The sequence below is a fragment of the Tinamus guttatus genome, unplaced genomic scaffold (genome assembly GCF_059628265.1).
Source record: "Tinamus guttatus ecotype Peru unplaced genomic scaffold, ASM5962826v1 Tinamus_guttatus_pri_ptg000150l, whole genome shotgun sequence".
Classification (NCBI taxonomy): Eukaryota; Metazoa; Chordata; class Aves; order Tinamiformes; family Tinamidae; genus Tinamus; species Tinamus guttatus.
In genome coordinates, this window is record NW_028288684.1 from 16,223,706 (window position 1) to 16,367,400 (window position 143,695).

A 143,695-nucleotide genomic window follows, 5' to 3' on the forward strand; every position below is an offset into this window, starting at 1 on the left:
GACACAGGAAATGGGAGAAAAAAAATCCCTGCATTGGCAAGGCTAAGGATAATAAAAGAGAGTTTTTAAAGTCCATTAGGCGCACAAGAAATCTTTATAGTGTTATAGGCCAAGAAGTAGATGGGAAAAACATTAATAACAATCCAAACAGTCAGAAGTCTATAAATGTTTTTCTTCTCCTTTAGGAAGCAATGTACTCTGCAGTTCTTCAGTAATCTCAAGAAGGATCAGCATTTTGGAGAGATACTTAAAGCAAAAGTGCATATGTCCTAGAGTAGTGAACAAGATACCGAAGCATATTGGTCTCCTGGTGTTAGTACGTAATTAACTGTGAATATTGTGGAAATTCGGGAGGCCAGAAGAACGTGGGCACTGTGGGAATGTCACTCTTCAGCAGGAGCATGGGTTTCCTTGATACAGTAACAGGGTAAATTGAATGAATTGAGGGTTTTCAAAATGCTTCATTTGCAGCAAGTGTCACTTGGATTGCAAAATGGGAACTACGCAGTACATCTAACACCCTTTTCTGAGGATAGCAGAGCTACACACACCTCCAAAAGCAGTCATATAACACCATTTTCTAACAGGAATGTATGGGGACTGACATTGTGCTCTCTGCTATTGATTTGCACCAATGATCTAGAAGGTGATATAAAATCATGCTGAGAAAAAATGCAGCTACCATGAAGAATTTCAGATGACAACTTAAAGCGGCCATGTCCCTGGCATCAGCAAGGGGTTTCTTGGATAACTGAGCAGAGGAAAAAACTTCCAAGGGACCAGAGGCACCCAGCCTGCTGGCTCTATCCAAGGGCACTTGCAAAGTGCAAACATCTAGCAGGAAAATGCGCTTTTCAAACTGCAGAGAAAGGCGCAGCGGGCACCAGTGCTAGGGAACGAAGCTGTAATTAAAAACAACGTGCGATTTTCTGCCACGAGGATAACTGTTAACTGCAGGGAACCACCAAGGAGGCGCCCGCGCGCAGCGAGAGGAAGCGGCCGCGCGGGGAGCGGCGCCGCGGGGCGCGCGACCCCTGGCGGGCGCGGAGGTGAGGCCCAGGCGGCATCCCGGCCACCGTCGCTACACAGGCAACAGGGCAGGCGGGCGGCCGCTTCCGCCTCGATAGTCGTCATGGCGCCGCCCGCCTGGCCGCCGTCTCTATGGTCGCTCCCCCGGCGGCGGTTCCGGTGGGCGGGTCCGCGCGCCCCGCGCGGTGCCTTGTGGGTGCGCGGCGGAGTGATGGCGGCGGAGTGAGGCCTGGTCGCGTAGCGCGGGCGGGCGCCGCGGGGTGAGAGGGCGATGGGGCCGGTTGGGCTGTTCGGGGTGGGTTTTGGGGCCGGGCTCGGCGGGATGGCTGCCCGCCAGCCTGGAGTCGCTGCTCCTGGAAACAGCGCGGTGCAGAGTGCTGAGCTGCGGCCTGGCAAGGCCGAGTCCTGCTCAGGCAGACACCAGAAGGAGCCTGTGGGAGCAGGGATGAGATCCAGGGGGTGGTTAATGTCCTTGAGGTCAGGGCGGGTCTGCCTGTGGGCTGGTGCATTCCCGTTGCACCCTGTAGTTGGTCCAAGTGGGTCGTGAGAGCAAGCAGCTTTCTCGGCTTATGGGTCCGGAGGAGTCCATGCTGGGATGGAGCTAGTGAGGCCCAGAGTTCTCTGGTCTTATTAAAAGTGCAAAACCAAACAAAAAGCTGGTGGAGCTTGAGCACTCTGTTTGTGGTATCAACAATGTGTAAAACAGTACCTCTCTTCTTGTCTTTAGTGCTCTTTAAAGCAGGCTTTATCACCTTTATTATCAGCCTGCTGTTTGGTGGGCTGGTGCTGCTGGGTGTTTCTGTGCGTGTCCTGGGTGCCTGTAACCCGTGGTCGGTGGCAGTGCATGACCTGGTGGATCAGGAGAGGGTGCTCGCAGATCAGCCCTGGGGTTGTGGCTTTGACAGCCCATGTGGAACTCGTGGTGCAGGAGTTGGGAGGGTCCAGCTCCTGCATGGCAGGTTTGGATGCGGGCATGGCAGCAGGGACCCCACATGGGGCAGAGGCTGCTGTGAGCCTGTTTCACTCCTTTGCCACGGGAGATTTGCTAGCAGTTCTTGGCCTCAGTTATTCCATTTTTAGGCATGTGCTGCTGATATGTGAGGGGTTTCGTTTGTTTTCCCTGGTAATCTGGAGCTGTGCATAAGTTGGTGCCAAAGGCAGTGCTGCCCCACTGGTGTCACTGCTGGGCCTGCCCTCAGTGGAGCCAGGTCCCTCAGGGTCATTGTCCTCATCTAATTGTCACCACGAGGTCTGTGTAGGGCAGCATTTACAGTGCTGACACCTAGATCCAACCTGGGTGAGAGCAGAGGGACTGTTTCCATCAGGCGCTGTGGACAGGGCTGTTGTTTTGGGGGAGAAGGAGTTAAGTTACACAGCTGCAAGCTGTGCCCTGCCGCTGCCTGAAGGACACGAGAGAGCAGCTCATGGCCTGTTTCTTTTACTTCCATAAACAAAGCTTCAGACTCTCACTGTGCTTCATCTTTCACAAAAATCTTGCAAACATTTTTCACTTTTGAAAAACTGGAGATTCTGTCAGCCCTGTGCCAAGTGGCGCCTTGTGTTGTGTAGTGGGACTGGCCACTGCTGCAGTTCCAGGAACAATGTAGCTTCTGATCAGTGTGTTTCATTATAACTTGCAGTAATGACCCCTTTTTGCTTTTGCTTCTGTAGTAGTTAAAATGACCACAGCAGCGAGGCCAACATTTGAACCTGCAAGAGGAGGAAGAGGAAAAGGAGAAGGAGACTTAAGTCAGCTATCCAAGCAATATTCCAGCAGAGATCTTCCTTCTCATACTAAAATCAAATATAGGTAAGTTTTGCTTTTCAAAAACATAGGTAAGTTTTGCTTTTCAGTCTTTCTTCCTGCAGAACAGGCAGGGAAAGACCCTTTGTTGCAAATGCCGCCTCTACATTTTTTACCATAGATGTCCGTGTTATATGGACAAAGTATTAAAGTATTTCTTGTGAGTATCAGAAGAAGAAACTGCTTTGATCAGTATGAGAGATAATGGGATCTTGTATGAATGTTCTTCTCTGTTTCAAGTATATAATAAACCTTCGTTATCATTTTAGGAGTTTAAATGAAATTTGAAATTGATGCGGTACAGACATGTAGGATTTAGAAGCAACGTGGCAGCTGGAAATGTTTTCTCGATAGCTGATGTAATTCTTGTCAGTGAAACCACTGTTAAGGTTTTATGTTTGTACTTTCTGTGTGAAGATATTTCTCCTCATCGCTCTCCCTTCTGACATGGATAAGAGTTTGGAGAATATCCAAAAAACAGCACAAAAATGTTGTCAAATGCTAGTTCAATATTATGAGAAAAAGTGCTGGTGTCTCTTTAAAACAGAAGTGGGACGTGGGACACCAAGTGCTTTGAGAGAAGTGAAGAGAAATATATAGATACATATGCAGGAAAGTACAGTTTATATGTCAACAGATCCCTTCACTTGGTGGAGATTGAGTGAGAGTTCAGTGTCCTCTGTCCTTCTCCCGAGTGCCTATGCAAAATTATCTTTGTTAAATAGCCAGGAGAGTGTGACTTTGCAAGGAAGATTCATTATTTCAATCCGTCTCATGCCCGTCTGGATGACACAGAGTTTTGGAGCATGGTTGCAGCTAAATTGTGGATTCCACCTTCAGGTTTTTAATTACAAGAGCAAATGAAATACTTCTTCATAAAGACAGGCCGTGCACACAATGTATTTATAGTAGCTCGAGTCTGGGTTTCTTCCAGGCACACTTATTTCCAGAATTAGGTTCACTGAAAGGTGAAAGGAATTTCTTGTTTTTATTCTTAGTGTGACTCAAATATAAATAGTGTGTTGGTTTTGGCCAGCGTGTTTATAAAAGAGGAAAAATATGTACACTTTAACTAGTGTTTTCACTGGTCTCCTCAACATTTTTTGTTTTTTGGTTTTAAGATGTGTGGGATGTTGTCTGATGTATCTCTTGGGGGAAATTTTAAGAAAAATATGTTCCAGCTTTGGTCTGATCTGTAAGGCCCAGAAACTGGCGCATACAGCGGTAGCTTGGAATGGTGCAACTGTGAGAGGAAGGTTGGCCCGAAGGCTGGTGTGTGTTGAATGGGACATTGGGCCTGGGTCTCCTGCAGAATAACAGAAGACTTATCAGTATCTTGTACTGTTTCTGTAGTCATCTTGGTTTAGCAGGAGTTAACGTAGGGTTTTTAAATTGATATGAGAGCCCCTGAAAGTGGAGGGGCATGTAATGCATGTAATATGTACAGAGTAAGGGAATTATAATGTGAAGGAATATATGGCTGCATGATACCAAATCTATTCTTTCCTGTTTATCCAAGATGCTACCACTTGAAAACTGTCAGCTTCAGCCTTTTATTTTTAAACCTCCATATGTCATTTTAGGCAGGCCACTCAGGATGCTCCAGAGGAGGTTCGTAACCGTGACTTCAGAAGGGAGCTCGAGGAGAGAGAACGGGTTGCTGCGAGAGAGAAGAACAGAGATAGACCAAACAGAGGTAGAAAATCTTTAACAAAGACACAAAAGTTATAATACCGTTGTGTGGCATTACTGTAACACGAAATTCAAGGTTGTGAGAAATTTGCAGGTTGCTGGCAGCATATCCCCAGCATGTCTGGGTAAAATGGGCCGGTTGGGTCTGAAAGTTCAGGATGGTTGAGCTACACAGGAATGTCTGCTGGCTTCGTGCTGGCTAAAATCTAGGTCAGCCAGTTGAAAAGCACAGGCTGTGAGGCAGGCCAGCTGATACCCTGGGACTGCAGTGAACTGGCAGCAAATACGTACAGTTAATAAAGGGCTGTTTTGTACTCGAACAAATGAGATGGGAAGGAGAAGGGGAGTGACTTGTGCTCCGCTGTTGTGGCACAGTGGAGCAGAAAGTCACTTATTAAAGGATGTGATACTGTTCAGGTACAGTCAAGTGATCAACTGAAATGGCAATCAAAACGTTAATTGAGAAATAGGCATTTTAATATTAAGGTTGACAGAATTTAAGTAGTGCTTGTAATTTAGGTATGTGCAGCCTGCATAGGTTTTAGGGGGCTTTTGAATTTACAGGCAGATGTCGTGAATGAAACTAATGCAACAGTATTGCTTTGGGGTAACCCAAAAAAGGAACACTCCAGTTGGATATTTGGTTATGTAGAACGGGGATAGTTCTCTAAAGTTTCTTCTTTTGCTCTTTTTGGCTCGAAATAGAGACTTAAAAAAACCTAGAGAACAAGTTTTGAGTTTGGAGTAGTTAGTGCTTCCTTTGAGGATATCTCCAAGGGAGGAATTAGCATGGGCATTAGGATTAGGAGATGACTGAAAACAGAACATAATTTGTATCTCGGTCAAAAGTAGGGTAAAGTTAGGGTTTGCCTTTTTTGACATCAGATGCTGTAAAATGAAATGACTTATTTTCTATTTTTATTTTACATCATATTCTTCAGAACATACAACATCATCTTCTGTGTCCAAGAAACCTCGCCTAGATCAAATTCCTGCTGCAAATCTTGATGCTGATGATCCGCTTACAGATGTATGTGTGTGGGTTTTTTTTTTTTTCTCTCCAGTCTTCTGTCCTGTCCTTCTCCTGCCTTGGGAGACAGCAAATTCTGTTAATTTACTATTAATAGGATATGTATTTTCAGGTCTGTTAAAGATTTAAGACAGGTAATTGCTAACTGGTCCCAGCCCATCTTTTTGTCTTCAGCCTCTCTAATGTGGGAATACCATTCCCTAATGGTATCGTTAGAAGGGGGCACACATGCTTTGACTGCTAGCCTGTAAAGAAATACCACTTCGAATTTAGAATTCAAAATAATACTTAAAGGATGTGGAAAGAGTGGCTTCTTAGACTTAATGAACCACTGAAATGACTAGAATTCCCCAGAGCTGTTAATATGCACTGATGGTCTGCATCAGCCAAATGGGTTCTTGCTTTTGGTTCCTCTCCTTATGCTAATGTCTGGCACCTATGTCTAGTATGACTAGGCTAGGTGGGTTTTCTGCTTGTTTCTTGATCTTTTATTTGCTCTCAATACTGCTGGATGTGGTTGGTGCTCAGGCACACTGGTGACTTAGGTGACAATGATTAGAGTGGTTAAGGGCAGTCACTTTCCGGAATCTGTTAGGTCATCTCCTGCTCAGTTATAAAAAATGAATTGCAGTCAGCCAAATAAGCACAGACTCTTTGTTGTGTCTTGCTTTATAAGAACAAATAAACCATTCGTATTGATTTCTGAAGCACTCAGATGCTTGCAGTAACAGCAAATGCAACCAGCAGCCTTTAGCTGGGCAGACCAGCAATGGATTTTGTTGATTGTTGGCTTGTTTACTTGTTTCTTTTTTTGGATAATCAGTATGTCTTACTAGTTTTCAGAATTAAAAGCTAGTTGTATTAAAATAAATAAATGAGCAGCTTCCTGTTTTCTTTTGTTGTTGTTAGGAAGATGATGAAGATGAAGATCTGGAAGACAGTGATGATGATGACACTGCAGCTCTTCTGGCTGAACTAGAAAAAATCAAGAAAGAGCGAGCTGAGGAACAGGCTCGAAAGGTAAAATCTCTCCAACAGAAGAGCCCTCATATTTTTGCATATTTTGCATATTTTTTCCCACAAGTACTTGGGACCAGAGAGAGCTCCAGTGCTGCCGCTTCTCTTTTCGAGAGAAGAACCTGTCAGACACTCAGGGCACTGGTGCTTTTGCTTAGGGCTGTGAGCTCTATTAAAATCATTGCTCTTTTAATAGCACTGATGCTGCGTTGTCTTTGGAAGGATTAGCACTTGTAACTCGTAAGACCAGAGTTATCCTGATGTGGTCAGTCACAGGCAGGTTTATTTGGAAAATGTCTCCACCAAAACAAATGACAAATATGACAGTCTTTTCAGAGTGTCACCTCTGTAGGTAACTTTCCTATCAACCTGTTAGCTCTCTACACAGGTAGAAAGCGCACACTGTGTGCATGAAAGGCAAAGAAAGTTTCTGTAGTTGGATATTTCTCCAGTGAGTGGGATTAAAATCTATGCCTTTGGCTTCCATACATTGATGTAAGAAGTATTGTTATACGAAGGCTTTACCTTAATGTAAAAAAAAGTTATCTTTTTACAACATAATCCAAGATACTTTTTAAAACATGTGAAATTGATGTGTTAGGTTTTAATCCAGATGTTTCCTGCTGTGGTGACTTCAGTATTTTGGTGCTTCTGAACTGATCAGAACCTTTCCCATAGTTCAGGGTGCACACCAGTAGTTTAAGTGCTGCAGTATGTTTCATGGGTGCTCTCCAGTAGAGCCAGGCAGCACTAAACAGGCCGTAACATTTAGCAGATACTGTGAACAGCTTGTAGGCAATAACATTTTAGCTGCTATAGGCAGCAGTATAGTGCTTGAATACACTTTGGGCTACCAGTGTAGAAACATACCTTTAAAATCAACAATACCTGTAAAAATCGGTGAACTGTGGAGTTTTTAGATTTTAGTGCTGGAAGGTTAAAAGGAATACCAGTGTAAAACTTTACTGTAGAAGACTTGTTGAAACTTGGTTCATTTTCTGGCCTATGAATGCCCTGTTAAGTTAAAGTTTACCTGAAAGCTTCTCTTGTGCATTTGATGCACACCACAAAGTAATATTCAGAAATGTGTAATTGTGTTCTGCAGTAATCACAGGAAAATTATTTATGTTGGCATAAATCATTGGATTTATGTTGTCTTCCAGCTATTGCCGTTTCAAATGTGTTAAAATACAGCAAGTTCAGGGCAGCAGTGTGTAGGGAAGGCTGCTGTTTCAGCTGTCTTCACACAGAGTTCTTACATGAAAACGTGTCAAACATGTCATTGTAATTGAAATGCCAGATAATTGAAATTATTCATTAAAGTTAAGCAGCATAGCTTGTTTAGCATGTTTCAATTTAGAAAACTCACATTATAACAATAATGGCAGTAAATTGCAGCACACAAAACTGAGGGTGTGTTTCTCAGTTGACCTGTATAAAGTAAAAGAGATGTTATCAGATCTATGTTTTTTTCTGTCACTAGAGGGTGCTAAAAGCTGTGAAGTTTCTGGCATAGAACTTGTTCTGTTCTGCTGTCTTTAAATGTAATGATTCTGTGTCTTCATGGATGTTCCCCTTCCCACAAAAGTAGAGATTATAATCCTGCACACTATGCCATGTTCAAAACATGCACTGGTAGCTGAATGAATGAATCCTTTTGTTTGTTCTGAAAAATAAGTGTTAGCTGTTTGTAGTAGTGCACATTAATGCACAGTTGCTACATGTTTTAGTCACCCTCTCAGTAGGGAGAGATTTGTCTTGATAGGCTTTCCTAAAAATTTCCTAAAAGTCTTTGGTAATGAGTGGGCATGGTAAAGTACTTGGATTTTTTTTTTCCCCAGTGTAGGAAACTTGAACTAAATCAACGAAAAAGTAAAAAACGGCTAGCCAAGGTGGAGCCCAACCACCTTGGAGTCTTTGGGAGTAAGGGAGTCCACACAAAAGATCACTTAGATCAAGTGATATATTTTGGCTCAAGGAGTGCAATCTGTTTGGACTATACTTTTAGTTTCCTGTATCTTTAAAATGAGACGTTACTTGCAAAGCATTTTATAGCCATTTTGTATAAATCCCTTTCTCCATGAGATATATGGGATTTTGTTATCAGTCTGTTGCAAACCATGATTGAAATCTAATTTCATAAGTAATTTATGAAACAGCTGTTAGTCATCTAGCTGCTTTAAGGATAACATCTCATGTATACCCTTGATTGTGTAGTTGCTGTTAATCCTAATCTATATAAAGATTTTAAAAATATATTTCTTTGTTGTACAGACAAATTAACAGGGGGTCTTAAGACAGCAGTATTTCTCCCCAGAACATGTTAGTCTTGAGATGAATTCGATCAAGTATAGTATTATACTAGGAATTTCAGTATCGTATGTAAATATTCCCTTATGTGAAATGTTAGTATAATTATTTTTTGAGATTTTTTAAAGTGAATTTATACCCTTATTAACCACCTTTACTCATAACTTTTCCTGGTATTTAAGCTGCCTTTGAAAGGAGGGCTATTCCTTCTGAAATGCATTTCTGCTTAGACAAGACTAAAACCAAAGGTGGGAATTGGCTGTTCTTTCCATTGTCCTGCTCTTTATTAAGTTGTCTTGTGTGATGGCATAGGAAACCCTTAAAACTCCTTTTGATAAATATTTGTACTTAGGTTCTTAATATTTTCACACTAATGTCCTTTGATCTGTAAAGAAAATAGGCTTTAATAACAACCTCATCTTTGGTTTAAACCTGTTAATTTCTCAAAATGTTTAAATTCCTGTTAATGTTGTAGGAATATTAAATAAGTAACATGCATTTTCAGAAAAAAAAATCAGCATGGAATTAATCCTGACTCATTCATCCAACCCTCCAAAACTTTGATTTCTCAGGTTATTTCTAGGGGAGGCTAGACCAGTGACCAGTAAATTTAACTTTTGAAATCCGTTTCTGTGGAAATCTCCTGGATAGATCCAAAGCTGTACAAACACTGCATCTGCTGTCTGTGCTTAATATCCAGGGAGAGCTAGCAGGATTCGTGTGAAATGAAACTTAGCTTCCTTGTATCTATCCTATAAAATTGCCATTACAACTCTGTCTGGCTTTTCATTTTTAAAATGCTTCCTTAAAAGGTGAATTAAGATAATTAAAAACAAACCTTGTTGAGCATTCCCGTAAGCACCTGATTATTCTAGCAGCACCATCCCAGTAAAGCTCTTCTAAAATTTAATTTTTGCACCTATGAACTTATTAAGAACACTCAGGAACACAACACTAGCAGAAACTGTTGAGCCTTCTTTGATATTGGCAACAGCTAAAGAAAACATCCATGAATCTTATCTTAATCTAAAAGTCATTTTACGTTTTTTTTGAGAAGAGATGCTGAGGCTTGTGGTTTGTTTTCCTCCAGTGTGATTTCTCCAAGGGTTTCTCCATAACTGAATATATTACTTCACTAATAGTCAAAATTGAACCACTACAGATCTTAGCTCTATCCTGTGCTTTAGCTGTGTCCTCTTTCTAACCGTCAAATAAACATTAGAAAAATGATTCTTCATAGATGTTAACGCTTTCACTTAAATTTCAAGTGTATAATTAAAGCTAGAATGTCAGATCAGTGATAAATAGAGGATCTTGGTGAAGACCTAAAAGCAAATGACCCAGTATATTTCTTTGTGGGACATGCTACCAATACTTGCCTTCATTAAGAACTAATCAGAGACCCTCCCTGTGGGAACAGTGGCAGTAGATCTGAATGTAGACGCTGCAGTTGCAGTTGTGCTGCACTTTTACCGTTTTCCAAAGTTCCAAACAATTGTTTTAATCACGACGTTGTGTTGTGTTAGTAACTTGTGTAGGATCGTGTAACGGGGGTGAATCTCGGCGTTACTCAGTTTAGTTCCCTGCTGTTAAAGGCAATGTCCCCATGGTTTGTCATCCAAAAACCAGCATTTAAACAAGGCTGTGTAATTTTCAGTCTTTGAAATGTGGATCTTTTTTGTTTTTTCTTTCAGCAACTCAAAAACTGTAAGAACTAAAAGGATAATGTAGTTTAATGCAGTGGAGTCATTTCAGCCCTGCCTGTAAAAGTAACCTTGCTCTGAGCTAAGGCTAAGACCACTACTAAAAAGAGCACAATAGCTACAATAATGTTTTTCTTTCCTTTGCGGTCAGAAACAAATATACCAAGGGACTGTGCTTCATACAGCGAGATAAGGAATAATTGTTTAGTTGAGGTAAATATAGTTTTGTCCACATTCTTTTTTCCAACCATGATGCCATACGGCGGGTGCAGGGTTGTACAGAGGAGTTTTCAGGGAGACCCTGTTCATAGTTTCATCTCCCTCGGCTTCCGTGGGGCCTCTGCAGTGTTAACACTCCATCCTGTCTGGTTCAGCTCCGCGTGTGGTTGGTACCAGTTGCTGCCACTGAAGAGCATAGCACTGTGTGTTTGTAGCCATGGAGTAATCTGTAGCAGGCTTTTTGCTAAAATGACTTGGGAAAAGAGTGATAAACCTCATCTTGCAGAACAGAAAGGAAGACAAAGCGGTATTATTCCAAAAAGGGTGGAGCGAATGGAGAATATATTATATATATATATATATATATATAGAGAGAGAGAGAGAGAGAGAGAGAGTATGTACATATATATATATATTATCTCCCTTAGCCTTTTTTCCTGTTGAGGATTTGTTGTATCCATAGTGTTTGAGCTTATATCTTGCATATATATCTCATATAATATCTCTTATATTGAGCTTTGCCTTTGTTCCATCACACAGCAGGACAAAAGGGACTGTGGAGGCATCTGAGCCCCTTGTTTTGTGAAGAGCTGGGCTGATGCTGGCCCAAGGGGTGAGGTGGAGCACGAGGAGGGCCCTGTCTGCTCTGCTTGACACAGCCCATGGAGCAGAGGGCAGGGGGAAATGTATATGGAAAATTCCAAGATGTAATGAAATCCTTTTTTGGGCTGGAGAAGAGGGATTTTGCAACTCTCACCAAAATGTGTTGTGCTTTAGCACAAACGTCAGCTTTACACGACTGTGTTGCATTGGACATTTCCACTGTGTCCTGTCTCTAACATAACACTTAGTCATTGACTTATTTTCTGATCTTGCATACTTTCTTTGGGAGGTTTTAGCCAAGCTATATCCTAAGAAATCGTCATCTTCAAAATCAGCTTGCGTCTTAAAAGAATTCTGACAAAAGTGCTGAGATGTCATCCAGCCTCCAACAGCTTTGAAAAATTAAATTCCATAAGGAAATCACTGTACACAGTGAGTACTTGTAAGGTCCTCTCTGCAAAGCAGCTGCGACTAGCACTCAACAATTTGCTTTCAAGAGTCTCACTAGTAAATAAAATATATAATCTCATATAGTTTGTTACTCCTTCAGCTGAGCTGTCCCTGCAGGTCTCAAGGGCAGCAGAGTTCTGTTGGAGAGCAGAGCTGCCATCCACCACATGGTAGCATGAAGCACCCGAGGGCTCTGCAGTGTCTTTTACAGTGTGTAGGGAAAATCCATCTGGCAAATAAGATTCATGGATATTTTCTTTAGCTGTTGTCAGTATCAAGGAAGGCTGAGAGTTTCTGCTAGTGTTGTGTTCCTGAGGGTTTTTAGTAATTTCATAGGTGCAAAAATAAGATGTAGTGATTTAAAATGCCCAAGACTGCTCCTACCATTTATTTTAATTATAATGCAGTCTTTGCTCCCTTCCAGTTTTCTGGAATTGTAGCTGACTCAAGTCTATGTAGTCTTTGCCCATAATCACCAAGTTTATGGCAGCCTGCAGTGTTGCAGATGTAGATCTGGTGCCTGCCCTGTGTCTGATATCACTGCTCTTTGCTTCTCCCTGCTACGAGGAAAGAAAATGGGAAATCAGAGGTTTGCATGTCATGGAAAGCATTGCAGATGTTTCTTGTCTGTAATCCACAGAGAGAGATGTAAAATCCATGTCTAATATTAGGGAAAAGCTGCTGTTTGTATTGAGTACTTCTGCTGTCTGTGATCCCTTATTCAGTAGCATGGGGGCGATAACTGATGCTGGGATCCGAATGCTGCATTTTGAGCAGTGCTTGAGAGTGCAAAACTGGTTTATTTGTGTTGATAACTTTAACTACTGCAGTTTTAGTAAAGCTCTATGGGTACAGGAGCAAGACAAGTTTTGCCTTTCCCTCTGTTTGATCAGGGCTTTACAGGGCTAGTCCTGAAGCCGTCCCTCGCATTAAGCTGCATGCCCTTTTTTGGAGATTTCCACACTGGCAGTTAATTGCAGCTAATCTTAAAATTTGCTTGTGAGAAGCAGTCTAATCACACGTATTTTTTCATAACTTACACTGACAGTTCTGAAGAGGTAGATTTATATTGGTAGTCCTGCCTAGTCTAGTGTTTATGTGTATGTGTGTATGTACATATATATATATAGAGTAAGTTAGTGTTGTACTGCAGGGATCAGGATATCTTTCATGGGAATATTCCACTTAGCCAATCTGTGCATTGAAAACAGTACAGCTTGTAGATAGCTTTATTAATGTACTACTCAGCTGCAATTACGTGTTTGAAGCAGAGAGCCCTGCTTGGCATCGGCGTTCACATTTATCACGCTGTTTCCATCAAGTGAAACGAGCCTCTCGTGGGACCCACAGCGTGTCCCAGCTGTGGGTTCTGCAGCTGGAAAATAAACCCAAGAGCTGCTGTGTTACAGGAGCCGTGGGCTGAGTTGCTGGCAGCACTAAGGAGACTCGAGTGTGTTTTTAACTAGGACATTCTCAGATGATACCTTGAGCACAGAGAGGAAGGGGGAGACCTAGTTAGTTCGGAGGAGAGGTATGTTCTTTTCCTTCTGGTGTTTCATCAAAGAGCAACCCTTGTAATACATCTAAAAGGCTATGGAGAAAATTGTTGATGTAAAGTGAATATTGCATATTCATTTTGGAATTTGTGAACATTTAATTCACTAAAGATACTTCTGCTACTGCAGCTGCTGTGTGGGGACAGTGGGACGTGTTCTGTGTTGCCCGTAGTGCAGAGCCGCAGTGAGGCTCAGATCAGAAGCTTCTGAACAGTGCAAGAACTGGGTCTCTCTGATTCTTAATATTGGAATTCCTAAACAGTCTTCTGACATCCCCTGCTCAGTTTCGCCTTAAATTTCTCAATATTAATTTTAATTGGTCCCTGGAGTTGTGAGATGTGAGGTAGATTGCTGCAGATGACAGAGAAGTTTAAAGATGCTGTAATGTTCCTTCCACCGTTGAATGCTGCATAATTTATCCTCTTTTCTCATGAGGATAAAGAAAATCTGTTAATCTGTTTACAATTTTAATATAATAAATATGTAAATGCAAAAGCTAGAATTTAACAGCGTATTTTTTTTGAAACATCAAAGCCAAGCAGAGTAGAAATATGTGACTAGATGGACAGTTTATTAGCAGTTCTAAGCTCTTCAAAGTGTATCTGCTTCTGACCTTATTCTGCTTATCCACAAGTGTCAAACAGTTTGGAAGGTCTGAGCTAGGAATTAAAACTCTCTGTGTGGGTGTTTGCAGATAAATAAAGTTTGTCTTTCACTACAACTAGACAAGAAAAAATATCGCAGGAAAGTAATCCAGCATTTTTGAATTTTCGAGGAACAAGAGCAAAAGGCTGAGGAAGAAAGGATTCGAATGGAGAACATCCTGAGTGGGAACCCACTGCTGAACCTCACGGGCCCAGCGCAGCCTCAGGCCAACTTCAAAGTGAAGAGGAGGTGGGTGCAGCCCGGGCAGGGGTGTCCCCAGGTCCCCTTTGGTGCTGCGAGAGCCTGCACGTGTCACCCTGCCACTGGCTCGAGCGCTTTAGAAGTCATCTGTCTTTTTAGGGCAACTGGAATTAATAGATAACCCTGTCTGAGTAAGATTCTTGTTGAGAGGTATCACAGTTACTATTGTGTTTGTCTAAGTTAGGGCCATTATTTTCTGTAAAGATAAAACCTTCATTCCCTGACATTCTTCTCACTTCTTTTTCTTATCCACAAACATGTAGAAAATAACTAGGGTGAAAAAGCTTTTTGTTTTGACTAAAATCTGATCTGCATGACTAGTTGTGCCTAATACCTCTGAATGGGAAGGCCAAGCCATGTTTAAATAGATCTGTAAATGGCAACTATTTTTTTTTTAAAAAAAGAGTTTAAACACATTAAAACTAAAAATTCTTTTCTTTCCAGATGGGATGATGATGTTGTCTTCAAGAACTGTGCCAAGGGAATAGATGAATCAAAAAAGGACAAAAGATTTGTAAATGATACTCTGCGATCAGAATTTCACAAAAAGTTCATGGAAAAATATATCAAGTAGTACAGTTTTATGTGCTTTGCTGCTGAAGGTCTTGGAAGGTCATAGTTGTTCCTCCCTCTCCCTCAGAATTCATGGCTTTAGTCATGAATTCCCAAATGCTTTTCCAAGATCATCAACAGCTTCATAATTGATAATTGCTGTGTGTCTGAAGTATTTTATTCTTTCAGTAAGCTTTCCTTTTTGATTTTAATTAAAACTTTGTGTTTCATGAACATTGTTGTTGTTGGTATCCATTGCTTTTAACAGCCTTCATGTAAATGGTAGAAGAGAGAACCTGATTTGCAGTAAATACTTGCAGCTGTTTCAGTTGTTTTCCAAAATAATCTGTATTTGTAATTATGGTGGCTTGTAACTCATACAAATCACATAAATGTGAATATTATCAAAGATAGGGAATAGCAGAGTATGATAAGCAGTATGACCTGAGAAAACGCGTAGTTTCTGTGTTAAACTGGACTTGTCTCTTTTTTTAAATCTTCCTCTCTAGTTGCTTCTTTATTAGCCACCAGGTTATGTTTTGGTGAGATACCTCCAAATTCTTGGCCAGAAATTCAGTTTGTAGAGCTCTTGCCTGGTTGTTTCTGGGGGATGCAGTGGAGGATGTGGGGCCGCACGGGATGGAGAATATTGGACTCTGGAGCCTCAGGGTTTCTCCCTCTGGTAACTCGCTGCAGTCCCGACCCGGCAGCCACAGCCCTGAGGCGGTGACGCTCGGCCTGGTGGGGTTTGTTTCAGTGCCATTGCCAGAAACTTGGAACCTGCTCATGAGGGCTGTTATTAAATGATGTATCTCATCAAGATACTGTAGTGCACTTCAGTTTCTCTTCTAAAATGTCTCTTTTAACACTTAATAGGACAATATAAAATACCAATTGCCAAAAAACTTCAATTGTTAAGATGTTTTTTTTCTCCCTTCGGAACAAGGAGTTTTGGCCAAGTGATGCCCTGGGTCTGAACCTCTCTTCTGGTCAGCTGAGCACACGTCCTGTTCCTTGCATTTCTCTCCTAAGCCCAGAAGATGCAGTGCTGTCTGCCTGGGAGGCTGCAGGGGCAGAACTTGAGCAGTTTATAGACAATTTTTGCCCTTTTCCTTGCCTATGTTACATTCAGTTTATTCCTACAGGTACCGTCTTACAGTTAATATTCCTTGCAAACGTTTAATTTGAGAATGTCCAATACTTATTTATTAAGTGAGCAAGCACAGGGCACAATGTTTAGATTTTTTGTTAGGCGTGACTAATATCCTGCAAACACTTCCTTTAGTTTTGGCTGTATTTTCCAGCCTTCCATGGAGCAGTGCAGAGCGTGCGGTGCCAGCAGCTGATGCCCACGTTGGCTTGGGAGGGAGCTCTGCAGCCTGGGTCGAGGCACGTGAGGAGCTGCTGCTGCTGCCACGGGAGGGCTGCGTCCGCGTCGCTCCTGCTGCCCGTCTCGTGGTGGTAACAGGGTGTTGGGGGGCAGGAAAAGCCCTGCAGTCCATCGTTTCTTCTCCTTAAACTGTAGCTACCCAATTTAGTGGAGGCAGCTGCTGCTTTAGGTCTGAGCTCCCAGCGCTGCTGTCCTGGCGACTCCAGAAACACCCTGGTCTGGCCGTGCTGCAGCTGCAGTCCCTGTGCCAAGGGGAGCAAGGGGACACGCAGCCCCGCTGGAGAGGGGACGCGGCGGCAGCAGCAGCTCTGTCTTCAGAGCAGTGAGTGCGTAACCTTACCGCTCGTGTGCTGGAAATAACGGGGATCTTTGAAATAAAAAATGATGCTTTTAGCAAGTCACAGGGCCGGGCCTCAATGCGCTCTTCAGTTTGGCAGCCAGTTGTTTTCTGCACAGGGAAGAGTATCCGTTTCCTACAGCTTCTGCGCAATGTGTAGGTCCTCCTGCGTATTCTTCCCCCTACCCGTCCCTCTCTGCCATGGTTCAGGAGGAAGAGCAGTAGAGGCTGCTTAAAATACACCGCTGGCTCGTAGCTTTACGGGAGTTTTCCTGTTGTTGCTGCGGTTCAGCTAAGCCTCAGCAGCCGGAGTTTGCTGATCCTGTCCCCAACCTCCTGCCTGGGCCTTTGTATTTCAGCCTCCCGCTGCTTAACCTGAGCCACTGCCTGGAGACCCTGCAGCCCCCGGTGCCATTAGGTAATTAAGGACTCCCAGCCTCATCACGTGGCAGGTTTTGCATCATTGACTGCGGAGCTTTCTCTGCCTGCCCTGTGAGCTGCAAACCTCGCTGCGCGTTTGCCCTGGAAGGGCGCTGAGCTCTCGGTGTTGATCTTGCAGCTTAGTTTTGTATGGTCCATCTAGCGCTAATCTAGCAAGAGCCAAGTCCATCATCTTGGTTTATAAAACTGCAGCGAGACCATGAGCTCTTAAACGAGGTTATGTTGCTGCCCCAGCAGTTCTCCAGGACCTTCTGGTCAGTGTGACAGGAGCTGCCGACAGAATCAGCGCAGCCGCAGCCCGAGTGCTGCAGGCGGCAAGTGGGGGAAAGTCAAGTGGGTGCTTCAGGGAATGTAACAGTCTTGATTGCAAACGATGTAAAATGTTTCATCCTCGTTGTTCTTGTTGTTCCTGTTCTTGATGTTGTCTTAAAAGCAGCTTCCCCACTTTTCAGGGTTATCACTGGTGTATCCTTAGCATCAGGGACCGCCTTTGGAGTAGAAAACAGGACTGCCCATAAGGAATAAGAGGTAAACTTTTTTTTAAAACTTGATTTGGAGCACGATATGATTATTAAGGAATAAGAGCTTAGTGATAGCCTTGCATCATTAGCCTTGCCTGGAATGACTGTGCTTTAACTGAGCTGTATCAACAATAAATATTTTACCATCTATTTCTCTTAAGCAAATGTGTGAATATTAAAAGCTTCATATTGCACTCGGCAAATGAGGCATTTGTCAGGGATTCATTCAATCATAGGTACCATAGAAGCATTCTGCAAATGGGAAGAAGATGCCAAAAGAGGGAGAGAGGGGACAGAGGTGGTGGGGATGGCGCTGGCCCTCAAGGGCTCCTGGGCAGCCTCTCCTCTCCTAAGAGTCTCCCTGGAGCTCGGGCAAACCCTGCGTGTGCCAAGTCCCAGAAAGCTGCTGAACTCGCTCTTCTCACAGCTACCCCTGAGAGCCCCAAGGACTGGAGGGCAGACATGAGGACGGGACGAGCCGCAGCGGGTCGGGGCCGTCGCCCTGGGGCCGTCGCCTCGCAGGAGCGGCTGCTCCAGGAGGGGCTTCCTGATGCCCGGGAAGAGCTTTGGCCTCCAAGGGCAGGTTCCGCGAGCCCGAAGTCCTGATCCGCCAGGGAAAGGCAGAGTCACGCGTTGGAGGGGCTTTGGGACTTCCTTGTTCTCTACACTGTAAATATGGAGGGAGAGAAGGAAAATACAGACCAACTGTTCTTCATGAAAGTCCTCCTTCCGTTTATTTTTTTTTTAAAAGCTTGCAAGTTTTTGACATGAAACTTTGTCAACTGTTGGTCAAGAACAACATATCCTGCTAAATTTGTCTTTCTTGGGAAGATTTTTTTGGCCTGCTTTTCCCAAAGAAATAAAGTCTCTGCTTTGTTTTTAGATTGCTTTTTCCCTAGGCAGACTGACATCTTTTAATAGTTATCCTTGTAACCATAAAAGCAACTACAGCCTCACTAACATACTTATTATCCCCCAAGGTAACAGCACAGATAGGCACGTTTTGAAGTATCATGTTTCCTTTAGAAAGGCACCTCTGAGCCCTTTTTTGAGGGGGGAATAGGAGAGAGAGTGATGTTTCCATAGATGTCAAAATTATTTTTAATAAAAAAGCGCCTGTGTTTTTATGTCGTTTGGTCGCAGATACACTTTGCCACTGTGCTGCTGCTGCTCTAAGATCACTCAGGCTGACTTTTATGAATTTCAGACTTTCCTTCCTGTGTTTCCTTTCCTAGGGGGACACGTCAGGGGCTGTAACAGAGGAAAGTTGCCTGTGATCTTTGCCTGACAGCAAACAAGACTGGAGATTAAGCAGGGACTAGGGGCTAGTTTTTAACATTGCTTCAGTTCAGAGCGCTGGAATATACTTGAAGGATGTGATAAAAGTGTGGATGTGCAGTCGGGTTTTTCTTTTTTTCCCCTCTTATAACTTCCGATCAGAAGCTTTATGTCACTGGCTTTACAGAAGTTTTATCTTTGAAGCAGAAACTGTAGCTGGTGACGGAGAACTGCTACTAAAGTGCCTTGTGCAGCTCCAACCAGAAGGCAGATTTATGTAAATCTAGACAAACTAAATCTCTCCAAACACCAACTTCCCACGAAGCCTAAGGAATGAAGCCCCTTGCAGAGCCAGGGGAAGGGTGCCAGTCATGAGCTGGAATAACGAAACCAAGAAACCCAGCGAGTCCAAGTGCTCCCCACTGAAACCAACAGCATCTGAATAGCAGAGGATGATTTGTGGTAACTTGCCCTGTAATACAATTTTATAGCTAATATCAGGAACCTGTTATGATAGATTTTATAAGCCAGGCTATATTGTGAAGAACTGAAATGCTCAGAAATGTTGGTGAAGGACAGGGATGAGAGAAATTGTGCAGCACCACAGGAAGTTGTGTTGGAGCCAGCTGGGAAGCTCCTCTCTCCTCAGTACCTGCCCCTGCCTTATCTAAAACAGTGTCCCTCCTCCCTGCCTTCTTCTTAGAGATATTAAGAAATTATACTGCTTATTCCCAAGTGGGTATTTCCAGCGGGCAGGATTGCCGGCAGCAGTGGGAGGGTCTGTTCTTGCTGCGCTGGGGGAACACGTCCACGCAGGCTGGGTCGGAGCTGGGTGAGAGCAGGGCCCGCCGGTCACTCCGGCCGCCCAGGGACAGGGCTCGGGGCCGATCCCCGCGGGGCGGCAGGGGAGGGTTTGGGGCCTGTGCTCTGTGCTGCCCAGGCCCCGCGTGTGAACGTGCCTGCGGGTTGTGTCCATCCCACAAGGAGAATCTCGGATATTTTCCTTCCAGGTGAATCAGCTGCCCGAAGGAGAAGTCGTCTCCTTCAGGTACCACAATGTGTCCAGGAGCTGATGTGCCCTCGACATCATACGTCCTCCCGGGTGGAAACCATAGATGGGCCTTGACACATGAATTTCTCTCCATGTGCTTGCCTGAGTTTGCCCTTCTGGTGCAGACCGATATCACTCGAGCGCCACACTGACGCCTTTGGGGGCAGGAGGACGATGGGCTTGAGCAGGACCGGCCACAGCCTAATTCAGGACCTAGTTCATGAAGTGTGATATTGCTGTGTGCTCTTTGCCAGGTCTCAGGACAGGCTGCGATATTCTCTCTTCTCCCATTTTTAAGGACATTCTGTCCTGGAGACGTAACCAGGCCAGTCTGAAGCCAGGGACAACTGGGGCTGTCGGCACTCAGCAGAAAAGCAGGAGTTGGGCTCTTCTGAGTCCTTCTGTTTCCTTCTCCTGATGAAGTCACTAACAGCTCAGGGAGGCCTCTTCCAAGCCAGCCTGTCCATTTAGCTGTTTGTGGTTTCATCAGATTGCCCATTGCAAGACCTGTTGTGGGGAGCTGAGAGGATTACCGGTGCAGTTTGTTTTGGAGGGTAATACTCTGCTGGAGCATCTTTCTGGTTTAAATGTTTATGGCTGAGTTAATATCAGATGGAAGCACATGTGAGCTAGCGATGATGATGATGATGAATCATGTTCTTTGAGAGCTTTAGAAATTATTCATATCGGTTGAGAGCTGTACCTTTTCTTGCCCAGGTCCCCCTTAAATTATATACGCTTTCCAAAGTGTAAGCTTCTTAAAAATATCTTTTCTCTTTTTTCAATATAGACAGTGAGAGGAGGAATATTTTTAAAAGAATCCTAGAGCCAAGGAACAACAACAAACAAACCAGTAACGTCCTTTTTATGTAATAACTCTCTTAGTCGTTCGTTCCAATAACGAGTGCCCTAAGTGGTGCTATGTGGGTGTTGGAGTGGGAGCTGCTAATCGGGACTCCGGGCATCTATTTTTGGCTGCTAACCCAGGATAATGGCCTGGATGTAATTCCCCCTGGTTGGCTCACACTGCAGAACTCTTGTTATTTGTGGAGTCAGGGATGTTCCCCATCTCAAGAGCATCTGCTGGCTGCTCTATAAAGTGAGGCTGATCCTGCCCTACCTGGGCTGCCCCACGTCCCAGTAAATCCCTGCACAGCTCCAGGAGGAGGTTAAGGGCTGATGGGGCGGCTCAGCCCCAGTCTGAGCCCCAAGGAGAGCAGAAGATCTGCAAGGATCTGCACACGCTGCTGAGGCTGGAAAATCCATCCAGTCCAAACCCATGAGTGGAGCCAAGCAGGCGCTTGGGCAGCAAGATCCTTCGTGCCGAACGCAGCTTCCTCTGGGCAGTGTTTCCCGCTGGCATGTGGGGAGCTCTGGAGGTGCTTCCAGCCTGGACACGGCCGGGGAGTGTCATGGGGGGTAAACCAGCCTCGTGGCAGTGACGAATCTGAGCAGAGCGTGGACTGCCCCATTCCAATGGCGCTGGTGGGATCAGCTACCGCCAAAGTTACGGAGCGGGAGGGGAGGGAATCGCTGTGGGCAAGAGCAGCTTGCAAGAGGCTGAGCCCCGTGCGACATGGCCCGCCTGGAGCTGCTCAGATGTTGAGAGGGAAGGAGCTGGGAAGGGCTGGAGGTGGAACGGGTGTGAAGAAAGCTCATTTTCAGTCTCCCTTGCTGAACTGCAGAGCAGTAACTGCAGAGCATAGAAGTGTGGCTGGACCTAGCACAAGATCAGTAAGTTACGGCCTTTGACACTGAGATTTTATTAAAATTACATATTGTCAAAGGCAATTTTGGTCAATTAGCTGTGATCTGTCACAAGATCATACATTTGCAATTCTATTCTTCCTTTTAACAGCAAGCTTTTAACAAACTGTGGATTAGAGAGGGGAGCACTTGTGGATAAAGTCCCTATTGCTGCAGACTGGCTGGCTGGCTCCTCCTTGGCTTTTGTTGGTTTGGAGCAGGGTTGTTTTGCTATTTCATCCCTTTTTTCCCCCAATGCGTGCTTCTTGCCAAGAATATCAAATCTGAGAATGGGGATGAGCGTGTTACCAGAAAACAGAGCCGCCACGAGGCGTCTTGGTGCAAGGGGCTGGGGTTTGACAGCAGACCTGGAGGGTGTTTGCACTGTGTCTAATTGGAGACAGATGCAGCATACAGCTAACGGAGGCAGAAAGCTTTAAAAAAATGGTGAAAAGAAGGAAAAAAAAAAGGGAAGACTCCCCTTGGTATTAATGGGGATCATGCTAATGGGGAGAAGAAATGGCCCCAATCTCTGCCAGCACCACAGCCCAAAGCCCTGGGGCTGCTGGGCCAACTGTCTGACTTGGCGCTGACACGGATGGGGAGCCCTCGTGCAACCGTTTAATGTGTCTGAGCTGCAGAGGTGATGGCCCCGCAACGGGGAGCAGATGGACTCGCCTGCGCTTGACAGCTCAACAGGACTCGTTTCAGCTGCTGGGGAAGATTCGGAGTTTCAGCTTGTAATATTGGTCTTTGACAACTAGTTCAGGGTCCTGTCAGCACATTTTCCAGAGCACTCAACGTCTGCAGTAAAATGCTGAGCACCTTCGGAAGTTGTGGTCAGTTAAGCAGCATCTGGAAGGGAGCAGGGAGGTTTTGAAGATCTGATTTCTGTCGCAAGATGCCTAAAAACTCTGACCCTGGGTAATTAATCCTGTGATTGGCACAGCCCTGGTTTTACCCCACGTGCTTCCTCAATTCCTGCAGCTGCAAATGAACGGAGAGGGAGACCAAGATATTTCTGAATACTTGAAGTTCCTTTTGTAAGTGAAACATGTTTTGTTTTGTTTTCAGTGGAGTTAACAATGCAACAAAAGCTTTCTCGGAGTATCTCGAACCTGAACGTCAGCCTCGCTGGTTTTGGCGGCGCGGGGCCGGCCGCAGCAGCAGGATGTGGCTGACGGTCAGACAGCGCAACCTGACACAAACCCGTAGGTGACGGAGCCGGGCGTTGGAGGGGCGGCTTCGTGCCACACGCGTGATGACAGAGCTGGCTCAGCACCTGCTCCTGCTCAGGAAGGAGATGGGCCAGCCCTCTGAAAACCCCCGCAGAGCTATTAGTATCTCCTTGAGGGTTTATCGCTGCTGAGCAGCAGCTCGTGTTGCCAGTGAAATGCCCAGGCCTTCAGGCCACCTCATTTATTTTTTTCCTGACTGCTTATTTATAACATTTAAACAAGTTTTGAGCTGCGGTGTATAAATTCTTCCGAGTGCATCTGTTAGTCCTTATGCTAACACCTCGTTTCTCCTCGCAGCATTTGCATCCAAGATTGCCCGTATTTCCATTAACCAAGAGCCGCTGCGAGGCTGGTGCGAAGAGCCCAGAGCTCATGTAAACAGCCAAAAATTTTTATCATCACTTCGAAGCATTTGGATCCCAAAGCGAAATCCCGGCCTTGCTCGGCTGAGTTGCTGCAATCCTTTCATGCTGCAGCTTTGTCCCCCAGCGCGGCAGAAGAGCCAAGGGGGTCGGGGAGCCGTGGAGGAGGACGGGGAGCCGCGGAGGAGGACGGGGAGGAGCGGAGGAGGACGGGGAGCAGCGGAGGAGGCCGGGGAGCAGCAGAAGATGCGGCAGCGTCGCGCGCGGATCAGGGTATCCTCTGCAGCGACTTCCCGCCTGTCTCAGCTCAGGGGCATCTCGCGTGTTACAGGCTCTGAGACCCAGCAGACAAGGTCAAGGCAAGGCCAGAGAGCCCAAGAGGGAGAAATGAAAACAGACCGATTTAATATAAACTCTGTGTTTTCTTGTCCCTGCTTAATTTACACTCTGCATTTTTGACTTTTCTCTGAAAGCAGTGTTTATCTGGCAGGGGACAACTCATTAGCAGTGAAGAAGAGCATCAGATTTTTCTGTGTTTTGTTTAAACATTATTTTTACCCATGTTTTTTAATACGAATGAGCAAAAACCGCCCATCCAGTGTAGGGCACCCCCCCTGCCTGCAAGGCCTCCTGCAGCTCAGGGCCAGGGAGCTCCCCTGGGCCACTCAGCACCTCCCTACAGCCCCCCACGTCCTTCCCTGTTGGTTCTGGTTTGCTTTGAATTTGAAAGGAAATAAAACAACGACTCAAGTAAAACATTTAAGCATTTTAAACTCACTGGTTTTGGGGGGGGGGTTGTTTTGTTTTTTTAGGCAGAGGAAAACCCATCTACAAAAAGGAAGGGAACTTTTAACTTCAATTGAAATTGCTGGAATTTATGAAAAAACATTGTCATGGTGAACATAAACTTGTATTTTGAATATAATAATATTCAGAATATGGTGTGTCTAGGCAGAAGTCTTCTGTTTTTCTTAGATGAAGGCCACTTCTATGAAGTCAGGATCTTTTTCAGGATTGGAATCCCCCCTTTCAAAAGCGCAGGACAAGGCCTAACGCTGTTGGTTGCATTAAGGCTGCACTGGGAAGCTGCAGTATTTTTGTGAGCCCCGTGGTGGGTGGCTGTGGGCACGGCCGAGCAGGGTTTCCATCCTGCTGCTCCACTGCACTAGCCCATGCCCACTGGAAACCCATATGGCGTCAGTTTGATTTACTGAGCTAAATGTGTTCTGTGCTCCTGGCCAGGCAAGAAAACTCCCCTAGAGCTCTCAGGTCATCATCTCATAAGCATGAGATGGGTTTTCTGGCCTTTGGCCGAGGTGAAGCTGCTAATGATTTTATCATTTTTCTATGCCATAAATGCATATTTTGGAAACACAGTGCCGAGGATGGGCATCTTCTACACCAACAGTGTCCACAGGAACCCACGTGGAACATGAGACAGGCTTGGAGCTTCGGAAAGCCAACAAGCCAAATGAACATCCCTCTGCTTTAGCCAGCCCCGGAGAGATGCAGGGCTCAGCTTAGCACTGAGGCACATGGGGGTGGGAAACACGTAGGGAAAACGTGTTCCTTCTGCCATAGCACATACAGCCCCAAGCTTTTTCAGAAGTTTCCTTCTGACAGATTTTAACATTTTAGTGTTTCCCAAATGCTTCCAGCACCCTGCATGGCCCCTTGTCCTAGCTCTCTGCCCAGCTACGTGGGCTCCCCAGTGGATATCAGCTTTGTTATTAGTTTGACAGTTTTCTGGGGGAAAGGAGGTGTGTGAACATACCTGGTGGGATATTTTAACCTGTGCACTCAGCTGGTGCTTGGGTGCCTGGATGCCCTTCAGGTGCAGAAGCACCGTCTGCATCTGGCCCGTAGGCCTTGCTCAGGCACCGCCTCAGGGTGCTGCCTCATGTCCTGCACAGGGGCAACGCGGCTGAAAGCAGCCGCCCAAATCACGGGCCAGGGTCCTTCAGGGTCCTCAGACCCCTCATCAAGGAGTCCAGGAGCGGTTCTGCACCTCCAGGTGCTACCATGGACTTGAGATCCTGGCTCTGAGCATCTAACCTCCCTGTGCTCCCCTACATCACGTCTTCAAGGGATCGGGATTCCAGGGAGCTGCCTTTCCAGGGCGTTGCAGAAGTAGGTCCCTGGCATTTGGGAATTGCTAAGTGATCCTTGGGTGGACTTTTGCTGTGGAAACGTTACCTATCGTGACGCACTTGCAACTCTCTAATCCCACTTGCCAGACATCCAGTTGCCATGTTGCCTATAGCAACAGCTCCTGATGGAAAATACGAGGGCTGTGACAAATGGATGGGATTGCTGGTGGCTGTACGGGAGTGGTTGGTTTTATCTTTTTGTTTGTTTGTTTGTTTGTTTGTTTTTTGTTTGTTTGTTTTCCTTTGCAGACCTTGCAATGTTTTTTGTTGTGGTTGCGATGTCATGGTGTGCAGTTCAACACTCATCTGGCACCTCAGGCAGCTGAAGGAACCAGAATGCAGCAGCCTGGGGCAAAGGGATGGAAATCACAGATGATTTGATCACTCTTCTATTGCTTAAACAACTTATTTTCTTGGCAGGGATCTTGTGGGAAGAAGCGTGTGGCATCATCAGGAAATTCTTTTTTTCTGGAAAAAAAAAAAGTATGATATATAGGTGCGTGTGTGTGTTTAAATCAGTGCACACAGGGCAGTCTCATAGTGTAGCATGTCGGTGAGACGTAGGTGACATGTGGAGCTGTTGGTCCCCTGGGTCGGTGCTGCTCAGCGGCTTTCGGAGTCCCCAGCTCGGACTCGCTGCTGCACAATGCTCAAGTCAGACGTTTTGGCTTCAGAGGGGCTGAGCTGCACAGAGTGACTCACAGTTTTGGATGTCTCTGTTTCTGGGTGACCCTGCCTGAGTTATGTAAGACAGCATGCACGGGCTGCATGCCTTCCCAGGCCCCTCAGGCCTCTCAGAGCTTGAAAACCACCCATCACATTTTCAGATCTTGGCCCTTTCCACCCCTTTCTGAGGCAGGGCTGGGCTGCCTGTAGCTCAGGGCTGCAGTGAGGGAGCTGGTGGCACAGGACAGCAGTGATGGATGCTGTACCCGCAGGACGGCACCAGACGGGCGGCTCTGAGCTGGGCCTGAGGATTCCAGGTCAGCCCATTAGCTCAGGGGTGCCCAGGGAGGGCAAGGGAGCCTGTCACAGCCAACCTGCAGCCGTGAAGACCACGAGAGAAGGCACTCAAGGAGCAGAAGGGCTCACTGGCCCCATCACATGGGGTCGCTCCCGCTTGCACATTGGGAAGGCCGTGACTGGCTACCCTGGTGACAACCTTGTGCTGGCTCTGTCCACCACAGAGCCAGGTGCCAGGAAATTACCTTTCTACCCGGGCAGCAGCCACAAAGCTGACTTCGGACTCAGCTGCCTCCAAAGCAGAGCAGGGATGGCCGTGAGGGCCAGCTGGCCTGCAAAGTGACAGTCACGGCACTGGCCTGGGCAGCATCACAGGGACCTTTAAGCACCACGGTTGCTTGAAGTGGACTGCAAATGTCATAGGAAAGGTGGTGATTCAGCGTGCTGCTGTAACATCAAACCTTCATCCCAGCACATCTCCAAGTGCTGGTATATTGTTGTTCTGCATTGTTATGTAGGGGTTTAATGAGCTTTTCAAAACCTCAACACCAGGCACTTGGTGGGAGAGGTGTGTCCTTGTCAGCTTTGTGGACAGGCAATGATGAGCTGTCAAATAATAATTAACTAATAATTACTTGTTCCAGAGCAAGTTCTTTTTGAGGAAGTGTCTCCAGTGGTTGGAGAGGTTGACTTTGGCCTCATCAGCTTTCCTTCTTCATTTTCTGTTTGAATGTTGTTATGGAAAAAATTTGCTTAATCAATTTGCCATTGCTGAGGTCACTCATCTTTAAATGAATGAACTCATGCTAGTGTTCGCAGCCCTTCCTCTCCCTCCCATTCATGAAGCAGTCTCATCTTTCCTGCGGTGGGGCCAGAAGTTATCAGGACAGCCCTGGAAACAGGCATCTCCTTCTCCATGCTGTGGTCATTAACACCATCCAGTTCAAGGTAGGAGAAAAAGAACAGTTTTATTCACCACTTTTCTGTGGCTTCCTTGCATTTGGGGTTGATTTCCATCCCTTTGGCTCCTCGCTACCACTCTGTGGTTGTTCAGGCGCTGCCGGGTCCCCTCCGAGCACACGGGACCTCCCGTCCCTGCCGCTGCCCCTGTCCCCTTCACAGTCCTACTGGAAAGTGTTTTCTCAGGAAGATCCCAGGGTGCTTGCAGCTGGAAACACTGCAGGAAAGTGCATTCTCATGGGCTTTTTCCTAAGAACAGTGAATTCCAAAGGCTCTTCCTGACCCTTGTTATGAGAAACTAGATGCAAACAGACACTTAAGTGAAAGCCCTGCTGCCATGGCAGGGGCAGCTCTTGACGGCTTGTTTAAGTGTTCCACGTTGCAGAGCAGCAGTGGGGAGGAAGCTGCAGTTGCCAGGACTTCCCAGGGCCGCACTCAGCACCCGCACAGTTCGAGCACTGCCCATACCCACCAGTGCCATCAGCACCACAGAACCTTTGCCTGGGGCACAGCAGAAGAAACCCCAGAGAGCTGTACTGCACAAGGTGCTAGCTGGGGACTTGCTTCCAGTCCTTGCTATCTCTAATTTCACGTGTGACAGTGAGGAGGTCATCCAGGCTCTCTGGGCTTCACTTCTTGTTATGTGAAATAAAGGATGACAGGCTAAACTAAGGCTGAGAGACACCCGGGTGCTCTGCCAGTGGGGCAGGCTGATCCGTGAAAAGGGTTACGGATGGAGGAGCTGTGGTCTGGTTTTAGAAATCCAGGGCAGCTCAAGTCTAGGCTCTGTGAAGTGAGACCTTGGTGTTGTGGGATTTCCCCTAGAAATTATTTGGTCTCTAGGATCACTTCCAAAACCTTTAGAAAATACCAGCATCATGCCATGTGTTCTCACAGGTGCCCTGCACCAGCTCTGCTGTGTTTCTCCTAAAGGCACAGAACAAATGGCATGCAGTAGCTTATGGCCCTAATGCTGATGCGTCAGACTGGAGAGGAGGGAAGATGCAGAAGGAAGAGGAAAAGCACGAGCACCATGTCCCACCAAGGGCAGTGGGACACTCACCCATGGGGCCCACAGGTAAGGGCATCCGAGCAAATCCCTCTGCCACGTGGCACTGCAGCTCCATGTGCCACTGTACAAAGTCACCTGTCACCGGAGCTCTCTGCTCCATCTAGTCTCATCTCTTTGGCGATTTTACGTGAGGAGCAAAGAAAGGGAATTGGACAGGTCCATTGCGAGAGCGTTCCCTTGTCCTCCTGTGTTCCTGTGCTGCAGCTGCCCCTTGGCTGCAGCAGTGCCTCCCCCGCGCCGCCCTTGTCCTGCAAGCCCCAAAACAGCCACCCCTTTCCCTTTTCTCCTGACACATTCTCCACTCCTTCCCTCTGCCTGGGGCCTGTTCTAGTTTAGATTCATTTTCCTTTGAACATGAATGGGCCCAGTGTTTCCCCTCCTGCAGCTTCTCCTGGGCAAAAAAGGAGAATCCTGCTTTTTGACCTGATTCTCTTGCAATGGGGTTTTTCCGTGACACCATCACACCGATGGTTCAGCATCATCATCTCTCTCCAGCATTTGAAACTAGTGCAGTGTCTTCTAGTGGACATCATTGGCTTCATTCACAAATTCAGATTTTCTGTGCTATTACGTTTTCATCCTATTTCTACAATCCCATTCCCCTGGGTTGGTCACTTCCTCCATGCAGACCCTTTTTTGTTGTGAGAACTGCTACGTGTTTATGCTATCAGCTCCTCCAGTAGCAGGTTATTTTTTTTGTCTCAGTGGCATCACCAGAAAGACTGAGTCTCATCACACTGATGGGTAGGATTCATAGTAGTTATGTGAGGAATGACTGTAGTTGTTTCAGCCTGAGAGGACCCTATCTGAAACACGGCCCTGTTATTTCCTTTAGAGCACTGACCCTTTTGCTACTCATATTTCACAGGTTCTTCCTACTACAAATAATTTCATGTAGGCACCATGAAAAGTTTTACTAAAATCCAGAGAGATGTGTCTAAGTGCCTCTTTTTTTATTTAGAAAATTAATTATTCAGGAAAGCTAGCAGAATTCTGTGGCAAGAATTTCATTTGGCAAACCCCTTTTCGACAAGTAGAGCTGTAGTTGCCCATGGCACCTTTCTTGCCCTTCTTAAATTATCTTTTTCTTCTCAGTGCCACAACTAAAACTCAGTAGATTAATTTCAAATACTTGCGACTGGATGCTCAATTTCATGGTCATTTCATCCCATGACTCTGGGATGGAGCTGCTCCAGCTCTTCTATGTGCAGGCACTGAGCGATTTGAGATTTGCTTTCCCTTTAGATGTGGTCTTTTCCATGCCCTCAAGACCATCATCCATCTTTATTTTGTCCTGAGATTCAGCATCATCTTTCTCCCCAAAGGCTGCCAAACAGCCACTTCTAGAGGGGATACAGTTTTAGTAACCTAAATCTTTACCTTAAATCTTTCCTCAGCACATAAAAGCTACACTGCTTTCCTGTTTGCTTCTTATTTATGACTGATGAGCATTTTTCTAGCTGTTTTAATTTCCTTTGCAAGATCTAACACAGCTTGACTTTGGCAGTTCTTACTTTACCCCTTCACTTCCTGACTTTTAAATATTTCAATCCTTTTTAATCCTTTTTTTCCTTTTTTTTTCCCCCCATCTGTTGCAGACTTGTGGTTATTTCTGATATTCTGCTTGTGGGAATTCTTAATCCGGTTCAGGCTTTGGCCCTTCCCCTGACAGATTTCCCTTCTTGCTTGGGCATTTTCCAGACTGTAGTCAGTTCATTTCCTCAATTTCCCTGATTAATTTCTCAAGATTTTCCCTCTGAAATAAAAGATATCAGTTAGGTAATTTCCCATCTTTTTATTTTAATTTAGATACGATGAGATCATGTCAAGATGTTTTCAATGACCAGTCCTTTTATAAGGAAACCAGGCAACTCTTGTCCAGGTTTGAGGTCTTGTACTGGACCTCATAATCACTAGCAGCATGGTGGGAAGTTAGAGTCTTCCTAAAGATGCCATCCACGACGTTGCACGCGTTAGTTCTATGACAGCAATGCCGATGTCTCCTCCTTTGTCAGTTCATTGCTCTCATCCTGAGATTTGTAGGTCACCAAGGCTGCAGGAATAGCTGGGTATAAGAAGTATGGAGGATTATGTCTTGAAAGGTTAAAATCTTTGGCTTGGTGCAAATGGGACATCAAATCAATACTCCACTCCACTACAGTAACATTAGTATCTGCTGTTAATTTAGGAGGAACTTTTCACACTGTCAACTGCTCTCCAGTGGTTTTCAGCACCATGATTGCAAGCCTCAATAAATGACAGATCAACCGGAACGATACTGAACCATTTCATCCTCTTTTCTGTATGTCACTTTAGTGTCTCCTAAGGACCCAACACTGCTCCTTCTCTTTTGTTGGCGTTGTGGAAACAAGATCAGGTCCTTAGACTTCTTTGTCCCGTGGCTTGAAACCTTTAGGGAGTTGCTCTGCCTCTGCCAGGCTGAGCTCCTTCAACCTTTGTTCCAAACACATGGTTCTCGTTAGAACTCCATGACATACTGCTAACTTGGGGCCCAAACAAACATTAATTTGAGCTGAGAACAATTTGCTCGTACTAAAACTAATTTTCTGGAGATTTCAGTTGAGGGCCAGATGAGTAATGATAATAAAAATGCTTGTGGATACAGCTGTGACTAGATAGAAGGCAGTGTGATAGAAGATGCTAGAGGCTCACCAGTGCCTCCCATTGCTTGTGAGGCCGTATCGAATCTGAAATACACAAAACTGAATCTGTTTCTGTGATGAACCCATTTCTTTCAGAGGAAGGTTTCTGTATCACTTGTTCCTAAGTTGTTCTTAAATGTAAGAAGAAATGCATCAAACTGCATTGGATGCTCTCAGTGTGGCATGAAAGATGTAGCTGCTGCAAGAGAGAGATCAGACAGAAATGTTTTACCAGCACAAGTGAGCAATGGCTGCATTGCTCCCCCGGCAATGCACCAACCTATCCAGCAAATGATACACATGAATCTCTGCCTAGTCAAATTCTCTTTTTTCTGTCATGGTCTGCTAAGGGAAACCTTCAATGCATAAAGCAACCAAAAGGATAGCCTCCCTAAATGCATTTGGGGATGGATAGAGGTGATTTTTGACTCTATGATACTTCCCAGCCAGGCTTGCAGTCAGGCTTGCAGTCTGACAGAGAGTATAAAATGGGCCTGGACTGGCGAGTAGATTATTGCTGAGGGATCCTTGCTGCTTTCAGTGTCTGAGCAGTCCTGGAGCTGATGCAACTTCATGTGTCACCTTTATTGGTATCAGCATGGCCACTCATAGGGTGCTACTTGGGCATACTTCTCCAGCGATAATAAAACTTTCCAGTATCCAATGATCCAGACTCCTGCTCCCTGTCCCATGAAACACCCTCGGCCACCTCCACCCTATGTCTCTGTCCCACAGGTAAAAAGCAACTCAGCCCTGAAGTCAGCTCTGTGCCTGCACTGTGGGCTCACCAGGAGAGGATGCTGTGTCCTCTAGCACTGACCAACCCCCTTGATATCTGCTGGGTTGGTTTGAACCCTTTGGTGAAGTCCTGCACCCTCTCTTGAACCCTGAAGATCACACGTCCTAGTATAGTCCAACCACACGAAGAGCAGCTTCAGGGAATGGCACCTTCTTCCCATGCTCCAGCCCCAGCTTTGCTGGTTGACCTGCTACCTCCCTCTACTGTGCTTAGCCAGCAGCATCTGCCGGGCTAAAAGCCCCTGTTGGCCAGCAAGGTGCTGAGTCCCGGACAGCAGGCGGGGACCTGACCATTGAAGGAAGCTAAAAACACTCAGAGCGTGCCGGTTGCAAACAAGACATTGCTTCTTGCGCCCAGCTGTGTTTATGCAACAAAACTTGTTTTTCCCTGCTCTCAGGTAAGTTGAATGGAAAAAATATATATATATATATATATATATATGAAAAGAAAGGATAATCTGCGTATCTGATTTTTGGCTCCTTAGCTTAGTTGTTGCGGCTGTCTCATGGGACTCTCATTCTCCTAGCACTGGGCTGTGGCGGCTGTCACCTGTGCTCACAGGTAGTCCCTGGGCAATGCCCATGGAAAGAAAGTCTACATTAATCTGCAGGTTGCATAAACACATTGCAGCCAGGAGTCACAGCACAGGACAGTCAGAGGGACCCACAGGCAGTTTCTTCTGGGAAGGAAGAGCTCAGCACCAGCCCGAGTCAGCTCGATGGATATGCACAAAACACAATGCTGGAGCGGTTCTCAGCAGAAGGCCTAGAAATCACATTCCCAGTTGGAGCCTGAGGAAGAGTGAGTGGGGCTTGAGCCTTTATCCAAAAAAAATATATATATTTAGAAAATTCCAAGTGTGTTTTTCACATTTCACATGGGAAAAGCCTTGCCCCAGTAAACTTTCCATGTCTGTGATGAACTCTGCCAACTGCTAGAAGATAATTTCCATTAAGAGGTGAATGAAATATTTGTTCTGAAATCTGAGTGAATCACAGGTGCAAGGTAGGTCTTTTGTGCTTTAACCAATCAATCAATCAGCTGAATGATGGGACGAAGAGGAATTAAATGCCCCAACTCTGTGTGATAAAATTAAAAAACAACAACAACAACAACAAAAAAAAATCCAAATATAAACCAATTTTTGTTCAGGTCCAGAATTGCCTGGTGGGCTACTCTAGTGACAGCCAGTGGGTCACAGAGGGGTGATGATTTCCCTTGAGCACAGACACACGGCACACTCAGAAATCAAGTTTTCCACACACCCGCTGCAGAGGGACACAGCGTCCGAGGGCTCCCCATGGTGGCATGAAATGGCCGCCACCACGCAGCTATCTGGGTAACATGATAAGGAGCTTAGGACATCCTAAAATAAAGACTTGCCCATCTAAAAAAAGCCTGGTGGGCAGTGGGGAGAGTTGTTATTCATCACCTAAGTGAAAGGCTGATCCTTATATGCCAGAAACATCGATTTCTGCTCCGGGAACCCCCTCATGCCACCATGGCCTCTTGGCTCCTGCCGATAGATGTGGCCTTTTTCCCCGCAGGTCAGTCCACGTCTGGTGGAGATCAGAAATGCCCTCATGGTGCATTTCCCTGGGACAAAATCTTGTGGCAGTTTTCGTCAGCGAGCGGCTGGGGTGCAGAGCAGCTCCCCGGGGTGCCCAGCCAGCGCCGGGAGCCTCACTAGCGGCTCCCCTTCCCTCAGGGACAGGCCGAGTCTGTGGGCTCAGGTTGAGGCTCCGAACCCGTCACAGACTGGGCCAAGCTGAGTGTGCCCGTGGCAACATGAAGGACTAGCCCGCGCGCCACAGTCCTGGCCCACCATCTTGGTCATGAGGCCGAATGTGAGCAGGCCACTCACGCTCAACTGATGGTGGAGACACCTCAGGTTTGAACTTGGCCAGCTGCACACCTACGGCAGCAAGGCTTGCTCCGGTGTGGCATGCATTTGGGGGAAATTTGCCTGTGTTGTTTGACTAAATCCAAGCAGCACTGGAGCTGGGGAGCTGTGGGGAGGCTGGATGCTGTCGTGGCCCTTGTTTTCGGCTCCCACGTCCAGCTGTCGCATAGGAAGTTTTGCATTCCTGGAAGGTCATCAGCTGCCCTCTGCGCTCCAGCACAGGCCTAAATGCGTTTCCAGGTAATGCAGACACCATGTGCGAGATGTGGGATTTTTCTGCCATAAATGGGGAGTCAGATGAAGTGTCGAGCATTCACAGAAACGCACTGTGCCAGCCTGCTGTCTCAAGAGGCTGCAATGCAAAATAAATACATTATTTGCAGCAGAACTCAGCTTTGTCGGGGTGACGGAGGCGCAACTCGGTTTGCTTTAACAAACGCTGGTAAGCGACAGCCCAAAAAGCATAAAGATGCTGTAAAACGCCATTGCCCGCCAGCCCTGCCCTGGGCCTCCCGGAGACACGGCTGAGCGGCAGCCGGCTGCACGCAGGGCTGCCCAAGACAGCCTGTGCGCTCCCACCGAGCCAACACGGCCTGCGCTAGGGAGCGTCGTGACTCAGCCGCTGCTCTTTTTTTTTTTTTCCTTTTTTTTTTTTTCTTGGCTACATCGCAGGATACAGTCTCTTCACACTGCCTGCAAGCTCCAAAATGGCCCAAAAGCAGATAGATGCTTTCAGACCTGTGAGCCTTTCTTTCATGGAGAAGGAAGGCAGGTCTTTGCACAGAAATGCAGCATTCCCCAATGCACACACATGCAAAAAAACCTGCCTCATGCCCCCACCGCCCATGATACTACTTCTGAGCTACTGCCAGTGTGACTGGCACACTCTGACATGGTCCCAGTGAAGGGCTTCCCACTACCCCCAGTGCAAGTCAACTTGCTCTCATGACTTGTCCTGCAGCGAGAGCAGCAACGTTATTGCTCTGCAGCAGCCTCTCTGAGGCACCGTGACGTGAGACCTCAGCTGCGCTCCCTGTGTCTGTAACGCTGCAGCCGCAAGGAAAAGGCCGGCTTGAACGGCTTGGTGACAGCAGTTTGTTTGGCAGCAGTTACTCCTGATTTTCACGGCAAAAACGAGCATTGTGTCTAGCAAGTGGGCAGGGAGCCCTCTGCATGGCAGCCAGAGTCCCGGGGAAGTGTAGAGCCTGGGGTGGATGTAGCTTCTTCACAGCCTAGGGAGGAGAGAGAAAGCGTGAGGGTAGCAGGAGAGTTTTGGTCCAAAACTGTCCAGGCAGGCCTTGTGCAAATGTTCTAAACACCAGGAGATGCCAGTTCACAACAGGCTCTGCCTTCCAATGCTGGGACTTGCGCAGTCTCAGCAGGCCCTGAGGCAGCTCTTCCACACAGAGCTGTATGTCCAACAACGTGGCATGTGCTTGTCCTTGCCGGTACCACCGTGTTGTGCCCCTCTTCCTTCCCTCCAAACTGACAGCAAGAATCTTTGGCAACTCACCAAGATGTCTGAGCGAATGGAGCTATTACTGCCACAGCAGAGCCCCTCCTGAAAGACATGGCATATCCTGAAGGACATCCCTGAAGATGTAACCTGGTTTAGGACAAGCTGCGATGCATCAGCATTAGCCCTGGCTATCACTTTCCTGCACCGACACAGCTATTTCTCCCAACGTTTACCAGGAAAACCCAAGCTCCAGGCACATGCCAAGCTGTCCTGGTGGGCGAGGAGCTGGGGCTGGTACTCGCACAATGCTGAGGCCGAGGCCACTCTCATCTCGCTGCCCCCACACAGCCAGGGACTCGCTCGCGCTGCCCCGGTTTGCAGGGCCACGCAGGGTTACTCGGCAAGATATGCACCCTGGTATGTTATTCATCTGAAGCCGAAGCGGTTGGCATGAAAGAAAATACCCTGTGGTCTTTCATACCTAGAGTCAATGAATTCTCGGTCCTTTTATAGCTCAAAAATGCTGGGTGTTCTCCGTCAGTTTTACAAGCTCCGAAGCCCTGGCTTAAGGGCCGGCCGACCATTAATCACAGCAGGAACAGTGACAGCTGCTCTTATTTTACTGAGCTCCCAGATGGTCCTGCCCAGTGCACCCTGCTCATGTGCGAAACGTCCAGCTCTGTTTTGGTCTGAGGGGAGTTGATGCTATTGTTACACTCACGGGATCCCTAGGTTCAGCACAGTGAAACGGGGATCCTGCAGGGCTCCGCTGTGGGGCCGTGGCCATGCACCTCCACCAGCAGCGCTGGCCCTGCGAGGCCGCTGCTGGGGCCGTTCCGCGGGGCCGGTTCTCAGCAGGGGTGTTTCTTGCTCGGCAGCAGGAGCCCACGGTCTGCACTGCAAACGCTGGTGCCCAGAGGAAATGTCTCCAGCTGGGATGGCACATGGAGCACTCTCGCCAAGATCATCACCACAGGGCACCAACACAGGCAAAACGCCCCATGAAGAGCGTCCCCCCCGGATGGACTGGGGCAGCCAGGACCTTTCTGGACAGCCACAGCTCCCCAGAGACCACCCTAGGCAGACGCTGCCCATACTGGGGACGCAGCGGGGCCCGCAGTGGGAGGCTCAGCTCCACTTCAGATACCAGGTTGTGAGCGAACCCCAGAACTGGGATGCAGATCACGGCCAGCCACCTGGCAGCTTCATCCCCACGAAGGATGTTTACGTGTGCCTCATTTTTCACTGCAGTGTTGGCAGCGCTGGCTGTGTTATTGCAAGCCTCAATAATTGATGCGTTTCTTAAAATCCAACTCCTAGAGTTATTTAGCGATGTGAGAAATCACAACTTTTCCTCAGGAGTGCACCTTACAAATGTTTGTACGTTTGTTCCATTACAGCAGACAGAGGAAAATCCCTGAATATATGGAAATTGTAACAAACCAGAACAGAAGAAATATCACAGCTGTACAATGCATTAGGTCTAAATTAACCATAAACAGGTCTCATAATTTTAAATTGGATTTGACTCATAATTTTTGATTGCTTCTAACTGGCAATTTTACAACACTTTAGGTCTTTTGCACTCTCTCCCTCATGTGATAAATAAGAACTGTCTAAATAAGAAAATTGTCTAATACTTTTAGGAACATGCACAAGGATTTTAAAATCTAAACAAATTCACTCTGCAAGTTTGCCTCTTTGCACTGTTATTTTCAGTGGGTCATATGCAAAATGTACTTACCTTGGAGACAATGCCACAGTGATGTTCTCTTTATTTGTCCGGAACATCTGCAATGAAGGCACAGTCCAGAAATGGTTGAAGCACTCTCGGCTATACCTGAACACACCTGGTGATACGGCTTTTCCCACCCTCATTTTGTTTTTTCCTCTATTAGGTCTTCTATTTTTTTTTCCTCTTTTACCATGTCAAATCTTAACTTGACAAAAGCTGAGGAGCCCTGTGCTAATCAACCAACAAATGTTTGTTCTTGGTGGTAAAGACTGGGGCACTAAAAGCACTTAGAGTTGCCATGCCCTGAAGAGGGACCATTCAGATGGCTCAAACCCACCCGTGCTCACCATGGGGAGCACGAGGTTGCTGTGTGCGTGTGAAGGACGTAAATATCCACTGTCTACAGAGCCCCTAGGTCTCTGCTGGTCGGTTCATTCCCAGGGGAGGTTGCCTTTTTGGTGCATGAAGCTTTTGGGGAAGAGCGGAGGTTGCAAAATGTGCAGGACAGCCCGTAGCAGAGAGATGCCCTTAGTGGTTCTCATGCTTTACACACCTGCAGCTCTGTGGGATTCCTGTGATTCAGGAATTTTCCAGCAGACTCTTTCACAAGCGTGTGAGAGTCTGCTGAGCAGGTCTCACTTACTAAAAGGCAGACATTTGGGTTACCTTTGCTTTTTTGCTCCTCTCCCCCATTTTTTTGTTCAGACAAATAAGCACACATACATGCAATGTTTCTAAAGGGTCTCAGTATTCCCTTATCTTGGAGAACTGCTGAAAACTGGAATCTGATCTTTATTCCTTACAGAGGATGTTATGGTAACCTAGATTCACGAAGGTATTTAGGTATCTAGCTCATATTGATTCAATATCTGTCAAGTAAAAATGTTTCAGGCCCTCCAAAATCTGAAATCCATGAGAGTGCTCTGCTTCCTGGGAATGAATGCAGTGTTAAAACATCTTTAGATGTTCACTTACTGACTGTCCACAATAATTTTTCACACCTCAGGATGATCTCACTGAGACTTCATTCTTGCTTGGCAAAGCTCTTGGTTTGATCCTCTGCTTTGCAGAGCTATCAATTTTGTGCTCACATACACTTACTGATAACAACTACTGTGGGGACTTTCAGGAAAACTTATTAAAAATGAGGAGATGCTACCTTAAAGTCACTTTAATATTATTTCCTAGTCTAAATAACTTGTGTGCAAAGCCTAGATTTGAAAAATAGTCTCTTCGCAGAGACAGAATACATTTCACACTGGAAAAGCGAGAAAAGAAACATTTTTATACATTTATTATACAATATTAAGGCACAAGTTTAAACAGCAAAGAATAAGAAATCTTTGGCTGCCCAACAATATCAATATTTGCTGTGGGTAACACATAACGGTCTTCATTTTCCCACCTATGTACAAATAACTCTCCAGCTGTACAACACTGTACACCAACCTTTCTATACAACCAGCAACAATAAAAATGACAGTATTTTACAACTAGTTACCAATGTCACCTGGAATGGCTACAACACATTTTCACAAAACACTGTAAAAATTCAAATAGCTGGAAAGAAAAGTGCACCGCTTTGTTGAGAGAAGTGAACTGGTTTATGGCAGTAGTACTCCATGCAAATTCTGGTAGTGCTTCGGTCTGGGAGGGACGACTCACTGGTCCTTCTCTCTTGGCAGAAAAGTTACAATATCTTGAGTACAACCCAAGTAAGAAGAATGAACCTTTAGGTTTATTTCATCTGGGAACTCAAAAGTGAATGAGATTTGCCTACACTGCAACTCTGCAATAAACACTCCCTCATTTAGGGACACAAATCAGGGGTAGCATCAACTGCAAAAACACTTTCGGGTATTGCAGACTGGGGGGACTGTTGTTCACATGAGAAAGAGGAGGAGTGACTTCCAGAAGCAAAGCTGCACCACGAAGAGGCAGAACGAACCGAAAGCAACGTCATGCACACTAACCAAACACTATTGCTGTGGGATGCCTCACTGTCTATCTGTACAGAAGTTATTAAATAGCTTAATTGAAGGAAATAATACAGCGAATAATACAGCTTAGGGACGTCCAAGCAGCTGTGTATCCTTATTTCTCAGAGAAGACCAACAAAGTGAAAGAATACTTCTCATTTTACTTATATTCCCTTGCTTTGCTTTCCTCCTGCCCTGCTCCCAGGAAAGATGAAGACCCAACAGTGCTTGCTGCCTTTGACTGAGGAAAGGTAACTGAAGTGGGTCAGTGCTGCAAGGGCAAGAGGATGCTAAAGGCTGCAGCCAACCATTGTCCCACTGAGGCCCTGGGTTTTACACAAACACTTAGGACTTTTAAATTAACTTTAGAGAAAAAATAAAATTATTTTACAAGGCATATATTAAGCTGTATAACATATTCCATGGATTTACACATTTGGTTTTGCGATACAAAGCTGCTAATACTCAAAACACACAATTCTCTGTTGACTAACAAGCAACCTACCACTTCTTCTTTCAACAAGTGCAAAAATCACAAAGAAGGTGACACCAACACATGCCTAATTCTATGTACATACAAAAAAAATAAGTGCATTGATTTAATGTAGCAATTAAAAAAAAAAGGAAGAAGAAAAAAAAGTATTTCTTAGCCATGCAGTTTTGAGCATAGGGCTGCATTCAGGCACCTGCAGGTTTTGAGACTGCAAAGACATTAGTTTTCCATGAAAGCAGAGTTTAAAGTCCCTGCTGTTTTTGTGATCAAGAGCTACATCTCAATACCTACAGGAATGTGAGACCCAAGGCCAGTCCTGAGCACACAACTCTTTCTGACATGACAGCACCCATCCCTTTGCCATTCTAGGCACCTTCACATCAAATTCCATCATCCTTTTCCAAAAGTCAAGTTCTTCCTAATGTCAATACAGTGAACTAGAAGATTTGGGAAGAGGAAAAAACACTATAAAAACATCTCAAATATAGGAAAATTTCCCCATCAGCATTTGCAAAACACGAAGCAAATGGTATGCTACAATTAACACTGCTGGTGAATTGGCTGTCTTCCATATTGCCGCCTCTCACAGAAATCAGTGACTAGACTGAAAATGAAATGTTCTGTCTTGGGAGAAAACAAAGTGAAAAGAGACTGCAGCTCAGCAGAGAAAATAGATGATGCTCATGCACTGCTATGCAGTTAAACCCTTGCCAGCCTGGTCCTACACCTCTTAAATGCCCAGTCCCACTTGAACCTGAATGGAGGATCTGTATGCTCAAGGAAGGTAGGATTTGGCTGCAGGTTTCAAAAAATAAGGAAATTTGCAAATTCTTACCACAAACACCTTGATTCTTCCGTTGTTGCTAATTGCTTTAGTAACTGATTGTGCTTCCAATATGCACTAGCACACCGAGACATCTTCTGATCTCATGTGTAAGCCATGTTTAATTCCACTGAAATAATTTCAGAGTCATCAGTATTTTCTGCTTCCCTCCCATCTCTCTAATCCAATTGTCCTCCTTACCTTTTCAGTCACCTTGGGTTAAATTCTCTCCACAGTTTCACGATTTGAGTGACATTTGCTGAAACTTGTGTGCCCCTGCTGAGAGCACTGGAATTGGTGACTCAGATCAGAAGATGCCTCGGGAGAGCTGCAGAGTGCCCTGATGCTTCCCCATGGGGCCCTGTGCTCCTGGGAAGTCGCTGCAGGGCACCAGGGACACTGGATGCTCCTCGATGCTGCTGAGACCCCTTACCTCCCACTAGCACACCTATATAAATAAAAATCCCTAGTTCCACTCCTGCCGCTGCCCACTTGACTAACTCGGCGTGCACACCCGGTCAGTGGAGCTGCCCGGATCCTCCCCTGGCTTTGCCTCCTGAAACCGTCCCAGCATTACAGAAGGGATTGCTTCAGCAGGCTCCCACCCACTCTTACATTCCTCTTTCATGGGAATTCCAGCTCAGCAACTGCTCTTACCGAAAGAGAAGTCTAGGCAATCTCCGAGTTTGCACAACTGGAATATTTGCACTGCAAATCCAGCTCCAAGAATAACACCTGTCCAGCCAGGAAAAAGACACCTGACCTGTGTTACCCAGGAAAACCACACCACACCACTTCAAACAAATACGTACAAGAACCTGCTATGTGCATCTACAGACCAATTATTCACTAAAACCACAGCAGTGAATACTTTTGAGAAATGAATCAATTCCAAGGAAGATGCAGATTTCTCCTGGGTTATTCGTGAACTTCCATTGGCATCACAAGATTCAGGATTTCTTTCCCTGTCTTGGTTGTAGCTGGACAGTAAAACAGAACCATGCTGTGCACTCACTTAAAAACCCAGCTACCTTCTCTTTACATCAGAAAATGCAGTTTCCTTTTTTTCTCGATGACACCTTCCCAAGCCTTCTGTTTTTAATGCCCTTTTCTTCTCAGAAAATTCCAGACTTTCATTTTCAGCTGTCTTTCCTTCTTGCCTGGTCCAAAGCCACAGCACACCAGACTCAAAACTTCTTTTCAGGCACAAACTTTCTTCTCCTTTCTTCAAACTCTCCCAGTCAGTTTGTAAGGTTGGCACACCGATGAGCTGCTTGCACCTGAATGTATGCACTCAAACCCCCAGAGATGCCATCCCTTGCTCAGATGAGGACTTCCATCATGTCCGCATCAGGGAACTCGGGCTTGTGGAGCAAACTGCTCACTCTGCCCTTGTTCTCAGGTGGTTTCCCATGACTGCAGTTGTCTGGAACAACAAGAAGGGAAAGTAAGTCTTCAAATTCAATAGCAAATTGTTCACAGCAAATATAAACCAATGGCAGGGGGAGAGGGAGAGACATCCTAACCCATACATCGTAAATATTGAAGTCTATACTTGATCACGAGGCAAAAAAAAGGTAATCCTGAACTCCCCGCACAATGAAACAGTGGTGCCAATGACAGCAAGTTCGCTAGTGTATGTGGGACACAAGGTCAGGCACCAAAATGCGTATTTAGCAGGTACAGACAAAAGAGATACAGTACCTCTTCTGCTGTGTCCCTAATGAGAAATAGACAGGTGATTGCACAAGATTTACACCAGATTAACAAGTTATTACGCATCGGCTGATCCATGGTAACTCTCCATATGTGTATTCCTATTCTGCTTAGATTACAAAGTTTACGAGCTTAACTCGTCCTGTAGGCAGCACACAAATAATCAGGTGGATTCATCCAAAATATTCTACTTTGCCACTGGGGCAGGCTAGGAGCATGCATATGGTAAGGCAGAATTTACAAACACATTAATTAGGTATCAATAATGAGACATTAATTAGGTATTTATCCTTATTATAAGTTCTTGACATCGTGAGATTCAGAAAGGACTCAATGCCTTAAAAGGGAACAGCCTAATTTCCAAGGATCTGGAAAGGATCCTAGTTGCCTCTGCACAAAACCCGTGGACTCCAAGTCTCAGGCACTTGTGGTCTTGCCCTGTTGGTGACATGCAGGAGGAAGGGCTTAGGGGAGCTCCCTCCTGAGCGCAGGGAGGGGTGCCTGGCACTACGCGATGGCAGATCAGTGAAAGGAAGACAGCTGCTTGAAAGGAAACACTTGAAAAACACACACAGCGCCGCTCACCTTTCTCGCGGGCGGTGGGGAGCCGCGGGGCCGGGCTGTGCGTGACGGCAGTGCCCGGGCGCACCCGGCCGGGCAGGGAGGCGCTGGGGGCAGTGGGCCAGAAGAGCTCGGTGCTCTTGTCGGTCTGCGTGCTGCTGTCCCTGCTGCCCGTCTTGGCGTGCGAGGCCGGCGCGCTCGGCAGCGAGGGCGGCGCAGGTGCTGTCGCGGGGCTCCCTGGCAGCTCTGGGGGCTCTTTGCCCAGCAGCAGCCCTGCAGGCAGGCAGTGCTGGTCAGCACCCAGGTGTTGTGTGGGGTGGCACGCGCTCCCCTCAGCGCCTGGGTGTTGCATGGGGCGGCGCGTGCTCCCCTCAGCGCTGAGGCACCGCGTGGGGCGGCGCGCGCTCCCCTCAGCGCCTGGGTGTTGCGTGGGGCGGCGCGTGCTCCCCTCAGTGCTGAGGCACCTCGTGGGGTGGCGCGTGCTCCCCTCAGCGCCTGGGTGTTGCGTGGGGCGGCATGTGCTCCCCTCAGCGCTGAGGCACCGCGTGGGGCGGCGCGCGCTCCCCTCAGAGCGGAAGCACCGCCACACTCCCCACAGCGCAGTCAGGCTGCTCCCAGCTCCACCATCCACCCCTGAAGGCTCCACCTCAACCCAAGGAAGAGCGGCTGGACGTGGACACCGTCCCTGTCCTCATCCTAGCACCACTCACGTCCACCCCGGCTCAGCGCCAGCGCCGACCCAGACCATCCCCTCGCTTCACTCTCCAGGCTTCATCCTCGCCCCAATTCGGGGTTTGCTCCCACCAAGCCTCCCACATCACCCGCTAGCATCTGGCTGTCTTTCCCAGACTAACGCTTTCTGTGATGATGGTTTTGCACAAATAGTGACAATTAAGTTCCTTGAAAGAAAAAAGACCCATCTTTGGCTTCACCCTCAGGCAGAGGGGGCTCCTGTGGGCCTGGTGAGACCCTGCACCCACCGTGCAGGGCAGCCCTGTGACTGCGTGTGGTTTCGCCACGCTTGGGTAGCAGGATTAGGAAAGCGCCCACTCACCAATGCTTCCCTTCCACATCTTCTCCTCCTTCTTCTCCTCCGCTATCTGGTTGCTGGTGAGCGAGGTCTGCCGCGAATGGGCACCTGCAGCTGCCGCGATGGATGGGACCGACCGAGCGGGTCGCAAGCTTGCACTGTCGCTTTTACCAGGGTCCTTCCGTGACCGCTGCTGCAGGACCTTGATCATGGCATCTTTCTCGATTATTTTTGCATGGAGATTCTTTATTCTGCCAAAACATGACAGCCCTGATTACGGAAATGGACTAACTTGTAGGTCGTGGCTCACCGCACCCCACTGCAGTGGCACTGGTCCCTGGGCCCACGCTGATGTTCTATCTACCGTGGGCTGAAGTGACCCCAAAAACATAGCTCCTACCATCCCCCTTGAGGGACAAAGCCCTCACATAACACCTGAAAAGAGCAGCATTTCTGGCTCCAGAGGTAGAACAGGGACATTCTTTACAAGATTCAGTAAATCCATCTATTTCTGTGGCTTCAGTAGACGAGCAGGAGCCATGAGACTGATGGGGACTGTGGATCACTCGCATCCCTGAAACAGGATCACTCACATCCCTGAAACATGAAAAGCAAGTCGCTTTCCTCACGTTTTGGGGCCAAAGCTGGAATCCCTCATTTTGGCAGACTTTCCCTGGGAGGGGTTTGCCTAAGTAAATATCGTCTGAATTAACTGAGCTAACCGCATGACTCGAGTCTGTTGCTGGAAGAAAGATCTACTGCCACTCAACTGAATGAAAAAAGTTCCCTTTGGCTTCTGTAACAGTTGGGCTTTTGGGCCCTAAATGATGCAAAAAGAATGGGCACTCAGCATACAGAGTTAAACAAAACTCTACTTTTTCACTAGAGACCCACAAAGACTCTGAAAACACACAATATTGATCATCAGAGATTTTTTCTCGGGAATGAGAGGGGACTTAAGACCAAACCATAGTGCAGAAGACTGAAGCTATATATTAAAAAAATTCTATGTGTACAAAATTATAATTAAAAGACTGCATCTTTACAGCAGTACACAATATATAGTTAAACGCAGCAGCATTTTGTGATGCAATTGAAACTGAAATGCCATGTCTGGAAAGCATATACCTACAAGGGAGATACAGTGACTTAATTTTGGCTTTAGTTTTCATAATCAGATGTCTGACTTGCAACAAAACACAAGATCCTCATCTATCTTTAATGAAGTCATTGGCAGAAGTCCATTGTTTCATTGGAACCAGGACATAAAACCCAGTAGAAATCATTGTTTGTATCTTCCATATACAAGAACAATACTGTTTTATAAAATAATCTGTTTTTTTCCTGTAACAAAGCCAGAATTGAAGAACTGATTTTATCTAGTTTTCCAGTAAAAACCTTGGAGGAATATAGATTTTTTTACTCAGGCCTTTACCAAAAAGTCTAGTGACTTTACTTCATCCGAAGACTGGATTAAAATTCTGGCCAGGTCTAGCACACATTCATCTGCCCAGCCACATGTCCATTTGTGTGCTGAAAATGGAGAAATATTTGTGCAAATGAACATTTTTCTCTCTGACTGTCTGTGTCTAAGGAAGTTTATTTTACATCTTCTACTACTTGCTCATGCATCTTTTTTAGTGGCTCTTGATGCTAAATTTAGCAGCTTTGTCCTGAAATGCCATTGTGAACTTTGCACAACTCAGATATTAGCCCATCTAGAAGGAGAAAAAAGCAGGCAGTCAGCTAATGAGTTGAGTGCGGCGCAAACGCAAGTGCTCGCCTTGCTGCTTATGTAGCTGTGGGATTAAAATTTCAGCTTTTATGACTAGACACCCTTGTTTCTAGCAGGGGATTTTCACTGAGATTAAAGAAGCATTCAGTTTCCTCATATGTCAACCAACTTTTACTTGGAAGACAGCATCTGTTTTTAAGAAAGTCCCTCGGCATCAAAATGTAACCGGAAGGTAGAAGTTATCTAAGGGACATCATTGATTATTTGGTGTTTTAACACCAAAGGGCAAAACTAGGTGGGATGAAGCGAAGCCCACGCTTTCCGAACACGCTCCTAGCGAGCACCGAAAGGGCACATTGGTGTATGCGCGAGCGCCCTGGCATGCGGCCGCCCCAGCGCGCGCCCCACCGCCGCCGCGGCTCCGTACGTGTGCTCCATGTCCTGGCAGCGGCGCTGCGCGTGCGCGACCTCCTCCTCCTCCTGCCAGGCGCCCTCGCCGTAGCTGCCGCTCCGCGAGTGCGTCGGCGCCGCCGCGGCCCTGCGAGCAAGGCAAAGCGTCAGCAACGCTCGGGGCCCAAAAGCAGCCCCTGGCCAGGAGCAGCGCTTTGGCCTCAAAGCAGGGCCCGTCCACTGTGGTGAGGCAGCTCCTCCAACCATGCGGACGGCTCTGGTGAGCGACATGGGCGACTGCAAACCCACCCAAACACACACTCAAAGAACAAACTCTTTACTGTCAACTCGGATGGGTATTTGGCGTGAGGTTGTCTTACTGCAGTCTATTCCCAGTCATTAATTTCATTAGTAACTTGCATGGTGGAACTATCCAAGAACATGCTAAAAACTGTGCCAAGGACATGAGGGGAGAACATGCTACAAACTGTGCGTGCCACCACAGGCAGGTTAGAAAACATTCTGAAGGACAGGGCTGGAGATCCAAGGGCACTCAGTGACTGGGAAAATGGTCTTGAATCAACATGAGGGAATTAAAAAAGTAGGTACAAAGTAGTACACACAGGAAAACAAACACGGGAATTGCTGTCTAGACTAGAGTGCAAAAGAAAAGGATCCTACTCAGCCATACACGCAATCATGGTTAAAAAAGCAAGCCTCATTTTAGGATACATTCAGGGGATTTGGTTCCTAAGAAACTGGGGAAATAGGTCAATGATCCCACGCTCCTCTTGGCCAGAAAGCACAGCTGGAACATCTTATCCGCTTTTGGGCACCACATTTTGACACTGACAAATTGGAGACAACTGAGACAAAAGCAACAGGAATGGGAAGAGGTTCAGAGTACGACATATGAAGAATGGCTGGAGGAAATAAGGAAGTTCAGTCCAGGGAAGACACAACAAGAGAAATGTGTCTTCCAGCATTTCAAAGGGTTGTTGTGACATTGACAATGTTCTGCTGTTCATCACGTACACCTGGTAAGGACATGAATAAACTGACCTAAGTTGCGGTTTGGTTTCAATATTAGGAGAATCCTTTTAATTTGAAGCTTAATGAAGTACTGAAACAGGGGACCTGGTAAGACCACGAAATTTCAGTCATTGCAGGTTTTTAGAAATAGGTTAAACAAACTCATTACAGTAATGGTCTCAGTACTCTTTTCTGCCACAGCTAGGAAGCAGGGATTTGAAGAGGCTGTTTCAGACTCATATTTCTAATGAATAAGTGAAATTTTGCTTTAATTGTGTTTGCCTTTGGAGTTCACGAGTCATTTTTTCAGGCTTCCTGTGCATTCAGAAGGGCTGGCAAAGCTGACGGACTCTTCAAACCAGTCACCCCCAGCCACCTCACTAAACATCCAAGAATTTTGAAAGAAACCCCAACATTAAGAACGGAAATGCAATCTGAGAAGAGTTCTCAGTCTCTTTTGTTTTTAAATACTGTGGCAAGCTGTCTACTTTTCTGCACTGCTGCATTTGATGTCAATTTTACTTCTTGGCCCTCAGGCAACAAAACACTGTCATCTTTGACTTGACAAAGCTCTGAGAGGAAAACCTTCCACTTACTTAAAATTTATTCAAAGAAAAAACTGAGAATAATAAAAGCCCCCAAATAGTAGAAGGGATATCTTCAGTAGAGTTCTCAAGTCAGAGTTTTGTTTTTTATTTTGATTTTAATTTGTATACTGCCAAACTCATATGTGGGGTTTTTTTAAAAAGAGAAGGTCTCTTTCTAAGCAATGCTTGAGACTCTGGCTCCCAAGCATCAGCAGTGACAAAGACTTGAACTCCTGGTGGCAAAGGAAGGTTATGGATCTTTCCTCTTGAGGTTAGCTGCAGGCAGGGAGACTCCCAGGTGCACTGTGCCTTGGAAAGCCATGTCCACAGTAAGGCTAGAGCATTTCCTGGGAATAGCACACTTCTGGGGCTATACAGCAAGCTGGGTTGAATGCAGCTGTGTACCAACACAAGTTCCTCCTCGTTCCCCTAACGCTGTGATGAGGAGGTACCTTATCTGTGATAAGTCATCTGGTATGTTCAGATTTTACTGTGGAGGCCACTGCTGGAGTCTGACACTTGTGTTTGCTAAACTTTTGGACCTGGCTCAGGAGAGCAAATCCTGTGTTAGCTGAATATTGAATCCTGATGCCAGGTGCACTAATCTGGTGGAGCCATTCAGAAGGGGAAGGCAAGCAAAATCCAGCTGTAGGAAAACACCCATTCCTTACTATTCCCCCATGCCAATTCCACTGCGAGGAGATCTCCTGCCTGCAGCAAGGACACCTTACCTCTCGGTCGCAGCTGTGGCTGCAGCGTTCATGGCAAAGTGCCTGATCGTGCTCTCCTCCAGATACTTCTGCTCCCACTTGGTCATGTCTGCTTCCAGCGCCAGAATCCTCTCCTCCTTCTCCCGCACCAGCTCCATGAGGGCCGGAGCGTTGTGCTCCGGGATGCTGGCTGTCTGGTAGCTGCCCTGCCTCTGGAGGATGGAAACAGTGACAGACATTCACCTCCTGCCAAGAGCAAGAGTTGCTGGATTTTTTTTTCCATGTCTTCTCTGGAGCACACAAAGACATCCCCTGTTACAGCCTCAGCCCTGGGCTCAGAGCTTAAACAGGGCTCCTTGTCTGGGAGTGAATTTCTGAACGGAGGAGCTGGAAGCTACAACCCCAGAGATGTTAAATGGCTCTTGGTTTGTGGTTCCCAGCTCCTCGGCAGCACCCTGACACCTAGACCCTTGCTTCAAAAAGAGGCCCCTGCTATAAATGGATACAGAAGCATCCGTGAGCCTTGTCAAAAATTTCCAGGCCTGGACAGATCTGCCAGTCTTTACTTGTTCGGAAAAAAAGGCCAGTGCAACGGTGTGTCCCAGCACAGCAAGATGAGCTGGTCTGAGAAGGGCTGACAGTCAGCGAGGAGAAGGGCAGCCCTGGGCTGGGGCCGGTGCTGCCACGTGGAGGGAGCCCTTGCACTTGCAGAGGCCTGAGATAGCCAGCACACACTGCTCGGGACAGCAGAGCGTGCGGGCAGGAGCAAGGGGCCGTACGGATTTTGTGGGATACCTCAAGCCAAGATAACCTTCTCAGTGGGACTTGGCCCACTTCCAGGATGGCTGGGCCATGCTCCCGTCAGACAGGTAGCCCTTACCAGAGGGTTTATTTAAGAAAGCAGGAAAAAAGTGGACATAACCCAGCTACAGCTGCCAAAATACCGCTAAGAAGTCCATAGACGTAAATGTTTTCTTATGACAAAAAGCGCAAGAGATTCGTTGCCCTCTGCGGGGCGCTAAGCTCTGTTAGAGGGGAAGCTGTGTCTGCGGGCCGGTGTTTTTATGCTGCGCTGCCCCACGAACACCGGCCAGCAAAGGCCTCAGCACCTGGAGCTACAGCTCTCGCAGGCCCTTCCGTGCTCAGAAGCACATTTCCAGCTACTCCTTGGAGATCCTCATCCTCTGGTTACAAAAAGCTAGAGACACCAAGAAAGGACTTCAGGGTTTGGCTTTGGTGGGTACTAATGCATTTGGAAAATATTTGCTGGAAGTCCGATATGGAATAGACCTTCCGAGCAACTGCTGTAGCTCCACTCCTCAATTGCACTTCAAATACTGTCAAATCCCTGGCAGGAAGATAATGTCTGGAAAGCTGCTCTTAAAAGGGCATCCTGGGACACCACGGATGCCTGTCCTCTTAATTCCCATCAAGCCATCTGCCTTCCCTGTACACTCAACCCGAAATGTGCCAGTCAAGAGAATCTTTTTCTTCTTCCTAGTTCCCCCATCGGCGGCAGTGCAGAGGGGATTGTGAGGTGGAACTTGATTAGCAATTCTCTCCTCTCAGAGTGGATAGATGAGACATGAGGTCAAAGCATTTTTCTTCTTAATTCTTCTTAAATAAAACTAGTACAGACATTTGGGAACTATGGCAACCTAAAATACAGTTGCTAATTACAGTTCCAAAAAAATTAAGCAATCTGTAAGTTACCAGGGAATTTTCTGGCAAAATAAGCAGACATACTCTGAACTCCCAGGACAGAAACTTATGTGACAGTTCATCCCAGTTACTCAATGTATCAGTTTGCCCTGTATCACAGCCCAGAAAACAAAACCTTTTTTAGCTCTATTTATACCATCACTTAATTTTAACTGTATTTTTCTTGAGTATTCTTTCATTGGCAACAGTGTTAACATGCTATGCCCCCACCTTCTTTTTTTTTTTTTTTTTTTGATTAGACAAGAGAAGTGGGGAATGGAGAACAGTTGTAGGAAGTAGACAGAAATACCCGTCCTCCAAGCCCATGGTGGACAGGACAAGAAGTAAGTCCTGTGCTGCACATAACCAAGGAAGGTTATTGTAGCAGATGCACTTCTTGACAGAGATATGAGCAAGCCCTTCATAAGTTACAGCAGCATCAGGCCTTGCTTATGTTGTTGGTTTTTCCTCAAGTGGTGGTTTAATCTAGTGCATCTGTTTGCTCACCTCTGGAGCCAGTGCCCTCGTGTTCAGCACTCAGTGCTGGCTGACACTGGGATCCTCTCTACAACCTCCTCAGGCTTCTTTTTCCTTTTTATTGGTGACCTGACGTCAGGTCTTGGGGATGGAGATTGTGGGAGACTAGGTTTCCTCTCAAAGGAATAAGTGTGCATAAAATATGAGCATAAAAGTATTCCTCTGAGGACACAGGGCTGCAAAAAAATTGAGGCGACATGGACAGAAATGCACACCCACTCTTGTAGCCTATTCTGGTCTGGATTCAGATTTAACTCATTTCTTGTTGGGAAATGTCAGTCCCATTTGTCTCTAGATCGATCATGGGCAAAGATTTCTGTGAACCGCTTACAACTCCTGTAATCAGGAATTACAAGGGCTTTGCTGAGGCAAGGATTGCTTGAATACCCCAGCAACCTCGCTCTGGAGGGAGGTGACCCTGCCACATCTGAAAACAGCCGAAACGGCCCCAGGCCAGGCCCGGGGCTCTCACCTGCTGCATCCTCAGCGAGTCCAGCTCCCGCTCGAGCCGCGTGCGCAGCCGCCGCTCCATCTGCTCCCGCTTCTCGCACGCCGCCTGCAGCTGCGTCAGCGCCTGCTGCAGCTTCTCCACCTTCTCCACGTAGGCCTGCTTCCTGCGGAGCTGCGGGCGGCACGCGCGTCAGGAGGGCCCGAGCGAGCGGGGCGCGCGCGGGGCAGCCGCAGCGCCCGGGGCAGGGGCGGCTGCGTCAGCTCTGCCACGCGCGGGGCAGGGAGAGCGCGACGGGATCTCCGGCAGCGCAGGGATTCACTCGCAAAGAGCCACTTAGCACCTTCTGAACAGGAGCCACCACCGGGTGAAAATGAACATGAACATGAACATGAACATGAACGTGCCTAGGGCAAACATGAGCAGCTGACCTCAGCAAGGAGGAATGCTGGCGGCATCAGTGGCCTGCGGCACCACATGGAGCTTCCTTTTTAAACCCTGCTTATCTGCTCAGCCCGGTGTCTCCTCATGGAGAAGGGAGAGCCCCAGCAGAGAGAAGGCACCTGCTGGCAGTGCATGGGCAGCGTCAGGGCTGCCTGCGCCTCCTCGCTCACTGCCCGGCTGTGCAGATGAACAAGCTTGCTGTCAGCTAAAGCATAAACTGGGACTAGTTAAGGGCCAGATGTTACGCAGGGATTTTGCAACATGACGTCTTTTGGACGGAGATTGCTCAAGCAGCATGCCCTAAAAGGACCTCGCAAGTGCCCGGCAGGCACTGAGGGCGCTTGGCTGCTATTTTCTGGCATTTATTCCTCTGGCCTCCTCCCACACTAACTGAGTGCTAATTGACACACGCCAGGGGAAAGTGATAGGGCTCCTGGCAGGAGCTGAAATGCTTCAGGGCCTCTGGGGAGGAGCAGCTGCTGCTGTGGGACTTGCTCAGGGTCACACGTGCTGGGCACAGACTGCCCCACACACTGCAGTTTGGCCCCAGGGAAGACTAGGTTTGCTTCTCACCCCCAGCCTTTTATAGTTAATTTTCTTTTCGCAAGCATGAATACCTTTTTAAATACATCTGCCTTGGGGGAGAGAAAGCTTCAGTGCACAGAAACCAAAGCTGCAACCCGCCAACAGGCAGACTGACTCCTGACTTAAACCCCTGCCCCAGAAGGAAAATTTTGCCAAGCCATTCAGACCTCCAGAGCAGAGAGGTTAATGGAGGTGTTCAAGGTCATTGCCGTGATCAATAGCGTACTTCCTTTTTAGGGCTTTTATTCTCTTATTCCTCATTTACTTGTGCAAGCAAAACAAGAGACAAAGAAATCACATTAACCTCAGTCAATGTTAGTGAATCACCTGATAAATAGAAGAGCCCTGCCTAGGTATTATGAACCGGCTAAACCAGAGCCGAGAAGATATTCTGGTGTCTATCCCTTATGTAAGTACCTAAATTGCTACTGAAATAACAGCAGTGTAGGTTCTGATATAGGAGGCCCCTAAACATCTTTGTGGACCTAGAAGAGATCTTACAAAACTTGCAGCCTCATTCCTGGATATGTAGATCAAATAAAACCTGGCTCTGGTTTCTCACGGCTGCGGTGGGACAAGGTAAGCAGTGGGGCAATGTGAGCAGTGGGGCAGCCTCCTCTTCACCAGGATCCTCTGCTCAGCCCAGGCCTCAGTTGTAAGTTTTCCCTGTACGGTGCCAGATGCATCGAGGCACCTGCCCACCCATGACAATGATAACAAAATCCCTTTCCTTGATTCTTCTGCCATTCTAAATCCATCTGTGTCACCGGAGGGATGAAATACAGGCTTGTTTACAGCACGCAGCAAAGGGGAGCTTGCCCTAAGCACAGCACCACAGCCAGAGCCGGCAGACGGGCTGGAAGGGACTAGTCCATCTTCCTGCTGCACGGAGTGACCAAGCTACCCACCACGGGGAAGGCGTCTGTTTAACCTGCTTGTTAAGCCCTCAGAGGTAGCGATTCCACAAGCTCCTTCTGCAAACTACTTTGCTGCTTATTTTCTTCTACTGCCAGAAAACTTCTACCCTAATGCCTAATCTGTCGCTCTCTTATGCAATTCAAGCAAATTACTTCTTGTTCTGTTTCCAAACTGTGATCTGCTAGAGCAAGAAGCATTTAATGAAATAATTCACATATTCACAGGATCAGCAAACTTCCCTAAGTGCTGCCCTTGTCACAGAGATTAGGAAAATAAAGATGAAGAAGAGCTAAGGCTATAACGGGGCCACTCCACGGGGCTACTGCTCCTGATCAAGTAAATACATCTGCATAGAGATCAGTGGATCTTACAGCAAAATATCTGCACTGAGTACATAATTCCTGTTTGAGTTACAGCACATCTATTCCAAAAATCTGTGGAATTGGGTTAAAGACTGTAAAAGATGCAGAATCCATTGTAACTCTAAGTAAGTAGGTTGTTCCAGTGTTAATGCTTCTTGCACTTTAATTCTGGTTTGGTTTGCTTAGCTTCAGTTCCCAAACACAGCATCTCATTGACTTCCTCTTCTGTTAGATTAAAGAACAGTCTTTAATCTGGCTGACAGCAACCCCTTCCCCATGTACGTGCATGCAGACTGCAGCTCAGACATCGCTTAACTTGAATTGTTCACAGCAAAGAGTATCTTCTGGAACTGAAACAGCCTCTCAGCTGTTTCCTGAACCCTCTCCAATTATTCCATTTTCTGTTTGAAGTGTGGATGAGACACGCTCCTCCAGTAGTAGGCTCCTAAATGACATGTGGTGATAATAACACCCACATATTTTTGAATTATATCCTTATACTAGCAGGCACTCACGATAATGTAGATTTACATAGTATGTTATTTATGTTAATTCAACTTAATAACTATAGCTTATTTCTCCAGTCTTGCTTTAGAAAGCTTTTAAACTTAATTACATTCTGTTGGTAGAAGAAATCCATGGGGATTTGCAAAGCTGTGCCTGACGTAGAACTCTGTTAATCGTAATAAAATTTTTCATGTGAGTGCTTTTTTTTTTGTGCTTCAATATATTCCAATTATAGTAAGAATCTCTGGCTTAAGGTGACAGTTCAAAATTCCAGCAATGGGCCAAACTGAGCTGCAAAAGCCACAGGCCTGTTGTGCACCATGGAAAAGGTGCTCCAATTTAGTAACAAGAAACAGGTCAAAGCGACAGGGAGCACCAGAGCTTGGATACATGCAGGCAGCCACGACTTAGGCACTACTTTAAGCTGCATGATCCTTTGATAAACCCTTAAACTGCAAGAGCTGGGGGAAAATTCACCTCCCTCTAGACTGAGAAGCTTCCAGGTTCATTTGGATTTGCTCAGGCTGAGCAAATGCATTTGTGCTGTCTTCACGTGCTGTTAACCCTGAGTCCTACTGAGCCGTGGGCTGGAAACACCTGCAGTGCCCTGGGCAGCAGGTTATGAGCTCTCGAGCAGAGATGGTGGGTGAACATTTTCCAGTCCCTTAGCTGGTCTAGTTCACAGTCACGGATCCCAGCTTCCAGCCCTGGCTAAGGTGCTTTCACCTGGGTTTACTAGACACAAAACTGGAAGCTTGAGAGCCCTAAGGCGGCAAAAGGACTCACAGCCCAGCAGGCGCAGGAGAGCTGCTTATAGCACCTGCCTAGAAATCTGCATTTCTGCCTCTGCTGCCTCCACGGTGTGTGGGCAGCAGGTTGCTGCCACCTGCCAGCACCACGCTGAGCGTCTGTGGAGCAGCCAGGGGCTCAGCTTATTGCTCTCCATCCCCTGTGTGACACTGTGACTACAGGAGCAGGTTTTGCCACCTAAAACATTCCTTTAGCCAGCCACCTTGTAATGAAATGCAAATAGGAAACCTCTGGCCGCCTTTAAGGCAAACAGTATCAAGGCAATAATGTACAGATTAAAAGTACGTTAGCTCCCGGGCTACCCCCCAGGGACTGCCTTAAGCACTCTTGCATGTGTGCTAGCTAACAGAGGAGCAGCCACACTTACTATGATTCTTTTCTTGCTGCCGAGTGCCATGCACACCAGAAAGTAAGAAGTTTTTAAAGAAGTATTTCCAATCACCACATCCAAATTATCTAATCAGAGGAATGAAATAGTAATCACTTTCAGCCCTTTCACATAGTACCTTAAATTGTCCAGACTTCTAGTAACCATTAAGTAGCCTAACTGGAGTCTGTGATAATAGATACTCTGATAAAAAATATCCAAATATCACCGAGGTCCCTTCACCCCTCCTCTTTTCAAGCCAGAGTGAGACAATGAGCTTTACACAGTCACTTGCAAGTACTTCAGAAAAGAGCTTCACAGGCTACTCCCTAAACCCCTGGCATCAAAACCCCCGGCTCCCACCTGGCTCTTGAGGATTCGTCCCCAAGGCAGCCCTAGGGAGAGGGCGAGAGGGAAATGAAGCACTGAGGGGGACAGACTCACCCAAGGTCATGCAGCCAGAGCACCAACCTTCACCCAAGCCTCCTAGCTGAGTTTCCTTACCCTCACCAGCGGCCCACCTGCTTAGACATTAAAGACGACATTTATATACTTACATAGTTGTATATACTTATTTCTATTGTTCACAGGGCCAGACACCTTAGGACCAAAAAGGCCTTGACTGATCATTCAAAGTGCATAGATTTTCAGACAGTCATTTCTACACTAAACCTACACTTTCTGCCTGAAGGTCCAAAACATTTGGAGACTTCCAATAATGGAGAATCAGCAACATCACTCAGTAGTCTGTAGTCATATTTACAGTTAAAACTGAGCAATATTTCCATTTTGAATTTGTCCAGCTTCAGATTTCAGCTATTAGATGCTTGCCATTGTCTGTTAGTTTGAAAAGCCATCTCTGTCTGGCACTTCTCTCCCCACCTGAACACTTATTTTCATTGATCAGACTCACAGGATCATTGCTTACAGAATTATTTAGGGTTTTGCATAGATGGCACTTCTTAGGTCCTATGATAAGATAGTTTTTTTCAACTGTCAAATAAATACTGCAGCTATTGTAGCTCTGAATCCCGGAACATTTACCTCCAGGCAGGTCAGTTCTTTTAAGAGCACTGGTTAGATGCACCTACGAAGCCCTGCATTACTGCACTATGTGCATCTCAAAACCTCCTGGCATTCGCTGATGAGAAATGAGAGGAATCAGCATCCCACGTTGCTATTGCAGTACCTGTCCTGAGCCAGTGAGCAGGCAGCTTTTACCTTGATAGCATTGCCAAGCCCTTGGTCATCAGCTAGCACAGTTTGGTCATCTTCCTGGTTACTCGTTAAAGGACCTGCTCAGAAAACACCCATGCTTGTGGGTTCTTTTTCTTGCCTGTTTGGCTCCAAATTGAGTAACTATGTGTTTTCTGTGTGGCAGGGCCTCTGCGAGGGGAGCAGGAGGGAACTGCTACACCATGTTTGGAAGAGATGCAAGACTTGGATGCAGAAAGCCATCATTTGCCTCTGAGCAGAGGAAGGATACCCATGTCTCACCTCCTCTTCCAACTTGATGACCTTGGCTTGGGCGTTGCTTAGAGCCTGGTCCAGGATTTCGATGTGCCTCCGCTGATCCTCGTTGGCAGAGCGCATGGCTGCCAACTCCATCTCCAACTTCTCCTTTTCCTTCAAGTGCTCTTTGTCTGGAAGAAAGACAAGAACAAGAGCTGCTCTATGAGAAGAGCTCACAGGCTGTGGGCCACAAGCTGGCACCTTCCTAGGACAGCAAAAACTGTACAAAAGAGTGGTGAGTGTGGCCCTTACAACACAGCACTTGGGACCTAGCAGTGCTCAGCTGTAATGCACAAGGAGTTTCTACTGCCAAAACTTGCCTTCTCCTTGCCCGTTTTTACATGTAGGCCAATGAGAGACAAGTGGTAGCTCAAGTGGTACGAACACGGTTTGTGCATCCGAGTGCTATCTTACAACTGTGTCAACTGCTGAACTTTGAGCACAATCCTCAGCAAAGGTTTGTCTTGTGGCAGCCACCCCTTTCCCAGACATGGCTCAGGCCCTCCTTGGGGGCTGTATAGAACAAGGACTGTTTATAGCTGTTAATTTGGATGCTATTATCCTGCTATAAGAAACAAGAAACCTTGGCCTGCGGATGCAGGCAGTGCCATGCTCAGTCCATACTATTTGCAAGGACAGGGGTGCCTCTGGTGATCATGGGGTACAAAACATCTGAAGGAGTCAAATAATAAACATAAATCTGGGCTACATGGCTTGAACATTGAAGAAAGTGAAAGCAATAAAGGAGAATAAGATAGAGTGATGATGACCCTCGTGTGCTGGAGGCTGCACAAAACCTTGAGCTGAGCAGAACGTGAGGGAAAAGGCGCCTTGGTCCTCCATGTGGGAGAGTCTGTGGGGCAGCGATCAATGGGCCAATGTATGGTCAGTGAGCAGCACATCTGATTGCCAGGAAGTAAAAAGGCCTCTTGCAAATTTTTGAGGAACAGATTGACTTCTGAGTGCTTTCTGTGAGAGCTAATGAATGGGGCCTGGCAGAGAAGCCCCCCAGATCCTTTTCATGGATCCTCTGAGCTCTGGGTCTCTCTTCAGTTACTGAGAGGACAATTATCCTCTTCAAATGGGCTTTTTCTGGCCATATAGCCTCAAGGGGCCATGGAGGCACTTGCAGAGCTTGGTCAGGGCAAGGAATGTGCTCTCTAACCCTGCTAGGATCCTGGTCCTGGAAGAGAAGACCAAGAGGAGATCTGATCAATATGTACAAATACCTGAGGGGAGAATGTAGGGAGGATGGGGACAAACTCTTTTCAGTGGTGGCCAGTGATTAATTGGTGCCAAATTATTTTTTGGAGATTTTTTCCTTCGTGGAGGCTGTCCAATACTCTATTTTTGTTGTGATTTAGAAGCAAGGCGAGATTTTGAAATCTCAGATTTAACTGGATGAAGCCTCCATCTCCTGCTCCTTCTGTTTTTTAACTGCACGCAGTGGGATGGCAGATCGCCTTCATTCTAAATCACAACAGAAGCAGAGTATCTGGAAAGCCTCCACGAAGGAAAAAATCTCCAAAAAAATAATTTGGCACAATTAATCATTGTTTTGATTTTGACTTTTTAAACATAGCATTACAAAATGTATTATTTCTTAGCCAAAGTGAAAAGCTGCTCCAAAAACATGAAAACATGGAAAGTCTGCCCCTAACATCCAGATTGCCCCACCCTAGCGTGAATACTCAGGTTAGAAATCCCACTACCCCACCTTCCTCTGAACTTATCAAGGAGGAACAAGAAACTTCATAGGGGCAGTGCCAGCCCGTTCAGTCTAGAGCCTCCGTCTGGAAGGACCTTATTCTTCCTTAATTATAGGTGGGATGAGAACAAGTTAATTTACATACTACTATAGGCATCTACATGAGGAGAGATGACAGAACAAGGAGTAATGGGTACGAATTAAAACTCGGGAAGTTCCATCTCCATGTGAGGAAGAACTTCTTTCCTGTGAGGGTGACAGAGCCCTGGAACAGGCTGCCCAGAGAGGCTGTGGAGTCTCCTTCTCTGGAGATCTTCCAAACCCGCCTGGATGCCACCCTGTGCTCTGGGTGTCCCTGCTGGAGCAGGGGGTTGGACTAGATGATCTCTAGAGGTCCCTTCCAACCTCAACCATCCTGTGATTCTGGGTGAATACAAGATGAATCACGTGGAACAAGACACATGTGGACAAGGTGAGGCCAAATCCATTCCTCTGTTTACTCTAAAAGGAAGTACTCAGCACTTCACAAAAATCAGACCCCGACAACCCTGCACAAGCCAAACACACCAATCCCTGTGATCTCTATGCCATTAATTTGCACCAGAAGACACCTGAATATGACTTGACCTGAACTGTACCACACCGACAAGAACTCTAAATTGGATATGCAAGCTTCTTTCTTCCAAACAGATACATTTACTTCAAACAGATCCACCAGAAGAGGTGTTAATATGCCTTGCAAGAAAGTGTAAACCCAGACAAATTATCAAGCAGCTAATTTCATTAGAGGGTGAGGGAACTGAAATATGAATGCTATTTCAGTCCAGTGGCATTAAACTGTCATGTGTTGGGACCACCCTTGCTGCGGTGGGGATTTAAAACATATATTATATGAGGACAGTGTATACAGTGTATGCAAAAGCAGGACTTGGGAGCTTCCCTTTCACCTTCCATCAGTGGCACTTGAAGCTGCTTGCCCTCTTGTGTTAAGTTTTTTATTCCCTCTAAAAAGACAGATGAGGTTATGTCATTCACAGAATGACTGCTGAAATCCACTGAAATCCACTGAAAAGCTGGCAAGAATCATTTTCTTAACAGCTTGCTTCCCCACATCAGCTTTTCATTGAAAAATGCTGGGGGTACCTTCCTGAATTGCATTAATTTTTGATAAACGGCTTTGTTGAACATACCTTAAATTCTCTTCAAGTCCATAAAGCCGAATACCTTTATGTCTGAAGTCGAAAAATACTGTTTTACTGTGCTACACGTGGCCTATACTTTATGAAGGAAGTTACTTCTACCTGTGGTATGTAAACTATTAGGTTTATTAGCCCATAGTCTCCTAACTATTGGAGTATTTCTGTTACTCCTAATTTTTTCTGTTGTTCTCATGGGTCAGTTACCGCATCCCATCAAGGAATTGTTCCCAAAGGCTTCTTTCCTGCTGCTTACAGCTGTAACCTTGCAGCTTTCCACCTCTGGTTGTTGTATTTTAATACACCGAGAGCATTACACCTATATTCTGTGTCTGTGGGTAAAACAAAGAGGAGATAAAGCAAAGAGCCTGGTAAGGCACTTCCCAACTAAGCATTCTGAGCCAGCAAATGGTTAGTTGCACCAAAACAGACCGGGCTCGACCCTGCTTTGAAGCAGAAATATTAGACAGAAAGATGCATTCAATCTATGCCACCCCTCCCCTACCACCAGATATAATCCCAGTTTTGCACTGGGATTTCACACGGATCACATGCTTAATGAAAGCTTTTAATCAGATCAATCTTGGGAGAAAAATGAGATACATTTTTATTAGTGTACCATTTCCCTGTATCAGCATGTCCTCAGAGTCACCTATAACTACATTATATCTAAGTATCAACTTGGTTGACTAATTTATGGACCGTACCAATACATCCTAAATTTTCTCCTTGAAGTGCTACCATGGAGTGGCAACACCAACATCCTGTAAAGACACTCCTGGTTCCTACAGGGTGATCACTGTTAGCAGAACAAAATTACTTCAGATGGTGGCAGCGAGGGCAGAATTTGGCTCCAGGAAGTTCTGCTGAAATAAGACTCACTTTCACGCTATGTTCCTTGTGGAGTTTCCAACTATTTATCTTATGCACGTTTGTATTTCTAGTTTATCGCTCCTTCCTTACAGCTGTTAATTCCAAAGAGGCTCTCTAGTGACCTTGCCTTTCCTAAGCAAAACCTGTGGGACGTATTTAGCCTCTCGAGAGCCTTGCAACTCCTGACACGGCAAGTGTGTGGATGGGCTCTGCCATCAGCCATCTACAGATGCAGCTGCTGCCGGCTCCTCCTGGGTGGCTTGTTCACCGGGATGTGTGTTGGGGAACATGAGCTGCCTCTTCTGCTCATTCAGCCCCTGCTCATTTAGCTTGGAGCTGAATGGCCAACTTGAGTTGGCCTTTGACTTGGCCAACCCAATGGGCCCAACCTTCCAATGGTGTTGGGGTGATGGGTCACTGGGCTGGAGGGCCAGATGGACCCTCGAGGCCCGTGGCACCATCCACAATGTCAGGCTGAGAGACAAATATGGAAGGACAAGCAGAAAACTAAATGCAACAGGGTCTTTTTGTCTCCTCTAAAGACCTTTCAACAACCATTTTCCACCCCATGAAACACCCGAACAAACAGATCCCATTCACTCAATTCCTCCTCCCAGAATTAGATTTTTAATAGATTCTTTACACCTTAAACAGGGTGAAGTTGCTGGGTCCTCAGAGAGGAGTTTCCCTCCAGAGAGCTGGAACGTAGTCAACAGCAAAGCAAAGACCCCCCTGGCCCAAACCCAGCTGTGCTGCTGGGCGCAGATGAAGACTTGGTTAGGCTAAGCCAGGCCTGAGGGAGAAAGCTGAACTGGGGAATCAAGCATTTCTTTTTGCCCTCACTGTCCAAAAAATAAAAAAGGAAGATTCCAATGGGCACCCAAAGTTTGTCAGGCCAAGTCCACAGAAGGTGCCTACATTGAGAGGCTGAACTAAACAAAAGATCACATTGAGAAGAGAGCTCATGGCTGGAAAAGCAGTAGTAAAACCTCAGAGGGTCAGAGCACTGTTTCTTTTTAGCGCATTCCTGCTTCCAGGATGGGGAGGATTAAGCTTCTATTCCCATTCATTCCTGAACACCTCTGCCAAGAGTAATTCCCTGAGCAGCTTGCTCGGTGCGGGCCGTTGCATCCGCATACGGAATGCAGCTTCATGCTTCATGTGCAGCCACCGCTTCCGCTGCTCAGAAAATCAGATACTACAGGTCTCCCTGGAGCACATTTCACAAGCAGCAGCTGCTTTAACCCCTGTGTCCTGGCCACACGCCAGCAGAACTCATTAGAGTTCTCCCCCCTACGTTCCTCCTGCAGCTTCAGTTACAAATGGCATCTTCATGACAAACATTGCTCTTTGCAGTCCTTGCCACGTCAAGACTGAGGAAAAGTTGAGAGACCGAAGCACTTCATGGTCTGCAAAGATAAGGTCCCTGCTTCAGTTTTTCTTGATAGTGATTAACAAGAATTCCATGATGGAATCAACAATTACGATGATTTTTAATGTACTTTAATATTAGAAGACAGTGCTTACAAGTAAGATGGGCATTTCTGTATTTCTCAATAGGTACTAGCTCAAACAACACCATCTTTAATCCCAGATCTTATGGATCTAGGAATAAAGCTCCTTATCCTTCTATGTGTGCAATACCTTTAGAACTACCAACTGCCGGCAGCGAGAACTAGATCCCAGTAGATCCAAGGAAAGCCAGTCAGAGCACTAGTTACCACTGCTTTAACAGCAGATCTTGTGGTCAAATTTTGCACCGACCATACACTGATCACTGATCCATACACAATCCACTGATCACAAATGAGCACAACCTGGATACCAAGCATTTTTGGAACAAGTGAGAGGGTTAGGTTCCTGGTTAGCGACCTAAGCAGGGATTCATTCAGTTTGATGCTTTCTCTTCCTTCATCAGAGGGGATTGTATAGATGAAGGCACTAAATCTTTATTGATGCTAATAGGTTGCATCAATACCCTATGGAAGTATCAGCAGCAGCTTAAATGCATTTTGTTCTGATTTGCAGCTTAAGGCATTTCCATCTGCATTTCACAAAACACAAGTCGGGGAGAATTCGACCTTCATGTGCTGAAAACTGAAAATGAATTTCCCAATCCTCTCCCTTTTTGAGGGCTGGGGCAAGACATGCAGAACAAACACATTTTTCTACACTGCACTGTTTCTTCAGCTCTCTGGGTTGTTCCTTGCACCTGTCCTTGGCTCTGAAAGCAAGGCACATTCTCCCCATGTGCCCTCCTCGCATGCATAACACAGTTCTGGGAAGTGAGAGATCTAGGAGCCCTGAAACTTATGCCTCTAATTATTTTCTGTCTTAACTACCCTGCCCAAAACAACACTCTCAAATACTAACATCTGTTGTAAGCATTTTTGTTGGCCACATTCATAAAATGGGAATATTCCATCCTCTGGGATTAGGGGACAGAGATATTTACGCACGGACTATACAGCGTACCTGCCACACAGCTGACATTCCCAAGGAGCACAAGGCCCTGGCACTGCAAGGATGTCTGTGCATCCCCAGGGAAGGGTCCAGACGATGTCCCACTCCCTGCATGTGCATTTGGAGTTACTCTGGACAAGCACAGACTGCAATCTGCCTCAGATTACTAAAAAAAATAGCAGCCTGGCTGAACCCCTACTCTGACAGAGTGGCTACATGTCCAGAAATCCCAGAAAAAATACACAAAATTACCAGACTCCACTGAAATATTTTTTTTGCCTGTGATACTCTCTATCATAAGCTTTTTTCCTGTCCTACGTCCTTGAAAGCATCCTCAGTCTTCTTCCCTCTCCCTAATCACAGCACCTCTTAGACTCCTAACCTGTTCTTTTCTCTCTTGTACAGCCTCTATGCCTTAATGACTCACTGTTTCATGCCTTTCTTTAAAATAACCTTTTCCATTGACAAATCATTACATAATTATCTTGAAACTACAGCATGTGAGTTCTCTACTGCACCCAATACAATAGTAGCATTTTTCATTACATCCAAATGCCCAGCACTTAATACTATCAGGCATGCAGCCTGGCTTTGCCTATTATTATTACAAAGAATAAGAGGTTTTGTCACCTCTCGTCTCCTTCTCAGAGCACACGACCTCTCTGCGCTGCTGCACTGCTAACGGGTGATACTTCAGAGGGAGAGTGCTTGAAGGAACTGAGAAATGAGCCCTGCATACGCTGCCTTGCCAGGCTTCTTGCAGTGATTTTTTCCTGTTACTGGAGTTACACTGCTATATTAATTCCATGTTTGCAGTTTTACCAATGGCAAGCATTAAAAAACACCTAAGGAATTTTATCCTTCTACATTCTACATCTTCCTTGTGGAATCCTGAGACTGACTTAAAAATGATAACATTTATAAAGTTGCCAATGCTGGATTCTTTTTACGTAACTTTGGGCTCTTGAGCATTAAGGGTCAAGTTTTCAGGCTATTTTTCATAAACCTAGGGACTAAAACATTACTTTTGTTTTCCTAACTAAAGCTATAAGATTTGCATTTACTGATGCATTTACTGATCTGACTTAATAAGCTCCTACCTTTTAGGAAAAAAAAAAAAAAAGAAAGAAAAATGGGACAAAATTCCAAGAGCCAGTGGGAGTGCATGTGGGCACCATGAGTCACCTCTCCTCCTTTTCTAAAAATGACTATTTCAGTCTCAACAGACAAGGACACACGTGGCCAGACAAAACACAAGCAGCGAGGCTGGGGCTGAGCCCCCATCTTCTTGCACTTTTCTGGCTGAGCCTCCAGGCAAAAGCTGCAAGGAAGGGCACAGGACAAGCGAGCAGGTTGGCAGTGGATGCGACTCACACCATGCTCTGCCTATCCCAGGAAATCATCACAAAAATCAATAGATAATTGTGGTCAGTGAGATGATCCCTGGACTGCCAGAGGATTTCCAAGAGAAAGCCCTAAGGGACCTTCAGTGTTCGACTGATACTCTAATATCAAGTTAGTCATTCTGTGTGGCAAAGCAGCCTAAGAAACACGACTAAAGAGGGCCTATGTCATACGTGCCCACTTTTTCTATTCTTAGACACACTTTATAACACATTGGTAACATTTAACTCTCTGGCCTAGACAGGGAGACACTCCAAGCATCCAGCCCCTCTTACGTGTTAGGATCCTGCGAGCTGTATTTGTTCACGAGCTGTGAACTGATAGCAGTAATATGCTGAGAGCACAGCATAAAGCTTTATTGCCAGATACTCACTGCAGATGCACAGAGCACAGTTATACTCCGGCACTGGGCGGGTGTGCAGAGTTGTTACACACTGCACCATTCATGGAGGCAGACAGCTCTCTGGTTCCATATTTGCAGTTGTAGCTTGGCTCCCAGAGAAGCTCTGGATGCAATAAATAAAGCAGAAGGATCGATTCTACATGGTATATTTGCTCCAGAGGGCTTTAAACCTGCAAGCTGCTGCAGGTCTTGGATGGTCAGACTTTTGTGGATGTGTCCTTGCGAGCTGCAGATGCTCAGGATACACGAGCAGGGTATTTGCCTTGTGAGACAGCATCAGGCTGCCGGGTTTAGGCTGCCTGGTCATGCGAAACCATCATCGTATGACAGGGAAACACTACAGCACCGTGCACTGTCATTATGGGAGCCTAAAACTTTAAGGGGATAGATACTTGCAGGAGGGCAGAAATTGGAGATTTTTTGTCTCTTCAGTTCTTGGTGGAAAGGAGGGGTCCAACCATGCTCTCCTTCCTGTCAGTCAATCCATGGCACTGACAATAAAATCAACTGAGGTTGCTTTGGATTTTTCCCAGACAAGAGCAGAATTTGGCTTCTCTAAAAAGTAGGCATCTTGAGACATGATCCCTGCGAGCAACACTTCACAATCCCAATAAATATTTATCAAAAATAAGCTAAGCTGTGTTACCAATAACTCCCACTGCATGATTCTGGTGCTTAGAGAAAAACAGTCTAAACAACCCAATCTGTAGCTTAAATAAGAGTATATGACGAATCAGCCGACCAAAACCAAGCCATAAGGAAAATAAAAAAATATAGTAAAATATTCATCTCCATTCCAGTACATATATATATTGTGCATAAGCATATAGATATATATGTGTGTTTTCCAAACAGATGAATGCAGTACTTACTCTGAGTGACATAAAGGCCCTCTGTTGACTTATCTTCATGCCCATCGAACTCCCTGCTGGCTAGTTGCCTGTTGGCAGTCTCCAGTCGTTCTGCACAAAACAGGAAATACTTTAAGTATAAATATATGTATATAAAATTGTAGGCCAACCAAGAAAACAAGACGCATGCCAGTACTGTAGTATAAATAGACTCTCCAAAGGGGGACATTAAAATGGAGGCTGACACATATGTAAAAGATGAGGCCCTAGACTTCTTCCATGAATCTGTCTTTGAGAATGCCTCGATTTACAGAAGCTGGGGGAAAAGCTGTGGCCATCCACAGCAGGCTTGTTCGAGCAGTTCATTTTTCACACTGCAGAAAGAGTGCACTACATTTGGTGTCTGAATGGCTCTGGCTTTGGGTGGCAAACAGGGTCTGCCACGTCCTCCCCGCTGGAGCAGGGGCTGACCTAGGGCCTGCTCGGGCGCAGGGACACCCATGCTGTGCCCCAGAGACACCCTTGCTGTGCCCAGGAGCTGCACCGGGTCCCTCTCCCTCCCGTCAGGAGAAGGGTGGTTTTCCGCATCTGTCTCCCATGTGGACAGAGCTTCCCCTGGAACAGGCCGCCACCAGCAAGATGCGCCTCCCCTGCCGCTGCCTCCTGCCCTCAGGTGCTGCTGCTCCTCCAAAAACACCTGCCAGTCACCTCAAACCAGTGAGGGAAGCATGACCCATTTTTCAGTGGGCATCTCACTGGACAAGAAGGTACCACAGTGCACCCATCAGGGCGATGGCGCCAGGGGTCAATACTGGGCCCAGTTTTGTTTAGCTTATTCATCAGTGACCGGGATGAAGGGACAGAGCGCACCCTCAGCAAGTTTGCTGGTGACACGAAGCTGGCAGCAGGGGCTGATACACCCCAGAGGGCTGTGCTGCTGTTCAGAGGGAACTCAACAGGCTGCAGAGATGGGCAGGGGGGACTGCATGAAATTCAATGAAGGCAAGTGCTGGGTCCTGCAACTAGAGAGGACCCAGGAATAATCCCAGGCACAAGGACAGGTTGAGGTTGGCCTGCTGGAAAGCAGCTTTGGGAAAAGCACTTGGGGGTCCTGGCGAGCTGCAGACTGACCACGAGGCAGCAGTGTGTCCTGTGGCCAAGAAGGCTAACGGGATCCTGGGGTGCATCAGGAGGAGCATTGCCTGCAGGTCAAGGGAGGGGATCCTGCCCCTCTACCCAGCCCTGGTGAGGCCACACCTGGAGTATTGGGTGCAGCTCTGGGCTTCCCAGTACAAGAGGGATGTGGAGCTGCTGGAGAGTCCATTGAAGAGCTACAAAGATGATCAGGGGACTGGAGCATCTCCCCTCTGAGGAGAGGCTGAGAGCCAGGCTTGTTCAGCCTGGGGAAGAGAGGACTGAGGGGGGATCTTATCAGTATGTACAAATATACAAATATCTTAAGGGAGGGTGAAGAGAGGATGGGACCAGACTGTTTTTAGTGGTGCCCAGCAACAGGACAAGAGGCAATGGCCACAAACTGAAGTACAGTAACTTCTGTCTGAATTTATGGAAAAACTTCTTTCCTGTGAGGGTGACAGAGCCCTGGAACAGGCTGCCCAGAGAGGCTGTGGAGCCCATTCCCTGGAGACTCCTGGACATGATCCTGAGCAACATGCTCTAGGTGACCCTGCTGGAGTAGGGATGTTGGACGAGGAGATCTCCAGAGGTCCCTTCCAGTCTCAGCCATTCTGTGCTTCTGTGATGGATCTACCAATTTTACATGTTTTTATACTAAAAAGAGGTTATCTTGGATAATTTGACATGTACTGGCTAGTGAAGGTACCCAAGATTGAGATTTATACATGGTTGCACTGTATTACCACCTGCTGTCAGCTTGTTAGAGCTCAGCTTGCAGACTGCTGCTCTTACAGTCAGCCCAGTATGGGAAGTGTTAAACTCAAAGGCAGTGTTCGAGGCTGTCTCATATTTTGCCAGAGGATTTGTTTGTAACCAGGGGGTGACAGCAGCCTTGTCTTATGTCACTGAGCAGAGCCTGATTGCTCAAGTTTATCTAAAACATGTGTGAAGCTCTTCGTCTGAAGCCTGCTACCCTGTGAAAAGTGAAATGCTGTGTCAGCTGGGGCAAAAAAAAGCAAGCAAGCCTGACGTACCACGGAGATCCCTGTTGAAATCATGGAGCCTCCGAATCTCTCCTTCGAGTTTGTTTCTCATGGCTTTGTCCAGAGACTCCCGTTTAGTGGTGGTCTTCACCAGGCCCTCATAAGCTTCTGAAATCTTCTGAATCTCTATTTCAAACTGAAAGGAGAGAGACCTCCCGTTAAATCCGGGCAGGGAAGCGCGCTGGGCAGACAGGTGCCCACGGCAGAGCTTGCGGGCCGGGCCAAGTGGGGGCGGGCAGAGAGGCCTGATGTACCCGTGCCAGCCCCCGCCTGGGTGCTGAGGCGGCCAGGAGGCACGGAGGGAACTCGCGCCTCCACAGGGGCTGCTCTCCTTCCTAGAAAGGCTGGTAGAAGGCAGGATTTATATCCCGCCACGAGGGATGACTCCCTGGTCCCAAGCACAGCTCTTGGCACTACATGCCACTATAAACATTCTAGGCTAGACTCTGACCTCATTTCAGCTACAAACTATGGTGGTTTGCTCTTCTTTTTTGATGTTTCTCTTGACTGGAGACTGCTATACTAAAGAAGGGACTCGCTGTTACAACCCAAGCCTGTTGTTTGGGGTTTTCAATATTCTTGGCTTTATCTCCTTGAAAACTGGCAAATTGCATGTTGTCCGGTTTGATAGACCGAGCAGCACAGAGACAACCTTGAGCTGTGAACTTGCTTCCTAAACCCACACACTGACAAAAGGAGAGTCACAGGGAGGGTCTTGTGGCTCAGGTTAATCAGCTCCAGCTTCTTTAACGAACTAATCTCACATGAAACGTTACCTCTTTGGTGAAATCAATGCCGCAGAAATCCACAGCACTGATGTGGGAACCTGCTCCTGCCTGCTTGAACCTTCCACTCTGGCAGGGAAACCAGTAACAGCAACAGCTCTGAATTAGCCCCCAACTTGCCAAGTATTACGTATCTCAAACACACAGTGACTTGCCAGCAAACATGCATCTCCCACACATCCATGCTGCTCCACTCTATGCATGGTATTAAAAAGTACTATAGATCCAACAGTTTCCAACCAGCAATTCTCCAAGGCTCAGAGAAGTGCTGACCTGTGGCACGAGACTGCAGCCTATGTAGTCTACGTCCTGAAATCCTTTTTTAGGTGAACTCCAAATGATTATTCTGAGCTTCCACTTTGTTGGGTTTTGTTTGTTTGTTGTTTTGTTTAAAAGCAGGAGCTCCCTGAAACGCTGGTGCATTTTAGCTAACGACATTTCAGAAAAGCAGGTCCCCCTTCCCTGCTCTGCTGTCATACAACAACAGAGCCAGGCTATGGGGACAACCCATTCAGAAGGATGCTGAATACACCCGAGCTGTAGTGATCTAAGAATTCTACAGTGCATGCAAAGCTTTTCTTTCCTTTTTTTTTTTTTTTTGGATCCTTTCTTGTACACAGTGAATTCTTTTCCCACCAACAGGAAAGCAGGCTTAAAAATAACATGATCTAGGGTACATGAGTTCAAACATGAAGTTCAAACTTCAGCCTAATTCTTAGGGTTCAAACACAGCTGATCAGTTTTCTTCTTCCTCATACATGCAATGGCACAAACTTGTAAGAAGCCGTGTCAAAAAGTCTGATCTTATGTAAGAAAATCTGTTTTCTTTTGGTGAGTTTTCTAGAAAAAAAACCAACCTGTCAACAATTTACTCAAATAACAGCACCCAATCACGTCTTCCCCAACCACAGCAATTTTAACAGACATATATGGCATGTGAAATTCATCAGGGAATCAGAGATCTCAAGGCAAGAGGCATCTATCCAAAATGATCTCTGCCATAACACAAGGGCCATGTGCCCATGCCCTGCCGACACACTGACGTGCCGTTCTCCAGGTTAATTTGAAGGTGTTAGATGATGGACAACCTGGCACACTGCACTGGAAGCTGTTCCCATAGCTCAGTATTCTTGTATTTTTAATAAGCCTTAGTTCCTCTTTGAGTAGAATTGATTTCAGCTACTTGCTCCTGCTATGTTTCCTTTTCCTTTAGATCCACGTGACCTTTGCTATCAAAAGCCTGATATACTGAAGACCTTTTTTCTATAGCATAGGGTCCTCAGGCTGTAGGCTGCATTGAAGCTACCTCACACCACTTCCCTTGAGCATTTAAGCAAACTGAGCTTGTCTAACCCTTACTGAAAGTAAGCTTTAGCTGAGCTCTTATCATTTTAAGGCCCTTTCCAGACTCCTCATCCCGACGGGCCTCGCACCCCGCTGGCGCTTGCTGCCTGCTGTTTCCTGCAAGGCTCCGTCGCCGCAGGACGCCGGCTGCAGGGAGCCGCTATCGCTGCGAGGCAGCTCTGCCGGCACGGCAGGGGTTTCCCGGCCCCTCCGCTCTGCCCAGCGCTTTTCCAGGCATTTCCAGCGACGTGGCACCACGCAAGGCTCCTCCAGCCCCGCTGACAGGGACCTGCTGCAGGAAAAGGGTTGAGCACCACTGAGGAAGGGAGGGCAGCAGAAGACCAAAAGAGCAACCATTAAGGATCCCGATAAACCATGTTTATGTTTCTCTGCAGCTCTGTGATTTTCCATCCCCTCTACTAAAAAAAGAATTTAAAAAAACAATAAAAAAAATATTATTATTATCTTCTCTTGCTTGTAGTGCCTGGTGCCAGCCCACTCAACCAGCTTGCACAGCATGATGCTGGGAAGCAGTAGCCTAGCCTGGCAATTAAACCTCAGTAAGGGAACACCGTCAAACAAAAGCAACAAACAAAGAAAAGGAGAAAGGAAGGCACAGAAAAGCTAAAAAAAATGAGCACAAAACTCCCTCAGCAATTTTGAGATAAGAAAACCAGACAACAACACAGGGATTAATCACTACCTTGTGCCTCTCTGCAAAATGTCTTTTCAGACATGACTTCAAATTTGACAGCCTTAAGGTTGATCTGCACGTACTAATGCCCAGGGAGCTCTCTAAGTCATGCTGATTCTCCCTTTCTAATTTCTTCTCCGGTTCTGTTATGAATAAAAGCAGAGAGAAGATTGTCCCACCTATAGTAAACATGTTATACAGAGATGAAAAAAAGTACATCTCATGACCCCTCCCCTTCCAGCAATAAGGAAGAGTTTCCATATCTGAAGTAGATCATTTAATTCACTATTTTGGGGGTTTGGTTTTTTTTAGAGATGATGCGCAGCTCAAACTGAAGAAACACAGAAATCGGATAAAGAACCTTCCCTGTCCAGGCATTCAAACACAGAAAAAAAATGGCCAAGAAAGGATAACGTGTGTTAAGGTTTTGGTTCAGAAAATATTCCTGAAGAAAAAATGCACTCAAGCATGTGTTTCCCTTTAAGAATCTGCTTACATTCCACTGAAGTCAATGGGATTTGAGTCCCTGTTCTATTGACTTAAGTGAGACTTCAGTCCACACTTAAATACCTTTCTGCTGGTGTCTGATGCAACAGACTCCTAGGACATCCAAGATAAAGAGAACACCATTTCTAGGACAGTAAAAGAAAACCTGAGTATTTTTAGGGCATCATACTCAGATATCTTTTATTAAACCATACTGCTTCTGTAAAATCAGTATTTATTTTTGTCCACAAAGGCTGCAGAGAAGTCAGAATTAAAATCTTTACAGATTTATTCACAACTGATTAACATAGCTGCAAAAAATTCTCAACTAAGTTTAGGAAATTCTGTGACTGCAGCAGTAAAGTCATCTGCTTGCAGAGGCGGATGCTGCAAAGATAACAGCTACAGAACAAGGCTTTTTCTTCCTAACCCATCTGAACTTCCTGGTCACAGATTTTCTGAAAATAGAGGTCAAGAGACATGGTCTCTCAAAGCTGCTTCTCTTCCCATTAAAGGTGTCTCCCATGAAGACCTTGATCCAACACAAACACAACAAATTTTAACTCCTGTTTAGATTTCTAATTTTGCAGGGAAAAGACCTGCAGGCTAAGCCGATTTGAGTGTAAGTGGTGGGAAGTCATGCATGTTTTGTACGTACGTACTGTAGGATCCTAAATAATTTGTTTGGTCTAGGCCTTATGGATCCACAGACAGTAGATTTGGGGAGCACCTGACTTCAGTGAGCTCTGACTTTTAAGAATCATTCTTTTATTTGATTAGATTTTTCACTTTTGTCTTTCGTTGCCACACCAGGCAGCAAGCAAGGCGTCGCTCTTCCCTGGAGAAGCGAAGCACATATATCAAAAAGAGGGTGCCGGATCCGTCTGCAAGGGATTTCTGGGCAAATTTTTTATCAAATAATTATTTCAGATACAGTGGTAGTGTTCTTTGAACCACCATATTCATGTAATAGACATGAGTGTCTACAGTCAGTTTTAGAAACCCATCCAGCAACCATCAAAAGCCTCCGTCTCAATCACATTAACAAATTTCCAAACAAGAGCCAAACCCAGTGCAGGCTGTTACCCTTTCCTAACAAGAGTGGAGCATAATTTTCGCATTGAACTGTGTTGAACAAGACCGCTCAGGAAAGATTTGCCTCAAATTCCCCTTGCATGCAGCACTGCTTCTGGGCCAAGCCTAAGGGTGACAGAGCCCTGGAACAGGCTGCCCAGAGAGGTTGTGGAGTCTCCTTCTCTGGAGATCTTCCAAACCCGCCTGGATGCCGCCCTGTGCCCTGTGCTCTGGGTGTCCCTCCTGGAGCAGGGGGATTGGACTAGATGATCTCTAGAGGCCCCTTCCAACCTCAACTATTCTGTGATTCTAAGCTGTGTGGGAGCCAGCAGCAGCCCCTGCCCCACAGAGACTACTCCTGCCAGGCTGACGCTGAAGGACGGAGGGGGAAAGACCTCAGCAGAAAGTACCTGAGAAGTTGCCCTGTTACCCCCCAACAGCGTCGTGCCATGGGAATAGACACGCAAGTCCACCACAGAGGAGCAGTGTCTAGAGAGAGCCAACACCGTGCCACTGGTCCAGTGACACGAGGTGGCCTGGGTCACGTGGACCAGCTTGTGGGGATCAGCGGAAGCAGCGGCAGGACTGTGGCTCTGCCCATGGTTGCCCTTCACGTACCTTCTGCAGCTTATCCGCCTTCTCGTAGTAGCCTTCCAGCTCCTGCCGCAGCACGTGGTTCTCCTCGGAGAGCATCTCCACCATCTGCTGGGCTCGCTCCACGATGGCGAAGGCGTCCGGCGTGAGCGGGGCGCCCGGCGGCGTGCCCGGCGAGGGCTGCCCGGCGGCGGGCAGCGGCGGCACCGCGCCGCAGAGCAGGGCGCTGCTGGCAGAGGAGGCCTGCGAGGACATGGGGCTGTGCTGCTGCGCCGGCGCGGCCGGGAAGGGCGGTTGGCATTGCCGGCTGCAGGGAAGCAAGCGCGGGGGCAGGCGTTAGATGGGCGCATCCTTGGAAATGCACCGAGTGGCTAGGGAGCGAGAGCATTCACGCAGTTTCTATACGGTTTGTTAACAGGATTATTACTGTGCGGTCATGATCCTGGTCTCTAGTCAGTACTAAATATCAACAATCACAGCAGTAACCGGGTAAATTGCCTTCTCTCCTGTCCTTGACAGGGACGTACATGTTGCGTGAAGAATAAAGGAGCACTGAGCTGAAAACAGCTCTTTTTGCCTGGGTGCTTGCAAACGCTGCAGCCTCCCCCTGTCTCCACCTTGCCCCAACCCCACCGCAGAAGCTGGAGCCCACAGACTCTAGTGAAACACAAGCAATGTGTTACTCACCCTTCAAAGATTGGTGCCCACCTGGAGCAAGCAGGCAGGCTGATGGGCTCCGTTAGGAGACGACAAGAAGCAGTGGGAGCCAAGCAGTGTCCTCGAATAGCTTTAGCAAGCAGCAAAGGGAAGGACTGCTGTCTGGACAGCCCTGATCAATCATGGCAAATAATAAAAGCCATCTTCCAGTGCGAGCCCTCATTATGTCACTCGGTGACTAAAGGCATCCATCACCCCCAGTCTGGTCTCAGGAAGACTGAGCTGGTCACAGTCTGTGCAAACCTATTTGTGGGCTCGGCTTTCTGACAGCGGAGGGCTCTTTATCAATCAGAGTCATCACAGAGTTTGCAGTGGCTGGAGAACAATCCAAGAACATGCTTTAACATTAAGGGTAACCCTGAGGCTGGCAGGGTACCTCACATCCATCATGCACTTCACGCTTTGCAAGGAGAAGTGAGACTGCCCCTATTGCAGGATAATTCATGGAAAAGGAGCTCAAGGCCTGTCTGTGCCAGGCCCCACATTGCTCCCTCTGTACCTAACTCTGCCTGCAGTACCAGAAGCAGCCCAGAGATCCAACGGGGTCAATGTGGACCTCGGGAACCTTGTCAGGGTAAATGAAACCATGCAGCCCCACAGCGCAGAGCCTAGCTGCCAAACCAGGCTGTGTAGAACAGACTTAGGCTTTTCTGCACTTCCCAGGCCTAGGTGACAACCCTGGCCACACTGGACTCATATGCCTGAGCTGGAACCTCCCAAGCCCTATATTAACATCTCAAGCTCAGACCTACAGCAGCTCAAGCTGATCCAAATGGTGCTCCCGACACCCTGGTCCCTCCTGGCCATTCCCATACTCCAGTCTCCTCCATCCCCATGCTCTGCCTCAGGCCAATGCTGCTGCTCACTTGGCTAGGCTGCAGGTCAGTGCGGAAAACTGAGACAGCCAAAATCTAACCTAGAGAAAAACGAAAAGGGATCCATTTGCAGCTAGCTCATGTCCACACCTCACCGGCCTTGCCTCATGAATGTGACAGCGTCAGCGCTGGGGACAGAAGGGGAAAGATGGAGCCAGGCTGAGTAGTCCGAAAAGAAGGGCATTACAGAAGCCATAATGTAGAGAGGCTGAAAGGGTTGACCACAGAGGGTTTTTCAATATGCCATGTAATAGATTGGAGCTTATCAAAACCATTTAACAGTGGCCAGCTGCTTAACGCCACCTGCTCTTCCACACCTGTGCTCTTGCAATCAAGCACTTCCTGAAAGTTTCTGAAAGTCTGCCCTTAATGACACCCTATTAGGCTTGCTGTCAGCATCACTGCCTTTATTTCTGTACCCTGTGCCAGGCGGGAGATCTAGCTATAGGATGTATTTACCTCATTTGGTCTCACAAACCTTTGACTGGTATTTTTCTATACAGGCAATTTTGTGCTAAATAAATACATAATAAATATGATTACCGTTGTCTTCAGAGCCTACACAGCTTCTCAAAGTGGGGTTTTCAAAAGCTCTCGGTGTTGGCTTAATTCTGCTTCCAGTGATAATAACCCATTACTGTCTCTGATTGCAGCAGAACAAAACGAGAAGCAAATGCCCTTTGAAAGCCCTGTGCTAAAAGCTAACATCTCTACTCTAACCAGCTTGTCACCATCAAGTCACACAATGTCCAGGAAAGCTGGATGCATGCATACGTAGTCTAGCATGTTCATCCCGGCCCTCCTTCTGTGCCCAGAACAGCAACTCTGGCACAGAAAAGGACTGAAATGAAAGGAGCAGCAGCATTCAGCCATGGCCACGCCAGGCTCGCACGCGGTGCGACCTGTTAGCGCGCGCTGCAGCACCTCTCCCATATGGGCTCCTGGCCAGGGACAGCCCTGCCCATGCTCGCTTTGTCTTCAATATGCTTTTACCAGCCCAGCGTACATATTCCATAGGCTCCATCTCTACTGGCAAGACAGGCATCTGGTCCAGTTCAAGAGCACAACACAGGGTCACTCTCTGGGGGCAGTGTGGAGACATCAGCCAGGCCACAAGGTCTTGAGGGCTAGATGGCCCCAGGAAGACCCTCAGGCATATTGGTTCTCTAGTAGAAATACAGTCCAATTACTTTGGAGTTAAACTTCTACAAAAAGTGAATAAGACTTTCTCAAGCCAACACTAAGTTGGGGCAGCGCTGTGTGAAGTCTATGGCTCAGAGAGCCTGCTGTCATCAGAAACATTGTGAAGTGGGGAGAATTATTGCTAGGCCAGAAGGGAAAGCACTCCTGAGCCCAGATGCTGTACTGTCTTTATCTCCATATTTTTTATATTGTAATCTGCTCTGGATCATCTTCTAATTCACTGTTTCACAAGCACATGAACCCCTGCTGAGGAAGGGCTGCCATGGCTGGGGGCAGCCTGCACGGCTACGCTGCATTTCTGCCCCATCAGTGCCGGGAGAAACTCTCCTCTTGCTGGTCCTCGCTCGCCCACCCCGTCCCAGCAGTGTACAACACAACGGCAACGCTGGGCCATAGAAAAACAGGAGAAAGGGAACTTCTCCAGCTAGGAAAAATGGGAACCCTTCCCCAGACAGCACGCTACCTGGAGCCAAGATCCAGTCTGACCCGAGGGCAAAGGAGAAGCATCAGCAGAGCCTCAGCCTCACTGTCCTCTGGAGTTCACTGCCTTTGCAAACATTAATACACCAAAATGAAATGGACTAGCAGAGACACAAGCTTTTTCTGCCACCTTATCTGTTGGGGATTGTAGTGTTGGAGGACACACATGGCAACAACTGGCAGGAGCTTCTTCTCCCAAAGGAGGTGGTTCTACAAAAGAGTATCGGCCACCAGCTGGAATATCTGTGCTGATGGAGACCCATGTGACAGACATGGGCAAGAGCTCAGCATCTGATTTTGGGTGCTGATCACTTGTGCTCATCTTCAGGATGAGCACATTCAGGATCCAGAACATTTTAATGTGGGGAAATTCCTCCTTCACACAAACTCCTCAGAGCTCAGGAGGATGAGATAGCGCTGGGTTGCAGAGGATGTAACCCAACACAAGAGCCATACGGGCTCTGCTGGAGTGTAGCTGCTTGGCTCCAATTCTTAGTGTACTCAGCAACTCTGCAACCATGAAATTTGAAGCATGCATCTCCCCTTGCTCCAAAGATATCCTGCAAAATGTCATTGAAGCTTAAACCGTGGCAATACCGCTTTGCTGGACCTGCAAGCAAACTGAAACAATGCTGGGGCGGGGGCTGAGCGGATGGAGGCAGCACAAGGCACAAGGCGGGAGGCGTGAGGCACGAGGCAGCAAGCACGAGACGTGAGGCGCGAGGCGGGAGTGCGTGGTGCCTATGGGCAGCTCTCACTGAGGTGAGTCCTACTTGGAGCGCCCTCGACCAGCTGGCTGTGGGGCCGGGTCCCCATTTTGACGTTATCTCGGGATGGAGCCAGCCTCCACACACTTGGTCATAGCCCTGTTCTCCCCTTGGTGCCTGTGCGAGGCCACCTCAGCCAGGAGAAAACAGGAAGCGGCAGCTACCATGGAGCCTGGGCTGCCCCAGGAGCCCATGGCCAGCTCCACTGGGGCAAAGCGGGTACATTCAAGGTAGCTGGGCCATCCACACAGCAAAAAGGTACACACGGTCCACCCAACAGCACCAAATTACCCAAGATAAGGTTACCTAAGTAACCTATAAGGGAAAAATATCTTCACGATGAGGGTGACAGAGCACTGGAAGAGGTTGCCCACAGAGGTTGTGGAGTCTCCATCCTCGGAGATTCAAGAGAATCTGGACAGGATCCTGGGGAACCTGCTCTAAGTGACCTTGCTTGAGTAGGGCAATTGCACTGGAAGATCTCCAGAAGTTCCTTCCAACATCTACATCTGTGATTCTGCAAAGATGACAGTGATTTACACCAGGTGGAGATCTGGCTCCTGGCTGTATCCTCCTGGTTTTTCTTCCTGAGAGTTCCCTCCTGACTCTGCTCATAATGCAAACCATGGGAACCACTTTTTCCAGCAGTCACTTACTGCCAGAGACCATTTCAGAAGACCATTGAGGCCAACACAACACAACACGCGCCAAGGTGCTGCTGCCAGGCCACAAGTCATGTCCTTTTCTTTAGGTTTCCCCAGTGTGCAAAAGCTGTCAAAAGCCATCCTACCCTTGTCAGGGACTGGATTTTTTTTTTTTTCACTTGAAAAATGAGCAATACGCAAACATCAGAGAGAGCAAACGTCATTTGAAATGCGGAGTGTTTGCAACTGCAACCAAGCAAGCTGCACCTCTTCAACGCACCTGACAGCTCGTCTACACTTAAAGGTTTTACCAGGATAATTAATTCAGCTAAGTGTGAGTTAGTTTGGCATTTCCAAAATAAAAGCCACAGCTGATTTTACGCAAGTAAAAGCCCAACTGTCTGGACACAATTAGTCCAGTACAAAGGTGGCTTGCTCAGATACAGATTTTCTCATTTCTTTGTGCGAAAAGCTTATCCTAATAGAACACATTTTATATTGATCTCCGAATCTAAACCAGAGGAGATATATCACTTTTCCTTTTTCATTATAAGTCAGCATTATTCTCTGTTGTATATAAGCCCTTTAAACACTTGCAGTAACTCTTGATATGGACCTCCCCTCAATTTTACTTTTTCACATATCCTTCAGATTGTCTAATCTTACAGGCATCCTCTGTATCCATATTTTCTTCAATTACAAATCACTCATTGAGCTACTAATGATTTACATGCTGTAACAACATCAGAAACAAGATTCTGTGTAGCTGGGGGCGTAAGAGAGATTCTCAGAAGTATTTTCCATCTTGGAAATTGAACAAGTACAATCTACGTTATTTGAAGTATGACTGTCAAACATCATGGGGATTAACTGCATATGATTTTTTGTGTTTACTTGCTTCATTCGTCCAAATTTAATTATATAACTGAGCCAACTGTAAAATGAGTGTATATGCAATAAAATCAACACAGCCATTCATCTTAACAAATCAACATTTGTAGAAATAAGAGAATAATAACATCAGCTCAGTTAACATCCAAGCACTCATGTAAAACTCCAAATAAACAAAGGAATAACAATTATCCTGAGCGCCTTTGGACATAATATATTAAGAATGGCTTTCTCAAATGCTTCTACTGTGCTTTAAATGTTGATTTTAGGCTACATTAGAGGAGGTTATAATCTTCCAGCCAACACATTTTCATTCAAAATTGTTCTTTTTATAATCATGATACTGTGATATATTATGTTTTCTGATACTTCTGTAATATCTTCAGCGACTTTGATTCTAAAAATTTGGCTTTTTTTAAGCATTATTTTAGAAGTAGGATTCCTATATAATTGGGCAATCCAAAATGGAAAAAAAAAAAAAGAAAGAAAAATGTTAAGATTGTAGAGATAGAGAGAGAGGAAGAAAAGAGTGAGCCCTTCCAGTGCTATGTACTGGAGAACAGAAGAGTTCTGTTCTGTGGATCCCATGTCCTGCTCATAGATCACACTAAGTGATGCACAATTTTCAGTGCAGGTTATGTAATACCTTAACAGTGATCCAAATTCAACAAAATACTTGGCCATAGTCCTCCCTTGTGAGGAGGGATGAAGAATCCCACAAGGACCCCCCCAACTTTAAATTTAGGCATTATCTAAATATTCCAGTTGGGCTGGAACCCCTGGGAGCAAGAATGACCATCACAGAGGACTTCTTTATGCTTTGGCCATTTGCAGGGGAAAATTACAATCTGCTTTGAAAAACATCCTGAAAAAACAGTGTCTAACCCTGTTCTCCATAGTTAAGAGAGGGACAGGACACCATATTTCTTCTTTGCAGCGATTCACAATTAATTTAAATAGTCATGTTAAGGCTCACTTGACTTACAGAAGAGGAGAAGGTGCCTTCCTCAGCCCCATCTCCCTCGGCACTCCTGGAGGAGGAAATGGCAGGAATTGCAATACAGATGGGGTAAGACAAATGGCACTGGTATCACTGCAGCTGCTGGGCTGGCTTTTTGCTTTCATTTATTTTAATGAAAAGCAGTTTAAACCAGATGGATTTAGACCAGATGGAGACAATACAAAGCTCTTCTGGAGTGACTACTGCTACAGTCTGTAACATCATCCAAGAAAGCTACGATCCTTCTCTCCTCCTATGTCACCCTTCGCTGTCAGCACCCTGGCGGAGCGGCCTTCTACCTGATGCTCAGGGTTGTGCTAAACCTGCAAAGCAAGATCAGCAGATGTCAGATTGGAGGACACAGTTTAGGTGCTTGTCCCAGTGACATCCATAAGGTCTGCCACGCTGCCAGAGCACCCACGTCATTGAGGTGCCTCAGAGTGGATGGAAGGACTTCACTATCCTCATGGCCACAGACCCGTGGCTGAATGAGTAAATATAAACAGGTTGCCTGAAAACAGCAGTAATGTAGGGCTTTTTAACATACAAATAACCAGAGAAGCCACACGCCATTCTGGCAGTTAAATATGCGCTTCTGTTTCCAGGCAGGGTGGGAAGTTCTGAGGCTCACAACAAATGGCATGATCTTTACAACATTCGCACTCCACTCTTCAGTTTCGTACTTCAAAAACTCATGGATTAGATCAGAATTAAAAGTGAATTTAAAGGTACCTACATGAAAGAATTCTGCTTGTAACTATGAGGGAAAAATCCTCATCAAGCAGTGGTGTTTCCAGTTCACGGCCTTATTTGCATTACTGGCACTTCTTATTAATGCTGCAAAGAAGCAAATCATTCTGGAGAAAAGTTATCAGGATGTGACAAGGGCCATGGGAAGCAATGAAGAGGATTCATCGCTTGCATTGAGTGATCTGGATCACTATTTAAGCTGGGCACAAAAAAACGATATGTACTTGAACAGGTCCAAGTAGAAGTTTATCCACCTACGAATAAACACGAGAGGCTGCAGTAAAAGGAAATTCTATCCTGGACCACAACTACCTCACATATATTAATGGATAACAAGGCACATGGTGAGTTCCCAGAGTGACAATGTCTGAAACATCAAGTATTTATGAGATACTTAAACAAGGAATATGGAGCCACATTGCAGAGGTGACACTGCAGCTGAGTTTGCCTCTGGTTCACCTGCTACTGCAACAGTGTCCTGTTCTCCTTTCCACAAGAAGCAAAAAGTTACAACAACCAAACCAGAATCCGAACCAGTAACTAGAAAATACAGACTGAAACTAAGATGCAAATCTTTGCCAGAGATGGCAATTAGCTAGTGGAACAAGTCGGTAAAAGCTGTCATGAATTCTCCAGCAGCAGAATGTTTTAATCATCACGACTGAATGCTTCGCAAACTGGAATTAATTCGGGGTCCATGCAAAAGACTAAATTAGGTTATTTCAAAGTTCTTTAGCTAAAAGTCTGTGTCTCTCTGAACAGGTACCTAAGGAAAGTTAGCAAAAGCATCATTCAAGAGTAGCTAGAATCTAGGAAAGGATTTTTTAAAGGTTATTACACTTGGCCCACATAAAGCATTCAGAAGTCGTGAGTCAGGGCCTCAAGCATCATGTGACTGCCTTAAAAATAATGGTATTTTAAAACAAGAATAAATATTGGTTTCTTTTCTATTTGTCTTCTGGTTTTCGGCCCTTTAAGCTTCAGGCTCCAAGCTCTGCTTTGCAAGCATGATATCCATAAAGCAGAGGTCACTAAATCAAATTTATGTGAAAGCTGAGATTCCTACAACATCACATGACTCCAAGGGGTCTTCAGGAAACTACCAAATATCTGGAGATTTACAGTAAAGTTGTAAGATTTGGCAACAGTGATTATAAAGGCGGTGTTCGTGCCTTAAAAGTCAACCACTTGCAAAAAAAAAATTAAAAAAACAAAAATCACACCAAAAAGGCAAGTTTAGCAGCAGCTGCAGTTATTCCATCCCCTTCAGCAACTCCTTGCCAACATTTGTGGGTTTCTAACCACATCTTCCTGAGCACACGATGACTAGGGAGGAGGGGGTATTAATGACCCCAGGTCTTTTCCATCCCCCATATTCATGGGCTCCTCTTCCAGATCAAGCTGCTTCATGCTTTGCCCCTCAGTGTTAGGAAAGGCAAGGAGTCTTTTGCACGGTGCCTGTCCTGAGGGTTTCCTGATGGGCCAGGGACAGGTACAACATGTCCAGGAGAGAGGACAGGACCTGCTGGGTTATGTGATTGCACATGACCATGGCGGGGGGGCAAGCTCTATTTGCATTAGCTTCTTTCCTTCCCCACCTCCAGAGCCCCCAGCAAGGTGAGAACTGAAACCTCTCACCTCAGAGAAGAAAATACAGCGTCTCCAAACCCTGCTCTCCTATTAACACTAGGAAAGTGGGTAGACCTCAACGTCAGCTCCTATCAATGTCTGTCTTTCCAGTCAAACAACGAATGGAAGAGTTTTCTGAGTCCAGCTAATGGGGAAAACCTGAGCAATGGCACAGAAAAGCTGCTGTCCCCCAGCTCATGTCTGGAAGTGACTGGATGGCTTAACAGCCCCACAGCTCTTCTCTAGGGATGTTTAGAGGATGCCTCCCAGTCCGGGCTTCTTACTCATTTAACTGCAGCTTCTTCACGGGGAGATGTGGGGAGACTCCAGCCAGAGAGGCAGCCACCACCACCACCAAACAGCTCATCTATCTTAGCACTCTCAATACAGACGAGCACCTGGGGAACAGGCGATTTTGTGGAATTGTGTTTTAACCAAGAGCATTCGAGAGCTGGATGAGTGTGTCCTGTGAAACACACAATGAAGCACTAGAGCACATTGCCTTTTGTTTAATGGAGCTGCACAAAAAGCCTTGCTGAAATGCACTCACAGAGCTGGAGAGAGGAAAAGTGATGAGCACACACGGATTACAGCCACTTTCTAAAGGCTTTTGTCACCCAAATCTTCCCTCACAGCAAGGCCACAAGGGGAGCCTGCAAGCCATGCAGCCAATTACGAGCTCGGGAATAGCACTGGAGAAGAAACCAGCAAGTTCTTAGCAATTAAGAACAAGTCCAGGTAGTGCCAGTGCTGAGTATTTTGATGTACCCAGCCATTTGCTGTGAAAAGTTGGTGCCACTGTACCAAAAAGAACACCACACCAGGAACCCAAGATGAGCAGGACAACCACCACTGAGCCAGCAAAGCCCCACTTCTCACCCAACCATACACTCCCCATCTATGGCCATTTTGCAGAGTAACAGCACAAGATTCATGGAGCACACGTGTAAATCCAGATCACCCCTACCAAGACAGGGCCAGCAAACAAAGATCTGCAGGATATACATGAGCAACCCTGCTGCTAGCAGGAATTACGGCTCACCAGGCACCCAGCAGGAACAGCAAGGAAACATCTCCCTCAGAGCCAAGTCCCATGGGAAAAGAATGAGAAAAGGCCTGAAAACCCTTGTCTGCCCACCATGAGCCAGGCCTACTGCTGTTGCTTCCTCCAGAAAGGATTCAAGAAAATCAGACCAGCTCCTTCTACGCGGCGCTCCCTTTGTGTGGGGCCGAAATGTCTGTTGGCTGAGGAATCCCACACGGCTTCCTGAGAGCACAGCCTCAACCTGACCGCCTCAGTGGCAAGTTCATACAGTTGTTTCTCAGCATAAACAGAGATTTTTGCTTAGCTCTTAAAAATATCATTTTGCTCTGAAAAATTACACAAACGCAGGACAGCAAATACTGGCAACCAAAGCACTTGTTTGGCCGGAGGAGCGCCAAGAGCGCTCCCGGGCCTGGGGTCACAAAAGGCCTCGTTGGACAACAACTTCCAACATGGACAACACTGCCATCCACGTGACATGACCCAAACCAGCCAGATGCACCAAGGCTGGCAAAATACTTTTCCAAGAGGTCCAAGAGCAGTGGGACGAGATAGAGGAACACTTCAATTCATGTTCGGCAGGAAAACCGCCTTGATAGAGCGGCCCCTCGCCCACGGTGCGATCCTGCGGCGGGCGGCCCTGCCAGGCCACGCACAGGGCAGCCTCTCCCCTCACCCGCGAGCAGGGAGACCTCAGCGGGATCCGCGGCGCTTGGCAGGATCCTAGCAGCTTTCAGGAATCGGCTCACAGGAAGTAAACACTTAAGATTATTTTTAATGCGCTTGGAATAAAACCTGCTCTCATGCAGAGGCCCAGCACAAGGGGCCAAGCACCATAAAAGTCCTGTGGAAGCTTTGTTTGGAAGATTGAAGTAGGACATAAGTGATGTATACACTTTATATGGCCCTCTTTGTGAAAGAGGGCCAGTGAAAGTATAATCTAGTGACAAGGCAGGTCTGAAATAGAGATGCCTCTTTATCTCAGACTTAAGTTAAAAAAAAAACTTTTTTTTTTTAGTTTGGGCTTTTGAAGATCTTGATGATTTGAGGCTTAAGTGAAATCAGAAATCACAGAAATAGCATTTTTCACTTTTAGATAAAATACCACAGGACAAATTTAATTTCTAAAATATTTACCTTCTGTGTGAATTACAAAATATGAGCAGCAGTTCTGCATGGGCCAGCATGGGGTTTTATTTCACCCCTGTAATGCCAAACTAAACCATGAACCGGACTCTAGCTTAAAAGGATAAATATGAAAGTTTCTGGCTTTCATGCAAAAAGAAATTAAGACAGATTCAGAAACTGAAAACTTTTAAATAAAATATGCATTTTCTATGTTTACTGAAGGTTCCAAAATTCACAGTGACCAGTCCAGACGGGCAGACCAGAGAAACTCAAGTCAGCACACAGTGCTGCGACCGAGCACTACAGACGCCTTGGGACATGGCATCATTATGGGCACAGAGTGCAAAATATCTCAAAATGGGAATAAATGACATCTATTTCTGCTCGCTGGCTTGTTTATACCATCGCAGTGTAAGAAGTCACCTCAGGGTGACTGAAAAGCTGCAGATATCAACTGCAGTCACCTGCTTCAAAGCAACCACAGCTTCAGAGCAAACAACCGCCCAGTCGAGGAGGACGTAGGAGAGCAAGGAGCAAACCCACGACGCCAGAATTACCTGGTGACCCCGTACTCGGGAGGCGGCTGGTACCGAACGACGGCCACCTCGGTCCGGGCGGGCTGCGGAGCCCCGTAGGAGGGTTTGAGGACATCCTGCCCCATGGCCGCGTGCTGGTCGCCAAAGAAGAGCCCATGCTCGGGTGCCTTGCTCACGGGGGCCACTGCCTGCTTAGCTTTGTAGGGGTACTCAGGTGGTGGGCCCCGTGGGTCCATGGCCTTGGCGGGCGGCGCGGCCGGCGCTGCCGCTTTGAGCCCTTTGCTGCTCCCTGAGGTAGGCGGGTGTTGCTTAGCACCGTTTCTCTCCAGCGAGAGCTGCATGATCCTCTCGCTGAGCGAGCGGACGTGGCCCTGCTTGAGCTCCTTCAGCGCTTCGTCCTTGTGCGCTTGCCCGCTGTTGGCCCGGTTCACCGTTGCCCGCCCTTCAGTCCTCGACTTCTGCGTGGACACGCCAGCCACGTAAAAGCCCGGGCCAACCGCCCCCGGCTGCTGGCCTCGGAAAAACTGGGACTGGGCCTTGGCCTCCTCGTAGGTGGGTAGCTCTTCGTTGTTCTGCTGAGGCTGCACGGCCCGCGCCTGCTTCTCCATCACTGTATTGTCCCCCTGGTGCTCCTGCCCCTGAGGTTCCTGGCGGGCCGACTGCTGGAGCATTTGTGGCTCTTCTTGCGCGAGGTTTTCTGTGGAAGAGAGAGTGCTGGTAGTGCTGTTGGAGGGCCCTGCGCTCCCCGTGGCCTGGTGCTGAATTGCCAGCAGGTTCATGTTCTCGTTGGGGTTGCCATACCTCAGCTGCTCCTGGATCAGGCGCTGCAGCACGGTGCCCGCGGCCGCCTCCTCCGACCCTCGCATCTCCACCTCTGGGAGCCGGAGGAAGCTGGGAGGGTGCAAGGTGCAGAGCGGCTCCTCGGCTGGGCAGAGAGAGAGCAGAGGCAGGGGTTACACTTTGAGGAAGCCTTGAACGTGGAGAGAGGATGTGGTTGAAGGAGGCGTGAAAACCATGGAGTCTTCCCCTCAAAGCTTTTCAGCACTCCTCCATACTCACCCGTGCCCCTAGCTGGGCAGGCCCTCTGCCCCAGCCGCTTCCCTTTCTGTATTCACAATAAGCACTTAGAAGCATATCCCCATCCCCTCCCCAGCCTTCGCCCAATACACCCTCAACAGCCTCTTGATATACTCCGTGTACTCATCCCATACCCATGGCTCCCAGGTCCCTCCCTGGAGAATCAGGCAGTTTCAGAGGGAAACTGGCTCCTCCTGAGATGAGAACCTACTATGAGCTGGGTGAATTGCTCCCAGGAAATGCCTCTCCTGGGTTACAGAGGCAGCCTACACGGTGATACTAAAGAAGATGCTAGATTTTTGATAGCCATAGAGAGATGTGTTGCATCCTCTCCTGGGTGTGCTGCATGCCACAATGCAGTAAGATGTGGCATTTCTCACAGAAAAGTTTCAAAATGATACTGAAAATATAAAGATTCTAAAAGTGTATTTAAAGAGGAGTCTGTGCTTGGGCATTTTATTTTAGCACAGCAATTTCCCTTCTGGTTAATAATGATATATCTAAGTGAGTTAACACTACCTTGTTCTGGCAGATGTTAGGGCCATAGATACAACACCGTAAAAAAGGCACATCTTCAAAATATCTTTAAAAAGGCATAGACAGATTTGATAAAAAGCTATAACACAGATTAGTGAAATAATTCAGAGGTGACGGTACAAGTTTTGCACCCAGGCCAGTCATGTTTAAGCAAACCCACAAGCCCTGCAAGCTCCATTTGCATGGGAGAAACTGCTGAGTGATTCTGCAATCTGCAGGGAAGCTGCACAGGTTGGGCACTGGTGCCACATGTTATTTGAAATGGATTCCTGGTCTCTCCTCATAGCTTGGCAGAAAGTAGCACTTGCCTGGAGCTACACATCTAATGACAAACAGGCAATGCTGGGAGGCCGGGATCCTTCTGTCCTCGAACCTCCCAGGCGCTCCCACCCCAGCTGGTGTCACGCATTGCTACAGACCATGCCTGAGGCCAACGGGAGTGCTCAAAGGCCCCAGTGCAGACAAAAGGGAGATTGAGCCCCCTGCTTTGGACAGTCCTCACATTTCCCTAGGCTGACTTGAGTTCAGTTTTTGAGGTCATTCTTGGCAACTTTACATCTCTATCCTGCTGCTTCTCATTCTCAAGGGAGTTGTTCAAAAGTACTAACACTTGTTTTCTGGCATTAGAAACTAGCTAAAAAGCAAACTTTCTCTTGAGGTTTGGTATTTCCCTGAGGTTTCATCTGTTATTGCACATGCTGTGGGATAACTTATATACAAGCCAGATGCCAGAGGAGAAGAACAGCCTTCGGCTCTTAGCTGCGAGAATAGGTCATTTCCACTAACATTTTTGCAGTAAAGGACTAAGGAGGACTGTGGGGCTCTGAAAGGAGGGAGATTCCCAGGCTGCCTCATTACATCACCTCTCCTGTTTTCTCTGGGGCAATAGCACCTACCCACTCGCCTGGCTGGGTGTGGGGGTTTCCATGGGTCTGTGGACTTGCTGGGTTTGCAGTGTGTGGGAGTGGGAATGATGCACACAAGAGGGGACAGGGACACCCTGCAACTCACCCCCGGGCAGGGCTCGTGACACCCAAAAGCCACGCTGAGCATTGCCAGGACATGCTGCTGACAGACGCCTGCAAAGGGCATGACAAGACCTGGGCTCTCCATCGTTTTAATTAGGGTGTAGGCATCAACTTAATACCATGCTGGTAGGTAAAGGTTGTGCTCTCCTGCTTTCCATGGAGCTGGCCTGAGGCAGAGGAGCCGTACTGCCCCAAAAAGCATTCCTGCCCCCACTACAAATAGCAGCTGTCTCACTGGCATCTGAAAATCACTGCTGCCTATGCTTTTTTGCAGCCAACAAGATGCACAGAGACACATACATGCATTTACCTGCATGCCTATTAGCCAAGTATGCACCTAATTTATATGCCACTGCAGTTACAGCTATTACGGCTTTATTCCCATTACTGCACTGCACAGAAGCCTCACCATACTGGGCCTTTTTGCAGAGATGCAGCATAAAATCTCTCTTGCATACCAGAAAGTTCCCAGTCTGGGTTACACAACTGAGATGTGCCTGAGGAAAGTGGCAGGTGACAATGTCACACGGTGGTTCTTTATCATACACTGCTAGGATTTGCACTCTGGCACTGCTGGCACCTTTACATTGGGGAGATAAGATATAGTGGCTGGTTTTTGAGGATTTAACTCCGTGTGCCTTCCTCCAGGTGCCTGCAGTCCTGCTACTTTGGCAAAAAGCTACGGATCTCGGCCCAGATGTTCAGTGCAGAGCAACCAGGTCCTGAAGGACAAGTAGAAATGGTGCCTCCTCCACAAGCAGAGGTGAAAAATAATGATGGGCCATAACACTGAAGTCAAAAACTCCTTTGACTCTGCTGGGGGTGAGGAGCTGGCCTCCCATGCTTTAAGTGTTATTTGTAAATGGTTTAAACTGTTCAAATTATGTTCAGGCAAAAACACAGAAGTAAATGTGATAGGTTGGTGTGCAAGCATGACCACCCACTCACCAGCTTTCTCTTTAGCACCACTGATTACTTCAGCTGTTAATGGAGAAACTTCATGCCTGCCAGCAAATAACTGGTGATCTGGGTAAAGAAAGCCAGAGTCCTCCTGTATCTGGGCTGGGCTGGTAGGCTTGTAACAGACAGACGAGGAGCCTGCAAGAAAGAAAAATGAGATGTCAATAAATGAACCAACTGAATGAAAAAAAAAAAAAAGAAATCATGACCTGTGACTGAAGTCCAAAATAATTTTCTTGAGCGTATCTGGGTGAACCGAGAAACTCTGCTGGGACCACCCAGCAAATGCCTTTGCTGTCCTTGGCACCCTAATAACACACTAACTCTGATGAAGGAGCAGCAGGCACCAGGTCCTCAGTGCTATTTCATGCACTGATCCAGCCTAGCTGTTGAGGTCCCCAGTCCAGGTGCTATGCAAGCCTGACCCAGCCTCGCTTACAAAAGTCACAAAAGTGACAAGTTTTGTAGTGACAAGCTCACAAATCATCGTATGGCCCAGAACAAGAATCCAACACAGTGAGGGTAAAACAGAAAGATGCTGAGGGTAAAAAGAAGGAAAGAAGGAGACCTGATAACCCAGAGGCACATTCAATAGCAGCCAAAGTCTGTGAAAGGCTTCTCCTCAAAATCCATCCACTCACAAACAGTAATTCAGTGACACAGAAAATTACTGGGACATAAGATACAGCCAACACTATCAAGAGAGAGAGTTTATAAATCACTTCATCTAGATGTTCTTAATATGGTAAAGAGAGGATGTAGCTGGAGAACCACAGAAATATCTCAGGCTGACTGACTCCCAGCACTGGATTCACATGCCCTAACTTAGGCATCTAATAGATATCTCAGTCTTGAACTAGTCACCCCAGGCTCCTTTCACAAGCAGTGAGTAGAAACAGACTCTCCTGGAGCCAGTTGTTGGGGCTGCTTGTCTCTGGAGGTGTCTATTCTAACAAGTACCTTCAAAATGTGTCACAGCAGCATTAAGACGTGACAACGTTCACTCTGTGCTACCCTCCGCTCACCTTCGCCTTCCTTGTTTCCTGCTCCTTTTTCAGAGCACTTCCTTGGCCTTCAAAACCAAAAGCTCTTTGAGGACAAGGACTGGGAACGCGAGTATCTCCTTGCCCTGAGTTCACCCTGGTGCTCCCAGGACTCAGCAGAACTGCTCATTTACACTCCCAGGTCCCTATTTTAGACAACAGACGTCTATCAACCGCCAGCACTGACCTGCTTGGACTGAAGGCCCTAGAGGTGGTGGCCTTGGAGGAGAACATGTACATCCCAGTGGGGCGGGAGACCCATCAGCATGGAGCCTGGCTAATAGAAAAGATCATTTTCTAATAGAACGGTGCCCCACAGCAACTCTGTGTTCTGCAGGATCTGCTGTGAGCCACAGATGACCCGAAACAGAATCACAGAATCACAGAATGGTTGAGGTTGGAAGGGACCTCTAGAGATCATCTAGAGATCTAGGGATCATGTCCCTGCTCCAGTAGGGACACCTAAAGCATGGGGCACAGGGTGGCATTCAGGCGGGTTTTGAAGATCTTCACAGAAGGAGACTCCACAACCTCTCTGGGCAGCCTGTTCCAGGGCTCTGTCACCCTCACAGGAAAGAAGTTCTTCCTCACATGGAGATGAAACTTCCTGTGTTTCAACTTGTATCCATTACCCCTTGTCCTGTCACTGGCCACCACTGAGGAGTTTGGCCCCATCTTCCCTACATTCTCCCCTCAGGCGCTTGTACATGTTGATCAGATCCCCTCTCAATCTTCTCTTCCCCAGGCAAAACAGGCCCAGCTCACTTAGTCTTTCCTCAAGATGAAACAATTCATCTAGACTGTGGTTGGCGTCTCCGCTACCCACGCCCTTGCTACCACGAATCACATGGGGATGTCACTCTGCTCTGCATTTCCCTACAATCACCACTAAAGTCAACGCTCCTGTGCTGAGTAGGGCAGCGGGGCTGTAATGAGGAATCACGTCTGGCCCTTCCCCTTTACAGGCATGAAGATGATGATACAATTTTCTTCTGTGCCCATGGGAGAGGGACTAGGCATTTCTGTGAAATGTTAATGAATTCACCACTTTATTATTCATATTATGCATGAATCCGTATAGCAGTTATCTATATTTAGAGAGCAAAATGGAAAGATTGCTCAACTGAGCAGATATAAACCAAATATGTTTGTCAAAATTAGCACGGTAGACTGTCCTGGAACTTGTGCTGATGCTGATTCAGAACCAAGAAAAATCTCAAAATCTTGATTTCCAACATTATTAATGTATTCTGCTACAAAATCATATTAAAGGTACCATGCCCTGCTCACACAAGGTCCTGCTTTGGAACCACAAATTCTGTGTGAAACTTCCCAGGCTCGTTTTATGAATAAAAGCTAAAAACTGCCATGGAACAAAGAAAATCCACGTGCACAAGGAAGACAAACTGTTTCGGGCAGTACAGGCAATCTAAATAGCCGACAATTACCAGCTAGGCCACCCCACTCACCAAATGGAATTTAAAAGAAAGAAACTGTTAATAAATTTTGGGTGGCTTTTACTCGCTTTCTGAATGTTGAGTCAGAAAATGCCCTCAGGTCATGTTTTCAAATTCTCCTAGACGCAAAAACGGAGAATAAAGATGTGCTTTTTTTTTTTCTATTTTTTTTCTCTGTAATAACAGCAGAATTTCTCAAGTAACAGCTTCTCTTTGGGGGCTGGGGCTATAGCAAAGCAATCACGTAAAATCTTGCACTAAAATTGCAAGGACTGGTAAAAGCAATCATCTGTCAAATTGCTCAGTCCCAGATCTCTATTATACTCAAGTAAAAACCAAGTGGCTCCAACGCAGGCAGAAATCATTCCACTTTGCTTGTGCTGTTGTTATACTGTAATGATGTTTTATGTTTATTCAGGTTTTAGATTTTAATAAAATGTTGGGTTTAATCGGCGCAGGAAAGCAGCTTATGTGTAAAACAGATAACGGCTGCCCGAAGATGAGTGCTCGGGGCATGGCCGCAATTCAGACGATGCACAATAATACAGAGCTGGGAAGCGCAAGGATGCTTCGTGAGCTGTTTCAGAGCAAGGACGGGGCTTTCTCCTTTTTCCACTTGTTATTTTGGGAACATCATAAACCTGAATCCCTCCTCTAGAGGAGAAGGGGCTGCCCACAGGTGGGCAAGGCAAAACCGGCGCTCTCCCACGGCGGCGGGAGGGATCTTGTGCAGCCATAGGTTATCTTCCACGCTGAAAAAACAAACCCATTGCAGCAGCAGTGCTGGGAAGGAAAATAAAACCAGGAAAGCAGAGCGACGGATGTGGCAAGTGTTTATTTTCCACCCTGGCTCCCACTCTGTCTTTTGCTTTCCGCTGCATTGAAAGAGGCCTTTTCATTCTTTCCTTCTTGTTTCATCAATCCGTCATTTGTTCTGCTGCCGGCCGATGGACAGGGTGAGAAGCACTTGCCTCACTACTGTGCTTGAAAGTTGCAACACAGGATAAAGCGGAAGTGGTTACTGTCTGGAACAGCAAGTGTGAGACAAAAATGTGGATGGTGGAACACAGTGGGAGCAACCACCAGAGGAATAACATGAGACGAGGAGGGGGCTTCTCTTCTTGATATTATAGCAGGTTATTATGGAGCTTCTCTGACTGGGCCTGCACCGTGCATGGCATTTGTACAAACACGTGTTGCGCCTGTTCACAGCAGATTATTTCTCCCGTATCTCGGTGATCCTTTTTCTGGAGGTGTCTCAGGCAAAAAACGCAGATGCTTTTGCTGGGTGCAACACACCTTGGACCAGTCAATAAGCTCTAGAAGGCTAAATACAAGAGCACATCTCCATCCACCAGATTTCCTTGTAGAGCAGTAGCAAAAGACCATGTGGCAGACATTGTTGGGACACAAGTCCTGTGTGGTAACCATGCTCTGAAGGCAGCAGGGACAAAACTGAAGGCCATGCAGAGGAGCAGAACCTCAAGAGACCAAGACATGGCCAAGATGCGTTAGAAAGAGCCACAAACCACATCCAACATGACAGGAGCAAAGCTCAAGGCCAAAGGGATGTCACCCCCAGAAAACAGTCACCAAAAGCACCTCCAGCTCTACCCACAGCCGGAGACTCATTTTACCTCCAATTTGAAGACCAAACAGGTCAAGTGGGAAAAGGAACATGGCCTTGAAATTAGAATTGGCACTGATGATGTCCTGGCACTCGAGGTGTTAGAATGGAAGATGTAAAAAGCTGCAGAGCACTGGGAAGCAGAGCAGGGCTAGCAGTAGGAAAGCCTGCAAAGAGCTCCGGGAACTCCCTCCGCACTCATGTGGTGGGAACGTTACTTGTCCATGTGCAACAGCACAGACAACACACAAGCCAGACACTCACTTCCAAGCTGGCAAAAGATGACATCATCCCACACTTAGTACATTCGGGTGGATAAAATACCCCAGATACCCAGTTGAGGGCCATTTCACCAACAGATAATGCTACTTCAAAATCAGGCCTTTTCTCGTTTCCCCAAGTCAGGAGGCCTTCCCACACCCGCGACCCCGGCAGGGCTGTGTCAGGGAGGGCACATGGCCCAAAAATCACATCGACTTCTGCAGCTGACGCCAGGGCTTCCTGCCGCCAGCCGGGAATCCCCTCCCAGTCTTCACCACCACTGATGCTACTCCCAAAACGGGCGCTGCTCCGAGGAGCTGACTCAGTGGAGCCACATCCTCTGGTGGGACGGGACGGGAGGCCTGCGGCCATCCCACCCCTTCCTTCCCACTGCTCGGAGAGCCTTTGTGCTCCCCCGCCGGCCACCGCGGGGCCATAACCATGTGAGGCCATGACGGCTGCGTGGACATTGTGCCTTTGAGTGCCTCTGTGCTCCCCCGCCAGCCACCGCAGGGCCATAACCGTGCGGGGCTGCAATGGCCCAGCACGTGGGGCCCTTCATGAGCGGCGGTTCTGTAGCTGGGGAAACAGCAGAGCTGCCCCTGCCTCGTTTCTTCCTCCAACGCAGAGGAAGCGGAGAAGGGAGGCGCCGGGGAGAGCCGATGACGGACGCTTCCCCTGCTGCCGCCGATGCTCGGCCTGGCCCTGGGCAGGATGGCTGCGGCCCAGCCTGAGGGTCACCCACATCTCCCATAAGGAGAAAGGTTCCTGCTTCCTTCCTCCTGGGAAAGCCCTTCTGCCTGACCCAGAGGAGCCATGGGAAGAGGCGGCACATCTTCCACAACGTTTCCTTTGGGAAAGGCACCTGTGAGCACGGGAGTCGTCTCATCACCTCACATCAGAACGGGCTCAACTGCTGCAACACCTTCACACGGGATTTCTTGCTATTTCTTACAGCAAAGATCAGCTGAGAAAGCCATGGCCAGCAACATGCTTTGCTGTCCTGTTGCAGAAGAGCCCACCAAACGCAAATGTCCCCAAGTTTAAAGCATTTAGAGATGGAGGCCTAGAACATCACCACATACTTGCCAAGATGCATGGGTTAGACGTGTGTTTGTCTCAAATTCCTTCTACACTCAAATAGGTGACATCATCATCTTCAGAGATGGACCCTAGGGTCTGAGCCACCTCCTTGCACATCTGTCTTTGTCCATGCCCAGGATGAAAACTCTGCTAAGCTACGCACTGCACCCAGGCCCCGTGGAGAAGACGCAGTTTAGATTAAACCCACCTTCTAGCAAAGCTCATGCTGCAGTGGGATCATAGAATCATAGAATCATAGAATGCTTAGGGTTGGAAGGGACCTCTAGAGATCATCTAGTCCAACCCCCCTGCATACGCAGGGACACCTAAAGCACGTGGCACAGGACTGCATCCAAGCGGGTTTTGAAGATCTCCAGAGAAGGAGACTCCACAACCTCTCTGGGCAGCCTGTTCCAGTGCTCTGTCACCCTCACTGTTAAGAAATTTTTCCTTAAGTTCCTATGGAATTTTTGATGTTTCAGTTTCCGGCCATTTCCTCTAGTCCTATCAGTGGCCACCACTGAAAAGAGGCCAGCACCATCCTCTGCACTCCCTCCCTTGAGGTATTTATATACACTGATTAGATCCCCTCTCAGCCTTCTCTTCTCCAGGCTGAACAGGCCCAGCTCCCTCAGCCTCTCCTCATAGGGCAGATGTTCCAGGCCCCTGATCATCCTTGTAGCCCTGCGCTGGACTCTCTCCAGCAGCTCCACATCCCTCTTGTACTGTGGAGCCCAGAACTGGACACAGTACTCCAGATGCGGCCTCACCAGGGCTGAGTAGAGGGGCAGGATCACCTCCCTCGACCTGCTGGAGACGCTCTTCTTAATGCAAGATGTTGTTCTGCACAGAAAATGCTGCGAGTCTCTTTCTCCCATGTGACTTTAATCGGGCCAGCTGGATTTGCATTACATTCACCAAAAATATTATAAAATAACACTTTAAATTTGCTCGAAGCTAAAACCAGGGGATCTGTATTGAGTTAATGAAATGCCATGGTTTTATGGAAACCCACTGGTTCAATCAGTCAAAAACTGTCTACATAACTGTCCCAGCTCCCTTACAAATAATGCAAACACTTGCTAACTATGAACATGAAAAACACTTAGTTAGGGAGTCACTGGTGTATCCGACTTATCTGAATAACTATGGTAATGCAACACAGTACTGCATGCAATTTTAATCTGTTTACTGGGTCCCTCCGGGAGGGAATTTGCTCTTGTTGCTTTTTCCCTGTGCTATTCTCACTTCTTTTTTGTACAGTTCTGTGGGTGCCAGGTGTAACTGCCCGTGCTGAGCGTTGGGATGGAGCATCCTTCTCCCAGGGCACCGGGGGCTCTGCTGACAGCTGTGCATTTGCTGCTGCATCTGTCACACGCCCCAGCTGCTGATAGGTTTTCTGAGCGCACTTGTGAGCCTGAGCACAGTTTATTTTTGATTCTGAGGAATGTGCACGTGAAGGACTCATCGTAAAAAAAAAAAATCCTCAGTAATTGGAATGTACTTTTCCCACCGCAGCCACACACAGCCAAATCCTGCAGCCTGGCTGAAGAGGCAGGTCTGGCCACTGCCTGGCCCCACCTCAGCGGAGCAGCGCTCCCACTGCCATGGTTTTGGCTACAAAAATCAGCTCCTATTATTACACACTAAGGGGGCCATTTGAATAAATGAAGACACAAGAAGGAGGGAGATCCAACATTTGAATCCACAGGAACCCTAGATGTATCCAATACACGTTAGCAGTGTTTCCAGCTCCAGGCTGCACGGAAGAAGCCCATCCTGCAGCCGAGCCAGCCCGTTCACATGGGCTGCACATGGGCCGATGAGCGCAGGCAGCTCTGCGCGCTGGCACATGCCCCTGGCTATCCCACGTCACCTGAGGAATCACACGGAGACGGCTTCTACCACCCTAGTAAGTTAAGCAGGGCCTGGGCACGTTCTCTGCTAGCAGGATGCTGTTAAATTGCCACCATCCCTGGGAGGATTTTGGCCAGTGCCAATTATCGCTTACCTGGATCGGCTCTGGGATAGGGATAGTGTGGAAGTAGGTTTCAATGGAGCCAAGAGAGTTACTTGGCTACGAGTCAAGTTGCCATATATCTATTGCCTGTTACCCTGAGCTCTGCAGGACGCTTTCACATTTCTGGCCTAATTCAGTCCTTGCCAAATTCATCAGGTGCCACAGGCCCCACTGCTGCATCATTATCACTTCCCTCCTACCTTCCTGCTTGTTTGACAGTAATTTATCTGTTTTCTTCTAAGATAAGCATGCATTATGCCTTACAGAATGAGACGCATTAGCCCAAGGGCTTATTACACAGCAGCATAATTCATTTGAAGATTCATAACTATTTTAATGAATCATTTACTAAGATTAACGAAAACAAGCCAGCAAGGTCCAAGAGACAGCAGAGCAATTCTTTAATATTTCCTGTTTCCGATGCGATTTGGGAGCAGAGCCTGGCGGGCACCTCACTGCGGCAGCCCTCGAGGAGAGCCACATCTGCAGAGCAAGAGCAGCCCCCGCACACAGCAGATTTCTGCCCCAAAGCCAGTGCAGCATCTAGGCAGCCTGCCTGCAACACGTGCTTTCTTATAGTTAAATACATAGAGAAATAAATAAGGGAGCCAGGGCAACATGCTCTGCCAGCGCAGCCGTGTGTGCCGTGTGCCCCAGCTCCAGCTAAAAGCAAGTCCTTGTCCCAGGAGAAAGGCCTTCCCGCCGGGCCCGCGCTGCCCAAACGCTCCGAACGAGACCGAGGTGTTTCAAACAGCTTCCAAAGCAATCATTCGAAATTAAAAAATAAGTAAGCCGGCTTTACACTTTCCTATAAACTCCTCTGCGGTTTGCACAGGAGGTCCAAAAATGACAGCGCAAAAATGACATCGTTTCAAAGCCCACATCTGCCTTCCTGTCTCGCAGCCAAGCCAGAGAGGAATATAAATACCTTGTTCCACATTTAAAATATTTTCTCTCTCCTGTTGCTGCACAGAAATCTTGAGTCAACAAGAAAGGAAAATAATTGTTTAAGGGAAACAATGCGACGATGATCAAAGTGCTCCGAGTGCGGGGGGGCTGTCCTAGGGCTGGGCCACGAATTCCCAAGGGCAGAGCCATGAATCCCAGCCTCAGAAGCACCCCTGCTCTGGCCTCCAAAGCTGGCCTCCCATCCGCTGGCTTCATGGCCCATGGATCTGAGCAACAAAGATGATTAAGGGCCTGGAGCATCTATCGTATGAGAAAAGACTAAGCGAGCTGGGCCTGTTTAGCCTGGAGAAGAGAAGACTGAGAGGAGATCCGATCAACATGTACAAGTACCTGAGGGGAGAATGTAGGGAGGATGGGGCCAAACTCTTCTCAGCGGTGGCCAGTGACAGGACAAGGGGTAATGGATACAAGCTGAAACACAGGAAGTTCCATCTCCATGTGAGGAAGAACTTTCCTCTGAGGGTGACAGAGCCCTGGAACAGGCTGCCCAGGGAGGTTGTGGAGTCTCCTTCTGTGGAGATCTTCCAAACCCGCCTGGATGCCACCCTGTGCCCTGTGCTTTGGGTGTCCCTGCGGGAACAGGGGGGTTGGACTAGATGATCTCTATAGGCCGCTTCCAACCTTGACCATTCCATGTGATTCTGTCCAATCTGCAGAGAGGTTGTGTGCGGGAGGGATTGCTCTGCCCCAACCACACGGCTGCTCTCCCGAGGGGGAAGGGAAAGAGTTGAGTTTTCCTAGCCTGGGAGGGGGAAAAAAAGGAATCAACTCAAGTGCCTTTTTCCTTGGTTCAGCTCTCTAACCACTTGGTCAAAGTGGTTGCAAAGATGTCCCCACTTCCAGCACTGCCCCCAGTGGATGCTTTGGGAAGAGCAGTTCCCATGAGCACCTGTCGCCCGGGCTGTTATGACTTGGTCAGGATCCCTGCTCAGAAGGGGAGCGGACCGGGAGGCGCTCTTGGGTGACCACATTCCCGTAGCCTGGCTGGAGGCAGCTCCCCAGTCACCGGCAGGTTTGCGAGGTCCCCTCGGGGACGTCCCCTTCCCTCCTGCTCCACTCAGGCAGGGCAAGCAGCGGCCAAGCCCCTGAGCCCAGAAAACACTGAGAAATCACAGCCCAAAGCACCTCTGCGTGTTAGCACACCCAAACCTAAACGCGTATGAGGATGCTCAGCCCCCATCCACTTCTTCTTATCTACATTTCTCCTCAAAGCAACTAAGCGCAAAGCTCCAGACCAAGCAGCACAGCTTTCCAGTTCCTGCTTCATGGATACTGGGAAGAGTGGGGCCAACCCTATCTGCCCAGGGGTCCCCACGCTGCCACCCCCCGGAACGGCCGGGCACCCACGGCCACTGCCACCCACTCCAGCCTCTTCCAGCTGCTTTCCCAAAGCTTCCGAGCGCCTTCCCAGCCAACAGAGCAGCCGCAGGACCCAGGGGACACCAGCTTGGAGCTCCCACACAGGCGGTGGCGAGGGCTGCCCGCCGGGGGCGATGCTCCCCAACCAGTGATTTAAGTTCCCACTTTGATCCAAGTGCCAGTGGCCCGACTGTGCCTTACGTCAGTGTTGCTGTTCTGAGATAAAAAGTTAAGTGTTACACACAGTCGCACGCGGAAAGGGGAGAAAGTCCCTCTGAAAGAGTAAAACACAGAGGCTGACGCAGGGTTTGCACATCGGCGCAGCGCCTTGAACGCAGCTGCACCAGTTTGGCAGGACAGCTAAGAGACATTTTCATTAACTCTGATCACCAAGGCATAAAATAACCCTTTTCTTCTGAAAAAAACAAGAAATTCATGCCACAAATTCTCAGGGAAGGAGAATATTTTTTGATGTGGAAGAAAAAAATTATCTCCACTGGCTACAATGCATGGACAAGACATTTGCAAGCTTCAAACTGAAGCTATGATTGACTTTGCTGCACTTATTGCCTTTAAAAATTATCACATTACAGAAAAGCAATGGCATGATCAATGTCACTTGGATATTTAAGTCCTTCTATTAATTAAACAGAGGAGTGAAATAGGAGCTAACACTGCCAGGATGCTGTGGATCATTAAGTCAAGCTCCTCGTTATTTCAAGCAACTATACAACAAAACACCCCCTTTGAATACACTGCATTTTAAAAATCAGATTTTTTTTGCTTTTTGCCCCAATCCCCGCCTCAGAAGGCTATTTCAGGAGCTTGTCCCTCCGATACAGACAAACACTCTGCTGGTTTCCCGCTCGCTGTCGCTGCTCCGTGTCCCTGGGCGTCTTTGCCAGCCGTGTCCTTTAGGTTAAATAGCTTTCTCCCTGAGTCATTCCCACAAACTTGCGAGCATACAAAGGAGTCTGGGGTAAAGGCAGAACAAAAATAGTACAAAGACTGTACAGTACTTTTCGAGTAAAAATGCAAGCATTGAACTCATACATCTTCCTTCACATTTCTGGATTTTTCCCCCCTTTTTTTGACAGTGCCAACAAACCATGCACTAAGGATCCGCAGTGCTCCCTTTTATCAACGTTGAGAACTCCTTGCTGTGACCCTACCAAGCAGCACCTGTGCATTATTGCTAGCTGTAATATCACATCTAAAAGAAAAAAGGAATTAAATCACCCAGCTCTTCCGAAGGACACCATGGAAGCTCTGGCCAGATGTCACTGGGAGCTCCTGCTCCCGGATAGGGCCAGGAAGCCGGGATGGTGCTGCTAAGGCCCGTCCGGGCAGGGAAACCAAGTGAAAAGCAGGTGCCAAGTGCACACACTGGGAACCAACAAGCTGGCACGAATCTGGAAGGATTTCACTGATTTCTACAGGTTTATGCCCAGGTTACACGCCTGAAATTCAAAGCAGAATCTTATGAGGAAAAGTCACTTGCAGGGCAAAAAAAGCAATACACTTCCTAAACGCCTGACATTTCCAAAGAAAAAGTTCCCTAAGAAGCACACTCACTTGTGAAGAAAGATGATGCTGTTTTTTTTCTTACTATCTTCTTCTAGTATTTCTACTCTTTTCTATTTCTGCTCTGCACAGAAGGAAGGACAATCCATTTAAAAATCCAGGTCACAAATGGGAACCAGATTATATCTATCCCAAAGCTGCCAAAAAGAAATTGCTGTACGAGCCCCAAATCCTCCTGGGATGTTCCCAAATCCACAAAATATTCTCAAGCACTAAAGTTTCCACTGGGACCATGACATTAATAGCTGTGTGAGAACAGGAGTTTCAGCTGTTTTCCCCACGCTCTGCAGCCCAAGTTGGCCACAAAGAGCACAGCCTCTACCTGAGCACTGGAGCAGCGTGGTAAAAAAGGCCCTTTGGACCACGAACCTAACAAGTTTGTGGTGCTCCAGGTCAAGGAGCTCTTTCCTTCCCATCCCTCACATCCGGGGATGGCTCCTTGGTGCCGTGCACCAGCGGAAGCAGCACACTCCAAGGGGGATAAGCAAGAGGCTCCTTCAGGCTGGAGCGGTGGTGAAGCCTGAAATCTAAGAGCTTGTGGAAAGTGGGCTGGATTTGCCAGGCTGGCAGCTGGGAAATAAACATTTTTAAACGAGTAAATTTTGCTTGGAATCAACAGGATGGAATAAAGCTTTAAAACTCTTCCAGTCCTGGGATTTTTTACAGAGCCAAACGACGCTTTTGGCCAGTTTAGCACTGATTTGCTCTCAGGTACTACTGTAAAAAACTCCTGAAAACTGCAGGCCCCGCAGATCCCTCCTGCTTCCCAAGTGTCTGCTGCCAAACCAGCCCCTAGCCCAAGGCACTGCTCACCCATCCTTGGATCTGCTGCAGAGCCAACGGGGAGGCTGGAATCGCCAAGCTGGCAGGCAGGGCCTTCACGGGGATTTTCAGAATAAAAGCAATTCCCTTAACTTTGCGGTGAAGTCTCCTGCTGAGCAAGGAGCCCGGGAGCTCTCCTGGGTCAGGGGTGGGTTTGCTGCCGAGGACCCAGCACGGAGGTGCAGCGCGATGACGACTCGTCACCATCCCCTCCGGCGGCAGCGCACAGCAAACACAGGCTGTGCCCGCTGGAAATCCAGATGTTTTCCCTGCGCAGCGCTGGCAGCTCCCGAGGGGCATCACTTGGTTAGGTGGCACTGGCCTCACCAGCAGCTGCGCACTTTACCCCCAGAAAAATCCGAAACAGAAAATAAAGGGAAGCAAAAGGGGAGTGGGACACACTGGGGTGGAGGAAGAGAATGACAGAGATGCTTCCCATGGGGCGGGAGGAAGCAGGGGGCAAATCCCCCTCTGCATCCCGACGCGGGGCAGAGGCCTCGGGATCACGCGGCCCGATGCCGGAGAAGGGGAATGTGGGCCCGGGCGGGCGGCACCGCAGCCTCGGGGCACAGAGGAGGGCGCCCGTTTTCCGTTTGCTTTCCCGGTTCGGTAGCGCCTGCTCTCAGCGCTCAGGCATTTCCAGATAAGGTATTTATAGGAACTTTTCCAGACATTACAAACCACTAGATATCTACGTATACCTGTGCAGAGAAACCCTGCTGCCGGATAGCTGCATGCAGGGAAAATCAAGGGGATTCCTCGACATCAGGACCACCTCTCTCCCAGAAAAAGGAAAAAAAAAGGGAAATCACCCTAGCTCATTAGACACACATAAGGGTCTTGCAATTGCCTTAGCAGAGACGAAGTCCCAGCCTTGGTCTTCTGCTAAGGTTTGACAGGAATCGGGTGTCTAGCAGAAAACCACAGAGCTACTCGTTACTGCTGGGACTTTCAGACAGCACCAAGAAAAAGAAAATAAATCCTCTTTCCATCAGAGAAGGGGAAAGTCCGAGCAGCAACATCCCTGTGCTTAAAAGCACAAATCACCAAAACCGGCAGGGAGGACTCGGAGGGCAAGTTAAAAACCCCGCACGTCCCTTTTTGCCTCCCCTTCCCGTGCGTTTCTCCCCCGAGGGCGAGTTCCCGTTTGCCCTCGCTCCGGCCGGACTGCACGGGGAACACGGGGAAGCCCCGCGGCCGCCCCCCGCAACCCCGGAGGGCAAACGCGGCCCCTCGGGGCAGCGCCGGCCGCGGGGGCCGCGGCGCCCGGGCTGGGATCCGCGTGGAAACACCCGCGGCTGCGGGTGCCGCGGGGCCGCGCCGCGAACGCCCCCGCGCGTCCCGGCCCGCGCAGACCGCGCGCGGGGCGCTGCCCTCGCCAGCCCCGCAGCACGGTGCAAGTCTCGGGGCTCGCCCCACCTGGGGACACCAGCAGCGCCCCTCGGCTTCGACGCTGGAGGCGACGGCAGCCCCAAAGAGCAACGAGCGCCAGCGCGGGCGGCGCCGCGGCCCGGAGCGGGCCGTGAACCTGTGACCCTGCCGGGAAAGGGACGGAGCCCGCGGGGGCTGCGGGGCAGCGGGCGCGGCTACGTGCGCGCGGGGACGGAGGGGGCGCGCGCGGCCGCGCACAGCAATGCCCACCCATGCGGAGCCCCGCGCGCGCTGCCGCGCACGCACTGACAGGCGCCCGCCCCGCCACGCGTGGGCACTGACACACGCGCACACGCGCACACGCACACGCGGGGACACGCACCCGCGCGCGCCCCGCGCACCCCGCGCGCGCCCGTTACCTGCGGCCCCGGCCCCGCGCGCCGCGGCCCCCGGCAGCAGCGCGGCCATCGGCGCCCGCGCCCGCCCGCCCCAGGCGCGCGCCGCCGCGGGGGCGGGGCCTCCTCTGGGGCGGGGCCTCCGCGAGGGCGGGTCCATGCGCGGCCCCGCCCCCTCCCCTCCCCCCGAGCCACCCTGTGGGGGCCCGGGCTGCGTTCGGTGACAAGTGCGATAAAAACCCGGGTCTCGCCCTGGAGACGGGAGTAGGGCCAGGATTTACACCCGGGCAGAGGAAGGGAGATGGCGCTGCTGCGGCTGTCCGTGGGGACACGCGGTCTCGGCACGCGTTTTAGCCTCATCTAGGGAAAAAGTACAGGTGCGAGCTTAGGGTGCTGGTCTTGGACAAGAGAGAAATACTCAGTTCCCCCGTTGCCCACAGATGCCCTGAGTATCTGGAAACGAGTCATCTGGGCCCAAATTAAACGCTTTTAATGCCTAATTCCTCTGTGAAACCAAGGGGAATCCTCACAGCCCAGATAGACACTCAGTGTCCCAGAGTGACCAGCCCCCAGTTCCCAGGATTGCATGGTTGCCCTCTCCTCCTTCCCCCGGGGGTAAACGTTGCTTTGCTGTTCCTCCCAGATCCCGCAGAACCGTATCTACACATCTGCTTTTCCCATTTTCCAAAGAGCTCTCATTTTCCTCCAGGAGCCTGACCTGCTCAGTTTCTGGCAGAAGGCTCCTCGGCAGAGCACTCGCTGCCTGGATTTGCTCCAGCACCAGATGAGGTCAGGACAACAAAGAAGAAGAAACAGCTGGATGGCTACTAAGCAGTGGGAACAAACAGGGCAGGGACTAGGCTGTGCTTTTTCCTTCCCGTTTTGTTTATCCAATGGGATTTCCCAGGCAGATTTCCCCCCAGCACGCAGTATCGCAAAGCACCTTCGCGCAATCGCGACAGTTGTCCCTAGGCTCCTCTATCAGGCTGAGCACAGCCCTGGAACTGGCATAAATAGCAGAAAACCTAGAAAACCTCAGGAAATGGGAAGCGCAGGGCCTAACAGTTTCCACAGATAAACTGCATCTCCCCCATGCGCACTTTGATCTTGGCTTTGGTGGGTTTCTTGTGTCTTTTTGTTTTTCCATCTCGGCACATTCTGATGAGTCTGTCCCAGGCAGTCGATAACAGCTGTGACACGGAGGCCTGGGAAGGGAGGCCCACATTTTTCAGTCTTCCTTCTTATTCCTGATATTCAGCTAGATCATCTGAAAGCAGCAAATGGGGGAAAAATCCAGTGAGGAAGAAAGGAGGTGGCAAAGAGGGGAGAGGAGAGAGAATGGAAGACAGAGAGCGGAGGAAGGGAAGCGCGAGAGTGTGTGAACAAGAAAGAAGGCAGAGCAGCAGTGTGCACATGTTCCCCTGCTCAAGAGAGTTTTTCTCCCCCTGATCTCACTTTCTCCAAGGCCAGAAATTCCACCTCCGGCCTTGCCAAGGAGACAATGCAACATTCCTCTGCTGGGCCACAAAGCAAGTGTGAAATGTTCTGTTTTAATCATTTACAGAACAAAAGGAACACAACAGTCACAGGCTGATTCATATCTGCTGAAATCCAGCAGCCAAGCTATGGAAGAGGAGAGACAGATGAGGAAAGGAAAGGGAGTTTTTCTTTCTTTCTCTCATTTATTTATTTTTATGGTTAATCACTATAGGACTAAGGAAATACAAGAAGGACCACACTGGGTTATAGCAAAGTTTAAGAAGCCCATGTGGCCTCTCTCTGGCGTGGCCACTAGCTGCAGAAAAAAAAAAATGTATATATATAAAGAACAGAGCAAATGCAAACACTGTTTGTGCTTGTACACGATCCCATTTTCCAGGACTTCCTCCACCGCAGGAACTGCCTGAGCCAGAGGCCGTACCTGCATCATCATGTTTGATAGCCCTTCATAGGCCTTTTCTTCCATAATGTTTTCTAATCATTTTCTCAGTCCATTCATACTTTTGGCAGCCTGGACATCCTGTGGCAATGAGTTGCACAATGTAGTCATGTACAGTGCAAAGACACTTCCTGTGGGCTGCCGTAAGCCTTTCCTTATTTACTTCTGTGTCATTCATGATTCCCGTCCCTCCACTATATCCTCCTTCAAACATCTCTTTTTCCACCCCAGTTTTAGTTTACCAAGTGGCTCCTTTCATGGCAGATGTTCTATCCCCGGGCCTCCTTTGCCACCCATGGCCACCACTTCTCCAGGCTGAGTCCAGAAAGGCACTCAGTGCTCCAGGTGCAGGTGAGCCAGAGACTGATTTATACAGTGACAGATTATGGAGAGGTCTCCAAAGCTTGGACATGGCAAGCAGAGCCCCAGGCTTTAAGATGAGGAAAGGAGGAAGCGCCAGGAAGTGATTTTCCAATCATTTTTAAATTCCATTCGTGGAAACCCAAGAAGAGTCAAAGGGTTTGCAAACATCTAGAAAAGAAGGCTATGACTAATAGCCAGTGCAGACTCAGCAGGAGCAGAACTTGTCAGACTAATATATTGTGCTCTGACAAGGTAATAAACTTTGTGGATGAGGGAGAAGCTGCAGATGTCATATATGTTGACATATATGTAAGGCTTTTGATACTCTGTCATATGGTATTATCATTATTAGCAAGGGAGAGAAACCTGGACTAAAATTAAGCATTGATAGATGACTGGCCAAAACTCTTCTCAGTGACTACTTACTAATGGCATGAGGCTATGCAAAAACCCTCTCCCAAATCTGGTACTAATCATGAGTGACTCAAAATCCAAGCATGGCTTTTTACATCTGCAGTTGACACCAGGCTGAGATAAGCTGCTGGAAAGCTGAAAGCAAGATTAGAATTCAAGACAGATTGAACCAGTAGGGAATACATATATATATATATATATATATATATACATATATATATAAAGATGCAGTTCAGTGGTCTGCAGCTGGGTGACAATAACCAGCTGCACACAGAGAACAAGAACTACCAGGTAAATGTTCCGAGTTGCCCGCTGCAGCTCAGCTACACATGGGCAGCGTGAGGAGCACAGACAGTGCAGGGGGAGAGCACAACTGCTCAGCTGTCGCTCTGACCCATGTGCACGGTTTGCCCAAATCTCCTGCTATGTGAAGACGGCTGGAACACTCTTCCCGGTTCAAGAAAAAGGCAAAATATTTACAAATACAATAGAGAAAGGAAAACCACTGAAAAATACAGAAAAGATATCACACAAGAAAAAGAATTTGAGTTGTTTAATGTAGAAAAGGACTTAGGTGAGGCAGAGCAACCTTCAAAACCAAAAAAACTCAGTGAAACATGAAGAGGAAAGGAGCAAACTCTTCCATGTATCTGCTTTCCACAGCATAACAAGTAATTGGCTTAAATTACAGAGATTTAGTTAGATATCAAGAAAAGCCTCCTGGTATTTGGAGCAGTGAAGCGCTGGAATAGATTTCCTGGGAAGGTTGCTACAAGTTTTGAGGACACTTCAACCTGTGGAATGATGACTGCGAGCGAGTAGCAGCAGTTAATGTTGCCTTTGGTCAGAAGGAAGGGTTAGCTGGCCCTTCCACGGCCCTCCACAGCCTACTTTGCTGTGATTTTAAGGATAATGATGCGTTGTTACAATATTGAGATATTGATGTTTAGTTGCACAGTGTTATTGTTATAATGACGCTTTGTTCTCTGCTCCTTTGATAATAATTCCTGCCATTCAGATAGCCTGTTTGATCCGAGTGGAGCTCTGTGCTGATGTTTGCAGGGCCTGCTCACACCATCACTGTAATACAGCACAAATCCGAGCTGCTACAGGGATGGTCTTGTCCTCTCTCCCTCCTACCACCTCCCTAGCCTGGCACTGGAGCTAATGCAGCTGTGCATGACTCAGGACAGGAGACTGATCCAGCTGAAAATTAACCAGCCGGGAGGGACACAGAAAAAAAGACCAGTTTTCCATTACTTGTTCTGCTATCTGACATCCTTTGTCTGCCTTGTCTACCTTGGATGGAGAATCACATCTTGTGCAGTGTTTGGAAGGCAGAGTGGAAATGTGAGGTGATACGGGCACTACTTTGAATAATCTTTTCCAGACTGAGGGATATCTAATATTCCCAAGCAGAGGCAAGCAATGTCCATGGAGCTCGTGCTTCCCCTCAGCTGGGAGCAGGCGCCCCGGTGAGGTGACAAACGATGGAGCACAACAACCCCCAGGATGAAATGGGTCACACTGGACTGCACAGATTGTTCCCCCATCAACCTGGAGATGATGCCAGGATGCAGGTTGCCCCGTGTCACTGTCCTGGTCAGCCAAGAACAGCAGAGTAGAGCCCTGTCCCTTGACTAGGAGTCACCAAGAAGCCAGAAGTGAGCCTTGTTTTACAGATTAAAAAGATCTGGCTATCTCATGGTGCATTTCTTTCCATCTCAGCTAAACCCAGTGAAGTCTTGTCATCTGCGAGGGGGAGCCCTTTGCCAAGAGCAGAACAAGGGCAGCCTCAGAAGTTCTGGGCTGAGAGTGGTTAGGAGAAATGGGCACAAGTTGCTGGGGGAACACGTAGGTCAAGGGAGCTGAGGAGCTGAGAAAGTGCAAGAAGAAAAGGAGCTGCTGGAAGCTGTATCCAAGCAAATGTATTTTAAAGCAACTTGCCCTGTTTTAAATAAGACAGGTGATGAATGAGGCAGCCAAAGGAAGGCTGTTGTCTTTATTCCTACTCCCTATTAGACACTTCTCTAGTCCAAGGCATGTCAGAGCAGTCTCTCTCCTGACGCTAAGCGGAGAGAGTTCACGAGAACTCCTTTAAATCAGGGCCAGTTGTATAAGGCTTCTCAGCAAGGGTAGCTACATGCTCAACCCCCGCTTCCAGACCCAGGGAGGGATGATACAATTTACAGTGTCCACACTGGGTGTCTTAGTCTTTTCTCATCTTACACCCAGTAAGATCAGTACTTTTTGTACTCCCACTTTTTTGTGGGAGTTCTGTCTCCCAGAAAAAAAAAAAGCCCACCTCATTGTGTCCCAAGGTATAAGAAAGTCACAACATTTCCAGTGCTGGCTACGGGTGAAACTCAGACCCCACTCCCAGAAAGCAGCGTGTCTAAGCACTCTGCACCAGCAGGGTGCTGCAGAAAGACTCTGCACAGAGCTGAAGCAGAAGATATGAAACACATCCAGCATCAAGCTGTGCCCGTCCCTCTGATCTCCGGTGCTCGAAAGCCCCACAGAAGGCAGGCGTTCATAATGACACATTTATGCCACAGAAAGCATTCAGTGGCTGCCCTATTTTTTAAATAAGTCACCTCCTAATTACACTATTGGATGCAGAAGGAAAAAAAGTAGGAAAATGTATTCCACATGGACTTACCCAGTTGATCCAGAGCAAACAGGGCTGGTGCACCTTCAGAAAGCTCATTCTCTAAGGGAAGAAGAAAAAAATGCTCAGAAGGTCAGCCCAAGTGATAGGGTAGAGAGTTGGAGTGAAAAAAGCTGTTTTAATCACAATGCAGATAAGCCCCTGCTCAGCTTGCTTCCAACTCATCCCTGTAGGGTTTCTACTGGGGAGAGGGGGTGGAAATCCAGCTGGAAATCTGGAAATCCATTCTTTTAGCAGAAAACTTGGAGTCAGTTCAAGATGGGAGCATGGCAGCATGAGCCATATTATCAAGAGCCACTTCTGCCCATTGCAGGGCACTGAGGCTGCACACACGGAGCACCAGCCTGGCTCTCCTTGGGGATGCCCAGCTCTCCATGGGGATGCCCTGCTCTCCATGGGGATGCCCAGCTCTCCAGCCATGCCCTCTGCTCCCTCTCCAGAGCTGGCTGGTGGTGGGATTGGAGCCAGCATGTGAGTCCACGGGTGCTGCAAGCTCTCCCGCTCCTCCCAGGGTTATTTTTTGCTGTCAGCAGTGAGGGTATTTTTGAGATGGCCAGGTGTAACTCTGCTTTACTGTCACGGTTTTAGGAAATGAGCAAGGAAAAGGTTGAAATTTGGATCAGTGAATCACAGGGACTCTTCCCTCCCCTGACGGGACCACCTTTCCAGCTTGCTGCAATCTCCTCTCTGTCTAATGGCAGCAGGGCACAACCAGGGGAGGTTTAACTAGCTGAGAGGAGGGAAAACGGCCCCGCTAGGACATCTGGGGAGCTGAGCAACCCCTTGAGTCCTCTGACAACACTCAGTATTACCGGACTCTGTAAGTCAGTGGCAGGTTGGAGCACAGGATCTGGAAGCTCCTGAGCACCTCCTGACAGCTCATGCAGCCTTCCTCCCTGCAGGTTCCCAAGACCCAACAGGACCCAGCCCTGAACATGTGGCCATGTTTAACAGTTTGGGACTTTTGCAAACTCTTAGTAGCAGTGACTTTGCCCTCCTCTGCTTTATAGACCCAGGCAAAGTGGGACCCTGAACCTGACAGAAATTTGGCCTCTTCAGCTATGAAAGCAACACAGACCAAGTGTTAAAAAGCGAAGAGAAGCAGAAGTTGTCAGAAGGGGCATAAAGCAAGGACTGCAGGAGGTCGTCCCATGGTAATCCCTTATTTTCCTATGAAATTCATCCCTTGGGGCAGGCAGCATGGGTTAGCAGCGCCTGGTCAGCTCCCAAGCTGTGAAAAGTGCCTAAATGCTCCTGATTTAAGGACAAGAGCAACTCGGTGTTTCAAGGATGCCACCCAGTGGTGCTCATCTGAAGAGACTGAACTCAGGGCTGCTCTACAGGAGTATGAACTTCCTTGTCTAGCTCAGCTTGCATGGAAAGGGAGGCGATGCCACATCTCACACAATCCCCTTCATCCTTTTCCAGGCATCTGCGGGGCTACCAGCAGGACATGATGGAAAACAGATGGAGAAAAGCGAAGCATCTTACCAAAGCAAAATGTTTTAGTTCCCAAGGTGCTGTCACCTGGAAGGCTGCAGTTTTATTTTGTTTTTAAGCTGGGCCACAGCACGAGCAAGCCAAACAAGGCATTTTTGCAGAGGGACAGGCAACCTTGTGTCCCGGCTTGTGGGACACATCGCACATGACGAGGGAGAGCTGAGCCTGAGCACATGCAGCTGCTTTTGCAAAACGTGCTAATGAGGAATAAAAGCAAATTACAAAAGCTGTCTCAAAAGTGTTCGCAACCAACAGACAAAATAAATCTGTTGTGTTCCCCCATGGTATCAGCCCTTAGCTCTTCTCTGAGGTTGGTTGGCAATTTCTGGATAGCAATGAACCCTGGCCTTGGAAAACTTGTATCATAGTATGGTAGGCTGAAACCTTGAATGGGTCCATCCAGACACCTTAAGAAGGCACAGCCCAAGGTCCTCTGCTCACCACCAAGACAGAGTGGCTCTTAGGAGACATCCTAAGTTCACTAATACAAGTATGACTAAAGCGAGAAGGGGATCTCTTGCCAGCTCTCCCCCTTGCTCCTCCCTGAATGTAGCCCAATACAACCCCTAGGACTACAGCAAGCACCGTGAATGGCAACAGCACGCTGGGCGAGCACCCACATGTTCATTGGGTTGATTAAAACTGCACAGTTATATCCTACCTCCTTTCACACTGGCAAAGGGATGGATCCCACCATGAGACAACCAGTTGGTTTCATCCAGCTTCCAGTTTTCACCAAGGTCCATCTTTGATCTGCAGCATCAAAGATCTGCTCGCATTGCCTCCTGCCGCTCTCTCTGAGGAATAACCAGAACATACTCTGAGTGGCTGTTGTTGCCTGCTGCATTGCCAGCTGCTGAGAAGCTCCTCTCAGCACAGGAAAATGTTGATATTTTAGGAAAACAAGAAAACAGAAATATCTGCAAAAAGACCACATGAATCACAGGGGAATATTGGACCCCTTGCCTCTGCCAAGCCTCGACTTATTATGTTGAGAAGCACGCGTGCTGCAGCAGAGGGCTGTCAAGCCTCGGGCTTTCTTCAATTTCTATAGTCAATCTGATGAATGCTTAGAAATTCCTAATCCCTTTTACACTATTTGCGAGGCCAGGGCTTTATTTTCGACCAAGGTAGGGTGCCTATGAGGGCTTTGTTTCAGTCGTACTCTGTGTATACGCTCAACTAGAGCGCGCTTTGCTTTACCCTTTGCCAAGGCAAAGCTGGTCATTTAAGTCACGAGCAGCAGCACTTATAAGCACAGAGGCAATAATGTCTCAAGAGTAACAGTGATAAAGATGTAAAAGAGAGTACAGGGTAAAGATGTAAAAGAGAATATGGGCTGCCTGCCACTCTGGAACTGCACGCCCTCAGGCCAGGCCTGGCACAGGTAGGCTATACTCAGCCTCTGATTGCCATAAAAGAGTTTTTTTAATGAGAAATGAGAGCCAGCTGCATGCAGAAAAAAAAAATGAGAGATGCAGTGAAACCACTGAGTGGCTACCCGGTGTTCCTAACCTCAGAAAACCACTTTCCACTGTAGTAATTGAATTATTCACTGCCTATCAGCCATTCCGTATTGCCTACAGGCTTGCTACAGCTGAGGTCCATGGAGATATGTGAAGGCAAAGGTTTACATTTTCCCTCCTTAACCCCTTGGACCAAAGCTTTGCTGGTGGGGTAGACACATAGCAGAGTATTTCATCCCTTCCCTTCTCTGTAAAGCAGGATCACATAGGACTGGGAAGGACTGGAGCCCAGTAAAGAGACCACGATGCTTACACACAATCCTTCTTGAGTCAATAACTGCTAGTTTCTCAAGGAACAACAACAACAAAAAAATCAATTATTGCTGATTTTAATTCCCTCTGCAGTAAGATGCTGAAGAGGAGATAGCTTGTCCTGAGGCAAGTTATCTTGAGAAAGTGTCTGAGGCAAACTCAGATCACAAATGGCACCAATGGAGCTGACTTCTTGGTGGAGTGAATCCCAGACCTGGCCACACTGTGTGGGGGGATTTATTGAGGTGAAGCCCTACCCAGAGCTAAGGGCACTGCCCGATCATCATCACCATCACAGAACAAAACCTGCATGTGGGACGGTAGGAGCTTTGTGGTATCAGCAAGGCGGCTCATGAGCAGACACATTTCCTACAGGTCTGTGGCCCATGGTCCCAGATAGCACTTTCTGCGGATCTCTCTTCTCCTTCTCCTCATATCCCATAGCTTTTCTCCTGGGCAGACAGGCGATGGCCTGTGCTGTGGAAATGTGCCAGTAGCTTAGGTGGCTGCTTCATTCTTCACACTCGCACAGGTATCAGAGCTTTCTGTGGTGGGTGTGCACTAATTTTGGCCTTTCATTTCTATCAACTTACTGATTGCCATTATACTTGTTGGAATTTAACGCTGCCAGGACCTTGAATTCAAAAGGCTTCTGGGAGACATGGGCAGATAAAGATGGAGGGACACAGAAAGAGGCAAAATTATCTCAACAGCATAATTTCCTTAGAACATCAAGCTGAGAAATAGACAGACAGGCCCTGTCTGCTGCTCTGCTGGTGCATTCCATTCATGGGGAAACCCTGGGCATCCTTGGGCACTGTCAGAGCACAGAGGCTGCAGGAACAGGCTGGACCAGCACAGAGGGGCCAAGTGAACGCGTTGCGCCTGCGACCAGAGCGCGGCCAAGACTGCTCAGCCCGTGTGCGCTGCTCAGCGGCAGCCTGTACCTCGGCTTTCCTGGCTCCACAGACAACGGGAGAGGTCTGTTCATCTATTCCTTGCTTAAGAGCTCAGTTAACCAGAATTTAATGCTTATGCATGTGCATGTGTACCAACTCTACCTGCATCCAGGTAGTGCAGCTGAGCAGCAGATAGAATAGGTCACTGCAGGTGCAGATGGTGCAGCTGATTGCCTTTGGTGCAGTAATTCACTGAGGTGCAATTAAGAGATACTGAGACTTTAAGCAAATTTGTTTTGAGCATGGAATGGTTTTAGCTGAAAGAGAAGAAAAAATAATCTGAGAAAAGCTGCAAGGCTCCGTTGTGACATTTCCAAAAGGAAACATTGTCTGTTGTTCTTTCAAATGACATCTTTGGTTTGAAATTGACCTAGTTTTCTTTTTCTCTCCTTTTTTTTTTAGATATAAAAAGCACTAAAAAATCCCAAAACAGAATGTCTTGTGCAATGATTACGAAAAAAAATAAAGAATCTAATAAAAGGAAAGGAAAGGAAAGGAAAAGAAAGGAAAGGAAAGGAAAGGAAAGGAAAGGAAAGGAAAGGAAAGGAAAATGGAAAACACTCTCCTTTACAGGTAGACCCAAAACAAAAAGTATTTTCAATTTTTGAGCTCAGTCACTAAAATGAAAAAACTATTATTTGTAGAGCTCCATTACTGAAAGGCATCTAGCAAATGCATTCTGGTGGCAATTTATTCTTTCCACCTTCCAAGAGAGAAGTTTGCCTGTGACTTCAATAAAAGTATAAGGGAAAAAAAAATGAAAGGGCAATTTATCAAGACAGCATAAAAGATAAAATGGCTTTTCCATATTCACTCATTTCTCTAAAAGAAGAAAAAAGCAAACTGCTGAACCCCAGCTCTTTGTCCTCTGCCCGCCTCTGCTCAGAAGCATAAACATGGAATCGGACAGACATGAATCCCGAGTGCCCATCACACAGAAAGTTAATGTAAATGTAAAACTGCTGGTTTTACCGATGCATGAGATGCAGGCAGCATGGAAAAAAGAAAAGCCGAAATTTGTTAGGGCCAATTACCCTACTGAGAAATGACTAAAAGATCGTAAATCCCATTCATGGCTATAGTTCATGTGCGCCCATCCCTCTGTGAAGAATATAAGCATTAGGTGGTGCAGGACTACAGGCACAGAGGGCTGGATTACATATTTCTCTAAAAGAAGGCCTGGAAATGGTAGGAAAAGGGATCAGGCTGTGGAAATGACAGGCAGATACCAGAGGACACTAGTTGGAATGAATGTTTCTGCAAACAATTCTGCTAAAAACAGAGTTGAAGACAGAGGTGCTGCCCACTTCACCCTGGTGCTGTGATACCTGGCCCTCCAAGAAGGTCTGCCCGCTCCTTTAGGGACAGTCAGCAGGAGGACCAAGGGGACAGAGCAGCTCCGGTGGCGAGCACTGCTACACTGCTACTACTGCACTACTATGCCTGCTGTGCCCACGCGGGTGGAAAGCCTGGAGCCCCCTTCCTTACAACCACGCAGAGCCTCACATCAGCCAACTCAAATAATTTCATCCAGTCTCTCCTTTGTTTAGGAGCCCCGTTTTGCTTTTCCAAGCCCTTCCTCACACACGCGGTGATGCCCAGACCTCCTCGCTCATGGAGGAGTCTGTGGGCAAGGGAATGGAGCAGCAGGAGCAGCACCGCAGCAGTGAGCAGAACTGGGGGCATTGAGAGGGAACGTGATTTATGCTCTAGCTGAAGCACTTGGACTTGTTGCAGTCAGTACTCAACATCTAACACATCTGTAAATTAGGAACAAGAAAGATCAAATGACAGATTTTCGAAAGTGCCTAAAGATCCTGTACTAGATCTTCATTTAGCACAAGGAGAGCTCATTTTATGCACCTATAATTTCCACTAGTTCTCTAAAAAAAAGAGAAGACAAGAAAAGACTTGTCATTCCTGACAGAGTTTCAGGAAATACGAGATATATGATATCCTGATATAAGAAAGAATGGTGGGAGGGGAAGTTGAGTTGAGATGTCCATCACTTCACAGCTTTCATTATACCTCAAATAAAAGCCAATGGATCACAAACCACCGCCTCTTTTTTGTTTTACCTATAAAATTCTTCCTAACTGCAGAACAAAAGAGGGTAGTGTTGGAATTATCATTTCAGTGCTATTTTACAACTTCTCAATCTGTAAGAACTGTCTGTTGGAGAACAAAGGTCAGTTAAGCCTCCCATCTGGAACACTTCCAGTTTAAAGCGATCTGCCACACAGATTCTCCGGGCAGTAAGCAGCTGCACTGGGATTTTTATTTTTATTTATTTATATATATATATTTTTAGTACCACAAACTGCAGAATTCGCACAGCCAGAACATCAGGAAAATAAAAGTTAATAACTTGAGACTAACCCAGATAGATAAAAGATTAGAAAAGTGCCAGATCCTAAATGCTGCAGCATGCTGGGGGTTAATTTGAGGAAAAGAAGAAACAGGCAACGTTCACCCAAGCATTGCCCACAAAATATGCTCCATCCATGTGGCTCACCAAAATAAGATACTGCTGTCCAAAGGCACAGATATTGCAAAAGGCTCCTCTCTGTTCTCTGAGCTACAGCATCTCCTTATATATGTCTCAGCTCAGGAGCTGTTGGTGGGCTCTACTTCACATTCTTGGCTAGGAGGAAAATTAATGGACATCTTTCAGGAACCACAGGCTGGAGGTGATTTTCACAGTTAGTTGAGCATGTCTGGGCCTTTTTTCTTCTTTCTTCCATGAGGAGTGAAAGGAGGATTGGTGGGGACTGGGCAAGAGAAAGGCCTAGGCAGCAGTTGAGGAGGCCACGAGCCAAGACAGGACTGGTAGATGGCGTAAGAGAGGGTTATTCACTCAGAAGAGAGCGGGGTTATGTGTCAGTCATCATTTTGACAAGAGAGAGCAGGATGTGGGAGCCGATCTTTGCTTCTGCTCATATTGGAAACCCTGAGGCAAGGGCCAGCCCTTGCTAACATTTTTCTTCTGGCAAGAGAGGGCACCAATCCTAAGCTGTGCCACTGAGCAAGACTGTAGACTTCAGGTGGGACATTTTGTCATGCCAAGAGGATGAGATGGGCAGCCAAGGAAAGGCTGAGGCTGAGGAAAGAAGCTGGGGTGGAAGAAGGGAGCATGACTGGACAGGAGGGAAGGAACACAGCCTGCAAGAGAAGACCTCCTTTAGCGGCCTTGCAGTCATGGGGCCTGGGGTTAAACACCACAAGAGAGGCTCCATTTCCTAGGCAGACCTGTGGGCATGGTGAAGTCCTAAGCTGCTTCCCAGTGCCACACAAAAATACTGTTTGATTTGAAATATACTTAAACACTATACTGAAATCTCTAACTCTGCACTCACTGAAATGATCCACAAATCCTTACAGTACCTAAACATTAATGGTGTGAGGCCTGTAGACTGCAACTACGTAGCAGCACAGCTGCGTGAGGCCCAGGCCATTTCTTGTAGGAGCGTACTGGGTTCCCCACATCTGATAAAGGTTGTTCTGGCCTTGCCAGTACAGAGGGCAGTGAAAGCCACAGCATGGCTGCACCAGCAGTGCTTAAAACCAAAACATTTGTGCAGGTAGATGCCACCTGCTCCCTTGAGTCGGGACAAGACACATTCTGTTCTGAATTTATTCAATAAATCCAGAGGAGTTAAAGCATCCCCTGACCCCCATGTCTGTTATACTAGAGCAAGACTTTTATGTGTCAAAAAGGCTTTGCATGCCAAATCTGAGAACATTACTGAGGTGAAATCACATCACTTGGGCAAGCAGCAGCTGCTCCTGGGCACGTACATAGTCCCAGGATGGAGTCAGTTTTCCAAAGCCGCCTTTGAACAGTTACTCATCTGCCCAAGGGCAATGCGAGTGGGATGGGGAATGTAGGACCAAGCTTGCCAGGGCCAGCAGGAGTCAAACAGAGCTTGAGCAGGATGTGGGGCCTTGGGCTGGGCCATCACAGACCCAGACAAACCATGGCTCCTGTGCTCCCGCATCCTGCCAAGCAACAGGCCGCACGGCTGCTACAGGAAAGCACCCATGGCAATAAACTATAGTTGGTGTTTCCAAACACCTCGCCTTGATGGCTGCACTGAATCACCCTCTCGAGCTCTTTGCTGCCTTTCTCTTCAACCTTCTCCTTTAATTAACCCAAAAGGTGACTAATGAGCTATTTGTTAATGCAATCATTCAAAGAGCTCCACTTGTAGCTGGTCTTAAAGAGTTTATTAAAAGAGCGTGGTTTTAGCCAGCTGGCACAGGGTACAGTCACAGCATAATTACATGATCTCATGGTAGTTATCTTGAACTAATACATCATCAATCTGATCTTACTGCAGCTCGAGGAGAAGCCCAGAGCCAAGAAGCACTTGAAGGCTTTGCAGTCCCCAGGATAGGAACCTTTTTCATGGAAGCTGCAAGTTCACAGGGAGCGTGAGCATGTCAGGACAGGCTACACGTTCCCATGCAGAGCCCTATCTATCTCTCTGCTCACCTCCACAGAAAGAAATCATTTGGGAGTCATGGAGCACATGATCGGGGGACCATCCTGAAATGGCAGCCATCATGCCCCTGCCCTTGCGGAGGGCGGCAGCGCGGGCAAGGGGTGCACGCACACGGCATACGTGCCTGGTAGGGATCGCATGGTGGCCACGGTGGCTCATGAGCGCCAGGCAGACCTGGCCACTCTCGCTCCTGGCAAAGCTCGGAGACCAGCCGGGTGCTGCATTTCTGATAAACCCTAAATGCAACAAAACCCTTTGAGAGGACCTGTCCCAACCTGGAAGCAGAGGAAATACTTTCAGGTTGGTAATTTGAAGTCACCTGTACTGGTGAAGGAGCCAGAAGCTCCTGTGTGACTTCTGTATCCTTTTGGATATAGAATAAAGGTTAAGCAACAAATAACTAAATGCACGACTATCTACATACCATGGGTTCATTTGAAGAATAGCTTGTCCCTAGCTGGAGTCACACCTCAGTACAGACACCCAGGAACCAAAATGAAAACTTTGAAGCTTTATAAATACTAGCTTTAACTTCAACCAAATTCAAGCTCCTACTGTAGCTCTTGGAAAAGTATTCCCCTAGATACGGTCCCAAAGAAGTCTGTCTGAGGAATCACACAGAGCTGCAGGCGCACAAGACACAATTGCTACCGCAGTGCTACAACCAAGTATGACTTTTATAGGTCTTTTATAAGCGTAAGGTATGCAAGGTCCTGGGTGCCCCTGTCAACCTGGCAAGGACCAGATTTGGGGTGATTTTAATACCGTTGAGATCTGCAAAGTCCTCAGAGTTATTGCATGGTAAAACAAAATTGCTGTTACCCTTTACTTTTCTATTTTCTTCCCAATCCAGCTAATTAAATTGTAACATAACTATTCAAATGTTAAAATACATTAAGTCCTTGTTTTTGTTTTTTCTTTTTTCTTTGTTGTTTTTTATTACCTTGGATGGAGTGCCAAATCAATCATATCAAACATCACAACATCTAATTTTTACTGGTTACCTACCAGATGCCAGGTTATTTTACTACCATGATCAATAATCAATTTAAGAGAAGATAAATTCTCTGTGCTGTTCTTATGACCTCTCAGAAAGCATATAACTTGTTTTTTTCATTCAAGGTAGAAAACATTGCAGCCTCGCCTGGACAAGATCTTTCAGAAAGCAATAAAGTACAAAGAGTAAATCTTACCTCACAAAATGCCCGTGATTACTCTGGCAACAAAGACTGTCCGTGCCTGGATACTGTACGACCAAGGATTATTCTTTCTCAGGGAGATATTTGTCCTTCAGTGGGGAACGACTCTACAAAAAACTATGCAGCCATTGCCCAGACTTGCTTTGGTTTGTGTAGGTAAGTCACTGGAATTCAACCGTTCTTGGGTGTTCAAAGAACTTCAAAATGCTCTCACCAACCTATCAGCATTATGATTCCCGCGAGTATGTGAAGTATGCATTTCCCTTCCTGAATCATATAATTAACTTCAGGAGAGAAAGCCACGGAAGTGCAGTGAAGAGGAAAAAAAAAAGCAACTGGACGGTTGAATTCCTAGAAGGTACGTGGTACACTGCAAGGAGTTCTCGTTCCACAGCTGCAAGCTGACCACACTGTTACAGGGGCTTTTCTAATCCATATGTTCCCAAATTAAAAAATAGCGAAGAGGCTGAGTTGTCTGCTTTACTTCTTGCATTTCCCAGTGTTTTCAAGTAGCATGTGCAGTGAATGTTATAGAGCAGCAGTGACACATTCAGAGAAGCATCCAAAACACTAGAAAAGCTGATCTGAAGTTCAGTGGAGGACACAGGTTACAGGACTGTCTCTGACTGAGAGGGAAGGTGGAGAGAAACAGTTCCTGAGCACTGTCTGTGAACAGAGGCTGAGTCACTGATGTTACAGAGTTAAAAAACGATGTGATGCTGCATTGTCTGGGCTAGTTAAATCTTGATAAGGATGATTGGTGTCTTCCTGGAATTTCTCTTGACTCAAAACCACCTGGAAAAAAAGTGACACCAGCAAATAGATTTCTGCAATCATCAAGCGCCAGCTCAGGTAGTCTCAGAAGAGGAATTAGATACTATGAGAGAATGGGATACCATGAAGATGAGCTTCCCTGAAAACATCTTTGTGCCAAGCATAGGTGAGGAAAGAAGGCTGAGACCAAACAATAAAGGGAGGTCCTTGATTACAGCACCTTCTTGCAAAAGAAGGATGTGCTGATCTGTTACCATGGAGCAAATAGCAGATGTTCACACAGTGCAACATTTTGTCAGATTTTTAGGTTTTCCAGATGTTTCATATAAAGGACTACTGAGTAGTGAAGCTCCAGGTCACCTCAGCAAATTCCTTTGAGCATATGAAGTCCAGTGCCTTTCATCATGTAAATTAGATCATAATTCCATCCTTTTGCTGGTGTACCAAGGCCCAAGTAAGCCTCTTCTTGGTGAGACAGATGCAAATGGATCTTAGATTTTGCTCCATCTCCCAAAAGACAAACAGTATCCATATTCATTCTTGACAGCTCATGATAGAGAAGAGGTGATTTTAAAATTATGAGCTCAGCCATGAAAACCTTTCAGCTGTCCGGTAAAAAAAAACTCCTATCTGGGAGGCAGACAGTTCCTGCTTCCTAGGACATAGTAGCTTCGAACATTCCTGTGCAGTGAATGAGAAAGAAAGTTGGTTTGTGAAGGCTTTGTGCCAACTCTCTATTCAGTGGCCTTTGCTCTTCTCCAGGTGTAATTCAATTCTATCACATCATTCTGGCTCTAGGGATGCTATTGATTTTCATCTTACATTCTTACACCTGTGAACTGCCCAGCATTGCCTATTACCTCTGGCCATATCTACCTCTGCTTGGCACGCTAGTATGGCAGTAGCACATCATTGATGGCTTAGGATGCTGCCAGGCACAAGGCTGTTTGCGGGCTGCCTGCACTGCAGATGTGTGTTCAGGAAGCAAGTGGACCTGGGAGTACCAGGCATCAGCCAAGTTGCAAATATCCCAAGTTCCCAGACCTCCTCCATAGACATGTTTCAACTCTGGTCACAAAGGAGAAAGTGCCCAAGCAACAGAGATATTTTGGAGTCCAGTGAGGCAACAATTAGCGTCAGCTGAGATGACTCCTGGTGTCTGCTGCTGTGAAAGTTTTGGGTTATGTCACTGCTATGCACGGGAAGGGAAGTGACAGGAACTGACTCCAACCTGATTTTCAGGCTTGCTGCCACAGCTGCAGCAGGAACCAGCCTCAGTCCCAAATCCATTTAGGACATCATTATTTTTGTTCCCCTCTTGCAAGCTAATAGATATTGCCAAGAACTGTCAGTTTTAGCAAGGGTTTAGTGAAGTTTTCTCGTTGCAAGGTAAAATCCACCAACAGATCAACCTAACAGCAAAGTAGGCCAGAGTGTCAGTGATGGAAATGTCATGCACTGTCCCCATATTTTTTCTCCCAAATTAACACATTTCTCAGGCAGTTTCCAAATTTTCCAAGCAGGTTACCAGGCAAGTGTCAAAGACTGGAAGAAGGAAAGGAGAAGAATAACAGAATCATGAAATGATTGATTTGGGAAGGGACCTCGGAAAATCAGCTAGTCCAACACCATGAAAGAGGCACCTGTGTGTGACTAGTGGCCTGAATTTTGAACTACGGGCCAAATCCTGATGTTTTCCGTCACGCTTCCAGAGAGCCCCATGATAATCTGTAAGTTCAGAGGAGTGCTGGATCATGCCCTGATTCTGTCCTCAAGTCCAGGCCCACCTGGACACTGCCTAAACACAGAAGCAGATTCAGACAGACCCAAAGTTCTCCCTCCAAGCTCATGGGTGCTGGGTGCCAATGACTTGCCAATGGAAATGGGGATATCCTTGTTCAGATAGAAGCATGGGCTGCAGATAGGCTAGGAGCAGTCATGGCACAACGTGGTATCAAGAAAGGGAATGTGTTATAAGCAGTCAGCTGCAGAAGCATGATGTAGTGGAAATATGTTGGTATGTGCTGGCTCTCATGGTGTCTAGATCCAAACCCAGACTTCCCTCGGTGCTCAGTGCAGAGACTTTGACTCTATACTGGGAGACCCCAGTATAGGAGACATTGGAAGAAAATCTCGCTAGAAATTAAGCTTCAAGTGTCCCTCCAGTTCAGTATTTGTAGTAGAGGTTTTGGATTAAGCTTTTTTTTTAAAAAAAAAATGTGCATAGCAGAGTTGCAATTACAGAGACACAAAGTCCTGACAGTTTTTCCAGGCTTGCTAACACAGGGCATGCACTAACCCTTCTGCTCAGCATGTCTGTGCAGAGCTGCAGTCACTCAGCCTGCCATACAGGCACATTCATTCCTACACAAACAACAAGGTAAGCCAAAACCTTCTTTATAAAGGTGAACAGCAGATGTTGCATAATTCACATAGTTCCACATTTTTTACACAAGTGAGTCATTAACTCCCCACCAGATTTACAACGGGCTGCACAAATCAGCCTTGCAGACAAGCGAAGCACAGCGTTATGGTCCAAATCAAAGGCAGCCTTTCCCACTCTGGAGTGCAGCACCAGGAGGAGCAAGATGGCTCTGAACCGAGATGCGAGGGGTTTCCTGGCTCTGCATGGCTCCTTTGGGCCAGCCCGGCGGGGGATGCGCTGGCAGCAGGGCCGGGCCTTGCTGACAGGGCCTGTCCCCACACCCTGAGGGAGGAGGGTGTGGGAGGCAACTGGCACAATCCTGGCATTTGTCGCCACCACAGGTACAGGGATGGGCTGACACCAGGCCAGGCAGTCACTGCATGTCAGGGTGAGGGGACCTGTGGCCGGGCTGGAGGCCGCACCACTGCAGCACCGCATCCCAGACTGAGGAGGGTTGGGGCTGTCAGGCCCATTGGTGCCCATGGGATCCTGACGAGGGCTGATGGGGGACCACATTGTGGTTCTGTTCCTGAGCCAAACTCCTGTAGAGTCACCTCCAGCTCCTGCCTCTGCCAACCCCTGCATCGATCTGCTCCTGAGTGTGTTAACCTTGCTATGAGACCCAGACCGCATGTCTCCAGCTGCCCTTGGCCCAAAAGCGTCTGCTCTGCAGAGAGAGGTCCGTGAGATACCCTGTGGGGGATAATTAGGTGAGTCTTGTTTTCAAGTCTTCTCGCTCTTAATCACGCAATTTGTTCCCTGGTGAAGATCAAGACCAGGCTGAGGAAGCTGCTTTGCTCAAAAACCTAAGACATTTCTAAGAAGTCTTAGACATTTCTAAGAAGACTTTCTAAGACGTCTTCTTTCTAAGAAGTCAATGGCAATGAGTTAGGTGAAGATCTCTGCTGGCAAACAGGACCTCTTAGAGCCTTTTGTTTAAACCACACTGTTTTTCAGTGGGCTGAATTAGAAATGAAATGTGTATAGTACTGTCTTTGGAGGGCTGAAGTCAGAGGAGATTTTCTTCAGAGGAAGCTGCTTCAAGAATGTCATTATTTGCAAAACAAAATTAAGAATTCCTGAGGAGAAAATAAAAAAGGAAGGCAAATGGTATTTTACCAAATAATTTCCCCAGGGTCACACAAGAGCCAGAAAAGGATTAGCAAAGCAGTGGTCATGCTGGAATTGGGAGAGGGAGTTATTTAGCAAAAATAGACTTAAACATGAGCTCTTTGACCCATTTGAAGGATGAAGCATCCCGCCTCCTGTATCCCACCTGCATGGTGTAACTGGCTCATACAGTGGCATATGTGCCTCCAGACATGGTCTGGCCTGGCCTTTTCTCCTTGAGTTCAAGCAGAGCCCAGCACCATTGCTCTGCACATTGTCTCCTTTTTTCACACCCACACATAGCTCTGACCTTCGTGAGTCCCAGGTGTTTCACCATCTGAGGGCAAGTCTGTGCTCGCCTGCACTAGACTTCCTTCCACCTGATGGGCCTTTCCTCAGCTAAAGAAGTATTGTGTCAGGTGCTTTTCAGAGTCCCAGCCTCTGCCAGTAAAATAGACAAGCACTAACCTCCTCTGCTCCTAAAGTCTCTGCCTGGATAGTGCCAGTGATGGAGAAGATCTATCTGATCCTCCAGCATCAGGGCTGCCACATGGACCCAACTCCAGGATCCTGGATTCATGATCTGTGCAATTATCTACGTGGCCTTGTAGCACAGACATCACATAAATTCACAAATTACTGCTCCTTGATGATTTTGTATGGGACACACACCAACCTACCTGGAAAGACAAGATTTTAAATCTATTGTCTTTCTTGAGTAGGTTGGGGTATTTAAAGAACAGGCCAAATAAGATCATGAAATGACAGTAAAATGCAGCCTTGCTCATGTCTGTTGCACAAAATGGAGTGTGAGCACCATGCTGCAATGGGGCATCTCCAGCAGGTCAAGGGAGGTGATCCTCCCCCTCTACTCAGCCCTGGTGAAGCTGTCCAGTTCTGGGCTCCCCAGTACAAGAGGGATGTGGAGCTACTGGAGAGAGTCCAGCGCAGGGCAACAAGGGTGATCATCCATGGAACATCTGCCCTATGAGGAGAGACTGAGGGATCTGGGCCTGTTCAGCCTGGAGAAGAGAAGGTTGAGCGGAGACCTGGTCAGTGTATATAAATACCTCAAGGGAGGCAGTGTAGAGGATGGGACTGGCCTCTTTTCAGTGGTGGTCACTGAACTAGAGGAAACGGCCACAAACTGAAGCACCAAAAGTTCCACAGGAACTTAAGTAAAAATTTCTTGGCAGTGAGGGTGACAGAGCACTGGAACAGGCTACCAAGAGAGGTTGTAGAGTCTCCTTCTCTGGAGATCTTCAAAACCTGCTTGGAAACAAACCTGTGCCACATGGTCTAGGTGGCCCTGCATGTGCAGGGGGATTGGACTAGATGATCTCTAAATTCTTAATGATTCTATGATTCTCCTGTCTCTAATAAGAGGAATAACTCTCCTTATGTTCCAGGAGTTTGGTGTTGATTTACATGGATATGACCTGGGCTCCTTTCAGGGAGGAGAAAGGAGAGAGGGAAGAGCAGAAACACAGTCAGTCATGATACAGACACTTTATATCTTGACAGAGGGGCCAAAGAAATGCAGCTGCTAGCTGCTTTCTCCCTTTCACCTCCTGACTGCTCACTCTTCGCTGCAAATTATGCAGTGAAACTGCTGGTGGCTACCTGTTGATCATCCCTCCCGGTATGTTTTGCAAGTCTCTACTCTCAGAGCAGGAGGATTTGGAGTCATCTGATGGTCAGTCGTGCCCAACCCAGGATCTTGTGTGCCCACTGAAGGCAAGCAGAGGCCCCTCAGTCCCACAGAGAATCACTCCTGTCCTGCAACAGGAAGGAAAACACCCATTTTCCCCACCAAATGGCTGGGACAGGGAAGCTCCCAAACCGATGGATTGGATTTTTGAAGGAGCTTCGTAGAGTTGGAACCTCAGCAAAAACAAAACTCCTGACCTTTCTCAGCACCTCTGAGTCACTGCCCGGTTGGTGCTTTCAACAAATGACACAGGAGGTGGCCAGAGACGCAGGGTGTGCATGTTTCAGCAGGACAGTAAGTACTTGGCGCTGGCTTACAGGGTTCACTTCTCTCTGGCTAATCCAGGAGCTGTTGGTTTCGTTCAGCAGACTCATGCTAGCCCTGCAGCACAAAAGATCAAAACACTTTCTGTCTCCCACAGAGCAGGTCCATGAGTGCCTGGCCTGCCTGCTTGTTTGCATATTACAATTACTCAGAGACTCTGTACTACACCACTGATGACACCTTCCGTGCGGCTAAGCTGGGTCCTTTTCCCAGATCTGCTCACACACATGACTCCCATCTTCCATTTCTCCCCATGCCCCCCTGATGCATGAGGCCAAGTGCATCAATTATGTGTGTATCTGATAAGGAACAGTTGCAGGGACCAAGTCATCTACTCCCAATTTGTGCTTGGAGCTGCATTCAGCCTAGCTCCATCTCTCTGGTCCTGTCACCAGACAAGACATATCCCAGTCCAAGAGGACTTGTCCAGTTCTTCAGAGAGGGGTCAAGCTGAGATTTTGTGATAAGTCCAATATCTTGTTTGAAATTTTTAATCAAATAGCCAGGCCCAGTGTAGCAGAAGTCACCACAAGCCTCGAAGGCAGCGCTCTTTCAGAGTTACTTGAGGAAGGCAGCACAAATATTGTTCAGAGAAGGGTTTTTGCTTTCCCTTTCATAGACATCAACAAATTCACAGGCAGAACTTCCTACCTGGGGCCTGAGAGAGAGCAAAACTCCTCACTATGGGATAGCCTGCTAGTTTGGCACTCAGTAGGTATGAGGAAAACACAACTCTAAGTCCCTACCACTGATTATGTGAAGCAAGGCCTCAGCTACTGGTCTCAAACATGACACAGTGGCGTAGGGGAGCCCCTCACCTCTCTTTTTCATTTTTTGTGAAATTTTTCAGAAGACCTTGGGTTTTCTCTACATCAGAATAAAATTAAATGCTAAAGCTTCTAAATAGCTCATAAAACAGAAATGTCATTTTCCAGCCAGGTCTACTTGCCTGCTTAAAAAAACAAAACCATCTCCACCATAAAAATATTAGTATTGCAGTGACATTTGTTCCAGTTGACATGTGAAGCATGCCAACTCTTCTATTTTCACATTACCAGTTGACTACTCTTTAGACTAGCATTTTGTAGTAATTAGGGGGTTTTAGTTTGTGTATGCTATTTAAACTCCCAGCAAGGAACCAAATCAACAAGTATCCATCCCATGGCCTGATGATTCACAGGAGGCTCTGACAAATACATTGGTGCTGTGTAACCGCTATGAGTTAGCAGGGGGGAATGACCATAAAGAAAGTCTGCTCAGATCAATTGTAGAAGAACAGTGTCTAACACGATGCGTTCAGATGTATCCTGGAAACTGGGAAGATGGGTGATTTAATAATTCCATGAGGTAATACACAGCTCATTATTACTTTTGCAAGCACATTACTGAAAGAAAAAAAACAAAACAAAACTTTACAATACTCTCTTGCACTCCCACCTACCTTGGCATCTGTAATTCTCTAATCAGAGATATATTTGATCACCCTTCTTAAAGACTGCATTTTTTTTTGCCACCAGTTATGAATGAAGAATAGGTTTTAAAGGGTATTGAAGGGTTCATAATTGGACTTGAGGATCTTCACGGACTTTTCCAACCATAATAATTCTATGATTCCCTGATTCTGTGATCTGTATGAGAACTGAAGGCAATATAATCTACTACTTTTGCCCCAGGAGCAAGCTATGAGGATACACAACAGCCTCTATGGCTTGGGCTGCAGCCGTGGGGTTTTCGCTCTTATATTCTTCAGGCACTGGAGTCTGCACACAACCAGCCGTGCACACAACCAGCCATGCAGTTTGTGCAGTTTGTGCAGTTTGTGCAGTTTGTACAAGGGCTCTCATTTGTGTCAGCAGTAGTAAGGACACGCAGAGGTCTCAGAGGTATTTCCTCTCTGTGAAGAGCCCTGTCAGCCAGGTTAGCTTGATGGGCCTCACAAGCAAAAGATTAAGCTGCATCTAACCCTGTGGCATTTCCCCTCTCATTGCCTAGAACCAGGCAATAAATGTTTATTAAACATTAAAGAAATGTTATGTCTGATAAAATGTTTTACCCTGGAAAATATCAATTCATCCTTTTTTTTCCTTTCTTTTTTTTTTTTTTTTCAGGAATGTACCACTTTCAACAAAACTTCTGCCAGGAAAAGTTTTTTTGGAAGGAATTTTTAATCAAAATATAGAAAAGCCACCTGGGAACTGCCAACAGCTAGTGGTTAGGGCATTCTGCTGGGATGTGAGATAGACTTTTTCAAATAAGGATCTTAAACCTGGGCTTCCCACATCATTAACCCACTGATTATGATCTCAAGCTCTCACTCTCTTTCCAACAAAATCCATAAATCAAAAAAACATAAAGATGAGGTTTGGTGCTCCTGAGAAGTAGGTTAAAAATACCATAAAGCTCAAAATGCATTTCTTCCCAGTCTCAGCTCAATCTGTTTTCCTTCCAGTGAATGTTCTCCACATGTTTCACGTGATCTTTGCCTGTCCTAAACTGAGGTCTAGCTGTCCACACCGTGGCTGCCTTCTGGCACTCAGTTCTGGAAGAGCTGAAAGGCTACAAGTTATGGCCAACATTTAACAACCTGAGGCCAGACAAAAAAATTGGGGTGATCTTTTTTGTCCTCTGCTAGCTCTGCTTAAGCCTTCCATGCAATCATGTCCTGCACAATCCCCGGCTGTCCATGCACCTTGTGCAGAAAAATCCCCTATTGACACCGACCTTCCACATAAACACTGCTGCTGCCACCTTCATATCAAAACTCTGATCCCTCCTAGCTTGTTCTTGTCACCATTTCTTCTGAACTGACATGGGAAAGCTCTTTACACCAGAGATTGACTTCTCTTAAATACCCACATAAGTGCAAGCACTGTGATCCACTGGGAGAATGAAGAGAAATGCTCAAAACAGGCACCTGGATCAGAAAGGTCATCCCGTTATGGTTAGTAAATCCTGCCTGAAAGCAGACACTTTTAACCTAGAAAGATTCTCTTGGCACAGCCTTTCGAGGCAGCCCAGGGAGAAAGCTGTTTGGTGGGAGCTTGTCCTTCACCAATAGCTCCATGGTCAAATGACCATTGCAGAACATTGTTTCTTCTGTCTTTCCAGAGAACCTGTGGCTGTACCACCCACCACTTCAGAAATGCCAGGAAGCAGCAGGTATCTGGGTAAGACATGAGTCCAATGTCTCCTCTTGGTGCTGGCTGTGTAAATAGAAACTTAATGAGCTCTTTATGAGCAACCAAAATGGAACACATTAATTTCCAGAGCAATCCAACATTTTGTTTTGAACAGAACTTTCTCTTCTTTTCTTTGTAATTTTAATGATAAAAAAAGTTACATTTAAATCCAAACCAAAGTGGATTTTTCTTTCCCCCTCCAGTTTGTCAGTTCAGCAGCCAAACCCAACAGCACAATTCTGATGCCCGCTCTCTGGGCACTACTGAATCAATAAATAACAATGTTCTGTTTTCATCTTACCTTGAGTGATCTCTCCGTAGCAAAATACTGTCGGTAGTATCAAGTTCTCCTGCTGTGAGTTTAGCCAGCCCGTTTGCTTTTCTGTTTCTAACCGTGTGATCTACCTGCACAACAATGTCTTGGAGTTTTATTATAAAAAAAGGGCATCAGGCAGCACTGCTTGGGTCTGGACTCAAATCTAAGTGTTAGTGGAGTTATTCCTGACTCATATCTATGTGTGTGGGAGCAGGACTCAACGCAGGGAGCTAATATGAGCCTTTGACATCACTAGTTAAATTTAGGGGATTAGCATAGTCCTAAAATGGTCTAGAGGAGAGCTGCTGCCTGGCTGGCAGGGGAGGCACAGCGCCCTGCAACCACCTCTCACCCAAAGCGCATGGCAGGACACGGGGCCAAGAGTTTCTGAATCGGCCACATTGCTGCGCCGCGTCACACCTTCAGAAATAAACCCAGCGAGGAGGTCCTCCGAGCTCAGCTGCAAAACAAAGGCAAGCGATCTCGCTGGGGTTGTGTTTTGTGGGGTGGAGAGCCCTCCTGTGGGGCCAGTAGCCCTAGAGTCCTTGTAGCTGCCACATCCCCTTCACTGATGCAGCTCCCACCAGCTAGTGCAGGAGCCGGTCGATCTGAAATTGCTCCTGCAGACAACCCTGAGATGAATACAGCTTCAGAAGAGAGGAGCAGGGAAGGCAAAGGAGGCAGCTACTCCCCAGAACACTGTGAAACACCCAGAGGAAACTCTCCAATCTAATTTCTTTCCCTTTGGAACAGATAGTATAACATAATTCTCACTGACTTGCACCTCTGAACGACGCCTTAGCACTTCTCACTGGTTTCTTACTTACAGGACGTGCACAGAAACTGCTCACATATTTTTACATAGGCTGCCAGCCTGTGTAAACCCCACACACAAGGTGGCACAGGATTGAGCCCAGGCCTGTGCATGAGTGACTTCCTCCCAGCAGCTCAGCCTCGTGTCTGATCTGGCACGGAGCGAGTAGCTGCAGGTGAACAGGGGAGGCAAGTGTGAAAGCAGCTCCCAGTGCAAACATCAGGGTTATATTTCACAGCCCTCTGTAAGGGAGCATTGCCACATCAGGTAGTTGCAGGGTAATCTTGACATTTCTCTTCCTCCACAAAATGAAATTCTCATTAGTCTTCAGTCTGAGGGGCTCATGAAATACTGTGCTTTAATGACATTTTTAAATACTCATGCTGTTGCCTGGGATAGTTAGATATGTCTGTGGAAAGAGTTTCTTACTTTTAAGAAACTATTTGCAGCTTGGAGAGGTAGCTATGTAATTGCAATTCAAGATGGTTTTGACAGATGATCTCTGTACTAATATAAGATGGTTTCTACAGTGTACGGTCTCCTTGACCTCTTGCTGATTCTTACAAAGCTCTTCCTATTCTTGGTCTAAATTAAATCCCCAGGAGCTATTATGAGAATACCTGTGCATTTTCACACACTGTCAGTATAGAGATTGCAAAGGGCAGCCTTTGACATGGCCAGAGGTTGCAGCTCAGGTTCTGACAGCACCATCTTGCATGGGCAGCTGTCTTGTTTTGTTGCAGATGTGGCTCGTAAGCCATGGAGACTGCAGCACTTAGGGTGCAAAGGAAGAGCCATCTGCTAGCTTTCCTCATGGCTGTGCCATCACCAAACAACTGGTGAAACAGCAGTCACAGAAATTAATTTGGATCTGTCATGTGAGAAACAAGATGACCCTTAACTGCTTTCCCAGTACATCTCTCTAGCCCACACTAATAGGAAAAGGCAGAGTGGAGCAGGCTGAGGTGCCTCAAGTCCTGCCTCTTGCTTCTGACACTAATGACGCTCCAGAACCCAAGGGTACGCTAACGTAATCTGGCCTATGAGTTATTGTAGACACTCATTAACATCCTCTAGTGTTAAGAAGTTTACCTCAGATCTTTATTAAATCATGTCTATTTGGGTATCTGGAAATGTTGCTGTTGGCATTTCCAGCTCTCCCTGCCTCCGGCGGAATAGTGACCATAATTTGCAGCCTCTGGAGGTTCTTTGCTGCCACAGGCTGTGGAAGGCCCGTGTTCAGCATGGTTCCTGCACACTGGTTCCCAAACAGAGGGCAGATACACATGGACCCTTCCCAGCGTGGGGCAGGGGGATCAGATGCTCGCCTTACTAGATGGAGAGCTGGTTCTCATGAGAAATGGAACAAGTCAAAGCAGTTCTTAGAATTCCCCTGAGAATATTCATTGCATTTTTAAAAATGAGCTTAGAAGGATGAATGCTTCTTATTAAAAATATTTCTCATTAAAAAAAAACCAAACACTTTTCACAGCAAAGCCCGTATGGTTCACTCTATCCTGGTACAAACACTCAGCATCTTGAAGGAGCAGGTATTCTCTCTCTCTCTCTCTCTTTATTGGCAACATTTCTACTTGAGCAGCTAGACATTAATTTACCTGTTTAACAATTACCTTTCAATGTGCATCAGTCTCCAGATTTTCACTTTCTGCGAAAGCTGAGGGCTCCTGCTGCAACTTGGCTCTCAGGTAATGAGCAGGATGTAGTGTTGCTCCCTGGATCAGTCACTCTTCCATCCTCTTTCATTCTCACTTTGATTTATTCATTCTCTTTGTTGCCACTCGAACTCAGGGGCATGTTGCAAGTACCTTCATCTTCCCATCTCCTGTTGTGATCAGCGAAGTTTCTCAATCAATTCCAGGGCCTCAATTAACTCTGCAGATGAGGAACTGATTCTAACACTTTTCTTGCATAAATACTTGAACATAATGAGCTCGATGGTGATTAGTGATGATCCAACTATTTGCTGTGAAGACTGGGTCCACAGAGGTTATTTACATTAAAAGCATTGATTAAATTGAACTAGGAGCTGGCTGTGGCTGGAACATAGCTCCTGCTCGTCATATTTTGCTATTTTCTGTCACAATGAATCACACTGTGAGATTGTTTTTAACTCATCAAGGTATATCTCAAAGTCAGTTTCATCTTCTACATCCATTTTTTCCTGTCGGAAGGATGTTGTAAAACCTTGGTCTTCTGATGGTTGCACTCTTTGTTCTCATTCCCACTCCCAACACGTTCAAGGGCAGTTTATATCTATTTGTTCTTAGACCTATATTCTCTTTTAATTTAGCTCTCTTCCATTCCCATTTCTGTCCCCAAGGAGCTATTTTGTAAGATCATATCTCATACACACAGCACTGAGCTGTATTACATATTTCAGCTGGTATACATTGTCCCCCTAAGGCTTTGACACGCAAACATTCATCCACTTAATTTTATTCTAACATGTAGGCGTATTAAAATTAATGGGACTACTCAGAAATAAATGAAGCATAGCTTTGCATGAAAATTGGCTGTGTAATTAACTCATCAATGTCTAGTCTGCATCTAAAAAGTCTGTGCTTTTTTAAAAGGATTATAATAAATATTTTCTGTCAAAAGAAACAAATACCCTTTAAATTGTCTTCTTTCATTATGAAATGACAGAGCTCTATGACAAATTAATACAATTACTTAGGTTTAAAAGATACTACATGTTTTTTAAAGCCATAGATGTCTCAATATTTTTAATTACTCTTAAAAAGAATAAACCATATCCAGAAAATAGTAATCTTTACATTGAACTTTAGATAAATAAGTGCCCCCTAACAGCACACATTCACTTAATTTTGAGCAGACATGGAAGTATTTTCCTGGATTGCTGGTAGAGTCAGTGAATCATGGCAAGCTCATTTTTCAGCTCTGCAGACCTAATTCCACTAAAATTAACAGCCACTCTATGTCAGCAGAGGCTTGGCTCTTAATGCAGATGCAGAGGAGGGCAAAGGATGCACAGCTGAAGAATGACAGTTCCTTATTTCAGAGCATCCAGCTTGCTATCATTGGCTTTGATTCGGATTGTTATGCTTGGATTTTTGCATGCTATTTAATAATAGAAAGCTAGGAAAACTTCATGCAAGTTAACACACAACATGGTCCATCAAAATAGAGCTTAGGACACCTTTAACTGCACCTCTGTTGGCATGTAGTTTAAAAGTATGCATATATTGAGTAACACTGTAACCAACACTTCCCTCTGGCTTTGCCTGCACAATATTTGGACACAAAACTAATTTGTTATGCTGCCTACCAATGAACTTACACTTATTTCAAACAAAACAGCTTTGTTTTTTTCAATATAAATTCCTAACTCTGGGTGTGCAAGCACGGACTCAGCCTGAAATAACTGGAAATATGATTTGCACAGAGCCCAGTACTGCGGCTTCTCCTTCCATTGACAAACCCAGTGTTTGCAGTAGAGAAAATTATTCTTCCTTGTGCAAACAACCTGAATTCTTTTAACCCATATATTGGAGCACACAAAGAGCTTCAGCAGCTTCTTCCATGACAGCCTGTTTGACTTCTGCATGCATCCATTGCTGATCAATCCCAGGTTTTCCACTCAGCATCAAAATCTTGTATTTCTAGCTCATAAAATAGCGCCTGTATTCCCCAAATACTCTTTTTCCACCCTTATTTTTGAACAATACATAGTTTATGGCAAGTTTTTGTTAAAACATCTGCCTTAAAAGAAGACAGTGAGCATTTCCAGAGGATAATTCAACCAATCTACCTAGCAGCTCTCTCCTTCACTGACAATAAAGAAAGCCTGAAGTAGCTGATCCAGACATGGATATTCAGTTTCTGGGTGTCTTAAAGAGGAGAGATGAGTCACACCCAAAATAGTCCAAAACTTTAGACTACTTTCAAAGCTTTCTGATCTAAAGGGATACATGGGTGGGAGTTGCACCACCTGACTTCAGCTGTGAAATTCATCCTGTTCGAACCGAGATGCCTGCTTTCAGGATGAGATAAATCGCACCAAATTCCTGCCTTGGGTTGGGCTGATTCACCCTCAAAAGTTGCCTCTCTCTTCCGTGACAACAGAACTCAGATGACTCCATTTATATTAGCAGTAAAAGGTGGAAGAAAGTCAATTCTAGCCCTATGAACCATGATCTTGAGCTATAATATTGGCATGATCATTTTGCTAGGGCGGGTCTTAGTAAGCACCTTAGCTTTGTATTTCTCGACCGAATACCACAAAGCTGGGATTTCTTAAATTCTTGCAGTTTCTTGGACTTTAGGTAGGTTTCCATTCCATCCTCACTGACTTTTCTGCATAGTTGAACCGGGCACAAGCTTCCAAACATGTGGGTGCTCTCCTTGTCTGATGGGTAACACATGTCGATGCGAGCTGAGGAGGATTTGCCCAGGAGAAACGCTGTTCTTCAAACCTATGCCACTGGCCTTATGTGTTTCCTACTGGAGTTCAGAAACTATTTTTATTTGGGGTGTTTTCTCAGTCTGTTTTCTTGCTGGTACCATGTGTGTTCAGGTAGATCGATGTGTCCCTGAGTTTAGACTCCTCTGAAGGGCAGTTAGCAGAAGGGGATTACGATAAGACTCAAGGGCCATCTGCCACTGACTGGTAAGGCAGCAGGGAGCATCCCTGTAGCATCGTGGTTTCTCTTGCACACACATGTGCTTTGTCCTCTTTCACTTCACCCTCTACTCTCCAATTCTGCTAATTGCATTACATGGTAAATTGCTTTATATATGTTCCAGTTTGACAGCTTCAGAGTTCATTTGTTCTTCACATCTCCATGCTGACAAGAATTGTGAGAATTGTACTTCTTTTTCTCTCTTTTTTTTCCCTGCTGCTTTACTGTGATGTTGCATTAAGGGCTTCTTTCAGGTCAGGGGGTGCAGCTTCTCGACCCAGGCTCCAGCCAGGCGGCCTGTTCCAGTGCCCCGAGGCAGGTGAGTGCCCTCCGCGGCAGAGCGAAGCGCCCTGGCCTGGGGACGTGCTGGCTGTCACCTACGTGCAGCTCTCCCTAGCCCACTTGGGCCAAAACAGGCCAGATGAGCAAAGTTCTAGTTCTCAAGCCATTTCAGTCTGCATAAATGGAAAATTTGTGTGTACTTCCAAAGCACGCTCCAAGTAACTTGTCAGAAGTATGCACTCCTGCACAGGGCTGTGCCCATTTAAATAAATCGCTGCTATATAGCCTGTTAAATCGACATTATCCTTCTCTTTAGCCCAGACCTTTGACATTACATAGCTGGGTCCCTATTAGGCTTAACAAAACCAAAACCAGATCACTCCTGTAAGATCTAGGTCTCATGAGACTCACTCTACTCCGACTTAACTCTGGTAGATATAATGCAAGTGTTACTCTATTAAAATCAGTTCAGTCACACTTCTAAACCCAAGTGGGAAGGGAGAAGGACTTATAAACACTTTGTTTCTTGCATGGTTGAAGTTATGATCACCAAAGAAGAATTGTTTTGGGTTTTCATTTCCCAGAACTCATAAAAACAAAGTGGGCAGCTGGGATCAATGTGATGAGTTTCAGGCAAATCATTCTGGAATGGTGCTGAGCATCAAGAATAATTTTGTGTTATTATTATATTCATTGCTCTCTAGAGAATCTGACATGGAAACCTGAGGCAATCCGACTGAATTCCTCTACCCTGCTGCTTTATTTAGAGGGGAAAAAATGCTTACTGACCAGAAAAAGGCATGAAAATAAAAGGGGGAAACAATTTTTTATTAAATGTCTGAACTCTTGCTGCTTTTGGAATTAGAAAACATTTTGCATTTAAGCACTCATACATGCAAAAGAACAGAAACAGAAAGGCAACACAGCATACTCTAATACAAAATGAAATATGACCTTTAAGAAACCTCAAGCTTCTGAAGAGTAAATGTTAAAGCTATATATAATTCGAAGTATATTGACTAAACCAGATGCTAGGTTGAAACCTGTCCTCAGTAAAACCATTCTCAAGTTCAGATGTGGACTCTATTTATTCTGTGTGATTAAAAAAATATATATTTTTGAACTTTTACTGTTACTAAAAAATTTACTGCATGGGAAAACACTGCTATCAGAAATAAAGCCACCATAGCCTGTCTAGAGAAACACTCACATGCACTTAAGCTTAACAACTAAATTGCTCCAGGGTTAGATCCAGGCAAAAATCAAGATACCTAAAAGGTAGATGCTACTTGACCCAGCCTTTACCATGGGACTCCCAGAGCAGAGCTCAGAACCCATAAGCAAGGTTCAGGTTGCTATAAAACACACGGTAGGATACAGCGAGCTACAATGCATCAGCTAGTCCTCACCAGCTCTGTCGAATGAGCCAGCTGCTTTCTGTAAAAGTAGTTTCTTTGGATAAAATTCATTCAATTGAATAAAATTCAAGTGTTAGAAACCGATGTTTGCAGTCCCCCTTGGTCTCCCTGCTCCATAAACTATTATCCTGCAACATTATTAGGGAATAAAAACATTGGATCAAATCCAGCTGTTGAAATGCCTGTTGAAACTCCCACTCATCTTTTACAAAGAATTTACATGCACACAGGTATGGCCTTTGCCTTTGTATTAACGATACTTGTTTAATAGCCCCAGCAGACAGTATTTAGGAACTTCAGATCCCAAACATGGATATAGAAAGATGCTGAGAATAAGAATAAATCCAGATATTAAGGCACCTCTTACTGATATATTAGTAAATTTGTGTATATTTTGTTTCTATTTCAAGTATTAGTGGGCTATCAGGTTTGCTACTCTGTTTGCAGATGATATGACTGATGTCACCCCATATTTGTGCAAATATTTTTTGCAAATATTGCTTGTCCTTAACAGCCCTCCCCACCCTCAAATCAAGAACATCATGCAGACCTCCTCCCTTGTCTCAAATGAAATTTGTGTCTTATCAAACATAGCCTGCAGGATGTCTTCTGGCTGTTCAAGAGTGTGTTAGTTGCTTGCGTGCCAATACTTGAACACCCCGTGCAGCACATTCACATATAGCACTGTCTGCCCTAACTGCCTTGTGCAAAACAGTTAGAGAAAGTTTGGCAGAGCCTGTGATTAAAACACAGAAAAAATCACCAAGTTCAGGAAACAGCTACCTTAATAACAGCAAAGAGGCACAAATACAGGGCAACCTCAGCCAAACATCTACAAATGGAATAACACACCTGATAGCCTGCGAATGCTTGAAATGGAAACAGGATATATGCAAAGTGCCTCTATTTGAAATGTGTGATCTAGCCATTTTTAGCACCTTTGGCTCTTTATCTGAAGAGCAACATTCATACTCCTAACAATTCAACCCACAATAGGCACTTCACTCAGGATTTGTATGACCAAATTCTGGGCTTTCCTCTCTCCATCACAAATTTTGCCATTTGGATCTCAGAGATGTTCAGTACACGCAACTACCTTGGATGGCAGGTGAGCTCTTCCCCTTGTGTATCTCTGCCCTGGGGCCTCGGTTCTTGGCCCAGGACAGGGCATTGCTGAAGTCCCAGTCCTGCTTAAGGTGCTAGCTCTGATATTGGGGTGGTTTGGACAGAAACTCACTGATGCCCTGCAAGGCCAGGCTGGAAATGCATAAACACCCCACAAATACACCGTGCAGACTCACCCCTAGCTCGCCCTTGCAAACTGTGTCTTTTGGGAGTCAACTTGCAACTGCAGCTGCTGCTTGAGCCCATTTTGTCTGCACATAAACACGGCACGGAGACAGACTCTTCCAATTGAACAAACCGAGTTCAGAGCATTTCTTTAGGAGCAGCACTTTCCAGCCAGTATGTAAGTACGTTTTACTGTATACATTTTTTCCTATGCTGTACTTAATGGCTGTTAGTGTTATTTAGTGTTATTTTTTCCAAACCATCTGTGCCGATGCCTGTTTTGTTTTTATCAAGATTATCTTGGTAGCAAGATTAACAAGAGAATGAGCTCAGAGGAAAGTTCAGTGTAATGTATTTTAAGTCATTCAGCAATTATGCATCAAAAACACTCATAAGATCAAACAAACATTTCTTAAGAAATGAACATTCTTTCACTTGAAATTTCATATGAAATGGCACTAAAAACATCTGTAGATGGAAAAGTGATCTTGCAAAACAACTTAGAAGTTAAATGGCAACTGTGTGCCAGCGGAGTAATAACGGCACATTCATGAACATAAAATCTCCACGGAAAAATGGCATACCCCACTTCTTAGAGCACTGGTAAGGAATTTGCTTCCAGTCTCCAAAGACATGAATTTAACTATCATAATTCCTGACCCAGAGCCTACAAAACACTCAGCTGTCCTAATTCAGAGGACAGACTTTTTCTTAGTTTAAATTTAAAATGAGACATTTTCTAGCCTCTAATGCAAGAGAGCATTGGAGCATTAGCAGCCTTGATATTCCAGTGAGATTTCTGAAAATCGTCTTTATGGTGTGGTATTATCACCCCATCACAAGCAGAAAAGCCTGTCCATGAGCCCTGAGCGTGGCTCCCTATGTCACCCTAGTGCATGGCCACCCTTGCAGGGCTGGAAAGCTCATCAGGACCTATAGACCAAGGACAATATCCATCTACTTCTTTCTTACTCAGAGAAAGCTCCCTATACAAATATTCAAATTTTCAGAGTAAAATAGAAACATGAAGAGATGCCTCAAAAATACTACTGCAGAAGCATCCAATTCCTAAGGTGAAGACTGTGTTTTATAGAAGAATAAGGGAAAAGATGTGAGAGCTAAGAAGGTAAATCGACACATGACTGCAGTGAGTACAGAAATGATATGGCCCTGGGGTCTTAAAGAGGGCTTATCTTTCCCAAAATCAAATAGGTCAAAGAAAATGCACTTTAAATCTTTCCTGAACCTGTCTTTGGTTTTCAGTAACCGAACTTTGTTGTTCACATTAGCAAGTTCTCAATCAAATTTGTTCCTCAACTGCTCCAAGCTGACTCTCAGCCATCACTTTGTTAGCTGAGTAGATGAGATCATCAAGATTCCTCTGACAAAGGCACTTTTGGGGGGTACTCCCTTAAGCCTGTGACTCACCCCTACACTGTCCCAGTGTTAAACCCTTACTGAAACAACCACAATTTAAGAATTGTCACAACCTATGAAGAGGTGCAATAATTCATCTACTCCTGCTTAGTGTTTTCCTGCATTTCCTTTGCTTGCACTCGCTGAAGGGAGTTCCTCCTTCGCAGGTGCAGGACTTTGCATGTGCCCTTGAAGAAGATCCCTGTTGGCTCAATCTCCAGCCTGTCCAGGTGCTCCTAGGAGTCAGCCTTGCCTTTGAGCTTATCCACTGCTCTCCCAGGGTGGTGGAGCAAGTGTTCTGCCACCTCCTTCAGGTCCCTGGCAGAGATGATAAATGGGAAAGGTCCATGGATAGACCAAGGTGGTAATATACTTGCGTCTATCTCCAGGTACTTTACCAACCCTTCTTTGGGCCTATAATGCCACTTTTACAGGATCTTTCTCTAGTCACAGCCTCCCAGGACAGGAGTCCTGGGCTGCATAACACAGCTTGCTACAGGAGCCCTCTGCCTCCTGCTCCTCAGGAGGGATTTTGTCATGGCCAAATGTGATTTGGATCATTCTCTACCTGCAGCCTGTCCTGCCTCCTCATTTATCCGATTCCTGAACTCTGGGTCAGACCAAAGTTTATCAGTAATGATTATTTTGTAGTATCCCAGGCCAGCGAGTACCTGATTTGTGTGAAGCCTTCCAAGCTTCAGGAAACCCCGGAGTGCCCTTGTGAGGAGAGCAGACATTCTCACAAGAGCACCAGTGCTGTGGAAGTCCTGCCTCCTGATCCTGGAATGAGGGTGGGCCGCAGCTCTCACTGCTGAGTGCTCCAGGCTGAAGTGGCTCTCCCGACACCCACACCTATCACCACGAGTGATTTTGCTGTGAATGAACAAATTTAAATTCAGAGTGATTTAGTGATGAGCTGTTTTCCAAACATGGCTAATGCATTATTTCAAGCTTGACATGCAAATCCAAAATTCCAGCCTTCTCCTTGACTTTCTCTTTTGTATAGGTCACAAAACCATGCACTTCAGCATGGCAACTAAGCATAAAATGCATTTAAATGTGACTATAATCTCCCACATTGCTCAGTTCTTTCATCTGCCTTTTTTTCCTTTCCGCACATGGAAAAACTACCTAAAATTTTAAAATACATTTTAGTTATTCTCTGTTGTGTGTATTTATGACCGAAGACAGGATCGAGGTGGATGCCTTGAATATAAAAAAATGAAAACAGAGTTTGTCTGAAGAGAACATTTTTATAGTCAGCTTGGAATAATTAAAGCAGATTTTCCACATTTCCATAGTATGTCAAAAAAACTCAATTAGGTGGAGAAAGCTGAATTGTAGGAGAAAGGGAGACTGCGACACCATATGGTCATCGACAAGACTCGTTTATTGAACACTCAGTGTGCACTTTTATACATAGCTTAATTAGGTTCATGCATATTGCAAAGCTTGAGCTCAGGATAGGTTAGCTCTTATTTGCGTCAACGAAATTCTATGCAAGATTTCCCCGTACATGCGAGCGCTTCTTTACAATGATTGGTCAAGACCCCGCGTCCATGCGTCTAACTATACAGTGTGATAGGCTAACTAACAGAGGCTGACTAACAGTGCCCACGTGTCCTCACATTTAACGACCGTCCCCCTCTACTTGTTTGTCTCAACTCTTTGCCTCCTTATCTGACTCTCCGCAAGATCTCCTTATCTCTTAGTCAGCAGTCCTTCCACCCTTTCAGCTAGGCCTGGCGCCCTTCTGCCCTTTCATCTAGGTCTGGCGCCCTTCTGCCCTTATCTGGCTTGCTCACAGCATGACCACTGGCCTTCAGGAATCCCACAATTCCCCCTTCTTGTTTTTGAGCAAGCCAGGATTCTTGATGGTTCACCCAAAATATGTCTTTGATCGCCTTGTCTACCGTCTGTCTCAGACACTTAATCAGGCAGGGAACGACCACCAAAATGCACAAGATTAGTGGAATCATCAAACCCGTTTTGCTCAGTGATTGTAGCCAGCCAAACCTTCTTTACAGCATTCTCAATCATATTTGATACACATTTCAATAAGCAAGGCACAACTAGTAGAATGCAACATAGTATCAACAACACCATCCCAACACTTAATACCTAACACCGGTGCATCGAGTTGATCTGCTGTTCCACAAAGCCAATAACTCTTGATTTGGTTATAATTAACAATCTGCCTAAAAAGCATAACATATCCATTAGCGCTAAAAGCAGCATTAACCCCTATAATAGCGTTAAAAGCAATACTACCTCCTAAAAGCTACAACATACAGCTAATAACAACAGTAACACTTCTTCCTCCCATGTTTTCCTTCTGCAGGCTCACACTTTCCACAGCTAGGGTACTGGTTGCTTGCCTGCTACATCTGATCTAGGCGAGTTTGCTTCCAGCCAAGGTCTCACCCATTTCGCTGGCACCCATCTGGTTCCAATATCTATAAATCAAAAAATTTAAAAAATTCCCAATTCTCCCCCTCTTTTTTTTGTTTTTTTGTTTTTGTTTTTGTTTTTGTTTTGTAGCCAGTATTTCAGCTTTTGGTTCTTCATTCTTCCGGTATCAAACCGGTTCCTGTTTGCCTTTGTTTTGTGCAGCTGCATCAACTTCTTTATCTCAAGGAAACTCTGTCCTTTGTCTTACTTAAGCCCTCCGTATCAGCTCTGCCTGGCTATGTCCTTTTTCCATTAACCAGGTTTGAACAATGCTCTCTACACTTCCCCCGTTTTCTTTTTGGGCTACTAAGCTTGTATTCCACTCTTGATTAACTATTCGCGTAAGCATGTTTTTGCAAGCATTTAAAGATACATGGTACAAGAAGCAAAATTGCAATAAACACAATCCCTATGGTAATTAAGTGTTGCACAATTGATGTTAGCCATGGGCCCAAACCGAGACCTTTTATCCAGTTGTCAAGGCCGAATCCTGTATCGTGCTGTAAATGTGTAGTCAATTCATGCAATTGTTCCAATTGCTTATGTATGGAATTTGAATGATCAGAAAGGTTCATACAGCACATTCCCTCTAGTTCCTCGCAACCATGACCGTGTGCTAATAATAGGACTTAATCAGTCCTCTCTGCTGATATATATTATACAATAAAGATCTAAAGACTACACATACAAACAGCAAAAACATAGTTTCTGTCGAGTGGCACGACCTCACGTAGCTGTGCACTTCACTAGTGAGTTCCACTGTCTCAATTGCCAAAGCCGATCCTTGTCGCCAATTAGGTGCGAATGGGCTTGGGATTTGGCAATAATCACCCAAAACAATGTGGCTACTGCGAGCCTCTATTCAGGTGAAAGCACCTTTAATAAGCAATGTATGAATAACTACTCTTGAGGTAATACTTGTCGGCAGGATACTGAGACTGAACATCTTCTCGAGTTGGCAGATTAGAGGGTTGCTGACAGGCTCCCAACTCGGCGGGCGTCCCCGCAGAGACAACGTGGATCTCAGTATTAGGAGTCTCACCCCCCCTCTCTCTGCACTGTCTGTTTAAGCCCGGTGCATCCTGCCACGTAGGGCCAGTACGTGCCAGCAGGCAGTCCGGGGGGCGGACAAACTCCACCTCCAGTCACATAACCTTCCCTCCTGGGTGCGCAAGTGCGCATATCAGAAAGCGGTCCCAGCTGTCAGTCTGAGGGTCCTGCCTTCCTCATCTTCCTCTTGGGTGTTTGACCTTCAAACTAGTTTAGAGGATGTTTGCAGTTCCCGGGCAGGCAAACATCTTCTTTCTCAAGATCCCATTATGACTCTACAGATCATACAAATTTCCTCCTTTCAACCATACCTCGTGTCAGCATCATTATACAAAGGACACAACACATAATAAAGACGAACATAGCAAACAGAAATAATAGCCCTAATAACGGTTTCTGTCCTCACTTAAAGCATTACAATTCTTCAACCCCCACTTTAAAAGACAGATCAAATTCCCCTGCACCTCCCCCCTGGCTGTTGTCAAGCCCTCAGCAACGTCAGTCTCCTTGATCTCATTCGCCTTCTCTTCCCCGGCCCCCTTCTCTAATTTTTCAAGGCGATTCAACAAGTCCTGGACCCAGCCGGGCTGTTCCTCAGGCTCGACAGGGGGTCCGGAAGTGGGGGCGCAGATGGTGCAGGTGCTACAGGTGCAGGTCGGGGGGTTTTGGCGATGGATCTCCAAACACCAGCGGTTGTCGGTGGCGTGGCGGTCCCGGTCCTGAAGTGCTCGCAAAGGCTGCCGTGACTCCGGCGGCCACTTTGCTTTTTGCTTTCACATCGGATTTGAATACTAGGTGGGGCTCGGCTTTGAACCCATTCTCTCTGCACCAGATCGAAAGCTTGCAGAGGGCCTGTTCATCAGTAGCTTGCTCCAGGGATTGCACGAGCCTATTCACCAAATTTCCGTAGGACTTCCACAATCCCGGTAATTCTTTCTTTAAGTCAATTCCCTGTACGTTACATTGTTGTAAGGTACGGGTAAATAATTCATACGCCACTTGCCTATCCATTCCTGACGTCAGCGCGCTGTTGCAGCTCTCCAGGCTCCGGTGGCGCGTATGGCCCGAAACCATCTATATGATCTTCGGGGGTGCCGTCCTTCCAGCGTTTGCTCGGCGGATTTGCACCGTCCTGGCTGCAGAGGACCCAACTCCTACTTTCTCCACCGTGGTGCGTCCTTCTCCCGATTTCTTTTCTGTCCGAGAGAGGATTGCCCTTCGTTGTATCACGTCGGGGTCACCATTTGTAGGAGAAAGGGAGACTGCGACACCATATGGTCATCGACAAGACTCGTTTATTGAACACTCAGTGTGCACTTTTATACATAGCTTAATTAGGTTCATGCATATTGCAAAGCTTGAGCTCAGGATAGGTTAGCTCTTATTTGCGTCAACGAAATTCTATGCAAGATTTCCCCGTACATGCGAGCGCTTCTTTACAATGATTGGTCAAGACCCCGCGTCCATGCGTCTAACTATACAGTGTGATAGGCTAACTAACAGAGGCTGACTAACAGTGCCCACGTGTCCTCACATTTAACGACCGTCCCCCTCTACTTGTTTGTCTCAACTCTTTGCCTCCTTATCTGACTCTCCGCAAGATCTCCTTATCTCTTAGTCAGCAGTCCTTCCACCCTTTCAGCTAGGCCTGGCGCCCTTCTGCCCTTTCATCTAGGTCTGGCGCCCTTCTGCCCTTATCTGGCTTGCTCACAGCATGACCACTGGCCTTCAGGAATCCCACACTGAATCTGATGTGAAAAACATTCCATACTTTATTATTATTTTTATTACTTCTGATGTATTGTCATTTTTGTATTTTAGAAATGGAAGTACTTCATTTAAAAAATCCAAAAGAAAATAACTTCTATCCCCCCAAAATATTTTCAGTTGTACGCTTCTCATCCACTTTAGTTCAAAAAAATAAAACACGCTGCCCGCGAATGAGACTGTGGCTGTTTTAAAGGATTGTACAAGCTGCACAGCTCAAAAGCAGTGTCAGTGTGCAGGGACAGAGTCACGCGCTCTGTACAATCACTGTGTGATGGTTTGGGGTCTGAGAAAAAGAATTATCTATACAAATATAACTCAAGGCAGAATCTAGCCTGAAACTCCAATAAAAGCTTAAATCATGTCAGTAAATAAATCATAGGAGGCACAAGGACAAGAAAAGGATGAGCAGCATATTCCTTTCCCCAGGCCATGCTGAAGGACGAGCAGAGAGAGATGAGAGCTGTTCCCAGGACACTCTCCAGCTGGGGAGGAGTTGAGTCCTGACATCCCAATGAGCAGAAGTCAAACCCAAAGCAAGATTGCAATAATGAGGCCTTGCAATGACAGATTACATCAAATAAGACGATGCGACCCAATTATACCACTGTTGGAAGTTCCACAATGCTGACAAACCTTTCTCATATAATGAAGATGGGGAAGAAGAACAGTTAAGGGAGCCAGACGTACAGCTCATGTGTCAATAACTTTTCCTAGTATTACACTAACGGAATGTACAATGTATTAGCTAAGCAATCGAGAACTCATTTATTTTAGTGGATAGAAGGACCGCCCTCAAATGACTGATCTAAAAAGGAGATAAAATTCAGTTCTGATGTGTTGGTGAATGAAAAAAAAATAAAAAGATTAATTATATAGTATTCTCTAGAATCAGTTACTTCACATGCCTGCGCTGAATAACCCTGACACATAGAGCATTCTGGCTTCAGCCCATGAAGTTTGGAAGCCATGGCAAAATACCTGGAGACATTTGGAAAATAAGTGCTCTATATACCTGTTAGGTGTCTCCAGACTGGACACGCTTGACACAAACTCTGCGCTCAGTTCTCCTCTTGCTTAAATTAGTAAAGCTGGTCTGAAGTTCTGCCAAACACTTCAAAGGCAGCACATCCATTAAACCTTACACCAGTCCTGCCCATGAGGTGTAAGGCTCGCTGAACTTCTGCAAGACAAGTGCTATTATCCTAATTTTGAGTCCAGGTGAGGCAAAGAAGAAACATCAGGTAACCTCAGGTGTTTGCTGGCTGTTGGTGAAGCGTGGCCATGCAGCTGAGACCCTAATGAGGATGGGTGGCACTGCACTGGTTTCAGGTCTGTCGTTACTAAAACCTCCTACATAACTTGGCAGATCACCAGGTCTCCATGACCCACATGAAGGAAAGGCTAAAATATTTCCAGTATCCAGCTTGCTGAGGAAGAGATTTTCTCTGATTCCATCTTTGTTTGCACAGGACAACAGTGTCTCTGACCAAAGTTTGCAGATACTGCTGCAACGTTGAGAGTAACACTCCTCTTTTCTGCTCAGATAACTAGAATATGCATGTTCCTAAAAGATATTCCCCTTTATCCTGGTGGATCACAGATGCTTTCAGTTTTGTTGTTCAAATTATTGTATATCTAGAGTCTAAAACAAACTGCACACTAGCAATGTGAGGCATACTGACATCACATCCCAACACACCTTGGAGGCAGGGAGGCCAGAGGGTGCCCCGGGTCAGCAGTGTCTGCCTCCTCTCCGGGAGCAGGGAATGATGGAGCAGAGGCATTCGTGGGTATGCAGCTTGGCGGGACAGAGATCTTCCACATACAGATTTCCCTGCTGCCTAAGATAGGCAGAAAGTTTGCTCGTATAAAGG

General features: G+C 46.8%; 2 protein-coding genes across 2 annotated transcripts; one reads left to right on the forward strand and one right to left on the reverse strand.

The window, feature by feature from the left end:
• The first annotated feature begins 1,232 nt into the window (after positions 1-1,232).
• On the forward strand, positions 1,233-15,105 carry CWC15 (CWC15 spliceosome associated protein). Its single transcript, XM_088522312.1, has 7 exons — positions 1,233-1,289; positions 2,701-2,839; positions 4,417-4,529; positions 5,467-5,555; positions 6,465-6,575; positions 14,189-14,307; positions 14,764-15,105. Exons 2-7 carry the CDS (start codon positions 2,709-2,711, stop codon positions 14,891-14,893), a joined length of 693 nt encoding a protein of 230 aa, XP_088378438.1. The 5' UTR covers positions 1,233-1,289; positions 2,701-2,708; the 3' UTR covers positions 14,894-15,105.
• A 25,824-nt stretch (positions 15,106-40,929) lies between these two features.
• On the reverse strand, positions 40,930-109,132 carry AMOTL1 (angiomotin like 1). Its single transcript, XM_088522371.1, has 14 exons — positions 109,048-109,132; positions 106,878-106,928; positions 87,497-87,646; positions 83,928-84,831; positions 72,266-72,548; positions 67,256-67,400; positions 65,106-65,195; positions 56,172-56,317; positions 50,706-50,855; positions 48,017-48,207; positions 45,704-45,814; positions 43,566-43,792; positions 42,536-42,784; positions 40,930-41,660 (listed from the first exon to the last, which is right to left on the reverse strand). The coding sequence occupies exons 1-14, from the start codon at positions 109,130-109,132 to the stop codon at positions 41,557-41,559; spliced, it is 2,886 nt and encodes a 961-aa protein (XP_088378497.1). The 3' UTR covers positions 40,930-41,556.
• Between the last annotated feature and the right edge of the window lie 34,563 nt (positions 109,133-143,695).

Bases quoted from the DNA above. Each gene is read 5' to 3' on its own strand.
- CWC15 (XM_088522312.1), top strand. From the start codon at position 2,709: ATGACCACAGCAGCGAGGCCAACATTTGAACCTGCAAGAGGAGGAAGA. The intron at 2,840-4,416 runs GTAAGTTTTGCT...ATGTCATTTTAG, and splicing joins CATACTAAAATCAAATATAG to GCAGGCCACTCAGGATGCTC. The intron at 14,308-14,763 runs GTGGGTGCAGCC...TTTTCTTTCCAG, and splicing joins AACTTCAAAGTGAAGAGGAG to ATGGGATGATGATGTTGTCT.
- AMOTL1 (XM_088522371.1), bottom strand. From the start codon at position 109,132: ATGGACCTTGGTGAAAACTGGAAGCTGGATGAAACCAACTGGTTGTCT. The intron at 87,647-106,877 runs GTAAGTCCATGT...TCTTTCTTGCAG, and splicing joins GTTTGCTCTGGATCAACTGG to GCTCCTCGTCTGTCTGTTAC. The intron at 43,793-45,703 runs GTACGGAGCCGC...ATGTTTTGGCAG, and splicing joins TGCCAGGACATGGAGCACAC to AATAAAGAATCTCCATGCAA.